General features: G+C 39.8%; 50 non-coding genes across 50 annotated transcripts; all 50 read right to left on the minus strand.

Moving 5' to 3' along the window:
- Nucleotides 1-17,158: 17,158 nt before the first annotated feature.
- On the minus strand, nt 17,159-17,229 carry trnag-ccc (transfer RNA glycine (anticodon CCC)). The gene has a single exon. It is a non-coding gene; the product is annotated as a tRNA-Gly (tRNA).
- A 4,105-nt stretch (nt 17,230-21,334) lies between these two features.
- On the minus strand, nt 21,335-21,404 carry trnag-gcc (transfer RNA glycine (anticodon GCC)). The gene has a single exon. It is a non-coding gene; the product is annotated as a tRNA-Gly (tRNA).
- A 1,296-nt stretch (nt 21,405-22,700) lies between these two features.
- On the minus strand, nt 22,701-22,771 carry trnag-ccc (transfer RNA glycine (anticodon CCC)). Its single transcript has one exon. It is a non-coding gene; the product is annotated as a tRNA-Gly (tRNA).
- Nucleotides 22,772-24,085: 1,314 nt separating this feature from the next.
- On the minus strand, nt 24,086-24,156 carry trnag-ccc (transfer RNA glycine (anticodon CCC)). The gene has a single exon. It is a non-coding gene; the product is annotated as a tRNA-Gly (tRNA).
- Nucleotides 24,157-24,981: 825 nt separating this feature from the next.
- On the minus strand, nt 24,982-25,052 carry trnag-ccc (transfer RNA glycine (anticodon CCC)). Its single transcript has one exon. It is a non-coding gene; the product is annotated as a tRNA-Gly (tRNA).
- A 1,052-nt stretch (nt 25,053-26,104) lies between these two features.
- On the minus strand, nt 26,105-26,175 carry trnag-gcc (transfer RNA glycine (anticodon GCC)). Its single transcript has one exon. It is a non-coding gene; the product is annotated as a tRNA-Gly (tRNA).
- A 581-nt stretch (nt 26,176-26,756) lies between these two features.
- On the minus strand, nt 26,757-26,827 carry trnag-ccc (transfer RNA glycine (anticodon CCC)). Its single transcript has one exon. It is a non-coding gene; the product is annotated as a tRNA-Gly (tRNA).
- Nucleotides 26,828-27,634: 807 nt separating this feature from the next.
- trnag-gcc (transfer RNA glycine (anticodon GCC)) lies at nt 27,635-27,705 on the minus strand. The gene has a single exon. It is a non-coding gene; the product is annotated as a tRNA-Gly (tRNA).
- A 4,202-nt stretch (nt 27,706-31,907) lies between these two features.
- On the minus strand, nt 31,908-31,978 carry trnag-gcc (transfer RNA glycine (anticodon GCC)). Its single transcript has one exon. It is a non-coding gene; the product is annotated as a tRNA-Gly (tRNA).
- A 581-nt stretch (nt 31,979-32,559) lies between these two features.
- On the minus strand, nt 32,560-32,630 carry trnag-ccc (transfer RNA glycine (anticodon CCC)). The gene has a single exon. It is a non-coding gene; the product is annotated as a tRNA-Gly (tRNA).
- Nucleotides 32,631-33,700: 1,070 nt separating this feature from the next.
- trnag-ccc (transfer RNA glycine (anticodon CCC)) lies at nt 33,701-33,771 on the minus strand. The gene has a single exon. It is a non-coding gene; the product is annotated as a tRNA-Gly (tRNA).
- An 806-nt stretch (nt 33,772-34,577) lies between these two features.
- trnag-gcc (transfer RNA glycine (anticodon GCC)) lies at nt 34,578-34,648 on the minus strand. The gene has a single exon. It is a non-coding gene; the product is annotated as a tRNA-Gly (tRNA).
- A 1,071-nt stretch (nt 34,649-35,719) lies between these two features.
- Nucleotides 35,720-35,790, minus strand: trnag-ccc (transfer RNA glycine (anticodon CCC)). The gene has a single exon. It is a non-coding gene; the product is annotated as a tRNA-Gly (tRNA).
- Nucleotides 35,791-36,596: 806 nt separating this feature from the next.
- Nucleotides 36,597-36,667, minus strand: trnag-gcc (transfer RNA glycine (anticodon GCC)). Its single transcript has one exon. It is a non-coding gene; the product is annotated as a tRNA-Gly (tRNA).
- A 1,071-nt stretch (nt 36,668-37,738) lies between these two features.
- On the minus strand, nt 37,739-37,809 carry trnag-ccc (transfer RNA glycine (anticodon CCC)). The gene has a single exon. It is a non-coding gene; the product is annotated as a tRNA-Gly (tRNA).
- Nucleotides 37,810-38,636: 827 nt separating this feature from the next.
- On the minus strand, nt 38,637-38,707 carry trnag-ccc (transfer RNA glycine (anticodon CCC)). Its single transcript has one exon. It is a non-coding gene; the product is annotated as a tRNA-Gly (tRNA).
- A 1,944-nt stretch (nt 38,708-40,651) lies between these two features.
- Nucleotides 40,652-40,722, minus strand: trnag-ccc (transfer RNA glycine (anticodon CCC)). The gene has a single exon. It is a non-coding gene; the product is annotated as a tRNA-Gly (tRNA).
- Nucleotides 40,723-41,529: 807 nt separating this feature from the next.
- On the minus strand, nt 41,530-41,600 carry trnag-gcc (transfer RNA glycine (anticodon GCC)). Its single transcript has one exon. It is a non-coding gene; the product is annotated as a tRNA-Gly (tRNA).
- A 583-nt stretch (nt 41,601-42,183) lies between these two features.
- trnag-gcc (transfer RNA glycine (anticodon GCC)) lies at nt 42,184-42,254 on the minus strand. The gene has a single exon. It is a non-coding gene; the product is annotated as a tRNA-Gly (tRNA).
- Nucleotides 42,255-46,453: 4,199 nt separating this feature from the next.
- Nucleotides 46,454-46,523, minus strand: trnag-gcc (transfer RNA glycine (anticodon GCC)). Its single transcript has one exon. It is a non-coding gene; the product is annotated as a tRNA-Gly (tRNA).
- A 1,476-nt stretch (nt 46,524-47,999) lies between these two features.
- trnag-ccc (transfer RNA glycine (anticodon CCC)) lies at nt 48,000-48,069 on the minus strand. The gene has a single exon. It is a non-coding gene; the product is annotated as a tRNA-Gly (tRNA).
- An 806-nt stretch (nt 48,070-48,875) lies between these two features.
- Nucleotides 48,876-48,946, minus strand: trnag-gcc (transfer RNA glycine (anticodon GCC)). The gene has a single exon. It is a non-coding gene; the product is annotated as a tRNA-Gly (tRNA).
- A 1,478-nt stretch (nt 48,947-50,424) lies between these two features.
- trnag-ccc (transfer RNA glycine (anticodon CCC)) lies at nt 50,425-50,494 on the minus strand. The gene has a single exon. It is a non-coding gene; the product is annotated as a tRNA-Gly (tRNA).
- Nucleotides 50,495-51,300: 806 nt separating this feature from the next.
- Nucleotides 51,301-51,371, minus strand: trnag-gcc (transfer RNA glycine (anticodon GCC)). Its single transcript has one exon. It is a non-coding gene; the product is annotated as a tRNA-Gly (tRNA).
- A 569-nt stretch (nt 51,372-51,940) lies between these two features.
- trnag-gcc (transfer RNA glycine (anticodon GCC)) lies at nt 51,941-52,011 on the minus strand. Its single transcript has one exon. It is a non-coding gene; the product is annotated as a tRNA-Gly (tRNA).
- A 1,479-nt stretch (nt 52,012-53,490) lies between these two features.
- On the minus strand, nt 53,491-53,560 carry trnag-ccc (transfer RNA glycine (anticodon CCC)). The gene has a single exon. It is a non-coding gene; the product is annotated as a tRNA-Gly (tRNA).
- Nucleotides 53,561-54,366: 806 nt separating this feature from the next.
- Nucleotides 54,367-54,437, minus strand: trnag-ccc (transfer RNA glycine (anticodon CCC)). Its single transcript has one exon. It is a non-coding gene; the product is annotated as a tRNA-Gly (tRNA).
- A 4,599-nt stretch (nt 54,438-59,036) lies between these two features.
- trnag-ccc (transfer RNA glycine (anticodon CCC)) lies at nt 59,037-59,107 on the minus strand. Its single transcript has one exon. It is a non-coding gene; the product is annotated as a tRNA-Gly (tRNA).
- Nucleotides 59,108-61,698: 2,591 nt separating this feature from the next.
- On the minus strand, nt 61,699-61,769 carry trnag-gcc (transfer RNA glycine (anticodon GCC)). Its single transcript has one exon. It is a non-coding gene; the product is annotated as a tRNA-Gly (tRNA).
- Nucleotides 61,770-63,957: 2,188 nt separating this feature from the next.
- Nucleotides 63,958-64,028, minus strand: trnag-ccc (transfer RNA glycine (anticodon CCC)). Its single transcript has one exon. It is a non-coding gene; the product is annotated as a tRNA-Gly (tRNA).
- A 3,063-nt stretch (nt 64,029-67,091) lies between these two features.
- trnag-gcc (transfer RNA glycine (anticodon GCC)) lies at nt 67,092-67,162 on the minus strand. Its single transcript has one exon. It is a non-coding gene; the product is annotated as a tRNA-Gly (tRNA).
- Nucleotides 67,163-73,777: 6,615 nt separating this feature from the next.
- trnag-gcc (transfer RNA glycine (anticodon GCC)) lies at nt 73,778-73,847 on the minus strand. The gene has a single exon. It is a non-coding gene; the product is annotated as a tRNA-Gly (tRNA).
- A 3,576-nt stretch (nt 73,848-77,423) lies between these two features.
- On the minus strand, nt 77,424-77,494 carry trnag-ccc (transfer RNA glycine (anticodon CCC)). The gene has a single exon. It is a non-coding gene; the product is annotated as a tRNA-Gly (tRNA).
- A 2,658-nt stretch (nt 77,495-80,152) lies between these two features.
- Nucleotides 80,153-80,223, minus strand: trnag-gcc (transfer RNA glycine (anticodon GCC)). Its single transcript has one exon. It is a non-coding gene; the product is annotated as a tRNA-Gly (tRNA).
- Nucleotides 80,224-81,518: 1,295 nt separating this feature from the next.
- Nucleotides 81,519-81,589, minus strand: trnag-gcc (transfer RNA glycine (anticodon GCC)). Its single transcript has one exon. It is a non-coding gene; the product is annotated as a tRNA-Gly (tRNA).
- Nucleotides 81,590-82,640: 1,051 nt separating this feature from the next.
- Nucleotides 82,641-82,711, minus strand: trnag-gcc (transfer RNA glycine (anticodon GCC)). Its single transcript has one exon. It is a non-coding gene; the product is annotated as a tRNA-Gly (tRNA).
- Nucleotides 82,712-83,761: 1,050 nt separating this feature from the next.
- Nucleotides 83,762-83,832, minus strand: trnag-gcc (transfer RNA glycine (anticodon GCC)). Its single transcript has one exon. It is a non-coding gene; the product is annotated as a tRNA-Gly (tRNA).
- Nucleotides 83,833-84,414: 582 nt separating this feature from the next.
- trnag-gcc (transfer RNA glycine (anticodon GCC)) lies at nt 84,415-84,485 on the minus strand. Its single transcript has one exon. It is a non-coding gene; the product is annotated as a tRNA-Gly (tRNA).
- A 1,069-nt stretch (nt 84,486-85,554) lies between these two features.
- On the minus strand, nt 85,555-85,625 carry trnag-gcc (transfer RNA glycine (anticodon GCC)). The gene has a single exon. It is a non-coding gene; the product is annotated as a tRNA-Gly (tRNA).
- A 1,069-nt stretch (nt 85,626-86,694) lies between these two features.
- Nucleotides 86,695-86,765, minus strand: trnag-gcc (transfer RNA glycine (anticodon GCC)). The gene has a single exon. It is a non-coding gene; the product is annotated as a tRNA-Gly (tRNA).
- A 1,558-nt stretch (nt 86,766-88,323) lies between these two features.
- trnag-gcc (transfer RNA glycine (anticodon GCC)) lies at nt 88,324-88,394 on the minus strand. The gene has a single exon. It is a non-coding gene; the product is annotated as a tRNA-Gly (tRNA).
- Nucleotides 88,395-89,446: 1,052 nt separating this feature from the next.
- On the minus strand, nt 89,447-89,517 carry trnag-ccc (transfer RNA glycine (anticodon CCC)). The gene has a single exon. It is a non-coding gene; the product is annotated as a tRNA-Gly (tRNA).
- Nucleotides 89,518-98,735: 9,218 nt separating this feature from the next.
- Nucleotides 98,736-98,806, minus strand: trnag-gcc (transfer RNA glycine (anticodon GCC)). The gene has a single exon. It is a non-coding gene; the product is annotated as a tRNA-Gly (tRNA).
- Nucleotides 98,807-103,290: 4,484 nt separating this feature from the next.
- trnag-gcc (transfer RNA glycine (anticodon GCC)) lies at nt 103,291-103,361 on the minus strand. The gene has a single exon. It is a non-coding gene; the product is annotated as a tRNA-Gly (tRNA).
- An 821-nt stretch (nt 103,362-104,182) lies between these two features.
- Nucleotides 104,183-104,253, minus strand: trnag-gcc (transfer RNA glycine (anticodon GCC)). Its single transcript has one exon. It is a non-coding gene; the product is annotated as a tRNA-Gly (tRNA).
- A 2,211-nt stretch (nt 104,254-106,464) lies between these two features.
- On the minus strand, nt 106,465-106,535 carry trnag-gcc (transfer RNA glycine (anticodon GCC)). Its single transcript has one exon. It is a non-coding gene; the product is annotated as a tRNA-Gly (tRNA).
- Nucleotides 106,536-107,604: 1,069 nt separating this feature from the next.
- On the minus strand, nt 107,605-107,675 carry trnag-gcc (transfer RNA glycine (anticodon GCC)). Its single transcript has one exon. It is a non-coding gene; the product is annotated as a tRNA-Gly (tRNA).
- Nucleotides 107,676-116,503: 8,828 nt separating this feature from the next.
- trnag-ccc (transfer RNA glycine (anticodon CCC)) lies at nt 116,504-116,574 on the minus strand. The gene has a single exon. It is a non-coding gene; the product is annotated as a tRNA-Gly (tRNA).
- Nucleotides 116,575-119,113: 2,539 nt separating this feature from the next.
- trnag-gcc (transfer RNA glycine (anticodon GCC)) lies at nt 119,114-119,184 on the minus strand. The gene has a single exon. It is a non-coding gene; the product is annotated as a tRNA-Gly (tRNA).
- Nucleotides 119,185-120,254: 1,070 nt separating this feature from the next.
- trnag-gcc (transfer RNA glycine (anticodon GCC)) lies at nt 120,255-120,325 on the minus strand. Its single transcript has one exon. It is a non-coding gene; the product is annotated as a tRNA-Gly (tRNA).
- Between the last annotated feature and the right edge of the window lie 23,854 nt (nt 120,326-144,179).

Genomic DNA, 144,179 nt, shown 5'->3' on the forward strand with positions numbered 1-144,179 from the left:
ACAGCAAGGGCAAAGAGACCCAAGAGCAGAGGAACAGTTCAAAGGATTTATTAACATTAAATATCTACAATTATGCTGGCGAAGAATGAAGATCCTGGCACCGACTGTAGTTGCGGGGGAGAAGTTTGTGGATGCATTCGTGCCATGGCCGCGCAATGGGTAAATTTGTGAATAGTGTGTTCGTAGGCGAGTGTGCGCGTCATGAGCAGAATCGTGAGGAGTCCTCCGTTGAAGTGATGTGAGGTACAGAGAACAAATGCACAGAAAACTGGAAGGCAACCACAATTCCAACATGCGGGCAGAGATGAAGAATCCTCCGTTGAAGATTTGTGAGTGCAGAGAACAAGCGTTCAGCAAACTGGAAGGCAACCACACTCCCGACACACGGGCAAATACAGGCAACCAAACAGATACACAAGACTGGCCCATGGGAGGTGGGCGTGCTAACGAGGAGGCTAAAAGATACAGCCTCTAGCATCAGTCGGTAGTGCGCCTCTTGAGGCCAGGGGAGTGAAGTTTACATACTGCACATCTTCCTACCAGCTGGCTCCCGTTACACTCACCCCCCTAAACCTCACTCCTATCTGGGACACAGCACCACTGTAGCCAGTCCTACCCAACCTGCTCCAAACAGGACTCAAAGCGGCATCTCCAGCTTGGGAGGTGGGCATGCTAATGAGGCATGCCTTCTAGCGTCTGTCGCTAATGAGGCCAGGGGAGTAAGGGTTAACATACTGCACAGTTACCTAAAAGCTGGCTCCCGTTACACTAGTACGCTAATTAGTGGCCCTGGGAACAATCAGTGTTCCAGTGGAAACACTGATCATGCATGCCAGCAGCACCTGTGAAACGTGAGGGAGAGAAATAACAAAACAAATCAACAAACTAACTGGAGCTGAGACAAGGGGTGACAGTAAATCTTATATCACCAGCATGTGGTCTCCCAAAGCTATTACAGCAGACTATATTAAACAGAAGGAAAACTGACTATGAATTGAAAAGCACACAAATTACAGTGGGTACTCAATGAAAATTGTACTCTTTACCATGTGTAGTACTGCACATTAAAACATTACATTCTCACACGTGAGACCTGTTCGTAAAATCACCACCAGGAGGTGCAAAGGGTCACTTTTGGCACCATCGTTAAGTGTGTAGAAAGTGAGAGTTATGATCACTGATCAACATTGTTCATATTATTTGTATTGTATTTTTTACATATTGAAGATTAGAAGGTTATCTAAAAATGCTAAATGAATGGCATATCTTATACAGGTGAAACTCGAAAAATTAGAATATCGTGCAAAAGTTCATTAATTTCAGTAATTCAACTTAAAAGGTGAAACTAATATATTATATAGACTCATTACAAGCAAAGTAAGATATTTCAAGCCTTTATTTGATATAATTATGATGATTATGGCTTATAGCTTATGAAAACCCCAAATTCAGAATCTCAGAAAATTAGAATATTACATGAAATCAATAAAAAAAGGTTTTTAAATACAGAAATGTCGGCCCTCTGAAAAGTATAATCATGCATATGTACTCAGTACTTGGTTTGGGCCCCTTTTGCATTAATTACTGCCTCAATGCGGCGTGGCATGGATGCTATCAGCCTGTGGCACTGCTGAGGTGTTATGGAAGACCAAGATGCTTCAATAGCGGCCTTCAGCTCTTCTGCATTGTTTGGTCTCATGTCTCTCATCTTTCTCTTGGCAATGCCCCATAGATTCTCTATGGGGTTCAGGTCAGGCGAGTTTGCTGGCCAATCAAGCACAGTAATACCATGGTCATTGAACCAGGTTTTGGTACTTTTGGCAGTGTGGGCAGGTGCCAAGTCCTGCTGGAAAATGAGGTCAGCATCTCCATAAAGCTTGTCTGCTGAAGGAAGCATGAAGTGCTCTAAAATGTCCCGGTAGACGGCTGCGTTGACTCTGGACTTAATAAAGCACAGTGGACCAACACCAGCCGATGACATGGCTCCCCAAACCAACACAGACTGTGGAAACTTCACACTGGACTTCAAGCATCTTGGATTGTGTGCCTCTCCATTCTTCCTTCAGACTCTGGGACCTTGGTTTCCAAATGAGATGCAAAATTTGCTCTCATCAGAAAAGAGGACTTTGGACCACTGAGCAACAGACCAGTTCTTTTTTCTTTAGCCCAGGTAAGACGTTTGACATTTGAAGCCCATGTCCAGGACCCGTCTGTGTGTGGTGGCTCTTGATGCAGTAACTCCAGCCTCAGTCCACTCCTTGTGAAGCTCCCCACACATTTGAATGGCCTTTTCCTGACAATCCTCTCCAGGCTACGGTCGTCCCTGCTGCTTGTGCACCTTTTTCTTCCACACTTTTCCCTTCCACTTAACTTTCTATTAATGTGCTTTGATACAGCACTTTGAGAACATCCAACTTCTTTTGCAATTACCTTTTGAGGCTTTCCCTCCTTGTGGTGGGTGTCAATGATGGTTTTCTGCACAACTGTCAGGTCAGCAGTCTTCCCCATGATTGTGAATTCAACTGAACCAGACTGAGAGACCATTTAAAGGCTCAGGAACCCTTTGCAGGTGTTTAGCTGATTAGAGTGTGACACTTTGAGCCTACAATACTGAACCTTTTCACAATATTCTAATTTTCTGAGATCCTGAATTTGGGGTTTTCATAAGCTGTAAGTCATAATCATCAAAATTATATCAAATAAAGGCTTGAAATATCTTACTTTGCTTGTAATGAGTCTATATAATATATTAGTTTCACCTTTTAAGTTGAATTACTGAAATTAATGAACTTTTGCACGATATTCTAATTTTTCGAGTTTCACCTGTAGATCTTGAATTTACCATTGGCATTTTGAAAGAAAAAAAAAGATTGAATGTCAGCCTTTTTCAATCGATGAAAACTATTGCTTCATAGATATTAGTTACCTAATTATCTTCCTACAAATCAAAATGAAAAGACATTGTGAAAATTCATACAATTGATTTGTTAGCCTTAATAAAAACAAAAACAACAACAATGTATTTTATTAACACCGTTTACCTGTGTTATAATTGGCCCAGCTAATGTAGGGTGCTTCTCAAGCGTTGCACTGGATATCTCGGCTGCCATGTCGCGTGAAAACCTTTGAAATGCAGTCTTGTTTTACAGCCTTCAATTGTCATATTCTGAAGGCCTTCAATCATTCGTGGCCTTCAATCTTCCACAGTCCCTTGCACATGTCCCAAATGATGAAAAATGGCTGAAAACGAGTTGCGTGACCATGGAGACGGAAACCTTAATGACGCAACAATGCACTCTTTTTTCTCTCCAAGTATTTATTTTCATTTGAAGCAATGACAGTATTTAAAAAAAAAAGGGCAAGTAGTTTAGACAATACAACAAATTAGAAGACACAATGCACCAAATAATAAATAAATAAAAGGGCAATTATATGAATTTGAAAAGCTTTAAAAGTTTTATAGTTTTTACAAGTCTAGGGTTCCATATTTTCATATTTGAAAGGGTTTCAATATAAATTCTAAGATCAGTGTTTCACAATTTAGTATATAAAGGCTTTTATTTTAGTGACTAGCTATGTGCATAAACATTTTTCTAAAATAATTTAGAGATAAAGGACATATCTCTCATTTTCTAAAGTATATGGATATTCTAAACAAAATAAATCATCACATGTTTCTAAACATGGTTTGCCATGTTATATTATACGTGATATACCTTTAAAATTACGGAGGATGTTGTGGAGTTGTGAAAAGCTCAAGTTCTTTGTTGACATGTGTAGACTTGTTGCCTATAGGGGCTATGCCCACAGATCTTATGCATCTGGTCTTAGGATTGAAAGTTGTAATTATTTTTATTTTTTTTATATATATATATGTGGAAAAGTAAAATGCAATAAGCAGATGAACAATATGCCTTTATTGCATGAATACACATTTAACAACATATATACATTTGATATCGATGAAGTTAATTTAAATATTCTAAATAAAGGGGGCCCGGGTAACTCAGCAATTAAATGCGTTGACTACCACCCCAGGAGTCGCAGGTTTGAACGTAGGGCATGCTGAGTGACTCCAGCCAGGTCTCCTAAGCAACCAAATTGGCTTGGTTGCTAGGGAGGGTAAAATCACATGGGGTAACCTCCTCGTGGTCGCTATAATGTGGTTTGCTCATGGTGGGCCGCATGGTGAGTTGTCCGTGGATGCTGCGGAGAACAGCGTGAAGCCTCCACACAAGCTATGTCTATGTGGTAAAGTGCTCAACAAGCTGCGTGATAAGAAGTGCGGATTGATAGTCTCAGACGCAGTGTTGGGGAGTAACAGAATACATATAACGGGATTACATATTTAAAATACAAAATATAATTAACTGTATTCCACTACAGTTACAATTTAAATCCTTGGTAATTAAATTACAGATACATTCCAAAAGTATTTTGATTACTTTAGAGAGTGCTTTGCATTTTATTATCATTTGTTTAATTTTAAATTTAATCCTTTCAGATGGAAAACATTTATACATATAAATTATGCAATCCAAAGTGCATTTGAACAGCGGTGAAACACTTTCTTATGATGTGTTACATTCACACAAGCAGACAGAGAAGTACGTTTGGAGCAGACGAAATATAAATAAACCTTGTGCAAATTGTCAGCTTTACGCTAAGCTAAAATACTATTTCTAGCCATTTTACATGCACGTATCAGGCACAATCATATTTTGTTATCAAGAAACTTCACGTTGCATCATAATTTCTTTTTTCTAATAAGAACTTTGATATTAGGGCAAAAGTTGTATTCTTGATGATAATTTTTTTTATTATTTTCCAGCTCCTGAGGCACATCGGGATCAAGTCATGTCAAGTGGTTTTTATACCATATACAGTTAGTACGGTACACCGTGAAACCAGACAACGTTCCTCCGGGACCATGGTGCTACATAAAACAACAATAGAACAAACACAGAAACACATGAGACTACACAGACTAAATAGCATACCTATATAAAGTGAACGTGCAAACGTGTGCAAAAAGTATGGACAGTACAATGAATTACTAAACATGAACAGGACAATAGGCACAGTGAGAGACCAGTACACAGTAGTGCAAAAAGATGACAGTTTCTAAAAATGACAAATGTAAACATAACATACTATGAGATAGTGTTCTATGGACATAGCAGTTATTGAGGTAGCAGCCAGGTATAAAGTGACAATAATTAAAGTGCAACTCAGTATGTGTGTGTGTGTGTGTGTGTGTGTGTGTGTGTGTGTGTGTGTGTGTGTGTGTGTGTGTGTGTGTGTGTGAGCGTGTATTTATCACTTTGTGGGGACCAAATGTCCCCATAAGGATAGTAAAACCCGAAATTTTTGACCTTGTGGGGACATTTTGTCGGTCCCCATGAGGAAAACAGCTTATAAATCATACTAAATTATGTTTTTTGAAAATGTAAAAATGCAGAACGTTTTCTGTGAGGGTTAGGTTTAGGGGTAGGGTTAGGTTTAGGGGATAGAATATAAAGTTTGTACAGTATAAAAACCATTATGTCTATGGAAAGTCCCCATAAAACATGGAAACACAACATGTGTGTGTGTGTGTGTGTGTGTGTGTGTGTGTGTGTGTGTGTGTGTGTGTGTGTGTGTGTGTGTGTGTGTGTCAGACCAGTCTCTGTGTATTGAGGAGTCTGATGGCTTGGGGGAAGAAGCTATTACACAGTCTGGCCGTGAGGGCCCGAATGCTTCGGTACCACTTGCCAGATGGCAGGAGAGTGTTTTTTGTAAATGGAGGGAATGGATGGAATAATATGATCTTCTCAGCTGTCCTCACTATCCTCTGCAGGGCTTTGCGGTCCGAAACGGTGCAAGTCCCAAACCAGGCAGTGATGCAGCTGCGCAGGATGCTCTCAATAGTCCCTCTATAGAATGTAGTGAGGATGGGGGGTGGGAGATGTGCTTTTCACAGACTTCGAAGAAAGTAGAGACACTGCTGGGCTTTCTTGGCAATAGAGCTGGTGTTGAGGGACCAGGTGAGGTTCTCCGCCAGGTGAACACCAAGGAATTTGGTGCTTTTGATGATCTCCACAGAGGAGCCGTCGATGTTCAGTGGAGAGCGTTCACTCTGTGCTCTCCTAAAGTCAACAACCATCTCTTTTGTTTTGTCGACATTCAGAGACAGGTTGTTAGCTCTACATCAGTCTGTTAGCCGCTGCACCTCCTCTCTGTATGCTGACTTGTCATTCTTGCTGATGAGACCCACCACGGTCGTGTCATCGGCAAACTTAATGATGTGGTTCGAGCTGTGCATTGCTGCACAGTCGTGAGTCAGCAGAGTGAACAGCAGTGGACTGGGTAGCCGAGGTATGGCGGGGATCCGCCCAGTATGCGCCTGGGATGTTTGTGTAAACAAGATCAAGCGTGTTCGCCCCTCTCATTGCAAAGTCCACATACTGATGGAATTTAGGGAGCACTGTCATGAGATTTGCATGATTGAAATCTCCGGCGACAATAAATAGTCCGTCAGGGTGAGCGTTCTGCAGTTCACTAATAGCCCCATACAGTTCACTGAGCGCTTCCTTAGCATTAGCGCTGGGGGGAATGTAAACTCCGGTTATAATAACAGTGGTGAATTCCTGTGGTAAATGAAAAGGTCTGCATCTAACAGTCACAAGCTCCACCAGCAATGAGCAGTAACTAGAGACTAGCATAGAGTTATTGCACCATTCTGTGTTGATGTAAACACACAAGCCACCACCGCGAGTCTTACCACACAGAGCTGCATTTCTGTCGGCACAAAACGAGGTGAGCCTGTCTAGCTGAATGGCGGCATCCAGAACTCTGTCGCTGAGCCACGTCTCTGTGAAAACAAAGACGCAGCAGTCTCTAAGCTCACGCTGTGTAGTCTGCTGGAGTCGGATGTAGTCCAGTTTATTGTCCAGGGAGCAAACCTTTGAGAGCAGGATAGACGGGAGAGCCGGCTAGGGTTTGTTTTTATCCAAGAATGGACCCCCGCCCTCTTGCTGCACTTTCGATTCCTCGCACACCGCTTACAACGTCGCGTAGCTTCTCCTGCAGATCATCATGCAGCTTAATTTCATGCATCATGTAGCTTGTTGCATGAATCTTATATTTTAGCAGTGCCTGGCAATAGACACAAACACCAGTTTCTCCAATGTCCATGTGCCGTAAAAGTCGGGCTAAGTGACAAAAATAGCACCATTTTGGATCCGGAGTGGCCGCTGCACGCTACCATGCCGCCATCTTCGATCAAAAGATTTTAAGCTGTTACTGTTTGTTTTTAGCTGAATGGGTTAGCCCCACCCTACCTCTCGAGCCTCCTGCATATAAACAAATCCTCAAGGTCTTTTAGGTCCTGTGAACAGAGAAATGTAACTGTACCCAGGTCCAGGTTAAAACTAAGTGATGACATGCAGCTCTTTCAGTGCCTTGGCCTGATGTACTTACAGGAGGGCCATGGCATGCAGGGCGGAGGCGGCCTGTCCAGCAGCACTGTAGACTTTGGCAACCAGAGACAATGTAGTCCTACAGGCCCTTGAGGGGAGCGCTGGATGATCCCACCTGTGGGACCTCCATGTACCTGTAGGCTACCCCGCCTTCGATGGTAGTGAGAACGGATGAACCTGGAAGCCAGTTTCAGGCAGTAAAAAGGTGCCCTCCATGACTTTGTCAGTTCGTCATGCACTTCCAGGAAGAAAGGGACCAGGGGAGGGGGGGCATGGCTGTGAACACAGGAACCATTCTCCGAACACAGGAACCATTAATCTAGCCGCAAGGGCTCACGGGAGGATGGAGGGTTCCAGTCCAACCCGACACTCGCGGTGGCCCGGGTAAGCATGGTGGTCAGCTCTGCATCAGACTCAGACTGGACAGGCAGACCCAAAGGTGGCGGACCAGTAGAGTCCTTGCCGTCCGACATCGCCAGAGCGCTCTCCAATGCAAAGAGACGTTATGAGACGTTATGCTGGCCATGAGGCAAGCTGGTTTCATCTCGGAACTTGGGGCAAACGAGCGTGCTGGGGAATGGGAGTTGTGCAGGGATTTACCCAGCAAGACCACGTCCATTGAACTCCCCAAATCACCTCCAGCACCAGCCGGGTGTCACCTGGCCTGGTGTCACCTGCTGCTTGATCGCTGAGTGTAGGGAGATACCCTTTAGATGCGGCCATAAGCACACTCCATTCTGTATTCAAACACTCTGCACCAACTCCACTTCATAGATTTTTAAAAACTCCACCACTCTGTACATGTCTAAATTACTTAAATAATGGATTAATTAAATAACTGAAACAAATGAATGATCTTGATTATGCAGTGCTGTATGTTATTCTCAATTACATCACTTTATGTTCAGTAAAGGCACTGCAACAAATCGCCCTTGATATAGTAACCTCACATACTTCATTACATTTCCATTCAGCTCTATGCATTTAAGGCGAGCCGAGAACTTCTCTACTAAATAGACCCCCATCTGAATTTATGGGATAATGAAAGAAAGGTTCCATTTGTTCATATTCTCTGTATATGACATAAACCTTCTCCAGACACTGAAGAATATTCATTACTAATTCAATGCAGCCTCCAAAACCCATACTTGAGAGATTAACTCTAGTGCTACCTATAACAACCTCCTCGAACTGGCAAACCTCAGTAAAACCTGGAGGGATTGGGCCGTTTTCATGTTGTTTCTTCAAGACAATTTTATCAGTAAGACACGCAGACTTGAGTGAAATTTAAGATGACATTTATTTGATGAATACAAAACAGATATGTAATGTCTCTCTTTGGTGTAAGCCTGGTCGTTGAACTACCAATTTGTAGAACGTTTCAATTTAAACACCTTGAACAAGCAGCCATAACAGCCAAGTACCTGGCATAATGTAACATTTACATGTGTGGCAGGATGGGTTATCACCCCTCCCACTTGTCTGAGGTTTGGCCAATGGCCTGGTATCTGTTGCGTATAAGAGCACGGGCTACCAGTTCATTGATGTGCGTCATTTTCCGGGGCCGTGACGTCATCTGCGCGCCCTGCTGCTTTCTTTGCTGGAGTGCAGTGTTGAATGTGTTGCTCGTAAAGAACGCCGAAGCTGCTAATCCGCTGGCTGTGCTGTCTACTGAGTGTGTACTTCCTGGGAAGTTGAATGTGGACAATTTAGACGGGTAGAGGAAGGGTTGTGTGCGACGGTGCTTTTGGGGTGCTTTGAGTGGGTATCTGACTAATCAGTATGCTTCATGTAGCGTAAGATCTATCTGCATTTCCTGCCAATGAGCTTTGTCGGAGACATTTGGCTCCATCCACCGCCTAGTTTGGGATAGTGATCCTGGGTCAGCATGCTTTGCTGTGAGTATATTGCTCGAGCGTGAAGCCTTATTGTATTGCATATTGTGTATTCTATATTGTATTCTATATTGTGTGTATTGTACATAATTATTGTGTTGTGTAAGTATGTGTACATTTGATTTATAAATTGTGTTGTGTAAGTATGTTGTTTATTGTAATTGGTATATGTCTCGTCACTGTCATGACTGCTATGTTGCTCGGAACTGCACACAAGAATTTCACCTACAGTTGCACTTGTGTACATGGTAGTGTGAAAATAAAGTGATTTGATTTGATTTGAAGGGTGAATGAATTGCAGTATAACATCATCTGTTTTGTTTTAGGCACGCGCTAAGGGCAATAGCGGCGTTTCGAATGAATATGTGCTCTGTGCCTCATCATAATGTGCTGATTGCTCCAACGCCCTGCGCTTCATCATAAAGTGCTGTTTGCTTTGTGCTTCATCATAGACTGCTGTTCTGTTTCCACTGATTATCCCGCGTCTAGCACGGGACTGATACCCTGCCCATGAGCTCTCATGTTGTTTTAAAGTGAATGTTCTGTGCTAGGCTCAGTGATTTAGTGCTTGGTGTTTCTTTTGTTTCTTTCTTGTTTATTTCTTTAATTGATTTCAATGGTCAAGCAAGTTTCGAATTTGTATTTTTGTTTTTAATTTAATTGTGATTAGAGAATTCATGTTTTGCTTTCATCAAACCAGTATACATTTGTAACTCAAATTTGGTTGAGTTACACTGCCAAATCTATTTGACCATTTGCTTAGTGACTCTTTATTTAATTTGAGTTTATACAGTGTTTTTTGTTATTTTTCTTGGGTTTTGATTTGTGACGACTGAGTTGGGACCAAATGGTTGGTTCCTTCTTGGGATTGTATTAATTAATTCATATAATTAATTAATTATATAGTTGTATTCTGTTTTCTTTGCATATCCATGCTCTTTGTTTAATGTCTTTTTCTTTCGTTTGTTGGCAGTATCTGGGCACCCGGGGGGCAGACGAGTGACTTTTTGGTGGTCTTCTCTGACATGAGTTGCTGAGTGTGTGCCAGTGTGTGTGCACAGAGTGATTTTCATAAGGGTGATATCTTGAGACTGCCCCTGTTGGTAAGCCCGGGTTCCTCTGCTGCCAACGATAGAATTTAACAAATAGATGAGAGTGATTGCTGGTCAACACCTTTTATAACTATTGTGTCTTTTAACAATTAATAAACTTTTTGCAGGATTACCATTGTCTCTGATTCCATCTATGATTAGGATCTGCGTGTGCCTTTCAGTTAGAGGTTGTTAAATTCTTGGGGTGAAATTCCTCAGGTGGCGTAGTCGAAAATAATATCAACCGGAGCTGAGCGTGGGTATAATTTTTGCTCCGCCCGACTCCATATATAATAGAGCTGCCCTCACACGCTTTGCCACACATGCATTGGCCGGGAATCGGACCCCTTCTCCCGCGTGGCAGGCGAGAATTCTACCACTGAACCACCAATGCTTGCTATAGCTGCATACAGTTTTCTAAATGTTCATGTTAGGGTTATGGCTCAAGACCTCATTCAGGAATACAGGCATCCATATTGATAGGGAATCAACCTTGCACTCAAATGCTAAAAAGCAGCTAAGAATGTATCATAACATTTCCCCTGACAACATACATCCTTTGTGCATAATGCAAACACTTCTTATTACAAGTAACATAGACACTTTTTCTGACAACATCCTCAACTCACAAATATAATGAGAGAAAAATGTATAGCACAATAAGGACAGACAGCTTTCACAGGAAGTTCCCTGGTACAACCCAACACATGTAACTTGCATTGCCCAAGAATCGGACCTGGTAAAAAGAAAGACATTTACCACTGAACCATCAACGAACATGCTTTTCACAATTGTTGGAAGCAACTTGCCAAACCGAATGTCAAGTAGAGATGAAGGCAAAGTTTAAAGGGAAGCTATTGTGATGGTGTTGAACTACCTCCTGCAGACCCGCAGCACCACCAGTTTCAGAACCCCAGCGCCAGAACCTGAAGTGAGGGGCGGAGCTTATGTTCTAAACCGAGTAGCGCCACCTAACGTTTTGGAGCGTAGTTTGCTTTTATTACAAACGAAACATCATACTTCATACGTATGTTATAATGATACATTAAGGTACAGTACAATAAGCATTTTAAAACATTGAGCTTGTGTAATATAATTGTATATAGTTATCCGTTTCATTGTATTATGAGAGTTACTTCCTGATCATGATGGTGAAAAATAATGCTTGAAACTTATGGGCATTTTATATAAAATATACTTTATTTCACAAGAACATGTGCAGCATGCATTTTTCTTTATGTAAAATAAAACATGTCAAAAAACTAAAAAAGAGAGAAAATTCAGCATCATTTTAAAAGAAACAATAAAAATATATACAACAAATGACCAATTCACCCCTAGGCCCATTTTATCATGACAATCCTGTATAAATTAAACTTAAAATGTATCAAATGAGGAATTCACTCTCAGGCCCATTTTGTCCTTACATTCTTGCAAAAATAACTCCATGTCATCCCTGAAGACAATATGAAATAGAAAGGGCTCTCTGGAAGCTTCTGACTGTTCCAGGAGATTGTTGCGGGCCTTTTCCTTGTTGTCTTCATTCATTCGAATGAAAAGAGGCTCTTCCATTGGACCCCTGAGCAGGTAACGGTAACATTAACTCACAACAATGCATATAACAGAGGAACGTGGAACAAACACTTTAACACCTTCACAAGATGTCTTCAAAACGTCACCGCAAGGCCCATTTACAACACGCAAAAATGTATCGAACCATCCGTAGAATTTTTTTTTTAATACAGTAAAGTATGAAAACATATTCAAGCTTCAATAAGATGATAAAGTTATGCACAAATTAAATATTCAGCAGATAAACGCTGAACTTAATATATGCGATAATTTTTCACCACATGATGTCAAAAACGTTAGACAACGTTACACAACTCACCATGCTCTCCGCCATGCTTGTCTCATTGTCAATAACTCCGCCCCTCACTTCAGGTTCTGGCGCTGGGGTTCTGAAACTGGGGTTCTGAAACTGGTGGTGCTGCGGGTCTGCAGCTGGATATATCTCCAACGTCTCAATCGCATCTCAACCGCTAGAATCAAGGTAAATAATGTTTGGTTTAGTATTTTATTCTATAGTTTTCGTTGTTTTTAACACTCTCAATGTCTATATTTTATGACAATTTAAACGGAAGTTTAGGTATTCAAGATTTGATTGAAGTTATTTTTGTTGACGTGAATACACTTAAACTAACATACGTGAACAGCGAAAAAATTACAAACTTCGTTTACACAACATAGTCTGTCATACGAGTATTTAGATTATGCTATATTTGGGCCTAAATACAATGAAACCTGAATGATGATGAGAAGTACAATAACGTTATATATTTACCAGTGAGTTATTAGCTTACCTTTTTCATTTCCATAATTGTGAATGGAAGCTAAGTTACTGTTAAACATCGCTAAGGACATTAGCGCATATTGATAACGTTACTGTTTTGTTTGTCTGCAATAACCGCAATTATATCACTATTCTGTTACAGGTATCACTTTTCAACTTTGAATGTTTACTAATTAATTTAGCTATACTGCACCTTTCAATATAGGTAATACAAATATATTATAACATTCTAGCTAAAACATAATTTTAAGACAATAAGATCTACATGTGAACTAACATTACATCTCTTATCAGTATTAATAATAGTATTACTATGTAGTATGTGTTATTAATAATGACATATTACATGTTTCTTTCATTAATATTTGTTTTATCTATCAACACTTTAACTAAATTAGTCTTTATTAAAAAATTTTTTTTTTAATGTGCTTTAAATCTACAGGATGAAGAAGATGGAGTTCTTTCCCGGAAGGAGGACAGTTCAGTTTAGAAGAGGCCCATCGGGGCATTTAAGACAGGACCCCTCCGCTGAGGCAATGATGATAAAAAACAACCCCTCCCTGCAAGACAAATCTGCACCTCAACAGGAGGAGGTTGTCTGCAGCTGAACCACATAAAAAGGGAAAGAGCTGCTGTTCCTATCTGGATCCCCGTCAGAGGAACCTCTCAGCAGGAGGGCTTCCACTTTCACCAGGCTCGGTGGGTGACGGGCAACAACGTCTCTAGCTGTTCCAGGCCCAGGGGATGACCGGAGTGGTTCACTGGAACTTTCAGAGGCTGGTGGACCTGAAGCTGCCTGACGTGGTCCTACCGGGAGTGTTTGACCATGTTTTAATTGCAGAGCTCAACATGGCATCCACGAAGGTGACTGGGCAGGCCAAATATCCAGCACTTCACGTGTCAGCCAGAGACACGGGTGAGAGGTTTGGACTCCTTCTGAAGGGAACGTCTCTCAGGTAAGACGCACTGAATTTACTAATTTACGTTTGAATTCACATGCACTTTCAGATTTGTGCCATTGATATTTAACCTTATTGGGCCTACTTTTTAGGAGATGGACGTAGCACGTGTCCTGGTGTCTCTCAGTGGTGAGACCTGTGCCTTCCCACCATCAGAGGAGCTGGTGGAGCCCTCACAGTGGTTTGCCACTCCAAAAACAGAATACACATCATCTGAGAGACAAACAGGTAAATCATGTTGGCACATGTATTGTTGTCGGCTGGACCCATTCATATTCCATAACAATTTATTTTACCCTCACATGCACAAGCATACATGGACGAACGCATGCACACACACACACACACACGTGGAGGTACTATTCATATAGACACATACTAACATACTCGCATACCTACGTGACTTACTATTAACATTGTTTTATATCTCTTCTACAGATCTGCTGAGCACTTCCCCACTGCCCCTGACAGCCTCTCACCGTGCTGCACGCACAGGACCCGTTAAGACTGGTGGACATATCTTCGTACTGGACCATGGCCGGTGGACGCAACCCATGAGAGATGCCATTGATGGACTTCTAGCAAAGCACCATGGGAAGAAAGACATGCTGAAGCAGGTGGATGCTGACTATGCTGCCCTTCTGCACAGATCTTGCAAAGACCCCAATAGTCTCCTTCATCCAACCACAAGGCAGCATATCTCTCGTTATGTGAAACACCTTGCCAAGCTAATGAACACCAGCTCCTCCTTGAACACCAGCCCAGAGAAGCTGTTGGAGACGTTGTTGGCAACGTCTGACAGAAGGCAGTGAGACAGACAGTGTACCAGTCACAGCCTTGAAACCTACTCCTGTAAATCCACCAGTGGTGAGTACTTCCCAGGATGCTCCTCTGACTCAGGCTACACTTGTGATGATGGTGAAGGAGATTGTGGAGAGTCAGCTAACAGCTCAGCAGTTGCAAGAACAACAACAACAGCCAAAGAAAACCAGGACTTGTCTCAGTTGTGGGCAGCCAAAATCTCGTTACCTTGGCGACGGCTCCTCTGTCCATTTTTTTTTATCAGTCAGCAGAGGTGAAGTACTTTTACTGCTCCAAAAAAGTCTTCATGACCTACGCAGCTGAAGGACTCACCAATCCCAGAATGTGCTTTGAGGATTTTGCATCAACTGCCTTCTTCCAGCGGGAGCTCGACGCTTCAAAACAGAGAGGGGCAGAACAAAAGAGGGTAACAGAAGAGAGGAAAAAGTGAAAATCTGTAGAGCTTCATCCTCCTGGTCGCCTGTGCAGGTCCTGTCATCTGCCTCTCAAACAAGGCCCCAACAACCCTCACATCCATGCCTATTTCCCTGGAGTCCCAGGAAAGTACATTTACTGTCCAACCAAGGTTTTGTACACATACCAGTCCCAGGGCATGATGGGAGAGATGACTTGGACTAAATTCCAGAAGTCTGCATTTTATAAGACTGAAAAGCAGAGATGGATGGTGGAGAAACGGGTGTAGAACTGAGACTCACTGACTCATTCAGTCACTCACTCACTCACAAACTTAAGACAAAACTAATGTTTTCAATTACTCTCACACTCATACTGTCAGTTGGCAGTCAAATGTTCTGTTGTCTATTTATAATATTTAGTTCTTTGAATATATACGTATATTCAAGTATATATTTGATAGTACTTTGATGTTTTTTTTTACTTGACTGAGGTTTTATTTGGAATAAGTTTTACTAATATATATATATATATATATATATATATATATATATATATATATATATATATATGTGTGTGTGTGTATAAAAGATTAATTAATCTCTACCTGGGTTTTCTATATGTAAATACATTTTTAAGATGTTGTCTATACCTCTGTACATATTACACATTTTGACTTTGTACTAGTTAGATTTGAACCAGTGGGGACTCCCTCCCTATCTCCCTCCCACACTTTTAAGTTTATAAGCCTCTTCATGTTTTATACTGCCTTTTATCACCCTCTTTATGTCAGGGCTTAGTTTGCTATCAGGTTGCCCTCGCACTGCTGCCACCTTGACCTAGACGACAGAGGTCCGAGCTTCTATACACCGATGCTACTCCATGCTCTATGCTCCATGCTAATACGCTTCCATTTGCTGTTAGGTCTTGCTCCTCACTGCCGATATTTAAATTTAAATTGAAGACACATTTCTTCTCTTTAGCCTATAATGTTGGTTGAGAATTTTAATAGTTTTCTGTGTAGGTTTTATAATGTTTTAATAATTTGTTCTTTTTAACATTTTATAAGTTCTATTAAATTCTGTGATTAATGTTTGTAAAAAATTGTAAAGCATTTTGGTTACAACATTTGTTGTTTTTAAGTGTGCTTTATGAATAAACTTGACTTGACTTGACTCTACTGCAGGATGTCAATGAGCCACCTAGACAGCCACTTCTACCCTATGCCACAATGACTTTTCTGAATGTTACTCCATGTAACATAACTGGTTAATATTGACTTTGTTAATTGTATTTTTGATACCATTTTTTCCTGTTATACGTCTTTTCATTACAGGACCATTTAACGACTGCTGTAATGTTGTCTTTTAAAATACAGAAGCAACTTGCCAAACCGAATGTCTAGTAGAGATGAAGGCAAAGTTTAAAAAGAAGCTATTGTGATGAACTACCAATTTTTTGAACGTCTCAATTTAAACACCTTGAACAAGCAGCCATAACAGCCAAGTATCTGGCATAATGTGACAAATACATGCATTGGCCTGGAAACGGACCCGGGTCTCCCACATGGCAGGCGAGAGTTCTACCACTGAACCACCAATGCTTGCTATAGCTGCATACAGTTTTCTAAATGTTCATGTTAGGGTTATGGCTCAAGACCTCATTCAGGAATGCAGGCATCCACATTGATAGGGAATCAACCTTGCACTCAAATGCTAAAAAGCAGCTAAGAATGTATCATAACATTTCCCCTGACAACATACATCCTTTGTGCATAATGCAAACACTTCTTATTACAAGTAACATAGACACTTTTTCTGACAACATCCTCAACTCACAAATATAATGAGAGAAAAATGTATAGCACAATAAGGACAGACAGCTTTCACAGGAAGTTCCCTGGTACAACCCAACACATGTAACTTGCATTGCCCAAGAATCGGACCTGGTAAAAACAAAGACATTTACCACTGAACCATCAATGAACATGCTTTTCACAGTTGTTGAAAGCAACTTGCCAAACCGAATGTCAAGTAGAGATGAAGGCAAAGTTTAAAGGGAAGCTATTGTGATGGTGTTGAACTACCAATTTTTTGAACGTCTCAATTTAAACACCTTGAACAAGCAGCCATAACAGCCAAGTACCTGGCATAATGTAACATTCCGGCATAATGTACTATTTATATGCATTGGCCGGGAATCGGACCCGGATCTCCCGCGTGGGAGGCGAGAATTCTACCACTGAACCACCAATGCTTGCTACAGCTGCATACAGTTTTCTAAATGTTCATGTTAGGGTTATGGCTCAAGACCTCATTCACGAATGCAGGCATCCACATTGATAGGGAATCAGCCTTGCACTCAAATGCTAAAAAGCAGCTAAGAATGTATCATAACATTTCCCCTGACAACATACATCCTTTCTGCATAATGGAAACATTTCTTATTACAAGTAACATAGACACTTTTTCTGACAACATCCTCAACTCACAAATATAATGAGAGAAAAATGTATATCAGAATAAGGACAGACAGCTTTCACCGGAAGTTCCCTGGTACAACCCAACACATGTAACTTGCATTGCCCAAGAATCGGACCTGGTAAAAAGTAAGACATTTACCACTGAACCATCAATGAACATGCTTTTCACAGTTGTTGGAAGCAATTTGCCAAACCGAATGTCAAGTAGAGTTGAAGGCACATTTTAAAGAGAATCTATTGTGATGGTGTTGAACTACCAATTTTTAGAACTTCTCAATTGAAACACCTTGAACAAGCAGCCATAACAGCCAAGTATCTGCCATAATGTAACATTTACATGCATTGGCCAGGAATCGGACCCGGGTCTCCCACGTGGTAGGCGAGAATTCTACCAATGAAACACCAATGCTTGATATAGCTGCTTACAGTTTTCTAAATGTTCATGTTAGGGTTATGGCTCAAGACCTCATTCAGGAATACAGGCATCCACATTGATAGGGAATCAACCTTGCACTCAAATGCCAAAAAGCAGCTAAGAATGTATCATAACATTTCCCCTGACAACATACATCCTTTGTGCATAATGCAAACACTTCTTATTACAAGTAGCATAGACACTTTTTCTGACAACATCCTCAACTCACAAATATAATGAGAGAAAAATGTATATCAGAATAAGGACAGACAGCTTTCACAGGAAGTTCCCTGGTACAACCCAACAAATGTAACTTGCATTGCCCAAGAATCGGACCTGGTAAAAAGAAAGACATTTACCACTGAACCATCAATGAACATGCTTTTCACAGTTGTTGAAAGCAACTTGCCAAACCGAATGTCTAGTAGAGCTGAAGGCAAAGTTTGAAGGGAAGCTATTGTGATGGTGTTGAACTACCAATTTTTTGAACGTCTCAATTGAAACACCTTGAAGAAGCAGCCATAACAGCCAAGAATCTGGCATAATGTAACATTCACATGCATTGGCCAGGAATCAGACCCTGGTAAAAAGAAAGACATTTACCACTGAACCATCAATGAACATGCTTTTCACAGTTGTTGAAAGCAACTTGCCAAACCGAATGTCTAGTAGAGATGAAGGCAAAGTTTAAAGGGAAGCTATTGTGATGGTGTTGAACTACCAATTTTTTGAACGTCTCAATTGAAACACCTTGAAGAAGCAGCCATAACAGCCAAGAATCTGGCATAATGTAACATTCACATGCATTGGCCAGGAATCAGACCCTGGTAAAAAGAAAGACATTTACCACTGAACCATCAATGAACACGCTTTTCACAGTTGTTGAAAGCAACTTGCCAAACCGAATGTCTAGTAGAGATGAAGGCAAAGTTTAAAGGGAAGCTATTTTGATGGTGTTGAACTACCAATTTTTGAACGTCTCAATTGAAACACCTTGAACAAGCAGCCATAACAGCCAAGTACCTGGCATAATGTAACATTTACATGCATTGGCCGGAATCGGACCCGGTCTCCCGCGTGGCAGGCGAGAATTCTACCACTGAACCACCAATGCTTGCTGTAGTTGCTTACAGTTTTCTAAATGTTCATGTTAGGGTTATGGCTCAAGACCTCATTCAGGAATACAGGCATCCACATTGATAGGGAATCAACCTTGCACTCAAATGCCAAAAAGCAGCTAAGAATGTATCATAACATTTCCCTGACAACATACATCCTTTGTGCATAATGCAAACACTTCTTATTACAAGTAACATAGACACTTTTTCTGACAACATCCTCAACTCACAAATATAATGAGAGAAAAATGTATATCAGAATAAGGACAGACAGCTTTCACAGGAAGTTCCCTGGTACAACCCAACAAATGTAACTTGCATTGCCCAAGAATCGGACCTGGTAAAAAGAAAGACATTTACCACTGAACCATCAATGAACATGCTTTTCACAGTTGTTGAAAGCAACTTGCCAAACCGAATGTCTAGTAGAGCTGAAGGCAAAGTTTGAAGGGAAGCTATTGTGATGGTGTTGAACTACCAATTTTTTGAACGTCTCAATTGAAACACCTTGAACAAGCAGCCATAACAGCCAAGTACCTGGCATAATGTAACATTCCGGCATAAAGTACCATTTATATGCATTGGCCGGAATCGGACCCGGTCTCCGAGTGGGAGGCGAGAATTCTACCACTGAACCACCAATGCTTGCGATACCTGCATACAGTTTTCTAAATGTTCATGTTAGGGTTATGGCTCAAGACCTCATTCAGGAATACAGGCATCCACATTCATAGGGAATCAACCTTGCACTCAAATGCTAAAAAGCAGCTAAGAATGTATCATAACATTTCCCTGACAACATACATCCTTTCTGCATAATGCAAACACTTCTTATTACAAGTAACATAGACACTTTTTCTGACAACATCCTCAACTCACAAATATAATGAGAGAAAAATGTACAGCACAATAAGGACAGACAGCTTTCACAGGAAGTTCCCTGGTACAACCCAACACATGTAACTTGCATTGCCCAAGAATCGGACCTGGTAAAAAGAAAGACATTTACCACTGAACCATCAATGAACATGCTTTTCAGAGTTGTTGGAAGCAACTTGCCAAACCGAATGTCTAGTAGAGATGAAGGCAAAGTTTAAAGGGAAGCTATTGTGATGGTGTTGAACTACCAATTTTTGAACGTCTCAATTGAAACACCTTGAAGAAGCAGCCATAACAGCCAAGAATCTGGCATAATGTAACATTCACATGCATTGGCCAGGAATCAGACCCTGGTAAAAAGAAAGACATTTACCACTGAACCATCAATGAACATGCTTTTCACAGTTGTTGAAAGCAACTTGGCAAACCGAATGTCTAGTAGAGATGAAGGCAAAGTTTAAAGGGAAGCTATTGTGATGATGTTGAACTACCAATGTTTTTGAACGTCTCAATTGAAACACCTTGAACAAGCAGCCATAACAGCCAAGTACCTGGCATAATGTAACATTCTGGCATAATGTAACATTTACATGCATTGGCCGGAATCGGACCCGGTCTCCCGCGTGGGAGGCGAGAATTCTACCACTGAACCACCAATGCTTGCAATAGCTGCATACAGTTTTCTAAATGTTCATGTTAGGGTTATGGCTCAAGACCTCATTCAGGAATACAGGCATCCACATTGATAGGGAATCAACCTTGCACTCAAATGCTAAAAAGCAGCTAAGAATGTATCATAACATTTCCCTGACAACATACATCCTTTGTGCATAATGCAAACACTTCTTATTACAAGTAACATAGACACTTTTTCTGACAACATCCTCAACTCACAAATATAATGAGAGAAAAATGTATAGCACAATAAGGACAGACAGCTTTCACAGGAAGTTCCCTGGTACAACCCAACACATGTAACTTGCATTGCCCAAGAATCGGACCTGGTAAAAAGAAAGACATTTACCACTGAACCATCAATGAACATGCTTTTCACAGTTGTTGGAAGCAACTTGCCAAACCGAATGTCAAGTAGAGTTGAAGGCAAATTTTAAAGAGAATCTATTGTGATGGTGTTGAACTACCAATTTTTTGAACGTCTCAATTGAAACACCTTGAAGAAGCAGCCATAACAGCCAAGAATCTGGCATAATGTAACATTCACATGCATTGGCAAGGAATCTGACCCTGGTAAAAAGAAAGACATTTACCACTGAACCATCAATGAACACGCTTTTCACAGTTGTTGAAAGCAACTTGCCAAACCGAATGTCTAGTAGAGATGAAGGCAAAGTTTAAAGGGAAGCTATTTTGATGGTGTTGAACTACCAATTTTTTGAACGTCTCAATTGAAACACCTTGAACAAGCAGCCATAACAGCCAAGTACCTGGCATAATGTAACATTTACATGCATTGGCCGGGAATCGGACCCGGTCTCCAGCGTGGCAGGCGAGAATTCTACCACTGAACCACCAATGCTTGCTGTAGTTGCCTACAGTTTTCTAAATTTTCATGTTAGGGTTATGGCTCAAGACCTCATTCAGGAATACAGGCATCCACATTGATAGGGAATCAACCTTGCACTCAAATGCTAAAAAGCAGCTAAGAATGTATCATAACATTTCCCCTGACAACATACATCCTTTGTGCATAATGGAAACACTTCTTATTACAAGTAACATAGACACTTTTTCTGACAACATCCTCAACTCACAAATATAATGAGAGAAAAATGTATATCAGAATAAGGACAGACAGCTTTCACCGGAAGTTCCCTGGTACAACCCAACACATGTAACTTACATTGCCCAAGAATCGGACCTGGTAAAAAGTAAGACATTTACCACTGAACCATCAATGAACATGCTTTTCACAGTTGTTGGAAGCAATTTGCCAAACCGAATGTCAAGTAGAGTTGAAGGCACATTTTAAAGAGAATCTATTGTGATGGTGTTGAACTACCAATTTTTAGAACTTCTCAATTGAAACACCTTGAACAAGCAGCCATAACAGCCAAGTATCTGCCATAATGTAACACTTACATGCATTGGCCAGGAATCAGACCCTGGTAAAAAGAAAGACATTTACCACTGAACCATCAATGAATATGCTTTTCACAGTTGTTGGAAGCAACTTGCCAAACCGAATGTCAAGTAGAGTTGAAGGCACATTTTAAAGAGAATCTATTGTGATGGTGTTGAACTACCAATTTTTAGAACTTCTCAATTGAAACACCTTGAAGAAGCAGCCATAACAGCCAAGTATCTGCCATAATGTAACACTTACATGCATTGGCCAGGAATCAGACCCTGGTAAAAAGAAAGACATTTACCACTGAACCATCAATGAATATGCTTTTCACAGTTGTTGGAAGCAACTTGCCAAACCGAATGTCAAGTAGAGTTGAAGGCAAATTTTAAAGAGAATCTATTGTGATGGTGTTGAACTACCAATTTTTGAATGTCTCAATTGAAACACCTTGAAGAAGCAGCCATAACAGCCAAGAATCTGGCATAATGTAATATTCACATGCATTGGCCAGGAATCAGACCCTGGTAAAAAGAAAGACATTTACCACTGAACCATCAATGAACATGCTTTTCACAGTTGTTGAAAGCAACTTGCCAAACCGAATGTCTAGTAGAGATGAAGGCAAAGTTTAAAGGGAAGCTATTGTGATGGTGTTGAACTACCAATGTTTTTGAACGTCTCAATTGAAACAACTTGAACAAGCAGCCATAACAGCCAAGTACCTGGCATAATGTAACATTTACATGCATTGGCCGGGAATCAGACCCAGGTCTCCCGCGTGGGAGGCGAGAATTCTACCACTGAACCACCAATGCTTGCAATAGCGGTATACAGTTTTCTAAATGTTCATGTTAGGGTTATGGCTCAAGACCTCATTCAGGAATACAGGCATCCACATTGATAGGGAATCAACCTTGCACTCAAATGCTAAAAAGCAGCTAAGAATGTATCATAACATTTCCCCTGACAACATACATCCTTTCTGCATAATGCAAACACTTCTTATTACAAGTAACATAGACACTTTTTCTGACAACATCCTCAACTCACAAATATAATGAGAGAAAAATGTATAGCACAATAAGGACAGACAGCTTTCACCGGAAGTTCCCTGGTACAACCCAACACATGTAACTTGCATTGCCCAAGAATCGGACCTGGTAAAAAGAAAGACATTTACCACTGAACCATCAATGAACACGCTTTTCTCAGTTGTTGAAAGCAACTTGCCAAACCGAATGTCTAGTAGAGTTGAAGGCAAATTTGAAAGAGAATCTATTGTGATGGTGTTGAACTACCAATTTTTTGAACGTCTCAATTGAAACACCTTGAACAAGCAGCCATAACAGCCAAGAATCTGGCATAATGTAACATTTACATGCATTGGCCAGGAATCAGACCCTGGTAAAAAGAAAGACATTTACCACTGAACCATCAATGAACATGCTTTTCACAGTTGTTGAAAGCAACTTGCCAAACCGAATGTCTAGTAGAGATGAAGGCAAATTTGAAAGAGAATCTATTGTGATGGTATTGGACTACCAAATTTTAGAACTTCTCAATTGAAACACCTTGAACAAGCAGCCATAACAGCCAAGTATCTGCCATAATGTAACACTTACATGCATTGGCCAGGAATCAGAGCCTGGTAAAAAGAAAGACATTTACCACTGAACCATCAATGAATATGCTTTTCACAGTTGTTGGAAGCAACTTGCCAAACCGAATGTCAAGTAGAGTTGAAGGCAAATTTTAAAGAGAATCTAATGTGATGGTGTTGAACTACCAATTTTTGAATGTCTCAATTGAAACACCTTGAAGAAGCAGCCATAACAGCCAAGAATCTGGCATAATGTAATATTCACATGCATTGGCCAGGAATCAGACCCTGGTAAAAAGAAAGACATTTACCACTGAACCATCAATGAACATGCTTTTCACAGTTGTTGAAAGCAACTTGCCAAACCGAATGTCTAGTAGAGATGAAGGCAAAGTTTAAAGGGAAGCTATTGTGATGGTGTTAAACTACCAATGTTTTTGAACGTCTCAATTGAAACAACTTGAACAAGCAGCCATAACAGCCAAGTACCTGGCATAATGTAACATTCTGGCATAATGTAACATTTACATGCATTGGCCGGGAATCGGACCCGGGTCTCCCGCGTGGGAGGCAAGAATTCTACCACTGAACCACCAATGCTTGCAATAGCGGCATACAGTTTTCTAAATGTTCATGTTAGGGTTATGGCTCAAGACCTCATTCAGGAATACAGGCATCCACATTGATAGGGAATCAACCTTGCACTCAAATGCTAAAAAGCAGCTAAGAATGTATCATAACATTTCCCCTGACAACATACATCCTTTCTGCATAATGCAAACACTTCTTATTACAAGTAACATAGACACTTTTTCTGACAACATCCTCAACTCACAAATATAATGAGAGAAAAATGTATAGCACAATAAGGACAGACAGCTTTCACAGGAAGTTCCCTGGTACAACCCAACACATGTAACTTGCATTGCCCAAGAATCGGACCTGGTAAAAACAAAGACATTTACCACTGAACCATCAATGAACATGCTTTTCACAGTTGTTGGAAGCAACTTGCCAAACCGAATGTCAAGTAGAGTTGAAGGCAAATTTTAAAGAGAATCTATTGTGATGGTGTTGAACTACCAATTTTTGAACGTCTCAATTGAAACACCTTGAAGAAGCAGCCATAACAGCCAAGAATCTGGCATAATGTAACATTCAAATGCATTGGCAAGGAATCTGACCCTGGTAAAAAGAAAGACATTTACCACTGAACCATCAATGAACACGCTTTTCACAGTTGTTGAAAGCAACTTGCCAAAACGAATGTCTAGTAGAGATGAAGGCAAAGTTTAAAGGGAAGCTATTGTGATGGTGTTGAACTACCAATTTTTTGAACGTCTCAATTGAAACACCTTGAACAAGCAGCCATAACAGCCAAGTATCTGGCATAATGTAACATTCTGGCATAATGTAACATTTACATGCATTGGCCGGGAATCGGACCCGGGTCTCCCGCGTGGGAGGCAAGAATTCTACCACTGAACCACCAATGCTTGCAATAGCGGCATACAGTTTTCTAAATGTTCATGTTAGGGTTATGGCTCAAGACCTCATTCAGGAATACAGGCATCCACATTGATAGGGAATCAACCTTGCACTCAAATGCTAAAAAGCAGCTAAGAATGTATCATAACATTTCCCCTGACAACATACATCCTTTCTGCATAATGCAAACACTTCTTATTACAAGTAACATAGACACTTTTTCTGACAACATCCTCAACTCACAAATATAATGAGAGAAAAATGTATAGCACAATAAGGACAGACAGCTTTCACAGGAAGTTCCCTGGTACAACCCAACACATGTAACTTGCATTGCCCAAGAATCGGACCTGGTAAAAAGAAAGACATTTACCACTGAACCATCAATGAACATGCTTTTCACAGTTGTTGAAAGCAACTTGCCAAACCGAATGTCTAGTAGAGATGAAGGCAAATTTGAAAGAGAATCTATTGTGATGGTGTTGAACTACCAAATTTTAGAACTTCTCAATTGAAACACCTTGAACAAGCAGCCATAACAGCCAAGTATCTGCCATAATGTAACACTTACATGCATTGGCCAGGAATCAGACCCTGGTAAAAAGAAAGACATTTACCACTGAACCATCAATGAATATGCTTTTCACAGTTGTTGGAAGCAACTTGCCAAACCGAATGTCAAGTAGAGTTGAAGGCAAATTTTAAAGAGAATCTATTGTGATGGTGTTGAACTACCAATTTTTTGAATGTCTCAATTGAAACACCTTGAAGAAGCAGCCATAACAGCCAAGAATCTGGCATAATGTAATATTCACATGCATTGGCCAGGAATCAGACCCTGGTAAAAAGAAAGACATTTACCACTGAACCATCAATGAACATGCTTTTCACAGTTGTTGAAAGCAACTTGCCAAACCAAATGTCTAGTAGAGATGAAGGCAAAGTTTAAAGGGAAGCTATTGTGATGGTGTTGAACTACCAATTTTTTGAACGTCTCAATTGAAACACCTTGAACAAGCAGCCATAACAGCCAAGTACCTGGCATAATGTAACATTTACATGCATTGGCCGGGAATCGGACCCGGGTCTCCCGCATGGCAGGCGAGAATTCTACCACTGAACCACCAATGCTTGCTGTAGTTGCTTACAGTTTTCTAAATGTTCATGTTAGGGTTATGGCTCAAGACCTCATTCAGGAATACAGGCATCCACATTGATAGGGAATCAACCTTGCACTCAAATGCCAAAAAGCAGCTAAGAATGTATCATAACATTTCCCTGACAACATACATCCTTTGTGCATAATGCAAACACTTCTTATTACAAGTAACATAGACACTTTTTCTGACAACATCCTCAACTCACAAATATAATGAGAGAAAAATGTATATCAGAATAAGGACAGACAGCTTTCACAGGAAGTTCCCTGGTACAACCCAACAAATGTAACTTGCATTGCCCAAGAATCGGACCTGGTAAAAAGAAAGACATTTACCACTGAACCATCAATGAACATGCTTTTCACAGTTGTTGAAAGCAACTTGCCAAACCGAATGTCTAGTAGAGCTGAAGGCAAAGTTTGAAGGGAAGCTATTGTGATGGTGTTGAACTACCAATTTTTTGAACGTCTCAATTGAAACACCTTGAACAAGCAGCCATAACAGCCAAGTACCTGGCATAATGTAACATTCCGGCATAAAGTACAATTTATATGCATTGGCCGGGAATCGGACCCGGGTCTCCCGAGTGGGAGGCGAGAATTCTTCCACTGAACCACCAATGCTTGCGATACCTGCATACAGTTTTCTAAATGTTCATGTTAGGGTTATGGCTCAAGACCTCATTCAGGAATACAGGCATCCACATTCATAGGGAATCAACCTTGCACTCAAATGCTAAAAAGCAGCTAAGAATGTATCATAACATTTCCCCTGACAACATACATCCTTTGTGCATAATGCAAACACTTCTTATTACAAGTAACATAGACACTTTTTCTGACAACATCCTCAACTCACAAATATAATGAGAGAAAAATGTATAGCACAATAAGGACAGACAGCTTTCACAGGAAGTTCCCTGGTACAACCCAACACATGTATCTTGCATTGCCCAAGAATCGGACCTGGTAAAAAGAAAGACATTTACCACTGAACCATCAATGAACATGCTTTTCACAGTTGTTGGAAGCAACTTGCCAAACCGAATGTCAAGTAGAGTTGAAGGCAAATTTTAAAGAGAATCTATTGTGATGGTGTTGAACTACCAATTTTTTGAACGTCTCAATTGAAACACCTTGAAGAAGCAGCCATAACAGCCAAGAATCTGGCATAATGTAACATTCACATGCATTGGCAAGGAATCTGACCCTGGTAAAAAGAAAGACATTTACCACTGAACCATCAATGAACACGCTTTTCACAGTTGTTGAAAGCAACTTGCCAAACCGAATGTCTAGTAGAGATGAAGGCAAAGTTTAAAGGGAAGCTATTTTGATGGTGTTGAACTACCAATTTTTGAACGTCTCAATTGAAACACCTTGAACAAGCAGCCATAACAGCCAAGTACCTGGCATAATGTAACATTTACATGCATTGGCCGGGAATCGGACCCGGGTCTCCCGCGTGGCAGGCGAGAATTCTACCACTGAACCACCAATGCTTGCTGTAGTTGCCTACAGTTTTCTAAATTTTCATGTTAGGGTTATGGCTCAAGACCTCATTCAGGAATACAGGCATCCACATTGATAGGGAATCAACCTTGCACTCAAATGCTAAAAAGCAGCTAAGAATGTATCATAACATTTCCCCTGACAACATACATCCTTTGTGCATAATGGAAACACTTCTTATTACAAGTAACATAGACACTTTTTCTGACAACATCCTCAACTCACAAATATAATGAGAGAAAAATGTATATCAGAATAAGGACAGACAGCTTTCACCGGAAGTTCCCTGGTACAACCCAACACATGTAACTTGCATTGCCCAAGAATCGGACCTGGTAAAAGTAAGACATTTACCACTGAACCATCAATGAACATGCTTTTCACAGTTGTTGGAAGCAATTTGCCAAACCGAATGTCAAGTAGAGTTGAAGGCACATTTTAAAGAGAATCTATTGTGATGGTGTTGAACTACCAATTTTTAGAACTTCTCAATTGAAACACCTTGAACAAGCAGCCATAACAGCCAAGTATCTGCCATAATGTAACACTTACATGCATTGGCCAGGAATCAGACCCTGGTAAAAAGAAAGACATTTACCACTGAACCATCAATGAATATGCTTTTCACAGTTGTTGGAAGCAACTTGCCAAACCGAATGTCAAGTAGAGTTGAAGGCAAATTTTAAAGAGAATCTATTGTGATGGTGTTGAACTACCAATTTTTGAATGTCTCAATTGAAACACCTTGAAGAAGCAGCCATAACAGCCAAGAATCTGGCATAATGTAATATTCACATGCATTGGCCAGGAATCAGACCCTGGTAAAAAGAAAGACATTTACCACTGAACCATCAATGAACATGCTTTTCACAGTTGTTGAAAGCAACTTGCCAAACCGAATGTCTAGTAGAGATGAAGGCAAAGTTTAAAGGGAAGCTATTGTGATGGTGTTGAACTACCAATGTTTTTGAACGTCTCAATTGAAACAACTTGAACAAGCAGCCATAACAGCCAAGTACCTGGCATAATGTAACATTCTGGCATAATGTAACATTTACATGCATTGGCCGGAATCGGACCCGGTCTCCAGCGTGGGAGGCGAGAATTCTACCACTGAACCACCAATGCTTGCAATAGCAGCATCCAGTTTTCTAAATGTTCATGTTAGGGTTATGGCTCAAGACCTCATTCAGGAATACAGGCATCCACATTGATAGGGAATCAACCTTGCACTCAAATGCTAAAAAGCAGCTAAGAATGTATCATAACATTTCCCTGACAACATACATCCTTTGTGCATAATGCAAACACTTCTTATTACAAGTAACATAGACACTTTTTCTGACAACATCCTCAACTCACAAATATAATGAGAGAAAAATGTATAGCACAATAAGGACAGACAGCTTTCACAGGAAGTTCCCTGGTACAACCCAACACATGTAACTTGCATTGCCCAAGAATCGGACCTGGTAAAAAGAAAGACATTTACCACTGAACCATCAATGAACATGCTTTTCACAGTTGTTGGAAGCAACTTGCCAAACCGAATGTCAAGTAGAGTTGAAGGCAAATTTTAAAGAGAATCTATTGTGATGGTGTTGAACTACCAATTTTTGAACGTCTCAATTGAAACACCTTGAAGAAGCAGCCATAACAGCCAAGAATCTGGCATAATGTAACATTCACATGCATTGGCAAGGAATCTGACCCTGGTAAAAAGAAAGACATTTACCACTGAACCATCAATGAACACGCTTTTCACAGTTGTTGAAAGCAACTTGCCAAACCGAATGTCTAGTAGAGATGAAGGCAAAGTTTAAAGGGAAGCTATTTTGATGGTGTTGAACTACCAATTTTTGAATGTCTCAATTGAAACACCTTGAACAAGCAGCCATAACAGCCAAGTACCTGGCATAATGTAACATTTACATGCATTGGCCGGAATCGGACCCGGTCTCCCGCGTGGCAGGCGAGAATTCTACCACTGAACCACCAATGCTTGCTGTAGTTGCCTACAGTTTTCTAAATTTTCATGTTAGGGTTATGGCTCAAGACCTCATTCAGGAATACAGGCATCCACATTGATAGGGAATCAACCTTGCACTCAAATGCTAAAAAGCAGCTAAGAATGTATCATAACATTTCCCCTGACAACATACATCCTTTGTGCATAATGGAAACACTTCTTATTACAAGTAACATAGACACTTTTTCTGACAACATCCTCAACTCACAAATATAATGAGAGAAAAATGTATATCAGAATAAGGACAGACAGCTTTCACCGGAAGTTCCCTGGTACAACCCAACACATGTAACTTGCATTGCCCAAGAATCGGACCTGGTAAAAAGTAAGACATTTACCACTGAACCATCAATGAACATGCTTTTCACAGTTGTTGGAAGCAATTTGCCAAACCGAATGTCTAGTAGAGATGAAGGCACATTTTAAAGAGAATCTATTGTGATGGTGTTGAACTACCAATTTTTAGAACTTCTCAATTGAAACACCTTGAACAAGCAGCCATAACAGCCAAGTATCTGCCATAATGTAACACTTACATGCATTGGCCAGGAATCAGACCCTGGTAAAAAGAAAGACATTTACCACTGAACCATCAATGAATATGCTTTTCACAGTTGTTGGAAGCAACTTGCCAAACCGAATGTCAAGTAGAGTTGAAGGCAAATTTTAAAGAGAATCTATTGTGATGGTGTTGAACTACCAATTTTTGAATGTCTCAATTGAAACACCTTGAAGAAGCAGCCATAACAGCCAAGAATCTGGCATAATGTAATATTCACATGCATTGGCCAGGAATCAGACCCTGGTAAAAAGAAAGACATTTACCACTGAACCATCAATGAACATGCTTTTCACAGTTGTTGAAAGCAACTTGCCAAACCGAATGTCTAGTAGAGATGAAGGCAAAGTTTAAAGGGAAGCTATTGTGATGGTGTTGAACTACCAATGTTTTTGAACGTCTCAATTGAAACAACTTGAACAAGCAGCCATAACAGCCAAGTACCTGGCATAATGTAACATTCTGGCATAATGTAACATTTACATGCATTGGCCGGAATCGGACCCGGTCTCCCGAGTGGGAGGCGAGAATTCTTCCACTGAACCACCAATGCTTGCGATACCTGCATACAGTTTTCTAAATGTTCATGTTAGGGTTATGGCTCAAGACCTCATTCAGGAATACAGGCATCCACATTGATAGGGAATCAACCTTGCACTCAAATGCTAAAAAGCAGCTAAGAATGTATCATAACATTTCCCTGACAACATACATCCTTTCTGCATAATGCAAACACTTCTTATTACAAGTAACATAGACACTTTTTCTGACAACATCCTCAACTCACAAATATAATGAGAGAAAAATGTATAGCACAATAAGGACAGACAGCTTTCACAGGAAGTTCCCTGGTACAACCCAACACATGTAACTTGCATTGCCCAAGAATCGGACCTGGTAAAAACAAAGACATTTACCACTGAACCATCAATGAACATGCTTTTCACAGTTGTTGAAAGCAACTTGCCAAACCGAATGTCTAGTAGAGATGAAGGCAAATTTGAAAGAGAATCTATTGTGATGGTATTGGACTACCAAATTTTAGAACTTCTCAATTGAAACACCTTGAACAAGCAGCCATAACAGCCAAGTATCTGCCATAATGTAACACTTACATGCATTGGCCAGGAATCAGACCCTGGTAAAAAGAAAGACATTTACCACTGAACCATCAATGAATATGCTTTTCACAGTTGTTGGAAGCAACTTGCCAAACCGAATGTCAAGTAGAATTGAAGGCAAATTTTAAAGAGAATCTAATGTGATGGTGTTGAACTACCAATTTTTTGAATGTCTCAATTGAAACACCTTGAAGAAGCAGCCATAACAGCCAAGAATCTGGCATAATGTAATATTCACATGCATTGGCCAGGAATCAGACCCTGGTAAAAAGAAAGACATTTACCACTGAACCATCAATGAACATGCTTTTCACAGTTGTTGAAAGCAACTTGCCAAACCGAATGTCTAGTAGAGATGAAGGCAAAGTTTAAAGGGAAGCTATTTTGATGGTGTTGAACTACCAATTTTTTGAACGTCTCAATTGAAACACCTTGAACAAGCAGCCATAACAGCCAAGTACCTGGCATAATGTAACATTTACATGCATTGGCCGGGAATCGGACCCGGGTCTCCCGCGTGGCAGGCGAGAATTCTACCACTGAACCACCAATGCTTGCTGTAGTTGCTTACAGTTTTCTAAATGTTCATGTTAGGGTTATGGCTCAAGACCTCATTCAGGAATACAGGCATCCACATTGATAGGGAATCAACCTTGCACTCAAATGCCAAAAAGCAGCTAAGAATGTATCATAACATTTCCCCTGACAACATACATCCTTTGTACATAATGCAAACACTTCTTATTACAAGTAACATAGACACTTTTTCTGACAACATCCTCAACTCACAAATATAATGAGAGAAAAATGTATATCAGAATAAGGACAGACAGCTTTCACAGGAAGTTCCCTGGTACAACCCAACAAATGTAACTTGCATTGCCCAAGAATCGGACCTGGTAAAAAGAAAGACATTTACCACTGAACCATCAATGAACATGCTTTTCACAGTTGTTGAAAGCAACTTGCCAAACCGAATGTCTAGTAGAGCTGAAGGCAAAGTTTGAAGGGAAGCTATTGTGATGGTGTTGAACTACCAATTTTTGAACGTCTCAATTGAAACACCTTGAACAAGCAGCCATAACAGCCAAGTACCTGGCATAATGTAACATTCCGGCATAAAGTACCATTTATATGCATTGGCCGGGAATCGGACCCGGGTCTCCCGAGTGGGAGGCGAGAATTCTTCCACTGAACCACCAATGCTTGCGATACCTGCATACAGTTTTCTAAATGTTCATGTTAGGGTTATGGCTCAAGACCTCATTCAGGAATACAGGCATCCACATTCATAGGGAATCAACCTTGCACTCAAATGCTAAAAAGCAGCTAAGAATGTATCATAACATTTCCCTGACAACATACATCCTTTCTGCATAATGCAAACACTTCTTATTACAAGTAACATAGACACTTTTTCTGACAACATCCTCAACTCACAAATATAATGAGAGAAAAATGTACAGCACAATAAGGACAGACAGCTTTCACAGGAAGTTCCCTGGTACAACCCAACACATGTAACTTGCATTGCCCAAGAATCGGACCTGGTAAAAACAAAGACATTTACCACTGAACCATCAATGAACATGCTTTTCACAGTTGTTGAAAGCAACTTGCCAAACCGAATGTCTAGTAGAGATGAAGGCAAATTTGAAAGAGAATCTATTGTGATGGTATTGGACTACCAAATTTTAGAACGTCTCAATTGAAACACCTTGAAGAAGCAGCCATAACAGCCAAGAATCTGGCATAATGTAACATTCACATGCATTGGCCAGGAATCAGACCCTGGTAAAAAGAAAGACATTTACCACTGAACCATCAATGAACATGCTTTTCACAGTTGTTGAAAGCAACTTGCCAAACCGAATGTCTAGTAGAGATGAAGGCAAAGTTTAAAGGGAAGCTATTGTGATGGTGTTGAACTACCAATTTTTTGAACGTCTCAATTGAAACACCTTGAAGAAGCAGCCATAACAGCCAAGAATCTGGCATAATGTAACATTCACATGCATTGGCCAGGAATCAGACCCTGGTAAAAAGAAAGACATTTACCACTGAACCATCAATGAACATGCTTTTCACAGTTGTTGAAAGCAACTTGGCAAACCGAATGTCTAGTAGAGATGAAGGCAAAGTTTAAAGGGAAGCTATTGTGATGATGTTGAACTACCAATGTTTTTGAACGTCTCAATTGAAACACCTTGAACAAGCAGCCATAACAGCCAAGTACCTGGCATAATGTAACATTCTGGCATAATGTAACATTTACATGCATTGGCCGGGAATCGGACCCGGGTCTCCCGCGTGGGAGGCGAGAATTCTACCACTGAACCACCAATGCTTGCAATAGCTGCATACAGTTTTCTAAATGTTCATGTTAGGGTTATGGCTCAAGACCTCATTCAGGAATACAGGCATCCACATTGATAGGGAATCAACCTTGCACTCAAATGCTAAAAAGCAGCTAAGAATGTATCATAACATTTCCCTGACAACATACATCCTTTCTGCATAATGCAAACACTTCTTATTACAAGTAACATAGACACTTTTTCTGACAACATCCTCAACTCACAAATATAATGAGAGAAAAATGTATAGCACAATAAGGACAGACAGCTTTCACAGGAAGTTCCTGGTACAACCCAACACATGTAACTTGCATTGCCCAAGAATCGGACCTGGTAAAAAGAAAGACATTTACCACTGAACCATCAATGAACATGCTTTTCACAGTTGTTGGAAGCAACTTGCCAAACCGAATGTCAAGTAGAGTTGAAGGCAAATTTGAAAGAGAATCTATTGTGATGGTGTTGAACTACCAATTTTTTGAACGTCTCAATTGAAACACCTTGAAGAAGCAGCCATAACAGCCAAGAATCTGGCATAATGTAACATTCACATGCATTGGCAAGGAATCTGACCCTGGTAAAAAGAAAGACATTTACCACTGAACCATCAATGAACACGCTTTTCACAGTTGTTGAAAGCAACTTGCCAAACCGAATGTCTAGTAGAGTTGAAGGCAAAGTTTAAAGGGAAGCTATTTTGATGGTGTTGAACTACCAATTTTTTGAACGTCTCAATTGAAACACCTTGAACAAGCAGCCATAACAGCCAAGTACCTGGCATAATGTAACATTTACATGCATTGGCCGGGAATCGGACCCGGGTCTCCCGCGTGGCAGGCGAGAATTCTACCACTGAACCACCAATGCTTGCTGTAGTTGCCTACAGTTTTCTAAATTTTCATGTTAGGGTTATGGCTCAAGACCTCATTCAGGAATACAGGCATCCACATTGATAGGGAATCAACCTTGCACTCAAATGCTAAAAAGCAGCTAAGAATGTATCATAACATTTCCCCTGACAACATACATCCTTTGTGCATAATGGAAACACTTCTTATTACAAGTAACATAGACACTTTTTCTGACAACATCCTCAACTCACAAATATAATGAGAGAAAAATGTATATCAGAATAAGGACAGACAGCTTTCACAGGAAGTTCCCTGGTACAACCCAACACATGTAACTTGCATTGCCCAAGAATCGGACCTGGTAAAAAGTAAGACATTTACCACTGAACCATCAATGAACATGCTTTTCACAGTTGTTGGAAGCAATTTGCCAAACCGAATGTCAAGTAGAGTTGAAGGCACATTTTAAAGAGAATCTATTGTGATGGTGTTGAACTACCAATTTTTAGAACTTCTCAATTGAAACACCTTGAACAAGCAGCCATAACAGCCAAGTATCTGCCATAATGTAACACTTACATGCATTGGCCAGGAATCAGACCCTGGTAAAAAGAAAGACATTTACCACTGAACCATCAATGAATATGCTTTTCACAGTTGTTGGAAGCAACTTGCCAAACCGAATGTCAAGTAGAGTTGAAGGCAAATTTTAAAGAGAATCTATTGTGATGGTGTTGAACTACCAATTTTTTGAATGTCTCAATTGAAACACCTTGAAGAAGCAGCCATAACAGCCAAGAATCTGGCATAATGTAATATTCACATGCATTGGCCAGGAATCAGACCCTGGTAAAAAGAAAGACATTTACCACTGAACCATCAATGAACATGCTTTTCACAGTTGTTGAAAGCAACTTGCCAAACCGAATGTCTAGTAGAGATGAAGGCAAAGTTTAAAGGGAAGCTATTGTGATGGTGTTGAACTACCAATGTTTTTGAACGTCTCAATTGAAACAACTTGAACAAGCAGCCATAACAGCCAAGTACCTGGCATAATGTAACATTCTGGCATAATGTAACATTTACATGCATTGGCCGGGAATCGGACCCGGGTCTCCCGCGTGGGAGGCGAGAATTCTACCACTGAACCACCAATGCTTGCAATAGCAGCATACAGTTTTCTAAATGTTCATGTTAGGGTTATGGCTCAAGACCTCATTCAGGAATACAGGCATCCACATTGATAGGGAATCAACCTTGCACTCAAATGCTAAAAAGCAGCTAAGAATGTATCATAACATTTCCCTGACAACATACATCCTTTGTGCATAATGCAAACACTTCTTATTACAAGTAACATAGACACTTTTTCTGACAACATCCTCAACTCACAAATATAATGAGAGAAAAATGTATAGCACAATAAGGACAGACAGCTTTCACAGGAAGTTCCTGGTACAACCCAACACATGTAACTTGCATTGCCCAAGAATCGGACCTGGTAAAAAGAAAGACATTTACCACTGAACCATCAATGAACATGCTTTTCACAGTTGTTGGAAGCAACTTGCCAAACCGAATGTCAAGTAGAGTTGAAGGCAAATTTTAAAGAGAATCTATTGTGATGGTGTTGAACTACCAATTTTTTGAACGTCTCAATTGAAACACCTTGAAGAAGCAGCCATAACAGCCAAGAATCTGGCATAATGTAACATTCACATGCATTGGCAAGGAATCTGACCCTGGTAAAAAGAAAGACATTTACCACTGAACCATCAATGAACACGCTTTTCACAGTTGTTGAAAGCAACTTGCCAAACCGAATGTCTAGTAGAGATGAAGGCAAAGTTTAAAGGGAAGCTATTTTGATGGTGTTGAACTACCAATTTTTTGAACGTCTCAATTGAAACACCTTGAACAAGCAGCCATAACAGCCAAGTACCTGGCATAATGTAACATTTACATGCATTGGCCGGGAATCGGACCCGGGTCTCCAGCGTGGCAGGCGAGAATTCTACCACTGAACCACCAATGCTTGCTGTAGTTGCCTACAGTTTTCTAAATTTTCATGTTAGGGTTATGGCTCAAGACCTCATTCAGGAATACAGGCATCCACATTGATAGGGAATCAACCTTGCACTCAAATGCTAAAAAGCAGCTAAGAATGTATCATAACATTTCCCCTGACAACATACATCCTTTGTGCATAATGGAAACACTTCTTATTACAAGTAACATAGACACTTTTTCTGACAACATCCTCAACTCACAAATATAATGAGAGAAAAATGTATATCAGAATAAGGACAGACAGCTTTCACCGGAAGTTCCCTGGTACAACCCAACACATGTAACTTGCATTGCCCAAGAATCGGACCTGGTAAAAAGTAAGACATTTACCACTGAACCATCAATGAACATGCTTTTCACAGTTGTTGGAAGCAATTTGCCAAACCGAATGTCTAGTAGAGATGAAGGCACATTTTAAAGAGAATCTATTGTGATGGTGTTGAACTACCAATTTTTAGAACTTCTCAATTGAAACACCTTGAACAAGCAGCCATAACAGCCAAGTATCTGCCATAATGTAACACTTACATGCATTGGCCAGGAATCAGACCCTGGTAAAAAGAAAGACATTTACCACTGAACCATCAATGAATATGCTTTTCACAGTTGTTGGAAGCAACTTGCCAAACCGAATGTCAAGTAGAGTTGAAGGCAAATTTTAAAGAGAATCTATTGTGATGGTGTTGAACTACCAATTTTTTGAATGTCTCAATTGAAACACCTTGAAGAAGCAGCCATAACAGCCAAGAATCTGGCATAATGTAATATTCACATGCATTGGCCAGGAATCAGACCCTGGTAAAAAGAAAGACATTTACCACTGAACCATCAATGAACATGCTTTTCACAGTTGTTGAAAGCAACTTGCCAAACCGAATGTCTAGTAGAGATGAAGGCAAAGTTTAAAGGGAAGCTATTGTGATGGTGTTGAACTACCAATGTTTTTGAACGTCTCAATTGAAACAACTTGAACAAGCAGCCATAACAGCCAAGTACCTGGCATAATGTAACATTCTGGCATAATGTAACATTTACATGCATTGGCCGGGAATCGGACCCGGGTCTCCCGAGTGGGAGGCGAGAATTCTTCCACTGAACCACCAATGCTTGCGATACCTGCATACAGTTTTCTAAATGTTCATGTTAGGGTTATGGCTCAAGACCTCATTCAGGAATACAGGCATCCACATTGATAGGGAATCAACCTTGCACTCAAATGCTAAAAAGCAGCTAAGAATGTATCATAACATTTCCCCTGACAACATACATCCTTTCTGCATAATGCAAACACTTCTTATTACAAGTAACATAGACACTTTTTCTGACAACATCCTCAACTCACAAATATAATGAGAGAAAAATGTATAGCACAATAAGGACAGACAGCTTTCACAGGAAGTTCCCTGGTACAACCCAACACATGTAACTTGCATTGCCCAAGAATCGGACCTGGTAAAAACAAAGACATTTACCACTGAACCATCAATGAACATGCTTTTCACAGTTGTTGAAAGCAACTTGCCAAACCGAATGTCTAGTAGAGATGAAGGCAAATTTGAAAGAGAATCTATTGTGATGGTATTGGACTACCAAATTTTAGAACTTCTCAATTGAAACACCTTGAACAAGCAGCCATAACAGCCAAGTATCTGCCATAATGTAACACTTACATGCATTGGCCAGGAATCAGACCCTGGTAAAAAGAAAGACATTTACCACTGAACCATCAATGAACATGCTTTTCACAGTTGTTGAAAGCAACTTGGCAAACCGAATGTCTAGTAGAGATGAAGGCAAAGTTTAAAGGGAAGCTATTGTGATGATGTTGAACTACCAATGTTTTTGAACGTCTCAATTGAAACACCTTGAACAAGCAGCCATAACAGCCAAGTACCTGGCATAATGTAACATTCTGGCATAATGTAACATTTACATGCATTGGCCGGGAATCGGACCCGGGTCTCCCGCGTGGGAGGCGAGAATTCTACCACTGAACCACCAATGCTTGCAATAGCTGCATACAGTTTTCTAAATGTTCATGTTAGGGTTATGGCTCAAGACCTCATTCAGGAATACAGGCATCCACATTGATAGGGAATCAACCTTGCACTCAAATGCTAAAAAGCAGCTAAGAATGTATCATAACATTTCCCTGACAACATACATCCTTTGTGCATAATGCAAACACTTCTTATTACAAGTAACATAGACACTTTTTCTGACAACATCCTCAACTCACAAATATAATGAGAGAAAATGTATAGCACAATAAGGACAGACAGCTTTCACAGGAAGTTCCCTGGTACAACCCAACACATGTATCTTGCATTGCCCAAGAATCGGACCTGGTAAAAAGAAAGACATTTACCACTGAACCATCAATGAACATGCTTTTCACAGTTGTTGGAAGCAACTTGCCAAACCGAATGTCAAGTAGAGTTGAAGGCAAATTTTAAAGAGAATCTATTGTGATGGTGTTGAACTACCAATTTTTTGAACGTCTCAATTGAAACACCTTGAAGAAGCAGCCATAACAGCCAAGAATCTGGCATAATGTAACATTCACATGCATTGGCAAGGAATCTGACCCTGGTAAAAAGAAAGACATTTACCACTGAACCATCAATGAACACGCTTTTCACAGTTGTTGAAAGCAACTTGCCAAACCGAATGTCTAGTAGAGATGAAGGCAAAGTTTAAAGGGAAGCTATTTTGATGGTGTTGAACTACCAATTTTTTGAACGTCTCAATTGAAACACCTTGAACAAGCAGCCATAACAGCCAAGTACCTGGCATAATGTAACATTTACATGCATTGGCCGGAATCGGACCCGGTCTCCAGCGTGGCAGGCGAGAATTCTACCACTGAACCACCAATGCTTGCTGTAGTTGCCTACAGTTTTCTAAATTTTCATGTTAGGGTTATGGCTCAAGACCTCATTCAGGAATACAGGCATCCACATTGATAGGGAATCAACCTTGCACTCAAATGCTAAAAAGCAGCTAAGAATGTATCATAACATTTCCCTGACAACATACATCCTTTGTGCATAATGGAAACACTTCTTATTACAAGTAACATAGACACTTTTTCTGACAACATCCTCAACTCACAAATATAATGAGAGAAAAATGTATATCAGAATAAGGACAGACAGCTTTCACCGGAAGTTCCCTGGTACAACCCAACACATGTAACTTGCATTGCCCAAGAATCGGACCTGGTAAAAAGTAAGACATTTACCACTGAACCATCAATGAACATGCTTTTCACAGTTGTTGGAAGCAATTTGCCAAACCGAATGTCAAGTAGAGTTGAAGGCACATTTTAAAGAGAATCTATTGTGATGGTGTTGAACTACCAATTTTTAGAACTTCTCAATTGAAACACCTTGAACAAGCAGCCATAACAGCCAAGTATCTGCCATAATGTAACACTTACATGCATTGGCCAGGAATCAGACCCTGGTAAAAAGAAAGACATTTACCACTGAACCATCAATGAATATGCTTTTCACAGTTGTTGGAAGCAACTTGCCAAACCGAATGTCAAGTAGAGTTGAAGGCAAATTTTAAAGAGAATCTATTGTGATGGTGTTGAACTACCAATTTTTGAATGTCTCAATTGAAACACCTTGAAGAAGCAGCCATAACAGCCAAGAATCTGGCATAATGTAATATTCACATGCATTGGCCAGGAATCAGACCCTGGTAAAAAGAAAGACATTTACCACTGAACCATCAATGAACATGCTTTTCACAGTTGTTGAAAGCAACTTGCCAAACCGAATGTCTAGTAGAGATGAAGGCAAAGTTTAAAGGGAAGCTATTGTGATGGTGTTGAACTACCAATGTTTTTGAACGTCTCAATTGAAACAACTTGAACAAGCAGCCATAACAGCCAAGTACCTGGCATAATGTAACATTCTGGCATAATGTAACACTTACATGCATTGGCCGGGAATCGGACCCGGGTCTCCCGCGTGGGAGGCGAGAATTCTACCACTGAACCACCAATGCTTGCAATAGCAGCATCCAGTTTTCTAAATGTTCATGTTAGGGTTATGGCTCAAGACCTCATTCAGGAATACAGGCATCCACATTGATAGGGAATCAACCTTGCACTCAAATGCTAAAAAGCAGCTAAGAATGTATCATAACATTTCCCCTGACAACATACATCCTTTGTGCATAATGCAAACACTTCTTATTACAAGTAACATAGACACTTTTTCTGACAACATCCTCAACTCACAAATATAATGAGAGAAAAATGTATAGCACAATAAGGACAGACAGCTTTCACAGGAAGTTCCCTGGTACAACCCAACACATGTAACTTGCATTGCCCAAGAATCGGACCTGGTAAAAAGAAAGACATTTACCACTGAACCATCAATGAACATGCTTTTCACAGTTGTTGGAAGCAACTTGCCAAACCGAATGTCAAGTAGAGTTGAAGGCAAATTTTAAAGAGAATCTATTGTGATGGTGTTGAACTACCAATTTTTGAACGTCTCAATTGAAACACCTTGAAGAAGCAGCCATAACAGCCAAGAATCTGGCATAATGTAACATTCACATGCATTGGCAAGGAATCTGACCCTGGTAAAAAGAAAGACATTTACCACTGAACCATCAATGAACACGCTTTTCACAGTTGTTGAAAGCAACTTGCCAAACCGAATGTCTAGTAGAGATGAAGGCAAAGTTTAAAGGGAAGCTATTTTGATGGTGTTGAACTACCAATTTTTTGAATGTCTCAATTGAAACACCTTGAAGAAGCAGCCATAACAGCCAAGTACCTGGCATAATGTAACATTTACATGCATTGGCCGGGAATCGGACCCGGGTCTCCCGCGTGGCAGGCGAGAATTCTACCACTGAACCACCAATGCTTGCTGTAGTTGCCTACAGTTTTCTAAATTTTCATGTTAGGGTTATGGCTCAAGACCTCATTCAGGAATACAGGCATCCACATTGATAGGGAATCAACCTTGCACTCAAATGCTAAAAAGCAGCTAAGAATGTATCATAACATTTCCCCTGACAACATACATCCTTTGTGCATAATGCAAACACTTCTTATTACAAGTAACATAGACACTTTTTCTGACAACATCCTCAACTCACAAATATAATGAGAGAAAAATGTACAGCACAATAAGGACAGACAGCTTTCACAGGAAGTTCCCTGGTACAACCCAACACATGTAACTTGCATTGCCCAAGAATCGGACCTGGTAAAAACAAAGACATTTACCACTGAACCATCAATGAACATGCTTTTCACAGTTGTTGAAAGCAACTTGGCAAACCGAATGTCTAGTAGAGATGAAGGCAAAGTTTAAAGGGAAGCTATTGTGATGATGTTGAGCTACCAATGTTTTTGAACGTCTCAATTGAAACACCTTGAACAAGCAGCCATAACAGCCAAGTACCTGGCATAATGTAACATTCTGGCATAATGTAACATTTACATGCATTGGCCGGGAATCGGACCCGGGTCTCCCGCGTGGCAGGCGAGAATTCTACCACTGAACCACCAATGCTTGCTGTAGTTGCCTACAGTTTTCTAAATTTTCATGTTAGGGTTATGGCTCAAGACCTCATTCAGGAATACAGGCATCCACATTGATAGGGAATCAACCTTGCACTCAAATGCTAAAAAGCAGCTAAGAATGTATCATAACATTTCCCTGACAACATACATCCTTTGTGCATAATGGAAACACTTCTTATTACAAGTAACATAGACACTTTTTCTGACAACATCCTCAACTCACAAATATAATGAGAGAAAAATGTATATCAGAATAAGGACAGACAGCTTTCACCGGAAGTTCCTGGTACAACCCAACACATGTAACTTGCATTGCCCAAGAATCGGACCTGGTAAAAAGTAAGACATTTACCACTGAACCATCAATGAACATGCTTTTCACAGTTGTTGGAAGCAATTTGCCAAACCGAATGTCAAGTAGAGTTGAAGGCACATTTTAAAGAGAATCTATTGTGATGGTGTTGAACTACCAATTTTAGAACTTCTCAATTGAAACACCTTGAACAAGCAGCCATAACAGCCAAGTATCTGCCATAATGTAACACTTACATGCATTGGCCAGGAATCAGACCCTGGTAAAAAGAAAGACATTTACCACTGAACCATCAATGAATATGCTTTTCACAGTTGTTGGAAGCAACTTGCCAAACCGAATGTCAAGTAGAGTTGAAGGCAAATTTTAAAGAGAATCTATTGTGATGGTGTTGAACTACCAATTTTTGAATGTCTCAATTGAAACACCTTGAAGAAGCAGCCATAACAGCCAAGAATCTGGCATAATGTAATATTCACATGCATTGGCCAGGAATCAGACCCTGGTAAAAAGAAAGACATTTACCACTGAACCATCAATGAACATGCTTTTCACAGTTGTTGAAAGCAACTTGCCAAACCGAATGTCTAGTAGAGATGAAGGCAAAGTTTAAAGGGAAGCTATTGTGATGGTGTTGAACTACCAATGTTTTTGAACGTCTCAATTGAAACAACTTGAACAAGCAGCCATAACAGCCAAGTACCTGGCATAATGTAACATTCTGGCATAATGTAACACTTACATGCATTGGCCGGAATCGGACCCGGTCTCCCGCGTGGGAGGCGAGAATTCTACCACTGAACCACCAATGCTTGCAATAGCAGCATCCAGTTTTCTAAATGTTCATGTTAGGGTTATGGCTCAAGACCTCATTCAGGAATACAGGCATCCACATTGATAGGGAATCAACCTTGCACTCAAATGCTAAAAGCAGCTAAGAATGTATCATAACATTTCCCTGACAACATACATCCTTTGTGCATAATGCAAACACTTCTTATTACAAGTAACATAGACACTTTTTCTGACAACATCCTCAACTCACAAATATAATGAGAGAAAAATGTATAGCACAATAAGGACAGACAGCTTTCACAGGAAGTTCCCTGGTACAACCCAACACATGTAACTTGCATTGCCCAAGAATCGGACCTGGTAAAAAGAAAGACATTTACCACTGAACCATCAATGAACATGCTTTTCACAGTTGTTGGAAGCAACTTGCCAAACCGAATGTCAAGTAGAGTTGAAGGCAAATTTTAAAGAGAATCTATTGTGATGGTGTTGAACTACCAATTTTTGAACGTCTCAATTGAAACACCTTGAAGAAGCAGCCATAACAGCCAAGAATCTGGCATAATGTAACATTCACATGCATTGGCAAGGAATCTGACCCTGGTAAAAAGAAAGACATTTACCACTGAACCATCAATGAACACGCTTTTCACAGTTGTTGAAAGCAACTTGCCAAACCGAATGTCTAGTAGAGATGAAGGCAAAGTTTAAAGGGAAGCTATTTTGATGGTGTTGAACTACCAATTTTTGAACGTCTCAATTGAAACACCTTGAACAAGCAGCCATAACAGCCAAGTACCTGGCATAATGTAACATTTACATGCATTGGCCGGAATCGGACCGGGTCTCCCGCAGTGGCAGGCGAGAATTCTACCACTGAACCACCAATGCTTGCTGTAGTTGCCTACAGTTTTCTAAATTTTCATGTTAGGGTTATGGCTCAAGACCTCATTCAGGAATACAGGCATCCACATTGATAGGGAATCAACCTTGCACTCAAATGCTAAAAAGCAGCTAAGAATGTATCATAACATTTCCCCTGACAACATACATCCTTTGTGCATAATGGAAACACTTCTTATTACAAGTAACATAGACACTTTTTCTGACAACATCCTCAACTCACAAATATAATGAGAGAAAAATGTATATCAGAATAAGGACAGACAGCTTTCACAGGAAGTTCCCTGGTACAACCCAACACATGTAACTTGCATTGCCCAAGAATCGGACCTGGTAAAAAGTAAGACATTTACCACTGAACCATCAATGAACATGCTTTTCACAGTTGTTGGAAGCAATTTGCCAAACCGAATGTCTAGTAGAGATGAAGGCACATTTTAAAGAGAATCTATTGTGATGGTGTTGAACTACCAATTTTTAGAACTTCTCAATTGAAACACCTTGAACAAGCAGCCATAACAGCCAAGTATCTGCCATAATGTAACACTTACATGCATTGGCCAGGAATCAGACCCTGGTAAAAAGAAAGACATTTACCACTGAACCATCAATGAATATGCTTTTCACAGTTGTTGGAAGCAACTTGCCAAACCGAATGTCAAGTAGAGTTGAAGGCAAATTTTAAAGAGAATCTATTGTGATGGTGTTGAACTACCAATTTTTGAATGTCTCAATTGAAACACCTTGAAGAAGCAGCCATAACAGCCAAGAATCTGGCATAATGTAATATTCACATGCATTGGCCAGGAATCAGACCCTGGTAAAAAGAAAGACATTTACCACTGAACCATCAATGAACATGCTTTTCACAGTTGTTGAAAGCAACTTGCCAAACCGAATGTCTAGTAGAGATGAAGGCAAAGTTTAAAGGGAAGCTATTGTGATGGTGTTGAACTACCAATGTTTTTGAACGTCTCAATTGAAACAACTTGAACAAGCAGCCATAACAGCCAAGTACCTGGCATAATGTAACATTCTGGCATAATGTAACATTTACATGCATTGGCCGGAATCGGACCCGGTCTCCCGAGTGGGAGGCGAGAATTCTTCCACTGAACCACCAATGCTTGCGATACCTGCATACAGTTTTCTAAATGTTCATGTTAGGGTTATGGCTCAAGACCTCATTCAGGAATACAGGCATCCACATTGATAGGGAATCAACCTTGCACTCAAATGCTAAAAAGCAGCTAAGAATGTATCATAACATTTCCCTGACAACATACATCCTTTCTGCATAATGCAAACACTTCTTATTACAAGTAACATAGACACTTTTTCTGACAACATCCTCAACTCACAAATATAATGAGAGAAAAATGTATAGCACAATAAGGACAGACAGCTTTCACAGGAAGTTCCCTGGTACAACCCAACACATGTAACTTGCATTGCCCAAGAATCGGACCTGGTAAAAACAAAGACATTTACCACTGAACCATCAATGAACATGCTTTTCACAGTTGTTGAAAGCAACTTGCCAAACCGAATGTCTAGTAGAGATGAAGGCAAATTTGAAAGAGAATCTATTGTGATGGTATTGGACTACCAAATTTTAGAACTTCTCAATTGAAACACCTTGAACAAGCAGCCATAACAGCCAAGTATCTGCCATAATGTAACACTTACATGCATTGGCCAGGAATCAGACCCTGGTAAAAAGAAAGACATTTACCACTGAACCATCAATGAATATGCTTTTCACAGTTGTTGGAAGCAACTTGCCAAACCGAATGTCAAGTAGAATTGAAGGCAAATTTTAAAGAGAATCTAATGTGATGGTGTTGAACTACCAATTTTTTGAATGTCTCAATTGAAACACCTTGAAGAAGCAGCCATAACAGCCAAGAATCTGGCATAATGTAATATTCACATGCATTGGCCAGGAATCAGACCCTGGTAAAAAGAAAGACATTTACCACTGAACCATCAATGAACATGCTTTTCACAGTTGTTGAAAGCAACTTGCCAAACCGAATGTCTAGTAGAGATGAAGGCAAAGTTTAAAGGGAAGCTATTTTGATGGTGTTGAACTACCAATTTTTGAACGTCTCAATTGAAACACCTTGAACAAGCAGCCATAACAGCCAAGTACCTGGCATAATGTAACATTTACATGCATTGGCCGGGAATCGGACCCGGTCTCCAGCGTGGCAGGCGAGAATTCTACCACTGAACCACCAATGCTTGCTGTAGTTGCTTACAGTTTTCTAAATGTTCATGTTAGGGTTATGGCTCAAGACCTCATTCAGGAATACAGGCATCCACATTGATAGGGAATCAACCTTGCACTCAAATGCCAAAAAGCAGCTAAGAATGTATCATAACATTTCCCCTGACAACATACATCCTTTGTACATAATGCAAACACTTCTTATTACAAGTAACATAGACACTTTTTCTGACAACATCCTCAACTCACAAATATAATGAGAGAAAAATGTATATCAGAATAAGGACAGACAGCTTTCACAGGAAGTTCCCTGGTACAACCCAACAAATGTAACTTGCATTGCCCAAGAATCGGACCTGGTAAAAAGAAAGACATTTACCACTGAACCATCAATGAACATGCTTTTCACAGTTGTTGAAAGCAACTTGCCAAACCGAATGTCTAGTAGAGCTGAAGGCAAAGTTTGAAGGGAAGCTATTGTGATGGTGTTGAACTACCAATTTTTGAACGTCTCAATTGAAACACCTTGAACAAGCAGCCATAACAGCCAAGTACCTGGCATAATGTAACATTCCGCATAAAGTACCATTTATATGCATTGGCCGGAATCGGACCCGGTCTCCCGAGTGGGAGGCGAGAATTCTTCCACTGAACCACCAATGCTTGCGATACCTGCATACAGTTTTCTAAATGTTCATGTTAGGGTTATGGCTCAAGACCTCATTCAGGAATACAGGCATCCACATTCATAGGGAATCAACCTTGCACTCAAATGCTAAAAAGCAGCTAAGAATGTATCATAACATTTCCCCTGACAACATACATCCTTTCTGCATAATGCAAACACTTCTTATTACAAGTAACATAGACACTTTTTCTGACAACATCCTCAACTCACAAATATAATGAGAGAAAAATGTACAGCACAATAAGGACAGACAGCTTTCACAGGAAGTTCCCTGGTACAACCCAACACATGTAACTTGCATTGCCCAAGAATCGGACCTGGTAAAAACAAAGACATTTACCACTGAACCATCAATGAACATGCTTTTCACAGTTGTTGAAAGCAACTTGCCAAACCGAATGTCTAGTAGAGATGAAGGCAAATTTGAAAGAGAATCTATTGTGATGGTATTGGACTACCAAATTTTAGAACGTCTCAATTGAAACACCTTGAAGAAGCAGCCATAACAGCCAAGAATCTGGCATAATGTAACATTCACATGCATTGGCCAGGAATCAGACCCTGGTAAAAAGAAAGACATTTACCACTGAACCATCAATGAACATGCTTTTCACAGTTGTTGAAAGCAACTTGGCAAACCGAATGTCTAGTAGAGATGAAGGCAAAGTTTAAAGGGAAGCTATTGTGATGATGTTGAACTACCAATGTTTTTGAACGTCTCAATTGAAACACCTTGAACAAGCAGCCATAACAGCCAAGTACCTGGCATAATGTAACATTCTGGCATAATGTAACATTTACATGCATTGGCCGGGAATCGGACCGGGTCTCCCGCGTGGGAGGCGAGAATTCTACCACTGAACCACCAATGCTTGCTGTAGTTGCCTACAGTTTTCTAAATTTTCATGTTAGGGTTATGGCTCAAGACCTCATTCAGGAATACAGGCATCCACATTGATAGGGAATCAACCTTGCACTCAAATGCTAAAAAGCAGCTAAGAATGTATCATAACATTTCCCTGACAACATACATCCTTTGTGCATAATGGAAACACTTCTTATTACAAGTAACATAGACACTTTTTCTGACAACATCCTCAACTCACAAATATAATGAGAGAAAAATGTATATCAGAATAAGGACAGACAGCTTTCACCGGAAGTTCCCTGGTACAACCCAACACATGTAACTTACATTGCCCAAGAATCGGACCTGGTAAAAAGTAAGACATTTACCACTGAACCATCAATGAACATGCTTTTCACAGTTGTTGGAAGCAACTTGCCAAACCGAATGTCAAGTAGAGTTGAAGGCAAATTTTAAAGAGAATCTATTGTGATGGTGTTGAACTACCAATTTTTGAACGTCTCAATTGAAACACCTTGAAGAAGCAGCCATAACAGCCAAGAATCTGGCATAATGTAACATTCAAATGCATTGGCAAGGAATCTGACCCTGGTAAAAAGAAAGACATTTACCACTGAACCATCAATGAACACGCTTTTCACAGTTGTTGAAAGCAACTTGCCAAAACGAATGTCTAGTAGAGATGAAGGCAAAGTTTAAAGGGAAGCTATTGTGATGGTGTTGAACTACCAATTTTTTGAACGTCTCAATTGAAACACCTTGAACAAGCAGCCATAACAGCCAAGTACCTGGCATAATGTAACATTTACATGCATTGGCCGGGAATCGGACCCGGGTCTCCCGCGTGGCAGGCGAGAAATCTACCACTGAACCACCAATGCTTGCTATTGTTGCCTACAGTTTTCTAAATGTTCATGTTAGGGTTATGGCTCAAGACCTCATTCAGGAATGCAGGCATCCACATTGATAGGGAATCAACCTTGCACTCAAATGCTAAAAAGCAGCTAAGAATGTATCATAACATTTCCCCTGACAACATACATCCTTTCTGCATAATGCAAACACTTCTTATTACAAGTAACATAGACACTTTTTCTGACAACATCCTCAACTCACAAATATAATGAGAGAAAAATGTATATCAGAATAAGGACAGACAGCTTTCACAGGAAGTTCCCTGGTACAACCCAACAAATGTAACTTGCATTGCCCAAGAATCGGACCTGGTAAAAAGAAAGACATTTACCACTGAACGATCAATGAACATGCTTTTCACAGTTGTTGAAAGCAACTTGCCAAACCGAATGTCTAGTAGAGCTGAAGGCAAAGTTTGAAGGGAAGCTATTGTGATGGTGTTGAACTACCAATTTTTGAACGTCTCAATTGAAACACCTTGAACAAGCAGCCATAACAGCCAAGTACCTGGCATAATGTAACATTCCGGCATAAAGTACCATTTATATGCATTGGCCGGAATCGGACCCGGGTCTCCCGAGTGGGAGGCGAGAATTCTTCCACTGAACCACCAATGCTTGCGATACCTGCATACAGTTTTCTAAATGTTCATGTTAGGGTTATGGCTCAAGACCTCATTCAGGAATACAGGCATCCACATTCATAGGGAATCAACCTTGCACTCAAATGCTAAAAAGCAGCTAAGAATGTATCATAACATTTCCCCTGACAACATACATCCTTTCTGCATAATGCAAACACTTCTTATTACAAGTAACATAGACACTTTTTCTGACAACATCCTCAACTCACAAATATAATGAGAGAAAAATGTACAGCACAATAAGGACAGACAGCTTTCACAGGAAGTTCCCTGGTACAACCCAACACATGTAACTTGCATTGCCCAAGAATCGGACCTGGTAAAAACAAAGACATTTACCACTGAACCATCAATGAACATGCTTTTCACAGTTGTTGAAAGCAACTTGCCAAACCGAATGTCTAGTAGAGATGAAGGCAAATTTGAAAGAGAATCTATTGTGATGGTATTGGACTACCAAATTTTAGAACGTCTCAATTGAAACACCTTGAAGAAGCAGCCATAACAGCCAAGAATCTGGCATAATGTAACATTCACATGCATTGGCCAGGAATCAGACCCTGGTAAAAAGAAAGACATTTACCACTGAACCATCAATGAACATGCTTTTCACAGTTGTTGAAAGCAACTTGGCAAACCGAATGTCTAGTAGAGATGAAGGCAAAGTTTAAAGGGAAGCTATTGTGATGATGTTGAACTACCAATGTTTTTGAACGTCTCAATTGAAACACCTTGAACAAGCAGCCATAACAGCCAAGTACCTGGCATAATGTAACATTCTGGCATAATGTAACATTTACATGCATTGGCCGGGAATCGGACCCGGGTCTCCGCGTGGGAGGCGAGAATTCTACCACTGAACCACCAATGCTTGCTGTAGTTGCCTACAGTTTTCTAAATTTTCATGTTAGGGTTATGGCTCAAGACCTCATTCAGGAATACAGGCATCCACATTGATAGGGAATCAACCTTGCACTCAAATGCTAAAAAGCAGCTAAGAATGTATCATAACATTTCCCTGACAACATACATCCTTTGTGCATAATGGAAACACTTCTTATTACAAGTAACATAGACACTTTTTCTGACAACATCCTCAACTCACAAATATAATGAGAGAAAAATGTATATCAGAATAAGGACAGACAGCTTTCACCGGAAGTTCCCTGGTACAACCCAACACATGTAACTTACATTGCCCAAGAATCGGACCTGGTAAAAAGTAAGACATTTACCACTGAACCATCAATGAACATGCTTTTCACAGTTGTTGGAAGCAACTTGCCAAACCGAATGTCAAGTAGAGTTGAAGGCAAATTTTAAAGAGAATCTATTGTGATGGTGTTGAACTACCAATTTTTGAACGTCTCAATTGAAACACCTTGAAGAAGCAGCCATAACAGCCAAGAATCTGGCATAATGTAACATTCAAATGCATTGGCAAGGAATCTGACCCTGGTAAAAAGAAAGACATTTACCACTGAACCATCAATGAACACGCTTTTCACAGTTGTTGAAAGCAACTTGCCAAAACGAATGTCTAGTAGAGATGAAGGCAAAGTTTAAAGGGAAGCTATTGTGATGGTGTTGAACTACCAATTTTTTGAACGTCTCAATTGAAACACCTTGAACAAGCAGCCATAACAGCCAAGTACCTGGCATAATGTAACATTTACATGCATTGGCCGGGAATCGGACCCGGGTCTCCCGCGTGGCAGGCGAGAAATCTACCACTGAACCACCAATGCTTGCTATAGTTGCCTACAGTTTTCTAAATGTTCATGTTAGGGTTATGGCTCAAGACCTCATTCAGGAATGCAGGCATCCACATTGATAGGGAATCAACCTTGCACTCAAATGCTAAAAAGCAGCTAAGAATGTATCATAACATTTCCCCTGACAACATACATCCTTTGTGCATAATGCAAACACTTCTTATTACAAGTAACATAGACACTTTTTCTGACAACATCCTCAACTCACAAATATAATGAGAGAAAAATGTATATCAGAATAAGGACAGACAGCTTTCACAGGAAGTTCCCTGGTACAACCCAACAAATGTAACTTGCATTGCCCAAGAATCGGACCTGGTAAAAAGAAAGACATTTACCACTGAACCATCAATGAACATGCTTTTCACAGTTGTTGAAAGCAACTTGCCAAACCGAATGTCTAGTAGAGCTGAAGGCAAACTATTGTGATGGTGTTGAACTACCAATTTTTTGAACGTCTCAATTGAAACACCTTGAACAAGCAGCCATAACAGCCAAGTACCTGGCATAATGTAACATTCCGGCATAATGTAACATTTACATGCATTGGCCGGGAATCGGACCCGGGTCTCCCGCGTGGCAGGCGAGAAATCTACCACTGAACCACCAATGCTTGCTACAGTTGCCTACAGTTTTCTAAATGTTCATGTTAGGGTTATGGCTCAAGACCTCATTCAGGAATGCAGGCATCCACATTGATAGGGAATCAACCTTGCACTCAAATGCTAAAAAGCAGCTAAGAATGTATCATAACATTTCCCCTGACAACATACATCCTTTGTGCATAATGCAAACACTTCTTATTACAAGTAACATAGACACTTTTTCTGACAACATCCTCAACTCACAAATATAATGAGAGAAAAATGTATATCAGAATAAGGACAGACAGCTTTCACAGGAAGTTCCCTGGTACAACCCAACAAATGTAACTTGCATTGCCCAAGAATCGGACCTGGTAAAAAGAAAGACATTTACCACTGAACCATCAATGAACATGCTTTTCACAGTTGTTGAAAGCAACTTGCCAAACCGAATGTCTAGTAGAGCTGAAGGCAAAGTTTGAAGGGAAGCTATTGTGATGGTGTTGAACTACCAATTTTTTGAACGTCTCAATTGAAACACCTTGAACAAGCAGCCATAACAGCCAAGTACCTGGCATAATGTAACATTCCGGCATAAAGTACCATTTATATGTATTGGCCGGGAATCGGACCCGGGTCTCCCGAGTGGGAGGCCAGAATTCTTCCACTGAACCACCAATGCTTGCGATACCTGCATACAGTTTTCTAAATGTTCATGTTAGGGTTATGGCTCAAGACCTCATTCAGGAATGCAGGCATCCACATTCATAGGGAATCAACCTTGCACTCAAATGCTAAAAAGCAGCTAAGAATGTATCATAACATTTCCCCTGACAACATACATCCTTTCTGCATAATGCAAACACTTCTTATTACAAGTAACATAGACACTTTTTCTGACAACATCCTCAACTCACAAATATAATGAGAGAAAAATGTACAGCACAATAAGGACAGACAGCTTTCACAGGAAGTTCCCTGGTACAACCCAACACATGTAACTTGCATTGCCCAAGAATCGGACCTGGTAAAAAGAAAGACATTTACCACTGAACCATCAATGAACATGCTTTTCAGAGTTGTTGGAAGCAACTTGCCAAACCGAATGTCTAGTAGAGATGAAGGCAAAGTTTAAAGGGAAGCTATTGTGATGGTGTTGAACTACCAATTTTTGAACGTCTCAATTGAAACACCTTGAAGAAGCAGCCATAACAGCCAAGAATCTGGCATAATGTAACATTCACATGCATTGGCCAGGAATCAGACCCTGGTAAAAAGAAAGACATTTACCACTGAACCATCAATGAACATGCTTTTCACAGTTGTTGAAAGCAACTTGGCAAACCGAATGTCTAGTAGAGATGAAGGCAAAGTTTAAAGGGAAGCTATTGTGATGATGTTGAACTACCAATGTTTTTGAACGTCTCAATTGAAACACCTTGAACAAGCAGCCATAACAGCCAAGTACCTGGCATAATGTAACATTCTGGCATAATGTAACATTTACATGCATTGGCCGGAATCGGACCCGGGTCTCCCGCGTGGGAGGCGAGAATTCTACCACTGAACCACCAATGCTTGCAATAGCTGCATACAGTTTTCTAAATGTTCATGTTAGGGTTATGGCTCAAGACCTCATTCAGGAATACAGGCATCCACATTGATAGGGAATCAACCTTGCACTCAAATGCTAAAAAGCAGCTAAGAATGTATCATAACATTTCCCTGACAACATACATCCTTTGTGCATAATGCAAACACTTCTTATTACAAGTAACATAGACACTTTTTCTGACAACATCCTCAACTCACAAATATAATGAGAGAAAAATGTATAGCACAATAAGGACAGACAGCTTTCACAGGAAGTTCCCTGGTACAACCCAACACATGTAACTTGCATTGCCCAAGAATCGGACCTGGTAAAAAGAAAGACATTTACCACTGAACCATCAATGAACATGCTTTTCACAGTTGTTGGAAGCAACTTGCCAAACCGAATGTCAAGTAGAGTTGAAGGCAAATTTTAAAGAGAATCTATTGTGATGGTGTTGAACTACCAATTTTTGAACGTCTCAATTGAAACACCTTGAAGAAGCAGCCATAACAGCCAAGAATCTGGCATAATGTAACATTCACATGCATTGGCAAGGAATCAGACCCTGGTAAAAAGAAAGACATTTACCACTGAACCATCAATGAACACGCTTTTCACAGTTGTTGAAAGCAACTTGCCAAACCGAATGTCTAGTAGAGATGAAGGCAAAGTTTAAAGGGAAGCTATTTTGATGGTGTTGAACTACCAATTTTTTGAACGTCTCAATTGAAACACCTTGAACAAGCAGCCATAACAGCCAAGTACCTGGCATAATGTAACATTTACATGCATTGGCCGGGAATCGGACCCGGGTCTCCCGCGTGGGAGGCGAGAATTCTACCACTGAACCACCAATGCTTGCAATAGCAGCATCCAGTTTTCTAAATGTTCATGTTAGGGTTATGGCTCAAGACCTCATTCAGGAATACAGGCATCCACATTGATAGGGAATCAACCTTGCACTCAAATGCTAAAAAGCAGCTAAGAATGTATCATAACATTTCCCTGACAACATACATCCTTTGTGCATAATGCAAACACTTCTTATTACAAGTAACATAGACACTTTTTCTGACAACATCCTCAACTCACAAATATAATGAGAGAAAAATGTATAGCACAATAAGGACAGACAGCTTTCACAGGAAGTTCCCTGGTACAACCCAACACATGTAACTTGCATTGCCCAAGAATCGGACCTGGTAAAAAGAAAGACATTTACCACTGAACCATCAATGAACATGCTTTTCACAGTTGTTGGAAGCAACTTGCCAAACCGAATGTCAAGTAGAGTTGAAGGCAAATTTTAAAGAGAATCTATTGTGATGGTGTTGAACTACCAATTTTTTGAACGTCTCAATTGAAACACCTTGAAGAAGCAGCCATAACAGCCAAGAATCTGGCATAATGTAACATTCACATGCATTGGCAAGGAATCTGACCCTGGTAAAAAGAAAGACATTTACCACTGAACCATCAATGAACACGCTTTTCACAGTTGTTGAAAGCAACTTGCCAAACCGAATGTCTAGTAGAGATGAAGGCAAAGTTTAAAGGGAAGCTATTTTGATGGTGTTGAACTACCAATTTTTGAACGTCTCAATTGAAACACCTTGAACAAGCAGCCATAACAGCCAAGTACCTGGCATAATGTAACATTTACATGCATTGGCCGGAATCGGACCCGGGTCTCCAGCGTGGCAGGCGAGAATTCTACCACTGAACCACCAATGCTTGCTGTAGTTGCCTACAGTTTTCTAAATTTTCATGTTAGGGTTATGGCTCAAGACCTCATTCAGGAATACAGGCATCCACATTGATAGGGAATCAACCTTGCACTCAAATGCTAAAAAGCAGCTAAGAATGTATCATAACATTTCCCTGACAACATACATCCTTTGTGCATAATGGAAACACTTCTTATTACAAGTAACATAGACACTTTTTCTGACAACATCCTCAACTCACAAATATAATGAGAGAAAAATGTATATCAGAATAAGGACAGACAGCTTTCACCGGAAGTTCCCTGGTACAACCCAACACATGTAACTTGCATTGCCCAAGAATCGGACCTGGTAAAAAGTAAGACATTTACCACTGAACCATCAATGAACATGCTTTTCACAGTTGTTGGAAGCAATTTGCCAAACCGAATGTCTAGTAGAGATGAAGGCACATTTTAAAGAGAATCTATTGTGATGGTGTTGAACTACCAATTTTTAGAACTTCTCAATTGAAACACCTTGAACAAGCAGCCATAACAGCCAAGTATCTGCCATAATGTAACACTTACATGCATTGGCCAGGAATCAGACCCTGGTAAAAGAAAGACATTTACCACTGAACCATCAATGAATATGCTTTTCACAGTTGTTGGAAGCAACTTGCCAAACCGAATGTCAAGTAGAGTTGAAGGCAAATTTTAAAGAGAATCTATTGTGATGGTGTTGAACTACCAATTTTTGAATGTCTCAATTGAAACACCTTGAAGAAGCAGCCATAACAGCCAAGAATCTGGCATAATGTAATATTCACATGCATTGGCCAGGAATCAGACCCTGGTAAAAAGAAAGACATTTACCACTGAACCATCAATGAACATGCTTTTCACAGTTGTTGAAAGCAACTTGCCAAACCGAATGTCTAGTAGAGATGAAGGCAAAGTTTAAAGGGAAGCTATTGTGATGGTGTTGAACTACCAATGTTTTTGAACGTCTCAATTGAAACAACTTGAACAAGCAGCCATAACAGCCAAGTACCTGGCATAATGTAACATTCTGGCATAATGTAACATTTACATGCATTGGCCGGAATCGGACCCGGTCTCCGAGTGGGAGGCGAGAATTCTTCCACTGAACCACCAATGCTTGCTATACCTGCATACAGTTTTCTAAATGTTCATGTTAGGGTTATGGCTCAAGACCTCATTCAGGAATACAGGCATCCACATTGATAGGGAATCAACCTTGCACTCAAATGCTAAAAAGCAGCTAAGAATGTATCATAACATTTCCCTGACAACATACATCCTTTCTGCATAATGCAAACACTTCTTATTACAAGTAACATAGACACTTTTTCTGACAACATCCTCAACTCACAAATATAATGAGAGAAAAATGTATAGCACAATAAGGACAGACAGCTTTCACAGGAAGTTCCCTGGTACAACCCAACACATGTAACTTGCATTGCCCAAGAATCGGACCTGGTAAAAACAAAGACATTTACCACTGAACCATCAATGAACATGCTTTTCACAGTTGTTGAAAGCAACTTGCCAAACCGAATGTCTAGTAGAGATGAAGGCAAATTTGAAAGAGAATCTATTGTGATGGTATTGGACTACAAAATTTTAGAACTTCTCAATTGAAACACCTTGAACAAGCAGCCATAACAGCCAAGTATCTGCCATAATGTAACACTTACATGCATTGGCCAGGAATCAGACCCTGGTAAAAAGAAAGACATTTACCACTGAACCATCAATGAATATGCTTTTCACAGTTGTTGGAAGCAACTTGCCAAACCGAATGTCAAGTAGAGTTGAAGGCAAATTTTAAAGAGAATCTAATGTGATGGTGTTGAACTACCAATTTTTGAATGTCTCAATTGAAACACCTTGAAGAAGCAGCCATAACAGCCAAGAATCTGGCATAATGTAATATTCACATGCATTGGCCAGGAATCAGACCCTGGTAAAAAGAAAGACATTTACCACTGAACCATCAATGAACATGCTTTTCACAGTTGTTGAAAGCAACTTGCCAAACCGAATGTCTAGTAGAGATGAAGGCAAAGTTTAAAGGGAAGCTATTTTGATGGTGTTGAACTACCAATTTTTTGAACGTCTCAATTGAAACACCTTGAACAAGCAGCCATAACAGCCAAGTACCTGGCATAATGTAACATTTACATGCATTGGCCGGAATCGGACCCGGTCTCCCGCGTGGCAGGCGAGAATTCTACCACTGAACCACCAATGCTTGCTGTAGTTGCTTACAGTTTTCTAAATGTTCATGTTAGGGTTATGGCTCAAGACCTCATTCAGGAATACAGGCATCCACATTGATAGGGAATCAACCTTGCACTCAAATGCCAAAAAGCAGCTAAGAATGTATCATAACATTTCCCTGACAACATACATCCTTTGTACATAATGCAAACACTTCTTATTACAAGTAACATAGACACTTTTTCTGACAACATCCTCAACTCACAAATATAATGAGAGAAAAATGTATATCAGAATAAGGACAGACAGCTTTCACAGGAAGTTCCCTGGTACAACCCAACAAATGTAACTTGCATTGCCCAAGAATCGGACCTGGTAAAAAGAAAGACATTTACCACTGAACCATCAATGAACATGCTTTTCACAGTTGTTGAAAGCAACTTGCCAAACTGAATGTCTAGTAGAGCTGAAGGCAAAGTTTGAAGAGAAGCTATTGTGATGGTGTTGAACTACCAATTTTTGAACGTCTCAATTGAAACACCTTGAACAAGCAGCCATAACAGCCAAGTACCTGGCATAATGTAACATTCCGCATAAAGTACCATTTATATGCATTGGCCGGAATCAGACCCGGTCTCCCGAGTGGGAGGCGAGAATTCTTCCACTGAACCACCAATGCTTGCGATACCTGCCTACAGTTTTCTAAATGTTCATGTTAGGGTTATGGCTCAAGACCTCATTCAGGAATACAGGCATCCACATTCATAGGGAATCAACCTTGCACTCAAATGCTAAAAAGCAGCTAAGAATGTATCATAACATTTCCCTGACAACATACATCCTTTCTGCATAATGCAAACACTTCTTATTACAAGTAACATAGACACTTTTTCTGACAACATCCTCAACTCACAAATATAATGAGAGAAAAATGTACAGCACAATAAGGACAGACAGCTTTCACAGGAAGTTCCCTGGTACAACCCAACACATGTAACTTGCATTGCCCAAGAATCGGACCTGGTAAAAACAAAGACATTTACCACTGAACCATCAATGAACATGCTTTTCACAGTTGTTGAAAGCAACTTGCCAAACCGAATGTCTAGTAGAGATGAAGGCAAATTTGAAAGAGAATCTATTGTGATGGTGTTGAACTACCAAATTTTAGAACGTCTCAATTGAAACACCTTGAAGAAGCAGCCATAACAGCCAAGAATCTGGCATAATGTAACATTCACATGCATTGGCCAGGAATCAGACCCTGGTAAAAAGAAAGACATTTACCACTGAACCATCAATGAACATGCTTTTCACAGTTGTTGAAAGCAACTTGGCAAACCGAATGTCTAGTAGAGATGAAGGCAAAGTTTAAAGGGAAGCTATTGTGATGATGTTGAACTACCAATGTTTGTCTCAATTGAAACACCTTGAACAAGCAGCCATAACAGCCAAGTACCTGGCATAATGTAACATTCTGGCATAATGTAACATTTACATGCATTGGCCGGGAATCGGACCCGGGTCTCCCGAGTGGGAGGCGAGAATTCTACCACTGAACCACCAATGCTTGCAATAGCTGCATACAGTTTTCTAAATGTTCATGTTAGGGTTATGGCTCAAGACCTCATTCAGGAATACAGGCATCCACATTGATAGGGAATCAACCTTGCACTCAAATGCTAAAAAGCAGCTAAGAATGTATCATAACATTTCCCTGACAACATACATCCTTTGTGCATAATGCAAACACTTCTTATTACAAGTAACATAGACACTTTTTCTGACAACATCCTCAACTCACAAATATAATGAGAGAAAAATGTATAGCACAATAAGGACAGACAGCTTTCACAGGAAGTTCCCTGGTACAACCCAACACATGTAACTTGCATTGCCCAAGAATCGGACCTGGTAAAAAGAAAGACATTTACCACTGAACCATCAATGAACATGCTTTTCACAGTTGTTGGAAGCAACTTGCCAAACCGAATGTCAAGTAGAGTTGAAGGCAAATTTTAAAGAGAATCTATTGTGATGGTGTTGAACTACCAATTTTTTGAACGTCTCAATTGAAACACCTTGAAGAAGCAGCCATAACAGCCAAGAATCTGGCATAATGTAACATTCACATGCATTGGCAAGGAATCTGACCCTGGTAAAAAGAAAGACATTTACCACTGAACCATCAATGAACACGCTTTTCACAGTTGTTGAAAGCAACTTGCCAAACCGAATGTCTAGTAGAGATGAAGGCAAATTTTAAAGAGAATCTATTGTGATGGTGTTGAACTACCAATTTTTTGAACGTCTCAATTGAAACACCTTGAACAAGCAGCCATAACAGCCAAGTACCTGGCATAATGTAACATTTACATGCATTGGCCGGAATCGGACCCGGTCTCCAGCGTGGCAGGCTGAGAATTCTACCACTGAACCACCAATGCTTGCTGTAGTTGCCTACAGTTTTCTAAATTTTCATGTTAGGGTTATGGCTCAAGACCTCATTCAGGAATACAGGCATCCACATTGATAGGGAATCAACCTTGCACTCAAATGCTAAAAAGCAGCTAAGAATGTATCATAACATTTCCCTGACAACATACATCCTTTGTGCATAATGGAAACACTTCTTATTACAAGTAACATAGACACTTTTTCTGACAACATCCTCAACTCACAAATATAATGAGAGAAAAATGTATATCAGAATAAGGACAGACAGCTTTCACCGGAAGTTCCCTGGTACAACCCAACACATGTAACTTACATTGCCCAAGAATCGGACCTGGTAAAAAGTAAGACATTTACCACTGAACCATCAATGAACATGCTTTTCACAGTTGTTGGAAGCAATTTGCCAAACCGAATGTCAAGTAGAGTTGAAGGCACATTTTAAAGAGAATCTATTGTGATGGTGTTGAACTACCAATTTTTAGAACTTCTCAATTGAAACACCTTGAACAAGCAGCCATAACAGCCAAGTATCTGCCATAATGTAACACTTACATGCATTGGCCAGGAATCAGACCCTGGTAAAAAGAAAGACATTTACCACTGAACCATCAATGAATATGCTTTTCACAGTTGTTGGAAGCAACTTGCCAAACCGAATGTCAAGTAGAGTTGAAGGCAAATTTTAAAGAGAATCTATTGTGATGGTGTTGAACTACCAATTTTTTGAACGTCTCAATTGAAACACCTTGAAGAAGCAGCCATAACAGCCAAGAATCTGGCATAATGTAACATTCACATGCATTGGCCAGGAATCAGACCCTGGTAAAAAGAAAGACATTTACCACTGAACCATCAATGAACATGCCAAACCGAATGTCTAGTAGAGATGAAGGCAAAGTTTAAAGGGAAGCTATTGTGATGGTGTTGAACTACCAATTTTTTGAATAGCGGTATACAGTTTTCTAAATGTTCATGTTAGGGTTATGGCTCAAGACCTCATTCAGGAATACAGGCATCCACATTGATAGGGAATCAACCTTGCACTCAAATGCTAAAAAGCAGCTAAGAATGTATCATAACATTTCCCCTGACAACATACATCCTTTCTGCATAATGCATCCTCAACTCACAAATATAATGAGAGAAAAATGTACAGCACAATAAGGACAGACAGCTTTCACAGGAAGTTCCCTGGTACAACCCAACACATGTAACTTGCATTGCCCAAGAATCGGACCTGGTAAAAAGAAAGACATTTACCACTGAACCATCAATGAACATGCTTTTCAGAGTTGTTGGAAGCAACTTGCCAAACCGAATGTCTAGTAGAGATGAAGGCAAAGTTTAAAGGGAAGCTATTGTGATGGTGTTGAACTACCAATTTTTTGAACGTCTCAATTGAAACACCTTGAAGAAGCAGCCATAACAGCCAAGAATCTGGCATAATGTAACATTCACATGCATTGGCCAGGAATCAGACCCTGGTAAAAAGAAAGACATTTACCACTGAACCATCAATGAACATGCTTTTCACAGTTGTTGAAAGCAACTTGGCAAACCGAATGTCTAGTAGAGATGAAGGCAAAGTTTAAAGGGAAGCTATTGTGATGATGTTGAACTACCAATGTTTTTGAACGTCTCAATTGAAACACCTTGAACAAGCAGCCATAACAGCCAAGTACCTGGCATAATGTAACATTTACATGCATTGGCCGGGAATCGGACCCAGGTCTCCCGCGTGGCAGGCGAGAATTCTACCACTGAACCACCAATGCTTGCTGTAGTTGCCTACAGTTTTCTAAATTTTCATGTTAGGGTTATGGCTCAAGACCTCATTCAGGAATACAGGCATCCACATTGATAGGGAATCAACCTTGCACTCAAATGCTAAAAAGCAGCTAAGAATGTATCATAACATTTCCCCTGACAACATACATCCTTTGTGCATAATGGAAACACTTCTTATTACAAGTAACATAGACACTTTTTCTGACAACATCCTCAACTCACAAATATAATGAGAGAAAAATGTATATCAGAATAAGGACAGACAGCTTTCACCGGAAGTTCCTGGTACAACCCAACACATGTAACTTACATTGCCCAAGAATCGGACCTGGTAAAAAGTAAGACATTTACCACTGAACCATCAATGAACATGCTTTTCACAGTTGTTGGAAGCAATTTGCCAAACCGAATGTCAAGTAGAGTTGAAGGCACATTTTAAAGAGAATCTATTGTGATGGTGTTGAACTACCAATTTTAGAACTTCTCAATTGAAACACCTTGAACAAGCAGCCATAACAGCCAAGTATCTGCCATAATGTAACACTTACATGCATTGGCCAGGAATCAGACCCTGGTAAAAAGAAAGACATTTACCACTGAACCATCAATGAATATGCTTTTCACAGTTGTTGGAAGCAACTTGCCAAACCGAATGTCAAGTAGAGTTGAAGGCAAATTTTAAAGAGAATCTATTGTGATGGTGTTGAACTACCAATTTTTGAATGTCTCAATTGAAACACCTTGAAGAAGCAGCCATAACAGCCAAGAATCTGGCATAATGTAATATTCACATGCATTGGCCAGGAATCAGACCCTGGTAAAAAGAAAGACATTTACCACTGAACCATCAATGAACATGCTTTTCACAGTTGTTGAAAGCAACTTGCCAAACCGAATGTCTAGTAGAGATGAAGGCAAAGTTTAAAGGGAAGCTATTGTGATGGTGTTGAACTACCAATGTTTTTGAACGTCTCAATTGAAACAACTTGAACAAGCAGCCATAACAGCCAAGTACCTGGCATAATGTAACATTTACATGCATTGGCCGGAATCAGACCCAGGTCTCCGCGTGGGAGGCGAGAATTCTACCACTGAACCACCAATGCTTGCAATAGTGGTATACAGTTTTCTAAATGTTCATGTTAGGGTTATGGCTCAAGACCTCATTCAGGAATACAGGCATCCACATTGATAGGGAATCAACCTTGCACTCAAATGCTAAAAAGCAGCTAAGAATGTATCATAACATTTCCCTGACAACATACATCCTTTCTGCATAATGCAAACACTTCTTATTACAAGTAACATAGACACTTTTTCTGACAACATCCTCAACTCACAAATATAATGAGAGAAAAATGTATAGCACAATAAGGACAGACAGCTTTCACCGGAAGTTCCCTGGTACAACCCAACACATGTAACTTGCATTGCCCAAGAATCGGACCTGGTAAAAAGAAAGACATTTACCACTGAACCAACAATGAACACGCTTTTCTCAGTTGTTGAAAGCAACTTGCCAAACCGAATGTCTAGTAGAGTTGAAGGCAAATTTGAAAGAGAATCTATTGTGATGGTGTTGAACTACCAATTTTTTGAACGTCTCAATTGAAACACCTTGAACAAGCAGCCATAACAGCCAAGAATCTGGCATAATGTAACATTTACATGCATTGGCCAGGAATCAGACCCTGGTAAAAAGAAAGACATTTACCACTGAACCATCAATGAACATGCTTTTCACAGTTGTTGAAAGCAACTTGCCAAACCGAATGTCTAGTAGAGATGAAGGCAAATTTGAAAGAGAATCTATTGTGATGGTATTGGACTACCAAATTTTAGAACTTCTCAATTGAAACACCTTGAACAAGCAGCCATAACAGCCAAGTATCTGCCATAATGTAACACTTACATGCATTGGCCAGGAATCAGAGCCTGGTAAAAAGAAAGACATTTACCACTGAACCATCAATGAATATGCTTTTCACAGTTGTTGGAAGCAACTTGCCAAACCGAATGTCAAGTAGAGTTGAAGGCAAATTTTAAAGAGAATCTAATGTGATGGTGTTGAACTACCAATTTTTTGAATGTCTCAATTGAAACACCTTGAAGAAGCAGCCATAACAGCCAAGTACCTGGCATAATGTAACATTCTGGTATAATGTAACATTTACATGCATTGGCCGGGAATCGGACCCGGGTCTCCCGCGTGGGAGGCGAGAATTCTACCACTGAACCACCAATGCTTGCAATAGCGGCATACAGTTTTCTAAATGTTCATGTTAGGGTTATGGCTCAAGACCTCATTCAGGAATACAGGCATCCACATTGATAGGGAATCAACCTTGCACTCAAATGCTAAAAAGCAGCTAAGAATGTATCATAACATTTCCCTGACAACATACATCCTTTCTGCATAATGCAAACACTTCTTATTACAAGTAACATAGACACTTTTTCTGACAACATCCTCAACTCACAAATATAATGAGAGAAAAATGTATAGCACAATAAGGACAGACAGCTTTCACAGGAAGTTCCCTGGTACAACCCAACACATGTAACTTGCATTGCCCAAGAATCGGACCTGGTAAAAACAAAGACATTTACCACTGAACCATCAATGAACATGCTTTTCACAGTTGTTGGAAGCAACTTGCCAAACCGAATGTCAAGTAGAGTTGAAGGCAAATTTTAAAGAGAATCTATTGTGATGGTGTTGAACTACCAATTTTTGAACGTCTCAATTGAAACACCTTGAAGAAGCAGCCATAACAGCCAAGAATCTGGCATAATGTAACATTCAAATGCATTGGCAAGGAATCTGACCCTGGTAAAAAGAAAGACATTTACCACTGAACCATCAATGAACACGCTTTTCACAGTTGTTGAAAGCAACTTGCCAAAACGAATGTCTAGTAGAGATGAAGGCAAAGTTTAAAGGGAAGCTATTGTGATGGTGTTGAACTACCAATTTTTGAACGCCTCAATTGAAACACCTTGAACAAGCAGCCATAACAGCCAAGTACCTGGCATAATGTAACATTTACATGCATTGGCCGGAATCGGACCCGGTCTCCAGCGTGGCAGGCGAGAAATCTACCACTGAACCACCAATGCTTGCTATAGTTGCCTACAGTTTTCTAAATGTTCATGTTAGGGTTATGGCTCAAGACCTCATTCAGGAATGCAGGCATCCACATTGATAGGGAATCAACCTTGCACTCAAATGCTAAAAAGCAGCTAAGAATGTATCATAACATTTCCCTGACAACATACATCCTTTCTGCATAATGGAAACACTTCTTATTACAAGTAACATAGACACTTTTTCTGACAACATCCTCAACTCACAAATATAATGAGAGAATAATGTATATCAGAATAAGGACAGACAGCTTTCACCGGAAGTTCCCTGGTACAACCCAACACATGAAACTTGCATTGCCCAAGAATCGGACCTGGTAAAAAGTAAGACATTTACCACTGAACCATCAATGAACATGCTTTTCACAGTTGTTGGAAGCAATTTGCCAAACCGAATGTCAAGTAGAGTTGAAGGCACATTTTAAAGAGAATCTATTGTGATGGTGTTGAACTACCAATTTTAGAACTTCTCAATTGAAACACCTTGAACAATCAGCCATAACAGCCAAGTATCTGCCATAATGTAACACTTACAAGCATTGGCCAGGAATCAGACCCTGGTAAAAAGAAAGACATTTACCACTGAACCATCAATGAATATGCTTTTCACAGTTGTTAGAAGCAACTTGCCAAACCGAATGTCAAGTAGAGTTGAAGGCAAATTTTAAAGAGAATTTATTGTGATGGTGTTGAACTACCAATTTTTTGAATGTCTCAATTGAAACACCTTGAAGAAGCAGCCATAACAGCCAAGAATCTGGCATAATGTAATATTCACATGCATTGGCCAGGAATCAGACCCTGGTAAAAAGAAAGACATTTACCACTGAACCATCAATGAACATGCTTTTCACAGTTGTTGAAAGCAACTTGCCAAACCGAATGTCTAGTAGAGATGAAGGCAAAGTTTAAAGGGAAGCTATTGTGATGGTGTTGAACTACCAATGTTTTTGAACGTCTCAATTGAAACAACTTGAACAAGCAGCCATAACAGCCAAGTACCTGGCATAATGTAACATTCTGGCATAATGTAACATTTACATGCATTGGCCGGAATCGGACCCGGTCTCCAGCGTGGGAGGCAAGAATTCTACCACTGAACCACCAATGCTTGCAATAGCTGCATACAGTTTTCTAAATGTTCATGTTAGGGTTATGGCTCAAGACCTCATTCAGGAATACAGGCATCCACATTGATAGGGAATCAACCTTGCACTCAAATGCTAAAAAGCAGCTAAGAATGTATCATAACATTTCCCTGACAACATACATCCTTTGTGCATAATGCAAACACTTCTTATTACAAGTAACATAGACACTTTTTCTGACAACATCCTCAACTCACAAATATAATGAGAGAAAAATGTATAGCACAATAAGGACAGACAGCTTTCACAGGAAGTTCCCTGGTACAACCCAACACATGTAACTTGCATTGCCCAAGAATCGGACCTGGTAAAAACAAAGACATTTACCACTGAACCATCAATGAACATGCTTTTCACAGTTGTTGAAAGCAACTTGCCAAACCGAATGTCTAGTAGAGATGAAGGCAAATTTGAAAGAGAATCTATTGTGATGGTATTGGACTACCAAATTTTAGAACTTCTCAATTGAAACACCTTGAACAAGCAGCCATAACAGCCAAGTATCTGCCATAATGTAACACTTACATGCATTGGCCAGGAATCAGACCCTGGTAAAAAGAAAGACATTTACCACTGAACCATCAATGAATATGCTTTTCACAGTTGTTGGAAGCAACTTGCCAAACCGAATGTCAAGTAGAGTTGAAGGCAAATTTTAAAGAGAATCTAATGTGATGGTGTTGAACTACCAATTTTTTGAATGTCTCAATTGAAACACCTTGAAGAAGCAGCCATAACAGCCAAGAATCTGGCATAATGTAATATTCACATGCATTGGCCAGGAATCAGACCCTGGTAAAAAGAAAGACATTTACCACTGAACCATCAATGAACATGCTTTTCACAGTTGTTGAAAGCAACTTGCCAAACCGAATGTCTAGTAGAGATGAAGGCAAAGTTTAAAGGGAGGCTATTTTGATGGTGTTGAACTACCAATTTTTTGAACGTCTCAATTGAAACACCTTGAACAAGCAGCCATAACAGCCAAGTACCTGGCATAATGTAACATTTACATGCATTGGCCGGGAATCGGACCCGGGTCTCCCGCGTGGCAGGCGAGAATTCTACCACTGAACCACCAATGCTTGCTGTAGTTGCTTACAGTTTTCTAAATGTTCATGTTAGGGTTATGGCTCAAGACCTCATTCAGGAATACAGGCATCCACATTGATAGGGAATCAACCTTGCACTCAAATGCCAAAAAGCAGCTAAGAATGTATCATAACATTTCCCTGACAACATACATCCTTTGTACATAATGCAAACACTTCTTATTACAAGTAACATAGACACTTTTTCTGACAACATCCTCAACTCACAAATATAATGAGAGAAAAATGTATATCAGAATAAGGACAGACAGCTTTCACAGGAAGTTCCCTGGTGCAACCCAACAAATGTAACTTGCATTGCCCAAGAATCGGACCTGGTAAAAAGAAAGACATTTACCACTGAACCATCAATGAACATGCTTTTCACAGTTGTTGAAAGCAACTTGCCAAACCGAATGTCTAGTAGAGCTGAAGGCAAAGTTTGAAGGGAAGCTATTGTGATGGTGTTGAACTACCAATTTTTGAACGTCTCAATTGAAACACCTTGAACAAGCAGCCATAACAGCCAAGTACCTGGCATAATGTAACATTCCGGCATAAAGTACCATTTATATGCATTGGCCGGAATCGGACCCGGTCTCCCGAGTGGGAGGCGAGAATTCTTCCACTGAACCACCAATGCTTGCGATACCTGCATACAGTTTTCTAAATGTTCATGTTAGGGTTATGGCTCAAGACCTCATTCAGGAATACAGGCATCCACATTCATAGGGAATCAACCTTGCACTCAAATGCTAAAAAGCAGCTAAGAATGTATCATAACATTTCCCTGACAACATACATCCTTTCTGCATAATGCAAACACTTCTTATTACAAGTAACATAGACACTTTTTCTGACAACATCCTCAACTCACAAATATAATGAGAGAAAAATGTACAGCACAATAAGGACAGACAGCTTTCACAGGAAGTTCCCTGGTACAACCCAACACATGTAACTTGCATTGCCCAAGAATCGGACCTGGTAAAAAGAAAGACATTTACCACTGAACCATCAATGAACATGCTTTTCAGAGTTGTTGGAAGCAACTTGCCAAACCGAATGTCTAGTAGAGATGAAGGCAAAGTTTAAAGGGAAGCTATTGTGATGGTGTTGAACTACCAATTTTTGAACGTCTCAATTGAAACACCTTGAAGAAGCAGCCATAACAGCCAAGAATCTGGCATAATGTAACATTCACATGCATTGGCCAGGAATCAGACCCTGGTAAAAAGAAAGACATTTACCACTGAACCATCAATGAACATGCTTTTCACAGTTGTTGAAAGCAACTTGCCAAACCGAATGTCTAGTAGAGATGAAGGCAAAGTTTAAAGGGAAGCTATTGTGATGGTGTTGAACTACCAATTTTTGAACGTCTCAATTGAAACACCTTGAAGAAGCAGCCATAACAGCCAAGAATCTGGCATAATGTAACATTCACATGCATTGGCCAGGAATCAGACCCTGGTAAAAAGAAAGACATTTACCACTGAACCATCAATGAACATGCTTTTCACAGTTGTTGAAAGCAACTTGGCAAACCGAATGTCTAGTAGAGATGAAGGCAAAGTTTAAAGGGAAGCTATTGTGATGATGTTGAACTACCAATGTTTTTGAACGTCTCAATTGAAACACCTTGAACAAGCAGCCATAACAGCCAAGTACCTGGCATAATGTAACATTCTGGCATAATGTAACATTTACATGCATTGGCCGGAATCGGACCCGGGTCTCCCGCGTGGAGGCGAGAATTCTACCACTGAACCACCAATGCTTGCAATAGCGGCATACAGTTTTCTAAATGTTCATGTTAGGGTTATGGCTCAAGACCTCATTCAGGAATACAGGCATCCACATTGATAGGGAATCAACCTTGCACTCAAATGCTAAAAAGCAGCTAAGAATGTATCATAACATTTCCCTGACAACATACATCCTTTGTGCATAATGCAAACACTTCTTATTACAAGTAACATAGACACTTTTTCTGACAACATCCTCAACTCACAAATATAATGAGAGAAAAATGTATAGCACAATAAGGACAGACAGCTTTCACAGGAAGTTCCCTGGTACAACCCAACACATGTATCTTGCATTGCCCAAGAATCGGACCTGGTAAAAAGAAAGACATTTACCACTGAACCATCAATGAACATGCTTTTCACAGTTGTTGGAAGCAACTTGCCAAACCGAATGTCAAGTAGAGTTGAAGGCAAATTTTAAAGAGAATCTATTGTGATGGTGTTGAACTACCAATTTTTGAACGTCTCAATTGAAACACCTTGAAGAAGCAGCCATAACAGCCAAGAATCTGGCATAATGTAACATTCACATGCATTGGCAAGGAATCTGACCCTGGTAAAAAGAAAGACATTTACCACTGAACCATCAATGAACACGCTTTTCACAGTTGTTGAAAGCAACTTGCCAAACCGAATGTCTAGTAGAGATGAAGGCAAAGTTTAAAGGGAAGCTATTTTGATGGTGTTGAACTACCAATTTTTGAACGTCTCAATTGAAACACCTTGAACAAGCAGCCATAACAGCCAAGTACCTGGCATAATGTAACATTTACATGCATTGGCCGGAATCGGACCCAGGTCTCCGCGTGGCAGGCGAGAATTCTACCACTGAACCACCAATGCTTGCTGTAGTTGCCTACAGTTTTCTAAATTTTCATGTTAGGGTTATGGCTCAAGACCTCATTCAGGAATACAGGCATCCACATTGATAGGGAATCAACCTTGCACTCAAATGCTAAAAAGCAGCTAAGAATGTATCATAACATTTCCCTGACAACATACATCCTTTGTGCATAATGGAAACACTTCTTATTACAAGTAACATAGACACTTTTTCTGACAACATCCTCAACTCACAAATATAATGAGAGAAAAATGTATATCAGAATAAGGACAGACAGCTTTCACCGGAAGTTCCCTGGTACAACCCAACACATGTAACTTGCATTGCCCAAGAATCGGACCTGGTAAAAAGTAAGACATTTACCACTGAACCATCAATGAACATGCTTTTCACAGTTGTTGGAAGCAATTTGCCAAACCGAATGTCAAGTAGAGTTGAAGGCACATTTTAAAGAGAATCTATTGTGATGGTGTTGAACTACCAATTTTTAGAACTTCTCAATTGAAACACCTTGAACAAGCAGCCATAACAGCCAAGTATCTGCCATAATGTAACACTTACATGCATTGGCCAGGAATCAGACCCTGGTAAAAAGAAAGACATTTACCACTGAACCATCAATGAATATGCTTTTCACAGTTGTTGGAAGCAACTTGCCAAACCGAATGTCAAGTAGAGTTGAAGGCAAATTTTAAAGAGAATCTATTGTGATGGTGTTGAACTACCAATTTTTGAATGTCTCAATTGAAACACCTTGAAGAAGCAGCCATAACAGCCAAGAATCTGGCATAATGTAATATTCACATGCATTGGCCAGGAATCAGACCCTGGTAAAAAGAAAGACATTTACCACTGAACCATCAATGAACATGCTTTTCACAGTTGTTGAAAGCAACTTGCCAAACCGAATGTCTAGTAGAGATGAAGGCAAAGTTTAAAGGGAAGCTATTGTGATGGTGTTGAACTACCAATGTTTTTGAACGTCTCAATTGAAACAACTTGAACAAGCAGCCATAACAGCCAAGTACCTGGCATAATGTAACATTCTGGCATAATGTAACATTTACATGCATTGGCCGGAATCGGACCCGGTCTCCCGCGTGGGAGGCGAGAATTCTACCACTGAACCACCAATGCTTGCAATAGCAGCATACAGTTTTCTAAATGTTCATGTTAGGGTTATGGCTCAAGACCTCATTCAGGAATACAGGCATCCACATTGATAGGGAATCAACCTTGCACTCAAATGCTAAAAAGCAGCTAAGAATGTATCATAACATTTCCCCTGACAACATACATCCTTTGTGCATAATGCAAACACTTCTTATTACAAGTAACATAGACACTTTTTCTGACAACATCCTCAACTCACAAATATAATGAGAGAAAAATGTATAGCACAATAAGGACAGACAGCTTTCACAGGAAGTTCCCTGGTACAACCCAACACATGTAACTTGCATTGCCCAAGAATCGGACCTGGTAAAAAGAAAGACATTTACCACTGAACCATCAATGAACATGCTTTTCACAGTTGTTGGAAGCAACTTGCCAAACCGAATGTCAAGTAGAGTTGAAGGCAAATTTTAAAGAGAATCTATTGTGATGGTGTTGAACTACCAATTTTTTGAACGTCTCAATTGAAACACCTTGAAGAAGCAGCCATAACAGCCAAGAATCTGGCATAATGTAACATTCACATGCATTGGCAAGGAATCTGACCCTGGTAAAAAGAAAGACATTTACCACTGAACCATCAATGAACACGCTTTTCACAGTTGTTGAAAGCAACTTGCCAAACCGAATGTCTAGTAGAGATGAAGGCAAAGTTTAAAGGGAAGCTATTTTGATGGTGTTGAACTACCAATTTTTGAACGTCTCAATTGAAACACCTTGAACAAGCAGCCATAACAGCCAAGTACCTGGCATAATGTAACATTTACATGCATTGGCCGGAATCGGACCCGGTCTCCCGCGTGGCAGGCGAGAATTCTACCACTGAACCACCAATGCTTGCTGTAGTTGCCTACAGTTTTCTAAATTTTCATGTTAGGGTTATGGCTCAAGACCTCATTCAGGAATACAGGCATCCACATTGATAGGGAATCAACCTTGCACTCAAATGCTAAAAAGCAGCTAAGAATGTATCATAACATTTCCCTGACAACATACATCCTTTGTGCATAATGGAAACACTTCTTATTACAAGTAACATAGACACTTTTTCTGACAACATCCTCAACTCACAAATATAATGAGAGAAAAATGTATATCAGAATAAGGACAGACAGCTTTCACCGGAAGTTCCCTGGTACAACCCAACACATGTAACTTGCATTGCCCAAGAATCGGACCTGGTAAAAAGTAAGACATTTACCACTGAACCATCAATGAACATGCTTTTCACAGTTGTTGGAAGCAATTTGCCAAACCGAATGTCTAGTAGAGATGAAGGCACATTTTAAAGAGAATCTATTGTGATGGTGTTGAACTACCAATTTTTAGAACTTCTCAATTGAAACACCTTGAACAAGCAGCCATAACAGCCAAGTATCTGCCATAATGTAACACTTACATGCATTGGCCAGGAATCAGACCCTGGTAAAAAGAAAGACATTTACCACTGAACCATCAATGAATATGCTTTTCACAGTTGTTGGAAGCAACTTGCCAAACCGAATGTCAAGTAGAGTTGAAGGCAAATTTTAAAGAGAATCTATTGTGATGGTGTTGAACTACCAATTTTTGAATGTCTCAATTGAAACACCTTGAAGAAGCAGCCATAACAGCCAAGAATCTGGCATAATGTAATATTCACATGCATTGGCCAGGAATCAGACCCTGGTAAAAAGAAAGACATTTACCACTGAACCATCAATGAACATGCTTTTCACAGTTGTTGAAAGCAACTTGCCAAACCGAATGTCTAGTAGAGATGAAGGAAAAGTTTAAAGGGAAGCTATTGTGATGGTGTTGAACTACCAATGTTTTTGAACGTCTCAATTGAAACAACTTGAACAAGCAGCCATAACAGCCAAGTACCTGGCATAATGTAACATTCTGGCATAATGTAACATTTACATGCATTGGCCGGGAATCGGACCCGGGTCTCCCACGCGAGAATTCTACCACTGAACCACCAATGCTTGCAATAGCGGCATACAGTTTTCTAAATGTTCATGTTAGGGTTATGGCTCAAGACCTCATTCAGGAATACAGGCATCCACATTGATAGGGAATCAACCTTGCACTCAAATGCTAAAAAGCAGCTAAGAATGTATCATAACATTTCCCCTGACAACATACATCCTTTCTGCATAATGCAAACACTTCTTATTACAAGTAACATAGACACTTTTTCTGACAACATCCTCAACTCACAAATATAATGAGAGAAAAATGTATAGCACAATAAGGACAGACAGCTTTCACAGGAAGTTCCCTGGTACAACCCAACACATGTAACTTGCATTGCCCAAGAATCGGACCTGGTAAAAACAAAGACATTTACCACTGAACCATCAATGAACATGCTTTTCACAGTTGTTGGAAGCAACTTGCCAAACCGAATGTCAAGTAGAGTTGAAGGCAAATTTTAAAGAGAATCTATTGTGATGGTGTTGAACTACCAATTTTTTGAACGTCTCAATTGAAACACCTTGAAGAAGCAGCCATAACAGCCAAGAATCTGGCATAATGTAACATTCAAATGCATTGGCAAGGAATCTGACCCTGGTAAAAAGAAAGACATTTACCACTGAACCATCAATGAACACGCTTTTCACAGTTGTTGAAAGCAACTTGCCAAAACGAATGTCTAGTAGAGATGAAGGCAAAGTTTAAAGGGAAGCTATTGTGATGGTGTTGAACTACCAATTTTTTGAACGTCTCAATTGAAACACCTTGAACAAGCAGCCATAACAGCCAAGTACCTGGCATAATGTAACATTTACATGCATTGGCCGGGAATCGGACCCGGTCTCCCGCATGGCAGGCGAGAATTCTACCACTGAACCACCAATGCTTGCTGTAGTTGCCTACAGTTTTCTAAATTTTCATGTTAGGGTTATGGCTCAAGACCTCATTCAGGAATACAGGCATCCACATTGATAGGGAATCAACCTTGCACTCAAATGCTAAAAAGCAGCTAAGAATGTATCATAACATTTCCCTGACAACATACATCCTTTGTGCATAATGGAAACACTTCTTATTACAAGTAACATAGACACTTTTTCTGACAACATCCTCAACTCACAAATATAATGAGAGAAAAATGTATATCAGAATAAGGACAGACAGCTTTCACCGGAAGTTCCTGGTACAACCCAACACATGTAACTTGCATTGCCCAAGAATCGGACCTGGTAAAAAGTAAGACATTTACCACTGAACCATCAATGAACATGCTTTTCACAGTTGTTGGAAGCAATTTGCCAAACCGAATGTCAAGTAGAGTTGAAGGCACATTTTAAAGAGAATCTATTGTGATGGTGTTGAACTACCAATTTTTAGAACTTCTCAATTGAAACACCTTGAACAAGCAGCCATAACAGCCAAGTATCTGCCATAATGTAACACTTACATGCATTGGCCAGGAATCAGACCCTGGTAAAAAGAAAGACATTTACCACTGAACCATCAATGAATATGCTTTTCACAGTTGTTGGAAGCAACTTGCCAAACCGAATGTCAAGTAGAGTTGAAGGCAAATTTTAAAGAGAATCTATTGTGATGGTGTTGAACTACCAATTTTTTGAATGTCTCAATTGAAACACCTTGAAGAAGCAGCCATAACAGCCAAGAATCTGGCATAATGTAATATTCACATGCATTGGCCAGGAATCAGACCCTGGTAAAAAGAAAGACATTTACCACTGAACCATCAATGAACATGCTTTTCACAGTTGTTGAAAGCAACTTGCCAAACCGAATGTCTAGTAGAGATGAAGGCAAAGTTTAAAGGGAAGCTATTGTGATGGTGTTGAACTACCAATGTTTTTGAACGTCTCAATTGAAACAACTTGAACAAGCAGCCATAACAGCCAAGTACCTGGCATAATGTAACATTTACATGCATTGGCCGGAATCGGACCCAGGTCTCCAGCGTGGGAGGCGAGAATTCTACCACTGAACCACCAATGCTTGCAATAGCGGTATACAGTTTTCTAAATGTTCATGTTAGGGTTATGGCTCAAGACCTCATTCAGGAATACAGGCATCCACATTGATAGGGAATCAACCTTGCACTCAAATGCTAAAAAGCAGCTAAGAATGTATCATAACATTTCCCTGACAACATACATCCTTTCTGCATAATGCAAACACTTCTTATTACAAGTAACATAGACACTTTTTCTGACAACATCCTCAACTCACAAATATAATGAGAGAAAAATGTATAGCACAATAAGGACAGACAGCTTTCACAGGAAGTTCCCTGGTACAACCCAACACATGTAACTTGCATTGCCCAAGAATCGGACCTGGTAAAAACAAAGACATTTACCAATGAACCATCAATGAACACGCTTTTCTCAGTTGTTGAAAGCAACTTGCCAAACCGAATGTCTAGTAGAGATGAAGGCAAAGTTTAAAGGGAAGCTATTGTGATGGTGTTGAACTACCAATTTTTTGAACGTCTCAATTGAAACACCTTGAACAAGCAGCCATAACAGCCAAGAATCTGGCATAATGTAACATTTACATGCATTGGCCAGGAATCAGACCCTGGTAAAAAGAAAGACATTTACCACTGAACCATCAATGAACATGCTTTTCACAGTTGTTGAAAGCAACTTGCCAAACCGAATGTCTAGTAGAGATGAAGGCAAATTTGAAAGAGAATCTATTGTGATGGTATTGGACTACCAAATTTTAGAACTTCTCAATTGAAACACCTTGAACAAGCAGCCATAACAGCCAAGTATCTGCCATAATGTAACACTTACATGCATTGGCCAGGAATCAGACCCTGGTAAAAAGAAAGACATTTACCACTGAACCATCAATGAATATGCTTTTCACAGTTGTTGGAAGCAACTTGCCAAACCGAATGTCAAGTAGAGTTGAAGGCAAATTTTAAAGAGAATCTATTGTGATGGTGTTGAACTACCAATTTTTGAATGTCTCAATTGAAACACCTTGAAGAAGCAGCCATAACAGCCAAGAATCTGGCATAATGTAATATTCACATGCATTGGCCAGGAATCAGACCCTGGTAAAAAGAAAGACATTTACCACTGAACCATCAATGAACATGCTTTTCACAGTTGTTGAAAGCAACTTGCCAAACCGAATGTCTAGTAGAGATGAAGGCAAAGTTTAAAGGGAAGCTATTGTGATGGTGTTGAACTACCAATGTTTTTGAACGTCTCAATTGAAACAACTTGAACAAGCAGCCATAACAGCCAAGTACCTGGCATAATGTAACATTCTGGCATAATGTAACATTTACATGCATTGGCCGGAATCGGACCCGGTCTCCAGCGTGGGAGGCGAGAATTCTACCACTGAACCACCAATGCTTGCAATAGCGGCATACAGTTTTCTAAATGTTCATGTTAGGGTTATGGCTCAAGACCTCATTCAGGAATACAGGCATCCACATTGATAGGGAATCAACCTTGCACTCAAATGCTAAAAAGCAGCTAAGAATGTATCATAACATTTCCCCTGACAACATACATCCTTTCTGCATAATGCAAACACTTCTTATTACAAGTAACATAGACACTTTTTCTGACAACATCCTCAACTCACAAATATAATGAGAGAAAAATGTATAGCACAATAAGGACAGACAGCTTTCACAGGAAGTTCCCTGGTACAACCCAACACATGTAACTTGCATTGCCCAAGAATCGGACCTGGTAAAAACAAAGACATTTACCACTGAACCATCAATGAACATGCTTTTCACAGTTGTTGAAAGCAACTTGCCAAACCGAATGTCTAGTAGAGATGAAGGCAAATTTGAAAGAGAATCTATTGTGATGGTATTGGACTACCAAATTTTAGAACTTCTCAATTGAAACACCTTGAACAAGCAGCCATAACAGCCAAGTATCTGCCATAATGTAACACTTACATGCATTGGCCAGGAATCAGACCCTGGTAAAAAGAAAGACATTTACCACTGAACCATCAATGAATATGCTTTTCACAGTTGTTGGAAGCAACTTGCCAAACCGAATGTCAAGTAGAGTTGAAGGCAAATTTTAAAGAGAATCTAATGTGATGGTGTTGAACTACCAATTTTTTGAATGTCTCAATTGAAACACCTTGAAGAAGCAGCCATAACAGCCAAGAATCTGGCATAATGTAATATTCACATGCATTGGCCAGGAATCAGACCCTGGTAAAAAGAAAGACATTTACCACTGAACCATCAATGAACATGCTTTTCACAGTTGTTGAAAGCAACTTGCCAAACCGAATGTCTAGTAGAGATGAAGGCAAAGTTTAAAGGGAAGCTATTGTGATGGTGTTGAACTACCAATGTTTTTGAACGTCTCAATTGAAACAACTTGAACAAGCAGCCATAACAGCCAAGTACCTGGCATATAATGTAACATTCTGGCATAATGTAACATTTACATGCATTGGCCAGGAATCGGACCCGGGTCTCCCGCGTGGGAGGCAAGAATTCTACCACTGAACCACCAATGCTTGCAATAGCGGCATACAGTTTTCTAAATGTTCATGTTAGGGTTATGGCTCAAGACCTCATTCAGGAATACAGGCATCCACATTGATAGGGAATCAACCTTGCACTCAAATGCTAAAAAGCAGCTAAGAATGTATCATAACATTTCCCCTGACAACATACATCCTTTCTGCATAATGCAAACACTTCTTATTACAAGTAACATAGACACTTTTTCTGACAACATCCTCAACTCACAAATATAATGAGAGAAAAATGTATAGCACAATAAGGACAGACAGCTTTCACAGGAAGTTCCCTGGTACAACCCAACACATGTAACTTGCATTGCCCAAGAATCGGACCTGGTAAAAACAAAGACATTTACCACTGAACCATCAATGAACATGCTTTTTACAGTTGTTGGAAGCAACTTGCCAAACCGAATGTCAAGTAGAGTTGAAGGCAAATTTTAAAGAGAATCTATTGTGATGGTGTTGAACTACCAATTTTTGAACGTCTCAATTGAAACACCTTGAAGAAGCAGCCATAACAGCCAAGAATCTGGCATAATGTAACATTCAAATGCATTGGCAAGGAATCTGACCCTGGTAAAAAGAAAGACATTTACCACTGAACCATCAATGAACACGCTTTTCACAGTTGTTGAAAGCAACTTGCCAAAACGAATGTCTAGTAGAGATGAAGGCAAAGTTTAAAGGGAAGCTATTGTGATGGTGTTGAACTACCAATTTTTGAACGTCTCAATTGAAACACCTTGAACAAGCAGCCATAACAGCCAAGTACCTGGCATAATGTAACATTTACATGCATTGGCAGGGAATCGGACCCGGTCTCCAGCGTGGCAGGCGAGAAATCTACCACTGAACCACCAATGCTTGCTATAGTTGCCTACAGTTTTCTAAATGTTCATGTTAGGGTTATGGCTCAAGACCTCATTCAGGAATGCAGGCATCCACATTGATAGGGAATCAACCTTGCACTCAAATGCTAAAAAGCAGCTAAGAATGTATCATAACATTTCCCTGACAACATACATCCTTTCTGCATAATGGAAACACTTCTTATTACAAGTAACATAGACACTTTTTCTGACAACATCCTCAACTCACAAATATAATGAGAGAATAATGTATATCAGAATAAGGACAGACAGCTTTCACCGGAAGTTCCCTGGTACAACCCAACACATGAAACTTGCATTGCCCAAGAATCGGACCTGGTAAAAAGTAAGACATTTACCACTGAACCATCAATGAACATGCTTTTCACAGTTGTTGGAAGCAATTTGCCAAACCGAATGTCAAGTAGAGTTGAAGGCACATTTTAAAGAGAATCTATTGTGATGGTGTTGAACTACCAATTTTTAGAACTTCTCAATTGAAACACCTTGAACAATCAGCCATAACAGCCAAGTATCTGCCATAATGTAACACTTACAAGCATTGGCCAGGAATCAGACCCTGGTAAAAAGAAAGACATTTACCACTGAACCATCAATGAATATGCTTTTCACAGTTGTTAGAAGCAACTTGCCAAACCGAATGTCAAGTAGAGTTGAAGGCAAATTTTAAAGAGAATCTATTGTGATGGTGTTGAACTACCAATTTTTTGAATGTCTCAATTGAAACACCTTGAAGAAGCAGCCATAACAGCCAAGAATCTGGCATAATGTAATATTCACATGCATTGGCCAGGAATCAGACCCTGGTAAAAAGAAAGACATTTACCACTGAACCATCAATGAACACGCTTTTCACAGTTGTTGAAAGCAACTTGCCAAACCGAATGTCTAGTAGAGATGAAGGCAAATTTTAAAGAGAATCTATTGTGATGGTATTGGACTACCAAATTTTAGAACTTCTCAATTGAAACACCTTGAACAAGCAGCCATAACAGCCAGGAATCTGGCATAATGTAACATTCACATGCATTGGCCAGGAATCAGACCCTGGTAAAAAGAAAGACATTTACCACTGAACCATCAATGAATATGCTTTTCACAATTGTTGGAAGCAACTTGCCAAACCGAATGTCAAGTAGAGTTGAAGGCAAATTTTAAAGAGAATCTATTGTGATGGTGTTGAACTACCAATTTTTTGAACGTCTCAATTGAAACACCTTGAAGAAGCAGCCATAACAGCCAAGAATCTGGCATAATGTAATATTCACATGCATTGGCCAGGAATCAGACCCTGGTAAAAAGAAAGACATTTACCACTGAACCATCAATGAACATGCTTTCACAGTTTTTGGAAGCAACTTGCCAAACCGAATGTCAAGTAGAGTTGAAGGCAAATTTTAAAGAGAATCTATTGTGATGGTGTTGAACTACCAATTTTTTGAACGTCTCAATTGAAACACCTTGAAGAAGCAGCCATAACAGCCAAGAATCTGGCGTAATGTAACATTCACATGCATTGGCCAGGAATCAGACCCTGGTAAAAAGAAAGACATTTACCACTGAACCATCAATGAACATGCTTTTCACAGTTGTTGGAAGCAACTTGCCAAACCGAATGTCTAGTAGAGATGAAGGCAAAGTTTAAAGGGAAGCTATTGTGATGGTGTTGAACTACCAATTTTTTGAACGTCTCAATTGAAACACCTTGAAGAAGCAGCCATAACAGCCAAGTACCTGGCATAATGTAACATTTACATGCATTGGCCGGGAATCGGACCCGGGTCTCCCGCGTGGCAGGCGAGAATTCTACCACTGAACCACCAATGCTTGCTGTAGCTACAAACAGTTTTCTAAATGTTCATGTTAGGGTTATGGCTCAAGACCTCATTCAGGAATACAGGCATCCACATTGATAGGGAATCAACCTTGCACTCAAATGCTAAAAAGCAGCTAAGAATGTATCATAACATTTCCCTGACAACATACATCCTTTCTGCATAATGCAAACACTTCTTATTACAAGTAACATAGACACTTTTTCTGACAACATCCTCAACTCACAAATATAATGAGAAAAAAATGTATAGCACAATAAGGACAGACAGCTTTCACAGGAAGTTCCCTGGTACAACCCCACACATGTAAATTGCATTGCCCAAGAATCGGACCTGGTAAAAAGAAAGACATTTACCACTGAACCATCAACGAACATGCATTTCACAGTTGTTGAAAGCAACTTGCCAAACCGAATGTCTAGTAGAGATGAAGGCAAATTTTAAAGAGAATCTATTGTGATGGTATTGGACTACCAAATTTTAGAACTTCTCAATTGAAACACCTTGAAGAAGCAGCCATAACAGCCAAGAATCTGGCATAATGTAACATTCACATGCATTGGCCAGGAATCAGACCCTGGTAAAAAGAAAGACATTTACCACTGAACCATCAATGAACACGCTTTTCACAGTTGTTGGAAGCAACTTGCCAAACCGAATGTCAAGTAGAGTTGAAGGCAAATTTTAAAGAGAATCTATTGTGATGGTGTTGAACTACCAATTTTTTGAACGTCTCAATTGAAACACCTTGAAGAAGCAGCCATAACAGCCAAGAATCTGGCATAATGTAATATTCACATGCATTGGCCAGGAATCAGACCCTAGTAAAAAGAAAGACATTTACCACTGAACCATCAATGAACATGCTTTTCACAGTTGTTGGAAGCAACTTGCCAAACCGAATGTCTAGTAGAGATGAAGTCAAATTTTAAAGAGAATCTATTGTGATGGTATTGGACTACCAAATTTTAGAACTTCTCAATTGAAACACCTTGAACAAGCAGCCATAACAGCCAGGAATCTGGCATAATGTAACATTCACATGCATTGGCCAGGAATCAGACCCTGGTAAAAAGAAAGACATTTACCACTGAACCATCAATGAATATGCTTTTCACAATTGTTGGAAGCAACTTGCCAAACCGAATGTCAAGTAGAGTTGAAGGCAAATTTTAAAGGGAAGCTATTGTGATGGTGTTGAACTACCAATTTTTTGAACGTCTCAATTGAAACACCTTGAAGAAGCAGCCATAACAACCAAGTACCTGGCATAATGTAACATTTACATGCATTGGCCGGGAATCGGACCCGGGTCTCCCGCGTGGCAGGCGAGAATTCTACCACTGAACCACCAATGCTTGCAATAGTGGCATGCAGTTTTCTAAATGTTCATGTTAGGGTTATGGCTCAAGACCTCATTCAGGAATACAGGCATCCACATTGATAGGGAATCAACCTTGCACTCAAATGCTAAAAAGCAGCTAAGAATGTATCATAACATTTCCCCTGACAACATACATCCTTTCTGCATAATGCAAACACTTCTTATTACAAGTAACATAGACACTTTTTCTGACAACATCCTCAACTCACAAATATAATGAGAAAAAAATGTATAGCACAATAAGGACAGACAGCTTTCACAGGAAGTTCCCTGGTACAACCCAACACATGTAACTTGCATTGCCCAAGAATCGGACCTGGTAAAAAGAAAGACATTTACCACTGAACCATCAACGAACATGCATTTCACAGTTGTTGAAAGCAACTTGCCAAACCGAATGTCTAGTAGAGATGAAGGCAAATTTTAAAGAGAATCTATTGTGATGGTATTGGACTACCAAATTTTAGAACTTCTCAATTGAAACACCTTGAACAAGCAGCCATAACAGCCAGGAATCTGGCATAATGTAACATTCACATGCATTGGCCAGGAATCAGACCCTGGTAAAAAGAAAGACATTTACCACTGAACCATCAATGAATATGCTTTTCACAATTGTTGGAAGCAACTTGCCAAACCGAATGTCAAGTAGAGTTGAAGGCAAATTTTAAAGAGAATCTATTGTGATGGTGTTGAACTACCAATTTTTTGAACGTCTCAATTGAAACACCTTGAAGAAGCAGCCATAACAGCCAAGAATCTGGCATAATGTAATATTCACATGCATTGGCCAGGAATCAGACCCTGGTAAAAAGAAAGACATTTACCACTGAACCATCAATGAACATGCTTTCACAGTTGTTGGAAGCAACTTGCCAAACCGAATGTCAAGTAGAGTTGAAGGCAAATTTTAAAGAGAATCTATTGTGATGGTGTTGAACTACCAATTTTTTGAACGTCTCAATTGAAACACCTTGAAGAAGCAGCCATAACAGCCAAGTACCTGGCATAATGTAACATTTACATGCATTGGCCGGGAATCGGACCCGGGTCTCCCGCGTGGCAGGCGAGAATTCTACCACTGAACCACCAATGCTTGCAATAGTGGCATGCAGTTTTCTAAATGTTCATGTTAGGGTTATGGCTCAAGACCTCATTCAGGAATACAGGCATCCACATTGATAGGGAATCAACCTTGCACTCAAATGCTAAAAAGCAGCTAAGAATGTATCATAACATTTCCCTGACAACATACATCCTTTCTGCATAATGCAAACACTTCTTATTACAAGTAACATAGACACTTTTTCTGACAACATCCTCAACTCACAAATATAATGAGAAAAAAATGTATAGCACAATAAGGACAGACAGCTTTCACAGGAAGTTCCCTGGTACAACCCCACACATGTAACTTGCATTGCCCAAGAATCGGACCTGGTAAAAAGAAAGACATTTACCACTGAACCATCAACGAACATGCATTTCACAGTTGTTGAAAGCAACTTGCCAAACCGAATGTCTAGTAGAGATGAAGGCAAATTTTAAAGAGAATCTATTGTGATGGTATTGGACTACCAAATTTTAGAACTTCTCAATTGAAACACCTTGAACAAGCAGCCATAACAGCCAGGAATCTGGCATAATGTAACATTCACATGCATTGGCCAGGAATCAGACCCTGGTAAAAAGAAAGACATTTACCACTGAACCATCAATGAATATGCTTTTCACAATTGTTGGAAGCAACTTGCCAAACCGAATGTCAAGTAGAGTTGAAGGCAAATTTTAAAGAGAATCTATTGTGATGGTGTTGAACTACCAATTTTTTGAACGTCTCAATTGAAACACCTTGAAGAAGCAGCCATAACAGCCAAGAATCTGGCATAATGTAATATTCACATGCATTGGCCAGGAATCAGACCCTGGTAAAAAGAAAGCCATTTACCACTGAACCATCAATGAACATGCTTTCACAGTTGTTGGAAGCAACTTGCCAAACCGAATGTCAAGTAGAGTTGAAGGCAAATTTTAAAGAGAATCTATTGTGATGGTGTTGAACTACCAATTTTTTGAACGTCTCAATTGAAACACCTTGAAGAAGCAGCCATAACAGCCAAGTACCTGGCATAATGTAACATTTACATGCATTGGCCGGGAATCGGACCCGGGTCTCCCGCGTGGCAGGCGAGAATTCTACCACTGAACCACCAATGCTTGCTGTAGCTACAAACAGTTTTCTAAATGTTCATGTTAGGGTTATGGCTCAAGACCTCATTCAGGAATACAGGCATCCACATTGATAGGGAATCAACCTTGCACTCAAATGCTAAAAAGCAGCTAAGAATGTATCATAACATTTCCCCTGACAACATACATCCTTTCTGCATAATGCAAACACTTCTTATTACAAGTAACATAGACACTTTTTCTGACAACATCCTCAACTCACAAATATAATGACAGAAAAATGTATAGCACAATAAGGACAGACAGCTTTCACAGGAAGTTCCCTGGTACAACCCCACACATGTAACTTGCATTGCCCAAGAATCGGACCTGGTAAAAAGAAAGACATTTACCACTGAACCATCAATGAACATGCTTTTCACAGTTGTTGAAAGCAACTTGCCAAACCGAATGTCTAGTAGAGATGAAGGCAAAGTTTAAAGGGAAGCTATTGTGATGGTGTTGAACTACCAATTTTTGGAACGTCTCAATTGAAACACCTTGAAGAAGCAGCCATAACAGCCAAGTACCTTGCATAATGTAACATTCCGGCATAATGTAACATTTATATGCATTGGCCAGGAATCGGACCCGGGTCTCCCGCGAGGCAGGCGAGAATTCTACCACTGAACCACCAATGCTTGCTATAGTTGACTACAGTTTTCTAAATGTTCATGTTAGGGTTATGGCTCAAGACCTCATTCAGGAATACAGGCATCCACATTGATAGGGAATCAACCTTGCACTCAAATGCTAAAAAGCAGCTAAGAATGTATCATAACATTTCCCCTGACAACATACATCCTTTCTGCATAATGCAAACACTTCTTATTACAAGTAACATAGACACTTTTTCTGACAACATCCTCAACTCACAAATATAATGAGAAAAAATGTATAGCACAATAAGGACAGACAGCTTTCACAGGAAGTTCCCTGGTACAACCCCACACATGTAACTTGCATTGCCCAAGAATCGGACCTGGTAAAAAGAAAGACATTTACCACTGAACCATCAACGAACATGCATTTCACAGTTGTTGAAAGCAACTTGCCAAACCGAATGTCTAGTAGAGATGAAGGCAAATTTTAAAGAGAATCTATTGTGATGGTATTGGACTACCAAATTTTAGAACTTCTCAATTGAAACACCTTGAAGAAGCAGCCATAACAGCCAAGAATCTGGCATAATGTAACATTCACATGCATTGGCCAGGAATCAGACCCTGGTAAAAAGAAAGACATTTACCACTGAACCATCAATGAACACGCTTTTCACAGTTGTTGGAAGCAACTTGCCAAACCGAATGTCAAGTAGAGTTGAAGGCAAATTTTAAAGAGAATCTATTGTGATGGTGTTGAACTACCAATTTTTTGAACGTCTCAATTGAAACACCTTGAAGAAGCAGCCATAACAGCCAAGAATCTGGCATAATGTAACATTCACATGCATTGGCCAGGAATCAGACCCTGGTAAAAAGAAAGACATTTACCACTGAACCATCAATGAACACGCTTTTCACAGTTGTTGAAAGCAACTTGCCAAACCGAATGTTTAGTAGAGATGAAGGCAAAGTTTAAAGGGAAGCTATTGTGATGGTGTTGAACTACCAATTTTTTGAACTTGTCAGTTGAAACACCTTGAACAAGCAGCCATAACAGCCAAGTACCTGGCATAATGTAACATTCCGGCATAATGTAACATTTATTTGCATTGGCCGGGAATCAGACCCGGGTCTCCCGAGTGGCAGGCGAGAATTCTACCACTGAACCACCAATGCTTGCAATAGTGGCATGCAGTTTTCTAAATGTTCATGTTAGGGTTATGGCTCAAGACCTCATTCAGGAATACAGGCATCCACATTGATAGGGAATCAACCTTGCACTCAAATGCTAAAAAGCAGCTAAGAATGTATCATAACATTTCCCCTGACAACATACATCCTTTCTGCATAATGCAAACACTTCTTATTACAAGTAACATAGACACTTTTTCTGACAACATCCTCAACTCACAAATATAATGAGAGAAAAATGTATAGCACAATAAGGACAGACAGCTTTCACAGGAAGTTCCCTGGTACAACCCAACACATGTAACTTGCATTGCACAAGAATCGGACCTGGTAAAAAGAAAGACATTTACCACTGAACCATCAATGAACATGCTTTTCACAGTTGTTGGAAGCAACTTGCCAAACCGAATGTCAAGTAGAGTTGGAGGCAAATTTTAAAGAGAATCTATTGTGATGGTATTGGACTACCAATTTTTTGAACGTCTCAATTGAAACACCTTGAAGAAGCAGCCATAACAGCCAAGAATCTGGCATAATGTAATATTCACATGCATTGGCCAGGAATCAGACCCTGGTAAAAAGAAAGACATTTACCACTGAACCATCAATGAGCATGCTTTTCACAGTTGTTGGAAGCAACTTGACAAACCGAATGTCTAGTAGAGATGAAGGCAAAGTTTAAAGGGAAGCTATTGTGATGGTGTTGAACTACCAATTTTTTGAACGTCTCAATTGAAACACCTTGAAGAAGCAGCCATAACAGCCAAGAATCTGGCATAATGTAATATTCACATGCATTGGCCAGGAATCAGACCCTGGTAAAAAGAAAGACATTTACCACTGAACCATCAATGAACATGCTTTCACAGTTGTTGGAAGCAACTTGCCAAACCGAATGTCAAGTAGAGTTGAAGGCAAATTTTAAAGAGAATCTATTGTGATGGTGTTGAACTACCAATTTTTTGAACGTCTCAATTGAAACACCTTGAAGAAGCAGCCATAACAGCCAAGAATCTGGCATAATGTAACATTCCGGCATAATGTACCATTTATATGCATTGGCCGGGAATCGGACCCGGGTCTCCCACGTGGCAGGCGAGAATTCTACCACTGAACCACCAATGCTTGCTGTAGTTGCGTACAGTTTTCTAAATGTTCATGTTAGGGTTATGGCTCAAGACCTCATTCAGGAATACAGGCATCCACATTGATAGGGAATCAACCTTGCACTCAAATGCTAAAAAGCAGCTAAGAATGTATCATAACATTTCCCCTGACAACATACATCCTTTGTGCATAATGCAAACACTTCTTATTACAAGTAACATAGACACTTTTTCTGACAACATCCTCAACTCACAAATATAATGAGAGAAAAATGTATAGCACAATAAGGACAGACAGCTTTCACAGGAAGTTCCCTGGTACAACCCCACACATGTAACTTGCGTTGCCCAAGAATCGGACCTGGTAAAAAGAAAGACATTTACCACTGAACCATCAACGAACATGCTTTTCACAGTTGTTGAAAGCAACTTGCCAAACCGAATGTCTAGTAGAGATGAAGTCAAATTTTAAAGAGAATCTATTGTGATGGTATTGGACTACCACATTTTAGAACTTCTCAATTGAAACACCTTGAACAAGCAGCCATAACAGCCAGGAATCTGGCATAATGTAACATTCACATGCATTGGCCAGGAATAAGACCCTGGTAAAAAGAAAGACATTTACCACTGAACCATCAATGAACATGCTTTTCACAGTTGTTGGAAGCAACTTGCCAAACCGAATGTCTAGTAGAGATGAAGGCAAAGTTTAAAGGGAAGCTATTGTGATGGTGTTGAACTACCAATGTTTTGAACGTCTCAATTGAAACACCTTGAAGAAGCAGCCATAACAGCCAAGAATCTGGCATAATGTAATATTCACATGCATTGGCCAGGAATCAGACCCTGGTAAAAAGAAAGACATTTACCACTGAACCATCAATGAACATGCTTTTCACAGTTGTTGAAAGCAACTTGCCAAACCGAATGTCTAGTAGAGATGAAGTCAAATTTTAAAGAGAATCTATTGTGATGGTATTGGACTACCAAATTTTAGAACTTCTCAATTGAAACACCTTGAACAAGCAGCCATAACAGCCAGGAATCTGGCATAATGTAACATTCACATGCATTGGCCAGGAATCAGACCCTGGTAAAAACAAAGACATTTACCACTGAACCATCAATGAACATGCTTTTCACAGTTGTTGGAAGCAACTTGCCAAACCGAATGTCAAGTAGAGTTGAAGGCAAATTTTAAAGAGAATCTATTGTGATGGTGTTGAACTACCAATTTTTTGAACGTCTCAATTGAAACACCTTGAAGAAGCAGCCATAACAGCCAAGAATCTGGCATAATGTAATATTCACATGCATTGGCCAGGAATCAGACCCTGGTAAAAAGAAAGACATTTACCACTGAACCATCAATGAACATGCTTTTCACAGTTGTTGAAAGCAACTTGCCAAACCGAATGTCTAGTAGAGATGAAGGCAAAGTTTAAAGGGAAGCTATTGTGATGGTGTTGAACTACCAATTTTTTGAACGTCTCAATTGAAACACCTTGAAGAAGCAGCCATAACAGCCAAGTACCTTGCATAATGTAACATTCCGGCATAATGTACCATTTATATGCATTGGCCGGGAATCGGACCCGGGTCTCCCGCGTGGCAGGCGAGAATTCTACCACTGAACCACCAATGCTTGCTGTAGTTGCCTACAGTTTTCTAAATGTTCATGTTAGGGTTATGGCTCAAGACCTCATTCAGGAATACAGGCATCCACATTGATAGGGAATCAACCTTGCACTCAAATGCTAAAAAGCAGCTAAGAATGTATCATAACATTTCCCCTGACAACATACATCCTTTGTGCATAATGCAAACACTTCTTATTACAAGTAACATAGACACTTTTTCTGACAACATCCTCAACTCACAAATATAATGAGAGAAAAATGTATAGCACAATAAGGACAGACAGCTTTCACAGGAAGTTCCCTGGTACAACCCCACACATGTAACTTGCATTGCCCAAGAATCGGACCTGGTAAAAAGAAAGACATTTACCACTGAACCATCAACGAACATGCTTTTCACAGTTGTTGAAAGCAACTTGCCAAACCGAATGTCTAGTAGAGATGAAGTCAAATTTTAAAGAGAATCTATTGTGATGGTATTGGACTACCAAATTTTAGAACTTCTCAATTGAAACACCTTGAACAAGCAGCCATAACAGCCAGGAATCTGGCATAATGTAACATTCACATGCATTGGCCAGGAATAAGACCCTGGTAAAAAGAAAGACATTTACCACTGAACCATCAATGAACATGCTTTTCACAATTGTTGGAAGCAACTTGCCAAACCGAATGTCTAGTAGAGATGAAGGCAAAGTTTAAAGGGAAGCTATTGTGATGGTGTTGAGCTACCAATGTTTTGAACGTCTCAATTGAAACACCTTGAAGAAGCAGCCATAACAGCCAAGAATCTGGCATAATGTAATATTCACATGCATTGGCCAGGAATCAGACCCTGGTAAAAAGAAAGACATTTACCACTGAACCATCAATGAACATGCTTTTCACAGTTGTTGAAAGCAACTTGCCAAACCGAATGTCTAGTAGAGATGAAGGCAAAGTTTAAAGGGAAGCTATTGTGATGGTGTTGAACTACCAATTTTTTGAACGTCTCAATTGAAACACCTTGAAGAAGCAGCCATAACAGCCAAGTACCTGACATAATGTAACATTTACATGCATTGGCCAGGAATCGGACCCGGGTCTCCCGCGTGGGAGGCAAGAATTCTACCACTGAACCACCAATGCTTGCTGTAGTTGCCTATAGTTTTCTAAATGTTCATGTTAGGGTTATGGCTCAAGACCTCATTCAGGAATACAGGCATCCACATTGATAGGGAATCAACCTTGCACTCAAATGCTAAAAAGCAGCTAAGAATGTATCATAACATTTCCCCTGACAACATACATCCTTTCTGCATAATGCAAACACTTCTTATTACAAGTAACATAGACACGTTTTCTGACAACATCCTCAACTCACAAATATAATGAGAGAAAAATGTATAGCACAATAAGGACAGACAGCTTTCACAGGAAGTTCCCTGGTACAACCCCACACATGTAACTTGCATTGCCCAAGAATCGGACCTGGTAAAAAGAAAGACATTTACCACTGAACCATCAATGAACATGCTTTTCACAGTTGTTGAAAGCAACTTGCCAAACCGAATGTCTAGTAGAGATGAAGTCAAATTTTAAAGAGAATCTATTGTGATGGTATTGGACTACCAAATTTTAGAACTTCTCAATTGAAACACCTTGAACAAGCAGCCATAACAGCCAAGAATCTGGCATAATGTAACATTCACATGCATTGGCCAGGAATCAGACCCTGGTAAAAAGAAAGACATTTACCACTGAACCATCAATGAATGTGCTTTTCACAGTTGTTGGAAGCAACTTGCCAAACCGAATGTCAAGTAGAGTTGAAGGCAAATTTTAAAGAAAATCTATTGTGATGGTGTTGAACTACCAATTTTTTGAACGTCTCAATTGAAACACCTTGAAGAAGCAGCCATAACAGCCAAGAATCTGGCATAATGTAATATTCACATGCATTGGCCAGGAATAAGACCCTGGTAAAAAGAAAGACATTTACCACTGAACCATCAATGAACATGATTTTCACAGTTGTTGAAAGCAACTTGCCAAACCGAATGTCTAGTAGAGATGAAGGCAAAGTTGAAAGGGAAGCTATTGTGATGGTGTTGAACTACCAATTTTTTGAACGTCTCTATTGAAACACCTTGAAGAAGCAGCCATAACAGCCAAGTACCTTGCATAATGTAACATTTACATGCATTGGCCGGGAATCGGACCCGGGTCTCCCGCGTGGTGTAGTATATTTTTTATCAAGTTAATCAGGAGTAATCGATGAAAACATGGTTGATTTATACCACAGTTATGTCTGAGGGGCAAACATGCAGTTTACTGTATGTAAAGGCCTGTGACGTGATGAATATGTGCTCACATAGGTTTGACTATTTGACTGTGTGTGCAGAAACATAAATAGCATTACTTAGGGGGGAGAATTGATCTCTTCCAAAGGACATTCTGTTACTTCTTAATATGGTCAAGACCAGAGTCAATGAAGAGCATGATAGATAATGCATGTAAGCCCCACCTTGTTTGAGGAGGTATATTTAAGTAAAACCAAACCAAAGATGCTTCAGTTGTTGTTGTTGTTGTTGTTGGTACTGTGGTTTCACCGTAGGCAACTCGGCTTTATTGTGTGATAATAAAGTCTATTCTTCTGAAATCAAAACCCCAAAGATGATGAGTGATTTTTCACAAAATTGGCATGAAAAACTACAACAATTGGCGCCCGAACAGCGACAGAAGAGAGCAGAGTCTTTACATCACAGGCTGGCTGGGAAGGCGAACACAAACACGGTGGCCACCATTAGGAGGTAAGCATATTTTGCTTATAAACGTTTGTGTTACTTGCCAGTTCGCCTGTGGTGGTAAGAACGCTCAAAAAGCTCTTCTAAACCAATAAAAAAGGAAAATAAGAATAAATAAAGGGTTTTGATTCCAGAAGAAATAATTGCATGCAATCATCTGTAAATTTTTGTTAACTGTTTTATGTTTAAAAACCTGTAGGAACAGGTCACTCAAGAAGGGTGTGTTTGTGTTTAAAAACCTGTAGGAACAGGTCACTCAAGAAGGGTGTGTTTGTGTTTAAAAACCTGTAGGAACAGGTCACTCAAGAAGGGTGTGTTTGTGTTTAAAAACCTGTAGGAACGGGTCACTCAAAAAGAGTGTATGTTTATAAAACCTGTAGGAACAGGTCACTCAAGAGGAGTGTGTGTTTGTGTGTATAAAACCTGTAGGAACGGGTCACTCAAGAGGAGTGTGTGTTTGTGTGTATAAAACCTGTAGGAACGGGTCACTCAAGAGGAGTGTGTGTTTGTGTGTATAAAACCTGTAGGAACGGGTCACTCAAGAGGAGTGGTAGAATAGTTGCGTTCTAGAATTATTTTGTGTTATTGTGACACAAAAGTTTATAAATAAACACAGTTATTTATAAACTGTGTTTATAAAGGCCTTGTGTTTGTAAAAAGTGTGGTCATTTCTGTGGTTTGTGAGAGTATCTGTATTTGTGTTTGAAAGTGTGTAAAGAGCAAGTGTGTATGGACGTGTATGACTGAGTACAGACATAAGCCCAGTACAAAGATTGGACTGAAAGCCTGTCTTGAGAAACTTTGGAATAATGAACTTTGTTAAAATATAGAAAACTAAAAATGTTCCAAAATATCAGCCTGTGCTGCATAAATGGTAAGGGGTATATATGCAATTTACAGCAGAGAAAATATATTTGGGCTATTTTCAACCTTCCATCAATATATGGAGGCAGAGAAGAGCTGATATAACAGGAAGAAAAGGCACCTAATAAATATTCTGGTTGTAAAGTGGAGATAAAACCAATGATAAAGATATATAGATAGAAATATACATTTAATATAGATGTAAAACAAAATTAGGAAAAAAGAAATCAAAAAGTTAACTTACAACTGGCTGGAAAACATTTAGTCTTGGCTGTTCTTAGTCTAGCAGCTGTTGATTGGAATGGGCTAGAACATAACTCCTAAACTAGACTGTAGCATAGAAATGTATTTGACTTCATGCAGATAATCTATACATTCAAGAGATATTGTAGGGTGTGTGACCAAGTTAGAGAGACTCAGCTTTGCTGCGTAGACAGAAAATTAACTCTCAGCTGTGAAGTTTTTTAGAACTAGCAGCTGACGGTAAAATGTTAAGCTTCTGAACTGGTCAAATCACAGAAGAGAAGTAAACTTCATATAGAGAAGTTGTGAAATCAAAGAGATATCTGTGCTTAAAGTTTAACATTTAAAGCACAGGGATAAATAACAATAAAAAATTTGATATTGAAATAAAATTAAACAACTTTAAAGTAATTAAAATCAGTTTGAAAAATAAAAAAAAAGCTAGGAGAAAAATAAAATAATAAATAAAGAGAATAAGAATTAAAGCTTTAAGTCTAGTGTATTGCATTAAAATGAAGTCAACTAAGTAATTGGAATTTAAACAAAGGTTGTATTTAAGATAAGTATTGTTATATTACATAAGGTAAAACTCCAGTGGAAATACTAAAATCTAGAAGTCCACTGTGTATAATCTCAAAGAAATGAGAAAGCAAAATAAATAAATAAATAATAAAGTGACGTGAATGAACTTTGTGTATTAAAAAGTAAAGGTGAAAGAAATCGGGAAAATTGTTTCAAAATATTGCTGTTGAAGATTAGTGTAGAAGGAAATACATTTAAAAAAGAAATAAGAGACTCATTTATTCTCTAAATGTATTGATTTATTTAAATTAATGCTGCTAAAATAAGTTTTCATTTTTATATGCTAAGTAAAAATGAAGAAGGAACCAGTGGAGAAATAAAAACTAAGATCTAGATGAAGACTGATCCTAAAAGTAAATTGACAAACATATAGGAAATGTATTCATGTATGGGGTATAATAATTCAAATATTAGAAGAAAAGGAAAATGATTTAGAAAGACAGTTAGATTAAAAGGTTTAAAAATCAATAAATAAAAAGATAAGAGTAAAATAAAGTAAGAGCTATATCCAGAAAGTTTAAAATTCACTGAGAAATATAAAGCAGACCAGAAAAGCTGAGGCATGCAGAGGAGGGTAAAATGACAGGTTCCTTTTTAAAAATACCTCCCTATGTGACCCCAAAGGGCAACTCCCAAAGGTCAGCTCCAAATACTTTAGATAGAATGTGGATGTCATTTCTCGAAGTGTGGCCAGTAGTTATCAAAGCCACAGAAAAAGGGAAAGGGAGATTAGAAAGAAGGATTTTGAAATTGGAATATGAAAAATAAATCTTAAATGTGAAAATTTCACATTCATGTGTCTGTTTTATGTTCTGTCTAGTCCAATATGAGAGAATAACAGTTTCAACATTATTAAATTAAACTATAATGTCTTGATATATACATTTAAAAACCCATGATTATATGTTTTATTTTTGATGTGTTTAAATATGTCTGGAGAACAATGTATATGTTTGTGCAACTTTATTGGTGTAAATTTGATCAACCAACAAAAATAAGACAGATAGTGTTTATTATTTTTGCTAGGGAAGTCTGACTGGAGAGATTTAGTGAGACCTGATAGTGAACAGAGAGGTTAAACCCGGTGTCTCTCATAATGTCTCTAGTCAAACACAGGGGGCCCCCAAATTTTGAAAAAAGAGATAGCAGATTCTTTTGAGATTAGACATTTTTCTTTTATTTCTTTTGAGATTAGACATTTTTCTTTTATTTCTTGTTTTATATATACAGTGTAGGCATTGGTTGATCATGGGTACACTGAAAGTTGTCACTGAGACTAGAATTAAAGAAAATAAATTTAAGAATAATTTAAATCATTTCATGTTCTCTACGTTTCAAATTTGCTTAGAGAAGTTTTTTCTTGGGTTTGTTCTATGACCAGTCATGACAGCTAGAATTAAAATAAGTCCCAATATGTGGTGTATTTGATTGAAAAAATATTGATAATGCTAAGGAAAAATTGGAGATTGGTATTAGGTGAAACCCATAGAGAAACATTAGGATTAAATTGAATATCATAAATAATTTGATGTAATGTGTATATTCTGTGTGAAATTGATGCTAACCATGTTTTACTCTCTCTGTTGTCAGCATTGTGTAAGTCATTTCAATAACTCATTCTGGAACCAGACTCTCACCATTGCTGGGCCAGATGATTTGTTGAAGAAGCTTATGTTACAGGAGACAGTCCGGAGAAAAGGAAAAAGACTGAGAAATACAGTATGTGGGCTGTTATATTGACCCTCTTACTATCATGAATGCTGGTAATCATTACTGAATTGACATTTCAATTGTTGATTCAAATTTCTCTTCATAAGTTGATTTCAGTCATATATGACTAATTGGATGTTTGATTTTCCAAATGCCATCCATGGGTGCAATATCCATGTCTAAATTGTTCTGAGGGTCTAAATTTAAATCCAGCATCTAATTGCGAATTTGTTAATGTGAAGGTTAAACATTAAAACTAAATGGCAAAGTAAGAGTAACATATTGGATTGTTTACTCCCCTAAATTTTCAAAAGACTACCCTCACTTTAAAGAAAAAGCTTAATCAGTACTGCAAGGAGTTAATAAGTGTCTACTTCTAGTAAGCTATTTTTTATTTTAAGTTAAATACATGAAAAAACTGTTTTAAAGGTATACAGTTTATGCACAGTGACATCTGTCTCTGCTATTTAACTGAATAATTGATCATGAAATGCTGATAAGCATAAGACGATAATAACTGAAAAATCATATTATTAAAGGATTAGGATATAAAAATGAGACTTGTAAGAAATTCAAAGGACATAATGTATTTCACTGATCAATTATTGCAAAACACAAGATATTTGTCTGAACTTCCATTGTGCCACTTTACTATTTTATTTTGTTTAGAATCTTTCATTTATTTTCTGTTAATTTAAAAAGGTAATTTATGTTGGTTTATTTGACATAATGAAAGTTCCTTCTCCTGAGAAAGAGTAAGAAAAAGAGAAAGTAAACATAAGAGAGTTTAAAACGAAAACTTAAATTTCTCAATGGTCTGAATACAAATGCGCATTAATTTTATTGCGTGAGGAGGGAAGGGATAAGAGAAGTAGAAATTCTAGAAGTTTTCTTGAAGATGGTTTACAATGGCAAAGGTTGAAAGCAGATAATATAATAAAATATATTTGATTATATCATTTTATTAAATTACATTTATCACTATTCTCACTGTTGTAGAATTACAAATGTGTTATTGTGATTTTCTAAGAAAAAAAAAGGAATAACTGTAACAACAGTGTGAAGGAGTGCAATCTCTCTCTCAAAATTCTTTCCCTCTCAGCTCTCAGTTTAAGTTTTTAAGTGGGCTAGAACCATATCACTAATTTGTTTTATTTTCTTTTGATTTTATTTTCTTTTACATGGAAAATGATGTGATTTGACAATAATGTTAGATACAGTAATATGAAGGAAAGGTTCAAACAGCTTTCCTCATCATGATTAAAGATTTGTTATTTTCAGAGGGCAATTTGAATCTCATACTAAAGATAAGAGATTTGGTTGAGTGTACATCTGGATGAATAAATGTAGGTTCTAAAACTACCTAGCAATTATTAAATTAAGTGATGATTTAAATTAAGCATCTTAGAAGCCTGACAGAGATTACCCTGTATTTTGATTTGTTCTGATGGATAGTCTTCACCAAGAGACAAAGTCTTTTATGACCTTTGCTAAATGAGAAAATATAACAACTTGAATGGAAATTAGTGAACTGTAAATGAGTTCAATTGTTGCATTTTACTTTTCATTTGGACAATTTCAATAGATTGTTGAACTGTGAATAATGCTTTGTGAATTTAACCATGTTTTGGACTGTCTCAATGTTTGAGCAGTTGTAGATGGCTCCATTGGCTGTGATGGTTCTCAGGTGATGCTCCCTAAAACAAGGGAAAATGTTTGTTTACAGATACCAAATTATTAAAGATTGGATAATAAGACTGAGCGGTACCGAGACCAGAGACAAGAGATGATGACCCAATAATGGGTAAAATTCTCCAGTGGCAAGAGGTGACGACCCAATGACGGGTAAAGACTCTCCAATTGCAAAGTGAGAGCTGCCTAAGACAGGGCGCCACCGCCCTGGAAACATGCCCAAGAAGGGTGAACTGGGTTTAAGGAAGTGGATGGATGCTTTTAGGAAAGAAGCATCAAAAGGGAGGTCTAGAAGAAACCTGCCAGAAGTTGTGAGTTCCACTCAACCTGACAGTGTCTTAATAACCGCTTTATTAAATATTTTATCACAGCGATGAATAACAAGCATTCTATCACTGTGTTATCAGGGGATCACACCCTGTGTAGAAGACCAATTATAGATTGATTTTGGAGGTAAAGCTTTGAGAACCGTTGCATACAAAGAAGTGCCTAAATTATTAAAGAAGTATTAAGCAAACCTGGGACTGTTTGCATGATGAAGGAAAATTATTTTTATTTATGCTGTTATTGAACTCATGTACATTTGAATAATAATGAAGAATGGAAAAGAATATATGGTGGTGACTAAAATGAACATGACCTGATTGCCAAAAGAAATGGGGTACACAATTAACTAAAATTAATATAATATCTGGATAATAACATTGTGGAAGGAATAAGTTTCTGTGTGATCCTTAGTAAAATAATTTTGGATTCAAGCAACAGTAAAGCAGATGACTTTGATTGATGTGAATGGCCCAATGTAATGGCAACTACCCTGAATGGACAGAAAGACCAAATTGGGAGGAAATTGATTCCTTCAATGAATATATAAGAAGATATGAAGAACCACGCCCTGGGTGTAAGTGCTGGTTAACCTCTCCCCAAAGGGTGATCCTCTACGATGCATAAAGCATCTGGGTTGAAGACATCTACACTACAAGCAAGAACTCTTAAAATTAGGATGAATATTTTGTTTAATGCAATCTACGTAACTGTGACAACCAAAAACAAGACCAAACCAGGAGCACGTACATGCTTAAATATGTTAATTTGTGACTATAGAAAGTCACAGAGGAGGGAATATGTAGTATATTTTTTATCAAGTTAATCAGGAGTAATCGATGAAAACATGGTTGATTTATACCACAGTTATGTCTGAGGGGCAAACATGCAGTTTACTGTATGTAAAGGCCTGTGACGTGATGAATATGTGCTCACATAGGTTTGACTATTTGACTGTGTGTGCAGAAACATAAATAGCATTACTTAGGGGGGAGAATTGATCTCTTCCAAAGGACATTCTGTTACTTCTTAATATGGTCAAGACCAGAGTCAATGAAGAGCATGATAGATAATGCATGTAAGCCCCACCTTGTTTGAGGAGGTATATTTAAGTAAAACCAAACCAAAGATGCTTCAGTTGTTGTTGTTGTTGTTGTTGGTACTGTGGTTTCACCGTAGGCAACTCGGCTTTATTGTGTGATAATAAAGTCTATTCTTCTGAAATCAAAACCCCAAAGATGATGAGTGATTTTTCACAAAATTGGCATGAAAAACTACAACAGTGGCAGGCGAGAATTCTACCACTGAACCACCAATGCTTGCGATAGCAGCATACAGTTTTCTAAATGTTCATGTTAGGGTTATGGCTCAAGACCTCATTCAGGAATACAGGCATCCACATTGATAGGGAATCAACCTTGCACTCAAATGCTAAAAAGCAGCTAAGAATGTATCATAACATTTCCCCTGACAACATACATCCTTTCTGCATAATGCAAACACTTCTTATTACAAGTAACATAGACACTTTTTCTGACAACATCCTCAACTCACAAATATAATGAGAGAAAAATGTATAGCACAATAAGGACAGACAGCTTTCACAGGAAGTTCCCTGGTACAACCCCACACATGTAACTTGCATTGCCCAAGAATCGGACCTGGTAAAAACATAGACATTTACCACTGAACCATCAATGAACATGCTTTTCACAGTTGTTGAAAGCAACTTGCCAAACCGAATGTCTAGTAGAGATGAAGTCAAATTTTAAAGAGAATCTATTGTGATGGTGTTGAACTACCAATTTTTTGAACGTCTCAATTGAAACACCTTGAAGAAGCAGCCATAACAGCCAAGAATCTGGCATAATGTAATATTCACATGCATTGGCCAGGAATCAGACCCTGGTAAAAAGAAAGACATTTACCACTGAACCATCAATGAACATGCTTTTCACAGTTGTTGAAAGCAACTTGCCAAACCGAATGTCTAGTAGAGATGAAGGCAAAGTTTAAAGGGAAGCTATTGTGATGGTGTTGAACTACCAATTTTTTGAACGTCTCAATTGAAACACCTTGAAGAAGCAGCCATAACAGCCAAGTACCTGGCATAATGTAACATTCCGGCATAACGTAACATTTATATGCATTGGCCGGGAATCGGACCCGGGTCTCCCACGTGGCAGGCGAGAATTCTACCACTGAACCACCAATGCTTGCTGTAGCTACAAACAGTTTTCTAAATGTTCATGTTAGGGTTATGGCTCAAGACCTCATTCAGGAATGCAGACATCCATATTGATAGGGAATCAACCTTGCACTCAAATGCTAAAAGCAGCTAAGAATGTATCATAACATTTCCCTGACAACATACAACCTTTGTGCATAATGCAAACACTTCTTATTACAAGTAACATAGACACTTTTTCTGACAACATCCTCAACTCACAAATATAATGAGAGAAAAATGTATAGCACAATAAGGACAGACAGCTTTCACAGGAAGTTCCCTGGTACAACCCAACACATGTAACTTGCATTGCCCAAGAATCGGACCTGGTAAAAACAAAGACATTTACCACTGAACCATCAATGAACATGCTTTTCACAGTTGTTGAAAGCAACTTGCCAAACCGAATGTCTAGTAGAGATGAAGGCAAATTTGAAAGAGAATCTATTGTGATGGTATTGGACTACCAAATTTTAGAACTTCTCAATTGAATCACCTTGAACAAGCAGCCATAACAGCCAAGAATCTGGCATAATGTAACATTCACATGCATTGGCCAGGAATCAGACCCTGGTAAAAAGAAAGACATTTACCACTGAACCATCAATGAACATGCTTTTCACAGTTGTTGGAAGCAACTTGCCAAACCGAATGTCAAGTAGAGTTGAAGGCAAATTTTAAAGAGAATCTATTGTGATGGTGTTGAACTACCAATGTTTTGAACGTCTCAATTGAAACACTTTGAAGAAGCAGCCATAACAGCCAAGAATCTGGCATAATGTAACATTCACATGCATTGGCCAGGAATCAGACCCTGGTAAAAAGAAAGACATTTACCACTGAACCATCAGTGAATATGCTTTTCACAGTTGTTGGAAGCAACTTGCCAAACCGAATGTCAAGTAGAGTTGAAGGCAAATTTTAAAGAGAATCTATTGTGATGGTGTTGAAATACCAATGTTTTGAACGTCTCAATTGAAACACCTTGAAGAAGCAGCCATAACAGCCAAGAATCTGGCATAATGTAATATTCACATGCATTGGCCAGGAATCAGACCCTGGTAAAAAGAAAGACATTTACCACTGAACCATCAATGAATATGCTTTTCACAGTTGTTGGAAGCAACTTGCCAAACCGAATGTCAAGTAGAGTTGAAGGCAAATTTTAAAGAGAATCTATTGTGATGTTGTTGAACTACCAATTTTTTGAACGTCTCAATTGAAACACCTTGAAGAAGCAGCCATAACAGCCAAGTACCTTGCATAATGTAACATTCGCATAATATACCATTTACACACATTAGCGGGAATCAAACCGAGGTCTCCCGCATGGGAGGCAAGAATTCTACCACTGAACCAACAATGCTTGCTATAATTGCCTACAGTTTTCTAAATGTTCATGTTAGGGTTATGGCTCAAGACCTCATTCAGGAATACAGGCATCCACATTGATAGGGAAACAACCTTGCACTCAAATGCTAAAAAGCAGCTAAGAATGTATCATAACATTTCCCCTGACAACATACATCCTTTGTGCATAATGCAAACACTTCTTATTACAAGTAACATAGACACTTTTTCTGACAACATCCTCAACTCACAAATATAATGAGAGAAAAATGTATAGCACAATAAGGACAGACAGCTTTCACAGGAAGTTCCTGGTACAACCCAACACATGTAACTTGCATTGCCCAAGAATCGGACCTGGTAAAAACAAAGACATTTACCACTGAACCATCAATGAACATGCTTTTCACAGTTGTTGGAAGCAACTTGCCAAACCGAATGTCAAGTAGAGCTGAAGGCAAATTTTAAAGAGAATCTATTGTGATGGTGTTGAACTACCAATTTTTGAATGTCTCAATTGAAACACCTTGAAGAAGCAGCCATAACAGCCAAGAATCTGGCATAATGTAATATTCACATGCATTGGCCAGGAATCAGACCCTGGTAAAAATAAAGACATTTACCACTGAACCATCAATGAACATGCTTTTCACAGTTGTTGAAAGCAACTTGCCAAACCGAATGTCTAGTAGAGATGAAGGCAAAGTTTAAAGGGAAGCTATTGTGATGGTGTTGAACTACCAATTTTTGAACGTCTCAATTGAAACACCTTGAAGAAGCAGCCATAACAGCCAAGTACCTGGCATAATGTAACATTCGGCATAATGTACCATTTATATGCATTGGCTGGGAATCAGACCCAGGTCTCCCACGTGGCAGGCGAGAAGTCTACCACTGAACCACCAATGCTTGCTGATAGTTGGCATACAGTTTTCTAAATGTTCATGTTAGGGTTATGGCTCAAGACCTCATTCAGGAATACAGGCATCCACATTGATAGGGAATCAACCTTGCACTCAAATGCTAAAAAGCAGCTAAGAATGTATCATAACATTTCCCTGACAACATACATCCTTTCTGCATAATGCAAACACTTCTTATTACAAGTAACATAGACACTTTTTCTGACAACATCCTCAACTCACAAATATAATGAGAGAAAAATGTATAGCACAATAAGGACAGACAGCTTTCACAGGAAGTTCCCTGGTACAACCCAACACATGTAACTTGCAGTGCCCAAGAATCGGACCTGGTAAAAACAAAGACATTTACCACTGAACCATCAATGAACATGCTTTTCACAGTTGTTGAAAGCAACTTGCCAAACCGAATGTCTAGCAGAGATGAAGTCAAATTTTAAAGAGAATCTATTGTGATGGTATTGGACTACCAAATTTTAGAACTTCTCAATTGAAACACCTTGAACAAGCAGCCATAACAGCCAAGAATCTGGCATAATGTAACATTCACATGCATTGGCCAGGAATCAGACCCTGGTAAAAAGAAAGACATTTACCACTGAACCATCAATGAACATGCTTTTCACAGTTGTTGGAAGCAACTTGCCAAACCGAATGTCAAGTAGAGCTGAAGGCAAATTTTAAAGAGAATCTATTGTGATGGTGTTGAACTACCAATTTTTTGAACGTCTCAATTGAAACACCTTGAAGAAGCAGCCATAACAGCCAAGAATCTGGCATAATGTAACATTCACATGCATTGGCCAGGAATCAGACCCTGGTAAAAAGAAAGACATTTACCACTGAACCATCAATGAACATGCTTTTCACAGTTGTTGAAAGCAACTTGCCAAACCGAATGTCTAGTAGAGATGAAGGCAAAGTTTAAAGGGAAGCTATTGTGATGGTGTTGAACTACCAATTTTTTGAACGTCTCAATTGAAACACCTTGAACAAGCAGCCATAACAGCCAAGTACCTGGCATAATGTAACATTCTGGCATAATGTAACATTTACATGAATTGGCCGGGAATCAGACTCGAGTCTCCCGCGTGGCAGGCGAGAATTCTACCACTGAACCACCAATGCTTGCCATAGTTGCATACAGTTTTCTAAATGTTCATGTTGGGGTTATGGCTCAAGACCTCATTCAGGAATGCAGGCATCCATATTGATAGGGAATCAACCTTGCACTCAAATGCTAAAAAGAAGCTAAGAATGTATCATAACATTTCCCCTGACAACATACATCCTTTGTGCATAATGCAAACACTTCTTATTACAAGTAACATAGACACTTTTTCTGACAACATCCTCAACTCACAAATATAATGAGAGAAAAATGTATAGCACAATAAGGACAGACAGCTTTCACAGGAAGCTCCCTGGTACAACCCAACACATGTAACTTGCATTGCCCAAGAATCGGACCTGGTAAAAACAAAGACATTTACCACTGAACCATCAATGAACATGCTTTTCACAGTTGTTGAAAGCAACTTGCCAAACCGAATGTCTAGTAGAGATGAAGTCAAATTTTAAAGAGAATCTATTGTGATGGTATTGGACTACCAAATTTTAGAACTTCTCAATTGAAACACCTTGAACAAGCAGCCATAACAGCCAAGAATCTGGCATAATGTAACATTCACATGCATTGGCCAGGAATCAGACCCTGGTAAAAAGAAAGACATTTACCACTGAACCATCAATGAATATGCTTTTCACAGTTGTTGGAAGCAACTTGCCAAACCGAATGTCAAGTAGAGTTGAAGGCAAATTTTAAAGAGAATCTATTGTGATGGTGTTGAACTACCAATTTTTGAACGTCTCAATTGAAACACCTTGAAGAAGCAGCCATAACAGCCAAGAATCTGGCATAATGTAATATTCACATGCATTGGCCAAGAATCAGACCCTGGTAAAAAGAAAGACATTTACCACTGAACCATCAATGAACATGCTTTTCACAGTTGTTGAAAGCAACTTGCCAAACCGAATGTCTAGTAGAGATGAAGGCAAAGTTTAAAGGGGAGCTATTGTGATGGTGTTGAACTACCAATGTTTTGAACGTCTCAATTGAAACACCTTGAACAAGCAGCCATAACAGCCAAGTACCTGGCATAATGTAACATTCTGGCATAATGTTACATTTATATGCATTGGCCGGGAATCGGACCCGGGTCTCCCGCGTGGCAGGCGAGAATTCTACCACTGAACCACCAATGCTTGCTGTAGCTGCATACAGTTTTCTAAATGTTCATGTTAGGGTTATGGCTCAAGACCTCATTCAGGAATACAGGCATCCACATTGATAGGGAATCAACCTTGCACTCAAATGCTAAAAGCAGCTAAGAATGTATCATAACATTTCCCTGACAACATACATCCTTTCTGCATAATGCAAACACTTCTTATTACAAGTAACATAGACACTTTTTCTGACAACATCCTCAACTCACAAATATAATGAGAGAAAAATGTATAGCACAATAAGGACAGACAGCTTTCACAGGAAGTTCCTGGTACAACCCAACACATGTAACTTGCATTGCCCAAGAATCGGACCTGGTAAAAACAAAGACATTTACCACTGAACCATCAATGAACATGCTTTTCACAGTTGTTGGAAGCAACTTGCCAAACCGAATGTCTAGTAGAGATGAAGGCAAATTTTAAAGAGAATCTATTGTGATGGTGTTGAACTACCAATTTTTGAACGTCTCAATTGAAACACCTTGAAGAAGCAGCCATAACAGCCAAGAATCTGGCATAATGTAATATTCACATGCATTGGCCAGGAATCAGACCCTGGTAAAAAGAAAGACATTTACCACTGAACCATCAATGAACATGCTTTTCACAGTTGTTGAAAGCAACTTGCCAAACCGAATGTCTAGTAGAGATGAAGGCAAAGTTTAAAGGAAGCTATTGTGATGGTGTTGAACTACCAATTTTTTGAACGTCTCAATTGAAACACCTTGAAGAAGCAGCCATAACAGCCAAGTACCTGGCATAATGTAACATTCCGGCATAACGTAACATTTATATGCATTGGCCGGGAATCGGACCCGGGTCTCCCACGTGGCAGGCGAGAATTCTACCACTGAACCACCAATGCTTGCTGTAGCTACAAACAGTTTTCTAAATGTTCATGTTAGGGTTATGGCTCAAGACCTCATTCAGGAATGCAGACATCCATATTGATAGGGAATCAACCTTGCACTCAAATGCTAAAAAGCAGCTAAGAATGTATCATAACATTTCCCCTGACAACATACAACCTTTGTGCATAATGCAAACACTTCTTATTACAAGTAACATAGACACTTTTTCTGACAACATCCTCAACTCACAAATATAATGAGAGAAAAATGTATAGCACAATAAGGACAGACAGCTTTCACAGGAAGTTCCCTGGTACAACCCAACACATGTAACTTGCATTGCCCAAGAATCGGACCTGGTAAAAACAAAGACATTTACCACTGAACCATCAATGAACATGCTTTTCACAGTTGTTGAAAGCAACTTGCCAAACCGAATGTCTAGTAGAGATGAAGGCAAATTTGAAAGAGAATCTATTGTGATGGTATTGGACTACCAAATTTTAGAACTTCTCAATTGAATCACCTTGAACAAGCAGCCATAACAGCCAAGAATCTGGCATAATGTAACATTCACATGCATTGGCCAGGAATCAGACCCTGGTAAAAAGAAAGACATTTACCACTGAACCATCAATGAACATGCTTTTCACAGTTGTTGGAAGCAACTTGCCAAACCGAATGTCAAGTAGAGTTGAAGGCAAATTTTAAAGAGAATCTATTGTGATGGTGTTGAACTACCAATGTTTTGAACGTCTCAATTGAAACACTTTGAAGAAGCAGCCATAACAGCCAAGAATCTGGCATAATGTAACATTCACATGCATTGGCCAGGAATCAGACCCTGGTAAAAAGAAAGACATTTACCACTGAACCATCAGTGAATATGCTTTTCACAGTTGTTGGAAGCAACTTGCCAAACCGAATGTCAAGTAGAGTTGAAGGCAAATTTTAAAGAGAATCTATTGTGATGGTGTTGAAATACCAATGTTTTGAGCGTCTCAATTGAAACACCTTGAAGAAGCAGCCATAACAGCCAAGAATCTGGCATAATGTAATATTCACATGCATTGGCCAGGAATCAGACCCTGGTAAAAAGAAAGACATTTACCACTGAACCATCAATGAATATGCTTTTCACAGTTGTTGGAAGCAACTTGCCAAACCGAATGTCAAGTAGAGTTGAAGGCAAATTTTAAAGAGAATCTATTGTGATGGTGTTGAACTACCAATTTTTTGAACGTCTCAATTGAAACACCTTGAAGAAGCAGCCATAACAGCCAAGTACCTTGCATAATGTAACATTCCGGCATAATATACCATTTACACACATTAGCGGGGAATCAAACCGAGGTCTCCCGCATGGGAGGCGAGAATTCTACCACTGAACCAACAATGCTTGCTATAATTGCCTACAGTTTTCTAAATGTTCATGTTAGGGTTATGGCTCAAGACCTCATTCAGGAATACAGGCATCCACATTGATAGGGAAACAACCTTGCACTCAAATGCTAAAAAGCAGCTAAGAATGTATCATAACATTTCCCCTGACAACATACATCCTTTGTGCATAATGCAAACACTTCTTATTACAAGTAACATAGACACTTTTTCTGACAACATCCTCAACTCACAAATATAATGAGAGAAAAATGTATAGCACAATAAGGACAGACAGCTTTCACAGGAAGTTCCCTGGTACAACCCAACACATGTAACTTGCATTGCCCAAGAATCGGACCTGGTAAAAACAAAGACATTTACCACTGAACCATCAATGAACATGCTTTTCACAGTTGTTGGAAGCAACTTGCCAAACCGAATGTCAAGTAGAGCTGAAGGCAAATTTTAAAGAGAATCTATTGTGATGGTGTTGAACTACCAATTTTTTGAATGTCTCAATTGAAACACCTTGAAGAAGCAGCCATAACAGCCAAGAATCTGGCATAATGTAATATTCACATGCATTGGCCAGGAATCAGACCCTGGTAAAAATAAAGACATTTACCACTGAACCATCAATGAACATGCTTTTCACAGTTGTTGAAAGCAACTTGCCAAACCGAATGTCTAGTAGAGATGAAGGCAAAGTTTAAAGGGAAGCTATTGTGATGGTGTTGAACTACCAATTTTTTGAACGTCTCAATTGAAACACCTTGAAGAAGCAGCCATAACAGCCAAGTACCTGGCATAATGTAACATTCCGGCATAATGTACCATTTATATGCATTGGCTGGGAATCAGACCCAGGTCTCCCGCGTGGCAGGCGAGAAGTCTACCACTGAACCACCAATGCTTGCTGAAGTTGGAAACAGTTTTCTAAATGTTCATGTAAGGGTTATGGCTCAAGACCTCATTCACGAATACAGGCATCCACATTGATAGGGAATCAACCTTGCACTCAAATGCTAAAAAGAAGCTAAGAATGTATCATAACATTTCCCCTGACAACATACATCCTTTGTGCATAATGCAAACACTTCTTATTACAAGTAACATAGACACTTTTTCTGACAACATCCTCAACTCACAAATATAATGAAAGAAAAATGTATAGCACAATAAGGACAGACAGCTTTCACAGGAAGCTCCCTGGTACAACCCCACACATGTAACTTGCATTGCCCAAGAATCGGACCTGGTAAAAACAAAGACATTTACCACTGAACCATCAACGAACATGCTTTTCACAGTTGTTGAAAGCAACTTGCAAAACCGAATGTCTAGTAGAGATGAAGTCAAATTTTAAAGAGAATCTATTGTGATGGTATTGGACTACCAAATTTTAGAACTTCTCAATTGAAACACCTTGAACAAGCAGCCATAACAGCCAAGAATCTGGCATAATGTAACATTCACATGCATTGGCCAGGAATCAGACCCTGGTAAAAAGAAAGACATTTACCACTGAACCATCAATGAATATGCTTTTCACAGTTGTTGGAAGCAACTTGCCAAACCGAATGTCAAGTAGAGTTGAAGGCAAATTTTAAAGAGAATCTATTGTGATGGTGTTGAACTACCAATTTTTGAACGTGTCAATTTAAACACCTTGAACAAGCAGCCATAACAGCCAAGTACCTGGCATAATGTAATATTCACATGCATTGGCCAAGAATCAGACCCTGGTAAAAAGAAAGACATTTACCACTGAACCATCAATGAACATGCTTTTCACAGTTGTTGAAAGCAACTTGCCAAACCGAATGTCTAGTAGAGATGAAGGCAAAGTTTAAAGGGGAGCTATTGTGATGGTGTTGAACTACCAATGTTTTGAACGTCTCAATTGAAACACCTTGAACAAGCAGCCATAACAGCCAAGTACCTGGCATAATGTAACATTCTGGCATAATGTTACATTTATATGCATTGGCCGGGAATCGGACCCGGGTCTCCCGCGTGGCAGGCGAGAATTCTACCACTGAACCACCAATGCTTGCTGTAGCTGCATAGAGTTTTCTAAATATTCATGTTAGGGTTATGGCTCAAGACCTCATTCAGGAATGCAGGCATCCACATTGATAGGGAATCAACCTTGCACTCAAATGCTAAAAAGCAGCTAAGAATGTATCATAACATTTCCCCTGACAACATACATCCTTTCTGCATAATGCAAACACTTCTTATTACAAGTAACATAGACACTTTTTCTGACAACATCCTCAACTCACAAATATAATGAGAGAAAAATGTATAGCACAATAAGGACAGACAGCTTTCACAGGAAGTTCCCTGGTACAACCCAACACATGTAACTTGCATTGCCCAAGAATCGGACCTGGTAAAAACAAAGACATTTACCACTGAACCATCAATGAACATGCTTTTCACAATTGTTGGAAGCAACTTGCCAAACCGAATGTCTAGTAGAGCTGAAGGCAAATTTTAAAGAGAATCTATTGTGATGGTGTTGAACTACCAATTTTTTGAACATCTCAATTGAAACACCTTGAAGAAGCAGCCATAACAGCCAAGAATCTGGCATAATGTAACATTCACATGCATTGGCCAGGAATCAGACCCTGGTAAAAAGAAAGACATTTACCACTGAACCATCAATGAACATGCTTTTCACAGTTGTTGAAAGCAACTTGCCAAACCGAATGTCTAGTAGAGATGAAGGCAAAGTTTAAAGGGAAGCTATTGTGATGGTGTTGAACTACCAATTTTTTGAACTTCTCAATTGAAACACCTTGAACAAGCAGCCATAACAGCCAAGTACCTGGCATAATGTAACATTCTGGCATAATGTAACATTTACATGAATTGGCCGGGAATCGGACTCGGGTCTCCCGCGTGGCAGGCGAGAATTCTACCACTGAACCACCAATGCTTGCCATAGTTGCATACAGTTTTCTAAATGTTCATGTTGGGGTTATGGCTCAAGACCTCATTCAGGAATGCAGGCATCCATATTGATAGGGAATCAACCTTGCACTCAAATGCTAAAAAGAAGCTAAGAATGTATCATAACATTTCCCCTGACAACATACATCCTTTGTGCTGTTGTGGCAAAAAAAATTATCAACCAACCATTATCACTGCGTAAGAGACACTGAGTCAAACAGTCTTTTAAAATTATTTATTCTTGCAAGAAGGACCCGATCATTACACAGGAGTTAATCTGTGCCGTGAGTGGGACCCAGAGGGGAGGGCTGACTTGTATTTTATACTCTTTTATCCCAAGGTTTTCTGACAGAAGCAGATCCTCCCCCGCTGCATCCCTCAGACACCGAGGCATTCCCCTATAATGACTATTACTGATCAATGAGCATCAAAATTTCTACAACAATTCCCCGCTTTTTATCATTCAGATTACTCAATCACAATAATAAACAATAAGACAAATTTTAAGTCATATCATCACACTTACACTCTTCATCTCTGATTTTCGCATAAATGATCACTCTTCTTAAACATTTGTGAAATAACATTTGGAAAGAAAAGAAATAAACAACTTAGGCTTTTTTTTGTGGGGATAGTCCCCTAAGTATTAGCAAGCAAGTAAAGACTTTATCTGAAGCCGGGCTAAATGAGTAAACACCGTTACTGCACGTCTGACATAAAAATCAGACCCTCAGTCACTTCAGTATAAACAAGTAATAGTGTACAGATTAAGTAGGAAAAACACATCAATTTAACATTTTGGTTATGTCAGCAGGCTATAAAAATACAAAGAATAAAGTATAATAAAATCCCTCATTTCAAACCCTCTCCTTGTACGTCATCTCGTAACACGGATGACAGCTGCTTATAACCCTCTTTACCGATCAAAACATTCTCAGGGAAGAAAAACATATTTCACAATTTAACACATTTCACAGTAGCTCTCGCTACTCGTATCATCATATTTGTTTTCATCACCCTCTGGATATACTGTCATTTTTACCATTTGAACAGACACCCCTGCTTTAACCAGTCTCTGTACTGAGCTGGAAACACACGTTATGATGCATGGTAAACATAACAATATTAACAGTCCTACCACCGCAATTGGTAACACAGTTTGAATCAGCCAATACCCCCATCCTCCCCAGAGATTCATAAACCAAGTAACCCATGTACTCTCAATATGTTCTGGCTCCTGTACGGCATTTCTCATGTGTTCAATTACATTCGTGATGTTGTCACTGTAATCTGGAATATTGAAACAACAAGACATTCCCAAAACATTTTGCAAACTCCCCTTTCTCTGCAGTTAACATATCAAGAACCAACCTGTTTTGAATGACCACATCTCTTAACTGTTTCATTTCATCATTTATCATTGTCAAAGCATTTTCTGTGCTATTAGCTATTGCTAATACTGTCCATGCTAGCCCATTTATCTTATTAATTGTTACCGTTGTACCCACCCCTAAGAACAATGACCACCCCACATTGCTGCATAGTGCTTTGGTAAAACCCCAGGTAAAATTTCAACATTTATTTTTATTTCTTCCCACCCCGGTGCCCTGTTTGGCAAATACACAGATGTACCCACATTCATTAACGCTGGATAACAACACCCTGCCCATTTTTTTGGCATCCGATGAAATGCCCTGCTGCCACACACCCACACAGCTGCAGGTGAAGTTTCATGTGGCTTGCTGAATGGGCATGTGAAGTTGACTTCTTTGTCGTTGATGACGGCTGTACAATTGTCCGTTGTTCCATCCTTCACATTGATTCTGACCCTGCAATCGGACCAACCTGTTTTAATCCGTCTCCCATTGTCCAGACAAATGCATACATCACCCTGTGTCGCCGTCACTCTCAGAGGTGGAATCACCATATCAGTGTGGTTATACTGCTGTACATGGTCGCAGTTGTCCGCAGGTCGCCTCGTTGGTGTCTTTACTTTCTCCAGATCACTGACAGCTTTGAGCACATCAGTCATTTGCTGTGGAATCAGACACTTTGTTTCTTCTGCTGTTGCTACAGTCAGTGGGACCGCTTTCCAAGCATGAGACATTTGCAGACAGAGCCAGCAGCTCGTCGATATCTCCAGTTCTTCCTTTTGCAACATCGCCAGAGCACAGGCTTTGTTCCCTTGACAACTCATCATGGCCTTCTGCACTTCAGGATTCGCTTGACATTTTCTTATGTCTCCATTTCCCATCCAAGCCATCTCTTCCTCTGTCTCTCGTTCGAGCTCAGGTGCCTCAAAAGGTCTTGTCGTCGTTGTTGGAGCTGCTTCAACTGTAATTATGTCAATCGTCTCATACCAGTCGGTTCCTTCTTTATCCAGTCCGCAGTAGTACCTGCCTTGATCAGAATTCCTTACTTGTCTCAGCTCTACTCGCATTCCATCCCTGTTGCTGCTGAGTCTGTGGTTCGTTTGCACTCTGAATCTTTCGTCGCTCCCTTCTTGTAGTCGTAGTAGTACGCTTTCACGTCGCCCCACTTGCATGGATCTCTGCAGACATAGAAAGGTGCATACTCTTCGCTGCGTCCCTCACAGTTCGGACAGTTCTTTTGGAACGGGTTGCAGTTGAAAGTCACATTTGTTCCTTCCTGAATCGTGACGATTTCTCCTTCCAGGCCATGCGTTGGCTCCACGAACATAAATGCGCTTCTCTTGAACCGTCGGATGGTATCGTTTGGAGCAGTTGTCTCAGTCCAGTTGGTTTGGTTTTCTGTTAATAACACTCTCAGGCCCTCGGTAAGGTGCAGTATTATCATACAAATTGTCACTGCAAGCAAAGTCATTATGCACATACTCTTACCCAGACCACACATTACCTGCACCCCGAATGGGTGTCACGGTCTAGGACGCTCCATTTCTTCCGTTTGCTAGATCAGTACTGCAGCTGTGTGACCAGAATGTGTGAAGGAGTTCAGTCTTTGAAGCACTCAGATTCTTATCTGTTTTGCTGATTAATGGTGCCCAGCCGGATGCTGTTTCCACAGCTAGGGCTGCCTGCCTCTTCCTCTGTCTGTGGCTCCTCTTAAACACACACAGCTAGAATGCAGAGGTCTGTTGTTAATACTCTTGAATTATTTTCAGTTCATACCTCTTCACAATGATTACTGCTTGTGACCACACAATGGGGTCCAATCTGCACACAGGCTGTGTTATCCTCTGTGGTTGGCCTTGCTCTTCCACTGATAGTGGTACTTGGTGTTCAGACTTCGGCGTTTATTGACATTCACTGAACAATCTCTTCCTGTTGCTGATTCTCCTGCGATGGTTGGCATGAACCCACGTAGCTCTCTCTCTGCGACCTTCACTGGCGTGTGAGTCGTTAGTAGCACTTGGAATGGTGTCAGCCACCTTTTCGCCTTCCAGCTCTTTCTCATCAGGTCATGAATCACAACAAAATCGCCAGGCCTGATCTTATGCAGCTCTTCACCTGAACACAAACATTGGACAACAGAGAAGACATTTCTTTGCAATAATTCAACATGTCATTCTCACACAGATCTGTTGATGGCAACCTTTGTCCACCCCCTCTATTCCCATGAATGGTGGTCTACAAAAGAGTATTTCAAATGGACTTAAATTTGTTTTGACTCTTTTCTCATTCTCATGTACATCAACACAATTGGGAGTGCTTTAACCCATGTGAGCCCAGTTTCCTCACAGCACTTAGCCAATTTGTTCTTGATCGCTTGATTCTCCTCTCCACAGCACATCCACTTGCGGCGTGGTAACTGCAGTGTGTTCTCATGTCAATTCCCAAAAACTGACCCACCTGCTTTATTGCTTCATTGACAAAGTGTGTCCCATTGTCCGAGCTGATTTTCCTTGGAATTCCCCATCTCGGAACAATCTCGGTTAAAAGAGCCTTCGCTACTGCTGCCGAGTCTTGTTTCGAGGTTGAGAAGGCCTCAACCCATTTGGACCACATGTCAACCATCACCAGGCAGTATTTGTGTTTCCCACACAGGGTTAACTCGATGAAATCCATCATCAGATACTCAAAAGGCCCCCCTGATGGTGGTTGAGATACTATAGGTGTTTTTATCCCTCTTGCCACATTATGTGTGTTACAAATAACACATCTTTTGCAAAAATGTTCAGCAAATATCGTGAAACCCTTTGTAAACCACAATTCTTTCATCTGTGCAACCATCCCCACTTTTGATACATGGTCTAACCCATGTATCAACTTTCCATAATGAGGAAAGAAGTGTTTGGGTAAACAAAGCTTGCCATCACAGCTCATCCACACATTCTCATTAGAGCTACAACCAGCTGCCTTCCATCGGGTTTTCTCCTTGCCTGTGGAAAAAGTTTGCATGCTCTGTAAACAAGAACAAATGTTGAGGTTATTGTCAGATATCAAAGCACACGTAGTCTCTTTTGTCTCCATCGCTGCCGCGGCCTCGCTGCCGCGTCGGCTCGTGCGCTTCCCTGTTGAGACTGAACTGTTATCATTAGTGTGCGCTACGCATTTGCAAATCGCGACCTTGTCTGGTAAAAGAACGGCCTCCAAAAGCTCAGACACAAGAGACGCATTTAATATTGGATCGACCATCTGACTTCAGAAATTTCCTGTGCTTCCATAAAGCACCAAAATCGTGTGTTACCCCAAAGGCATAACGCTAATCTGTGTAAATCGTCAGACATTTGTCTTTCATAAGTTTACATGCTTCTGTTAAAGCAACCAGTTCAGCTGCCTGTGCTGAATAATTTGATGGCAGTTTGCCAGATGTCACGACCTCAAATTCAGTGGTTATCGCGTAACCAACCTTATTCTTTCCTGTTTGTGGATCTTTGGAAGCTGACCCATCCACAAAGAGGATATTGTCACAATTGTCTAATGGCGTGTCTAATAGATCTGGGCGCGTGTGCACACTTGTTCAAGCGCTGACAGACAACAATGATGCTCCTCGCCATCCTCCTCTGTGGTGAGAGTGTGGCAGGATTCAAAGTTGTGCATCTTTTAACAGTTATGTTTGGCATGCCCAATAAAATTGTGTGGTACCTCAGCCATCGGGCTGTAGATAAATGTGACGTTCTTTGCTCTTGCAAAATCATGGAAACTGTGTGTGGAACCATCAAAGTTAAATCAGAATACCCCACAAATTCCCGGGATGCCAGTTCAGCAGCTGCCACAGCCCTCAAATAGTGTGGTAGCCCTGCTGAACTGCATATGGTTGAAAAATATGCCACAGGTTGCAGTCTGTCTCCATGAGTCTGCAAAAGAACAGAAGTCATAAACCCATTTTTCTCATCAATCATCTGAACAAACGGTTTGTTTACATCCGGCAGACCCAAAGTGGGAGCCAGAGCCATTTGCTCTTTCATGTTAGCAAATGCCTCTTCGGCTTCGCTTGTCTAAACAAGCTTGTCACATGACCTCAGCCCTTTCCCTGTCATCAGGGCTCGCAAAGGCTGTTCAAGAATGTCATAATTAGGAATAAATGTACGACAATAAGCACACATTCCTAAAAATGACAATAACTGTTTTTTCGTAATTGGGTTTGGCACATCTTTTATGGCCTGCACCCGTTTGTCACAGATGTTTGGTCTGATAACATTCCCAGAAACTTTATTTCTGTTTCACAAACTGCATTGAAAGACTGACTTTGTGTCCCTCCTGTTCTAAGTGCTTCAGAAGAGACACAGAGTCAGTCACACACGTAGCTTCATCACATGCACAGATCAACAAATCATCCACATACTGCAACAAAGCCGCTCCAGCTGTCAGTGTTAGGGGTTCAAGGCTTCTTCAAGCGCTTCATTATAGATAGTTGGGGATTCAGTGTACCCCTGGCACAACCGTGTGAACGTGTAACCCTTATTGTCAAAATCAAACGCAAACCCAAAACTGACTCTCTGGTCCACTGGCTCAAAGCATTAGCCAAATCTACCACAGTAAAATACATTGCATTTTGTGGAATTTGTGACAAAATTGTGTAAGGGTTTGATACACGTGCCACCCTAGCAATGACAGCTGAATTTACAGCCTGAAGATCTTGCACAAATCGCCACTCAGTTGGTGAATTCTTATCTCTTATTTTCTTCACAGGGAAGATTGGAGTGCTAACTGGAGAATCATGACATGTTATAATTATGCCCTCCTTCAACAATGAGTCAAAAACTGGCATAATACCCTGCAATGCCTCCCGCTTTTAGGGGCATTGCGCTTGACAGGGTCTGTAATCAGATTTTGGTGTGATTACAACCGGTTCACATCCTTTGATTAAACCCACATCATATTTGTGTTTAACCCATAACCTAGGAGGTACTTCTGTCAGAGCCCCCTTCCATGTTTCTCCACCGCACTCTCCATAATAGCAGTTATAGTTCTCTGTACCTCGATCTCAAAATCACATTTTGACATAAATGCTCCTATACTTTTGCTGTGTTTCACTCCTGCACTTATTTAGCCCAATCTGTTGCTTTAATGCATTCTCTCACAAAGGGGCCCAAATCTGCTCACAGCTGCTTTTGGCCTTGAACACTGATTAGGGTGCCTCAGTGTTCCCTGCTATCAAAATAGAACTGCATTTGTTTTCCTGTCAGGCAAGCTGAAAGCACACACATATTTTCTGACCAGAAATTCTTATCAAGCCTCACAGTCTCATTTTTCTACCCAGCTAAACCATCCCTCCTCAGATTATAGTTCACGTTCAATTACGACATGTGACGTGCAATGCAATTGGTCAGGAATCATATTTTCTGTGTTAAATGACATTGTTCGATCCTTTGCCAATTTCAAGATCATTTTTGCACAATCATCATTTTTCACACACCCTTCATAAGCCCACTGCAGTTCAAATTTAGAACAACATATTTATCTTCCAAAGGAAGTAAGGGTCAAATTTAATTCACACATTAAATCTCTGGCCATTAGAGGTACGACTGGTGAACACAAAACTATGTTTAAATGTTCTCCCTTCTCCTTTGACTCATACTCTAAGGGCACTGTGAATTTTTCAGAAATCAAATGGCCCTAGGCCAAAGTGCTCTTTATGCACTGAACCTGTCAATTTTGGGACACATGGCAAGTCACATGATCGTATAGTAAAATTGCTAGCCCCAGAATCTACCCATGTAACTTGCAGAATCACACATGTAACTTGCATTGCCCAAGAATCGGACCTGGTAAAAACAAAGACATTTACCACTGAACCATCAACAAACATGCTTTTCACAGTTGTTGAAAGCAACTTGCCAAACCGAATGTCTAGTAGAGATGAAGTCAAATTTTAAAGAGAATCTATTGTGATGGTATTGGACTACCAAATTTTAGAACTTCTCAATTGAAACACCTTGAACAAGCAGCCATAACAGCCAAGAATCTGGCATAATGTAACATTCACATGCATTGGCCAGGAATCAGACCCTGGTAAAAAGAAAGACATTTACCACTGAACCATCAATGAATATGCTTTTCACAGTTGTTGGAAGCAACTTGCCAAACCGAATGTCAAGTAGAGTTGAAGGCAAATTTTAAAGAGAATCTATTGTGATGGTGTTGAACTACCAATTTTTTGAACGTGTCAATTTAAACACCTTGAACAAGCAGCCATAACAGCCAAGTACCTGGCATAATGTAATATTCACATGCATTGGCCAAGAATCAGACCCTGGTAAAAAGAAAGACATTTACCACTGAACCATCAATGAACATGCTTTTCACAGTTGTTGAAAGCAACTTGCCAAACCGAATGTCTAGTAGAGATGAAGGCAAAGTTTAAAGGGGAGCTATTGTGATGGTGTTGAACTACCAATGTTTTGAACGTCTCAATTGAAACACCTTGAACAAGCAGCCATAACAGCCAAGTACCTGGCATAATGTAACATTCTGGCATAATGTTACATTTACATGCATTGGCCGGGAATCAGACCCGGGTCTCCCGCGTGGGAGGCAAGAATTCTACCACTGAACCACCAATGCTTGCGATAGCTGTGTACAGTTTTCTAAATGTTCATGTTAGGGTTATGGCTCAAGACCTCATTCACGAATGCAGGCATCCACATTGATAGGGAATCAACCTTGCACTCAAATGCTAAAAAGCAGCTAAGAATGTATCATAACATTTCCCCTGACAACATACATCCTTTGTGCATAATGCAAACACTTCTTATTACAAGTAACATAGACACTTTTTCTGACAACATCCTCAACTCACAAATATAATGAGAGAAAAATGTATAGCACAATAAGGACAGACAGCTTTCACAGGAAGTTCCCTGGTACAACCCAACACATGTAACTTGCATTGCCCAAGAATCGGACCTGGTAAAAACAAAGACATTTACCACTGAACCATCAATGAACATGCTTTTCACAATTGTTGAAAGCAACTTGCCAAACCGAATGTCTAGTAGAGATGAAGACAAATTTTAAAGAGAATCTATTGTGATGGTGTTGAACTACCAATTTTTTGAACGTCTCAATTGAAACACCTTGAAGAAGCAGCCATAACAGCCAAGAATCTGGCATAATGTAACATTCACATGCATTGGCCAGGAATCAGACCCTGGTAAAAAGAAAGACATTTACCACTGAACCATCAATGAACATGCTTTTCACAGTTGTTGGAAGCAACTTGCCAAACCGAATGTCAAGTAGAGTTGAAGGCAAGTTTTAAAGAGAATCTATTGTGATGGTGTTGAACTACCAATTTTTTGAACGTCTCAATTGAAACACCTTGAAGAAGCAGCCATAACAGCCAAGAATCTGGCATAATGTAATATTCACATACATTGGCCAGGAATCAGACCCTGGTAAAAATAAAGACATTTACCACTGAACCATCAATGAACATGCTTTTCACAGTTGTTGAAAGCAACTTGCCAAACCGAATGTCTAGTAGAGATGAAGGCAAAGTTTAAAGAGCAGCTATTGTGATGGTGTTGAACTACCAATTTTTTGAACGTCTCAATTTAAACACCTTGAACAAGCAGCCATAACAGCCAAGTACCTGGCATAACGTAACATTTACATGAATTGGCCAGGAATCAGACCCGGGTCTCTCGCGTAGGAGGCAAGAATTCTACCACTGAACCACCAATGCTTGCGATAGGTGCATACAAATGTTCATGTTAGGGTTATGGCTCAAGACCTCATTCAGGAATACAGGCATCCACATTGATAGGGAATCAACCTTGCACTCAAATGCTAAAAAGCAGCTAAGAATGTATCATAACATTTCCCCTGACAACATACATCCTTTGTGCATAATGCAAACACTTCTTATTACAAGTAACATAGACACTTTTTCTGACAACATCCTCAACTCACAAATATAATGAGAGAAAAATGTATATCAGAATAAGGACAGAAAACTTTCACAGGAAGTTCCCTGGTACAACCCAACACATGTAACTTGCATTGCCCAAGAATCGGACCTGGTAAAAACAAAGACATTTACCACTGAACCATCAATGAACATGCTTTTCACAGTTGTTGGAAGCAACTTGCCAAAACGAATGTCTAGTAGAGATGAAGGCAAAGTTTAAACAGAAGCTATTGTGATGGTGTTGAACTACCAATTTTTTGAACGTCTCAATTGAAACACCTTGCACAAGCAGCCAAGTACCTGGCATAATGTAACATTTACATGCATTAGCCAGGAATCGGACCCAGGTCTCCCGCGTGGGAGGCAAGAAGTCTACCACTGAACCACCAATGCTTGCGATAGCGGCATACAGTTTTCTAAATGTTCATGTTAGGGTTATGGCTCAAGACCTCATTCAGGAATACAGGCATCCACATTGATAGGGAATCAACCTTGCACTCAAATGCTAAAAAGCAGCTAAGAATGTATCATAACATTTCCCCTGACAACATACAACCTTTGTGCATAATGCAAACACTTCTTATTACAAGTAACATAGACACTTTTTCTGACAACATCCTCAACTCACAAATATAATGAGAGAAAAATGTATAGCACAATAAGGACAGACAGCTTTCACAGGAAGTTCCCTGGTACAACCCAACACATGTAACTTGCATTGCCCAAGAATCGGACCTGGTAAAAACAAAGACATTTACCACTGAACCATCAATGAACATGCTTTTCACAGTTGTTGAAAGCAACTTGCCAAACCGAATGTCTAGTAGAGATGAAGGCAAATTTTAAAGAGAATCTATTGTGATGGTATTGGACTACCAAATTTTAGAACTTCTCAATTGAAACACCTTGAACAAGCAGCCATAACAGCCAAGAATCTGGCATAATGTAACATTCACATGCATTGGCCAGGAATCAGACCCTGGTAAAAAGAAAGACATTTACCACTGAACCATCAATGAACATGCTTTTCACAGTTGTTGAAAGCAACTTGCCAAACCGAATGTCTAGTAGAGATGAAGGCAAAGTTGAAAGGGAAGCTATTGTGATGGTGTTGAACTACCAATTTTTTGAACGTCTCAATTGAACAAGCAGCCATAACAGCCATGTACCTGGCATAATGTACCATTTATATGCATTGGCCAGGAATCAGACCCGGGTCTCCCGCGTGGCAGGCGAGAATTCTACCACTGAACCACCAATGCTTGCTATAGTTGCATACAGTTTTCTAAATGTTCATGTTGGGGTTACGGCTGGAGACCTCATTCAGGAATGCAGGCATCCATATTGATAGGGAATCAACCTTGCACTCAAATGCTAAAAAGAAGCTAAGAATGTATCATAACATTTCCCCTGACAACATACATCCTTTGTGCATAATGCAAACACTTCTTATTACAAGTAACATAGACACTTTTTCTGACAACATCCTCAACTCACAAATATAATGAGAGAAAAATGTATAGCACAATAAGGACAGACAGCTTTCACAGGAAGTTCCCTGGTACAACCCAACACATGTAACTTGCATTGCCCAAGAATCGGACCTGGTAAAAAGAAAGACATTTACCACTGAACCATCAATGAACATGCTTTTCACAATTGTTGAAAGCAACTTGCCAAACCGAATGTCTAGTAGAGCTGAAGGCAAATTTTAAAGAGAATCTATTGTGATGGTGTTGAACTACCAATTTTTTGAACGTCTCAATTGAAACACCTTGAAGAAGCAGCCATAACAGCCAAGAATCTGGCATAATGTAACATTCACCTGCATTGCCCAAGAATCGGACCTGGTAAAAACAAAGACATTTACCACTGAACCATCAATGAACATGCTTTTCACAGTTGTTGGAAGCAACTTGCCAAACCGAATGTCAAGTAGAGTTGAAGGCAAATTTTAAAGAGAATCTATTGTGATGGTGTTGAACTACCAATTTTTTGAACGTCTCAATTGAAACACCTTGAAGAAGCAGCCATAACAGCCAAGAATCTGGCATAATGTAACATTCACATGCATTTGGCAAGGAATCAGACCCTGGTAAAAAGAAAGACATTTACCACTGAACCATCAATGAACATGCTTTTCACAGTTGTTGAAAGCAACTTGCCAAACCGAATGTCAAGTAGAGATGAAGGCAAAGTTTAAAGGGAAGCTATTGTGATGGTGTTGAACTACCAATTTTTTGAACGTCTCAATTGAAACACCTTGAAGAAGCAGCCATAACAGCCAAGTACCTGGCATAATGTAACATTCTGGCATAATGTACCATTTATATGCATTGGCTGGGAATCGGACCCGGGTCTCCCGCGTGGCAGGCAAGAATTCTACCACTGAACCACCAATGCTTGCTGAAGTTGCATACAGTTTTCTAAATGTTCATGTTAGGGTTATGGCTCAAGACCTCATTCAGGAATACAGGCATCCACATTGATAGGGAATCAACCTTGTACTCAAATGCTAAAAAGCAGCTAAGAATGTATCATAACATTTCCCCTGACAACATACATCCTTTGTGCATAATGCAAACACTTCTTATTTCAAGTAACATAGACACGTTTTCTGACAACATCCTCAACTCACAAATATAATGAGAGAAAAATGTATATCACAATAAGGACAGACAGCTTTCACAGGAAGTTCCCTGGTACAACCCCACACATGTAACTTGCATTGCCCAAGAATCGGACCTGGTAAAAAGAAAGACATTTACCACTGAACCATCAATGAACATGCTTTTCACAGTTGTTGAAAGCAACTTGCCAAACCGAATGTCTAGTAGAGATGAAGGCAAAGTTTAAAGAGAAGCTATTGTGATGGTGTTGAACTACCAATTTTTTGAACGTCTCAATTGAAACACCTTGAACAAGCAGCCATAACAGCCAAGTATCTGACATAATGTAACATTTACATGCATTGGCCGGGAATCGGACCCGGAGCCAATGGAAAAAGAAACAAAAATGGCAGCCATTTTCCTCAGACAATTGAGTCACTGAACAGTGAGTCAGTCCACTAATATAAGAAACATAAAATGTCTTACTCACTCCAATGTATTTATGAAGGAGAGAGCCTGTTTGGTACATGTAAATACTTTGCTGCCATCCTTCGTTTCTATTCTCAGTCTGGCCGGAAAAATCAATGCAAAAGCGATCTTCCGTTGAGGCAAGAGTTTCTTACATTCCTTGAACCCATCACGTTTATCTCTTGTCGAATTCGCAAAGTCCGGGAACAAGAAAATATTGTGATTCTTGCCTGGTGCAACACGAGATCTTTATATTTACATTTATGCATTTGGCAGACGCTTTTACCCAAAGCAACTAACAGTGCACTTATTACAGAAACAATCCACCCAGAGCTACCTGGATTTAAGTGCCTTGCTCAAGTACACAATGGTGGTGGCTGTGGGGATCAAACCATCAACCTTCTGATTAACAGTTATGTACTTTAGCCCACTATACCACACACTTCTCGAATGATGTCAGAAATGTGGCCAGGATTTATTGGGGCCTATCTCCCTCAGCAGATCTGTTAGCTGTGACTCTGTGAGCTCGCTCGATTTCCAGCTTATGGCCTGTTATGTTGAGCAGACTCGGGAAGAGTTCATCAAGGAATTTCACCATATCCCTGCCTTCTTCATGTTCAGGAATTCCAACCATCCATTTGTTATTCCTTTCAGCTCATATTTTTTAAATATCCCAGTTTTTCTAAATTGTATTCCAAGTCTGTTTTGGACGTTGTCGGATGAGCAGACGATTCCCTTTCCAATGACTCTAGATAATCGATCCATTTCTCAAAACCTGCCACTCTTCTGACCAATTCAGAGAATTTATTATCCATCACCTTAATCGAACGACGTATTACAGCGAGATCCTCCGAGTCAGCAACAACCTTAGTCAGCATCACCGAGATGTTGGACAGTTGACGCTGAATTTCTTCTCCCGACCTGCTTTATAAATCAAGTCCCCAGTCTGCAGGCCCAGAGGTTTCATCTTGAGAATGTATGTGTCTTTTAATGTCTCCAGAGCCTGAGGATTTTGAATTCTTTGCCATGTTTACCTCAAAGAACAAATACGTAACTGGGGGCATCGAATCTCACTGGATTATAACATGAAAATAATAAATAAAAAAAACAGCAAAGTGCGCAGAACTCGTGATTCATACATCTGCTTCTCGCAAACGGATCGATTATCTGGAGTTGCCAGAAAGGGAATTATCCGTTAATCCGCACACGACCAAAATAGTCATGGAACATTTTTTAGAACAACTAGAAGATTTGGAAAATAGGAGCCGAAGGAATAACATGTGGATTGTTTCAGTGTTCACACACTTTTGCTTCACTATGCTCAAGGATCATAAGGACATTTTAGACATCTTAGACATTTGAATTGTAGATGTTTATTTATCAGTATAATGACCCCCTTACTCTTACTTGAGCCAGCACTAAAGAAAACATGTCCACCCCATATCTTCCCAATCTGAAGGCAAAGTTGTCATGGGGGTTCTGGTATGCGTACATGGACCTTTTGAGTTTAGAGGGATTGATGCCTGTTTGCGCTGTCGTGCACGGGGTTAATGAGCACATTTTGTTTCTGTTTGTTTTGTTCAGGAGGGCATTCAGGTGTTTGGTTGTTGCAATAATGTTGGAATGTGGTCTGTATAATCTTATTTTTGACACACAGAGGTGTGGCGCATAACATACTGCCCAGTAACGGCTTTTCGGCCGTGTGCCTTCCAGTGGCCCAAATAGGGCATTAAGTATTTGGGTATTTTATTCCTAGCAAATTTGTCTGATTTAGTCTGACAGGTGGGCTTCATTACATTTATAGATGATAGGGAAGGTTAATGTTATTAAAATGAAATGTATTCCAAAATTCAACTACCTACTACAGTCACTCCCTATAGATGTTTCCCTCTCTTATTTCAAGCAATTTGATAGCATAGTGAAGTCCTTTATTTGGAATGGTAAGCGTCCCAGACTACATTTCAACAAGTTACATAGGCCGATTGACAAAGGTGGGCTAGGCCTACCCAAGATTTTGTTTTATTTTTATGTGTTTGTTCGTAGGCATTTTGCTCATTTGTCGCTTCCACCTGAAAGAGCCCCTCCTTGGTTTTCTATTGAACAGGAATTTCTTGCCCCTATTTTGCCACTGCAAAGCCTTTCTTTAATGGAGAAGTTAAGTCACACCCCGTTATTTCACATTTGCACGTTATTTGGACAAGAGTGTCCAGAGTATTTAATTCGGACATTTATTTAAATGTTGCCTCAAGCATATGGCTGAACCCCAAATTATGTATCAACAAGTCCCCATTCTGCTGGTCAGAGTGGATTTTGAGGGGGGTTACTGCACTCTGCAACCTATATGAGAGTGATTGGGTCATCATTTTGCGATTTATAGGTATTTACAGCTGTGCCACATGCTCTGTGCTGCTTTTGGGAGTAGCACACACCCCCCTAAGGTGGCAGGTGCTTTGGGAGAGGTGAATGCTGCTTTTGGAAAAGAGCACGAGTCATCAGTGTACTACTCCCTGCTAACTCAGAGTCTGGGGAATGGAGCTTTAATTAAGGGAGAAAGATTTGAATTTGGTATTGGAGAATGGAGTGTAGATTAAGATTCTGAAAAATGTCAAGTCTGTATCTAGAGATGCAATGAACTTGGTCTTAAAGACACACCCACCTGCTGGCGATGCCAATCAGAAGTTGGAGACACTACCCATGTCTTTTGGGGGTGTGCTAAGATCCAAGATTTTTGGTTAAATGTTCAGAAGTATTTGTGTAATGTTTTGAATGTTGAAATTGTGCTTTGTCCCAGACTCTGTATTTTGGGTGATTGGGCGGTCATGCATTTGGGGGATAATCACATCAATAATTGGGTTCTGACCAGTCTCATGATTGGCAGGCAAGTAATTTGAAGGGGTTGGAAGTCAAGTGGAGCACCCTCTTTTTCGGATTGTGTGGAAATGGGGAGGGTAGCTGCATTTGAGGAAGTGGTAAGTAGAAGTCTGGGGTTTAGGGACTTCTTTGTTAAAAATGGGGCAAATAATAAGTTTTTGGAGGGACTGTTGGGGAGGGGATGTGGAGAGTGTAGTTTTTTTTTAAACATGTATGTTTATTTTTATTTTATTTAGGGCTGTCAATCGATTAAACATTTTTATCAAATTAATTACATGGTGTCCCAATGAATTAATCGTGATTAATCGCATGTACAAATAGCCCCTCATATAAATATAATTCAATATATAATGATGAAAAAATTATACATAGTTATCTTTAAATATAAAAAAGTATATATATATATATATATATATATATATATATATATATATATAAATAAATAAAATAACAAATATTCAGATAATTAAAATGCATTACATTCTTGTGGCAGAAGAGTTCATCATTAAGACAATACAAAATGTATTGTTTACTACCATATTATTGAACATAAACCAATCATTGGCATACTGTTCACAGCAATCCATTTCACAAGTGAATTTGTCAATCAGTTTGAGATTTATTATGATGGCTTGTTTAAGGACCCGTCAATGAAAATCTGCGTCAGACATGCTTGTGTAGCGTCTCGGATGCTTTGCGTGATAAACATAACATTTTTATATCAATGTGTCAAGTTAAATACGCAAGAATGCATGTTTATGTTATTTTGCTCCTTAAGGGTGTTTTTCTTCACTGTATAAACTGCGCATTGCCATGCAGCTGAAGTTTCACTTACTGTCCTCTGGAGTAAACAGGTGGTACTACAAGCTTGCATTTCTCAGGAATCTTCCATATTCTGTAATTTTTTTAACACGTTATTTTTATTCAAATTAATCGCACTGAATTAACAGCGCTAATTTTATTTATTAATTAGTTTTATTTTATTTATTTTCATTGGATTGTGTGTATGTATGTGTGTGTGTGTGTGTGTGTGTGTGTGTGTGAGTGTGTATTTATCACTTTGTGGGGACCAAATGACATTTTGTCGGTCCCCATGAGGAAAACAGCTTATAAATCATACTAAATTATGTTTTTTGAAAATGTAAAAATGCAGAAAGTTTTCTGTGAGGGTTAGGTTTAGGGGTAGGGTTAGGTTTAGGGGATAGAATATAAAGTTTGTACAGTATAAAAACCATTATGTCTATGGAAAGTCCCCATAAAACATGGAAACCAAACGTGTGTGTGTGTGTGTGTGTGTGTGTGTGTGTGTGTGTGTGTGTGTGTGTGTGTGTGTGTGTGTGTGTGTGTGTGTGTGTGTGTGTGTGTGTGTGTGTGTGTGTGTGTGTGTGTTATTATGTGGGACCACAGGGGTGTTCATTGTGGGTCAAAGTGATATTGTATTAATGGGGCTTAAATGTAAAATGTTGATTCTTCGTATATGTGTTGAGTTTTTCTCTGTCATGTGCATCTGAATCATTAAAAATGTTAATTACAAAAAAACTCATTATTATTCAATAATTCCAAGCAACAAACTGACGATTAAGCATTAGATCATTTAATCAACCTCTGAAAACAAAGTGCACATATAACAACAACAAATAAACCTCATAATTTTAAATCTTTAGAGAACAAATAAACATGATTCAGACACATGTATGATTACAGGAAGGTGTTTAGAACACTGTAAACCGGTGTTCGTGTCTACAATCGCCAGACACTGCTAAAATATAAGATTCATGCAACAACCAGGCTGCATGATGATCTGCAGGAGAAGCTACGCAAACTCAGCTTGCTGACCAGGCCTCCAGTCCTCGGCGGCGTCTGATGCCGGTGAACGGGGGAGGGGACGTCGTAAGAGGTGTGCGAGGAAGCAAAAGCGCGGGAAGAGGGTGGGGGTCAACGCTAGGCTAAAAACAAACCCTAGCCGGCCGACTCTCCTGTCTATCCTGCTCTCAAATGTTTGCTCCGTGGACAATAAACTGGACTACATCCGACTCCAGCAGACTACGCAGCATGAGCTTAGAGACTGCTGCGTCTTTGTTTTCACGGAGACGTGGCTCAGCGACAGAGTTCCGGACCCCGTCTTCAGCTAGATGGGCTCGCCTCGTTTCATGCTGATAGAAATGCTGCTCTGTGCGGTAAGACTCATGGTGGTGGCTTGTGTGTTTACATCAACACGGAATGGTGCAATAACTCTATGCTAAATAAAAAGGTCTGCATCTAACAGTCACAAGCTCCACCAGCGATGAGCAGTAACTAGAGACTACTGCTCATCGCTGGTGGAGCTTGTGACTGTCATCACTGTTATTATAACCGGAGTTTACATTCCCCCCAGCGGTAACGCTAAGGAAGCGCTCGGTGAACTGTATGGGGCTATGAGCGAACTGCAGAACACTCACCAAGACAGACTGTTTATTGTCGCCGAAGATTTCAACCATACAAATCTCAAGACAGTGCTCCCTAAATTTCATGAGTATGTGGACTTTGGAATGAGAGGGGTCGAACACGCTTGATTTTGTTTACACAAACATTCCAGGCACGTACCGGGCGGAGTCCCACCCCCACCTCAGCTACTCAGACCACATGTCTGTTATGCTAATTCCAGCATACAGACTGCTCGTGAGATGCACAAAACTCTTCAGGACTGTTTTGAGTGTACTGACTGGCACATGTTCAGGGAGGCAGCAACATATGGCGACTCTACCAACTTGGAGGAATACACAGCATCAGTGACCAGCTACATCAACAAGTGCATTGATGATGTCACCCTCCAAGACCATCACCACACACTCCAAACAGAAGCCGTGGATGACTGCGGAGGTGCGTGCGCTGCTGAGGATCTGAGACTCAGCCTTTAGAGCAGGCGACAAGGCTGCCCTAAGAACAGTGAGGGACAAACTCTCCCAGGAGAGCAGCAACACACGGCGCATGTGGCAGGGCATTCAGGCCATCACCAACTACAGGACAACATCAGTTGCCTGTGACAAAGATGCCTCCCTTCCAGATGCACTGAACGACTTCTATGCTCGGTTTGAGGCGCAGAACGACGTGGTGGTGAGGAAGTCCCCCCTCCTCCCAACGACCAGGTGCTCTGTCTTACCACGGCTGATGTGAGGAAAACTCTACGTAGAGTCAACCCACAGAAGGCTGCTGGCCTTGACAACATTCCTGGCAGGGTGCTCAGAGGATGTGCAGACCAGCATACAGATGTTCTTACCGACATTTTCAACATCTCTCTGAGCAGTGCCGTCGTTCCAACGTGCTTCAACACCACCACCATCATCCCCATGCAGTTCAGTGTCCTGCCTCAATGACTACCGTCCCGTCGCAACTCACACCCATCATCATGAAGTGCTTCGAGAGGCTTGTCATGAGGCACATTAAGACCCAGCTGCCCCCCTCACTAAACCCACTGCAGTTTGCGTAGTGTCTCAACCGTTCAATAGATGACGCCATCACCACCACCCTCCATCTGGCCCTCACCCACCTAGATAAAAAGGACTCATACGTTCGAATGCTGTTCATAGACTTCAGCTCAGCATTCAACACAATCATTCCTCAGCACCTGATTGGAAAGCTGAACCTGCTGGGCCTGGACACCTCCCTCTGCAACTGGATGCTGGATTTTCTGACTGGGAGACTTCAGTCAGTCCGGATCGGGAACAGCATCTCCACCACCACCACACTGAGCACTGTGGCCCCCTAGGGCTGTGTGCTCAGTCCACTGCTGTTCACTCTGCTGACTCACGGCTGTGCAGCAATGCACAGCTCGAACCACATCATTAAGTTTGCCGATGACGTGACCGTGGTGGGTCTCATCAGCAAGAACGAGGAGTCAGCATACAGAGAGGAGGTGCAGCGGCTAACAGACTGGTGTAGAGCTAACAACCTGTCTCTGAATGTGGACAAAACAAAAGAGATGGTTGTCGACTTTAATAGAGCACAGAGTGACCACTCTCTGCTGAACATCGACAGCTCCTCTGTGAAGATTGTCAAGAGCACCAAATTCCTTGGTGTTCACCTTGCGGAGAACCTCACCTGATCCCTCAACACCAGCTCTATTGCCAAGAAAGCCCAGCAGCATCTCTACTTTCCTTGAAGGCACTACATTCTATAGAGGGACTATTGAGAGCATCCTGAGCAGCTGCATCTCTGCCTAGTTTGGGACTTGCCCCATTTCGGACCGCAAAGCCCTGCAGAGGATAGTGAGGACAGCTGAGAAAATCATCGGGTCTCCATCAAAGACATTTACAAAAAACACTGCATCCGCAAAGCAACCAGCATCACACACCCCTTACACAAACTCTTCACCCTCCTGCTGTCTGGCAAGAGGTACCGAAGCATTCGGGCCCTCACGGCCAGACTGTGTAACAGCTTCTTCCCCGTAGCCATCAGACTCCTCAATACTCAGAGACTGGACTGACACACACACACGTGTCCTGAGTTGCACTTTAATTATTGTCACTTTATACCTGGCTGCTACCTCAATAACTGCTATGTCCATAGAACACTATCTCATAGTATGTTATGTTTACATTTGGCATTTTTAGAAACTGTGATCTTTTTGCAATACTGTGTACTGGTTGGTGCTGCACTGTCTCTCACTGTGCCTATTGTCCTGTTAATTTTTAGTAATTTATTGTACTGTCCCATACGTTTTGCACACGTTTGCACGTGCACTTTATGTAGGTATGTTAATTAGTCTATGTAGTCTCATGTGGTTCTGTGTTTGTCCTATGGTGTTTTATGAAGCACCATGGTCCTGGAGGAATGTTGTCTCGTTTCACTGTGTACTTTACTAACTGTACATGGTTGAACGACAATAAAAACCACTTGACTTGACTTATCATATAGAACTCATTACAACAGAGGTTTCTAATGCACTACTAGAAGATTAATATAAAATAATCTTCTTTGAAACATAATTTTAACATTTTAAATACATTATGCACATGTTTGCATTACACTGATACTGAGTTTACATGTGCAGTATATTCTTCATACAGAATCAATAAACAAGAGTAGAACTCTTGTAAAACTAAACGTTTTATTTTTGCATTTCTTAGCTTGACCAAGTATCACTCTCCATTCATGCAATTTGCACATGGATATCGAAAATCAGGAAACCGATATTAGTAACATGTCATTGCAATTCATACAAAACAATAACAAGAAATTACAATTCAGTAGTACATATGCACTTGAATATCAGCCACATGTCTAGAAATATTATTAGTCCCTTTTAATATTTTTTGGCATTCTATTAACATACATTTTGTCTTTTGACCTGAGTAATGCCGAGTTTACACTACACGATTTTAAGCCCGATTTTCGCTCGCTGACAGTTTTGTGGAGATCGCAGACAAAAGTCTGCAATCGTAGGCAAATAGCTCCCGTGAGTAAAAAATGCAATGTACGAACTATCAAAGACACGATTTGAGAGAAGCGCAGACACGTTGCCGATGTCAGCAAGATATCTAGAATGTTAAATATCTGGACCTGTCTGTGATTCCAAATCTGTCTGCTGCTTTTAAACAACAGGCAGCTTCGCTTCAGCCTGGGCCCAGCTCTCAGTCCCAGCATAGAGCTCCCCGCAGGAAGCTGACGCCCCCATCTCACGAACCACTACCGGGACCCAGAAGGCTCCCAAGCGTTCCTGAGACGATTAAACCAAGGAGCAAGATGGCCGCTACGGAGTTGGTATCTGGACCACTCCATCCCCCGGGTGGAGGGTCGGAAGGGAAATCTCTTGCCGCCAGGGTTTGGCCATCACAGATTAATCCCCCTGTATGTATTTTCTGCGGTACGGTCCCCCTCTTGGCAGACCCGCGTCTCCCTTGGGCAGTCCCTCCTGCCCCCCGGTCACTGTGTTTGTAGTAACTCCTCCCTTTCTAGGTAGGATCTACCACCACGCCACTTCCACATGTGGCCTGAAAACCCATGTCACGTATTCGCCACATTTAACCTCCCCCCAGCTTGGGCAGGATGTGGTCTCCGTGGGGTATTTTTCCCCTGAAAGAATAGGAGTTGGAAAAGAACGCCTTCCCCGATGCGTATTATAGCATTAAATGGCCCCAGCTGCTTAAACTCTATGCGAGAGAGAAAAGGCACGGCTGGCGCAGCCTGCTCCCATGCTTGGCATGTCCCTTGTTCCCCCCTTCAGGAATGCCGGGAACTAAATAATTTATGATGTTTTTATGGGGTGTAGGAAAAGGGTACGTGCTGTCTGACGCAGCCTGCTGCTTTGGCACGCAACTGCCTGCCCGCACCTCCATCAGCAGTTCACGTACATGTTTCAGCGCATGGCGTGATTGAATAGGGAACCCTAGTGTCGCTTCAGTCGACACAACGTTGAGTGAGTGACAGAAGGGGGATGTCTAGGTTACTATTGTAGCCCCCGTTCCCTGATGGAGGGAACGAGACGTTGTGTCCCCCTGGCCACAATGCTGTACTGAGCCACTGTAATGGCCAAACCTCATTCTCGTCTCCTCAGTGAAAAACCTGAATGGACAGATGCACGATTCCCTCCTATTATACCCGTATGTCCGGGGGAGGGACATGCAAATTCTGTCTGCCAATTTCTCATTGGTCTTTTCTCAAGTTCAGATCTGCCCTACAAAGGCAAAACGCCGTAACATCATGTTTGGTCAAAAATGAGTTAATGTCATTTTTGGGGTATTCAAGACCTCCTTTATCATGTGAATAAATATCGTGAGTCAATTTGATTGTCTTAACGAGAAATTAAAGGGCTATGACAACCGTAACATCCAAAACCATACGAGAAACCACAGCAGAACGCTGTAACAGTTGTTACAGCTCTTAGCCTTTGTTCCGGCACGCTGAAGTTGAGTTAAGGTGTTCTGACTTTGTTTCGCCTGGCATCAAGAGAGATGTTACGGTGCCGCTGTGATGTTACTGTACTCTGGCTTTGTCATACTGTCAAAGATTGCCGCTCTTTTATTGTCACCAAACCGCGTAACATACACACCACACATCTTTGAAATAAAGTGTAGACTGCCTGTTTGTATTACTCTGTGATAGCGTAATGGCCCATTACTCTCGTGGAAAAATGTTGGTGGAGATGGCCTTGAAACGCAGACATCAAGAGCAAGGTAAGAACATACCAAAAAGATTATGAATTTGATTAAAACATTATACATTTTCGATTGTATTCTGCTTAATTCAGCTAGCTTGTGAGAACAACATACCACCACTTAAGTTAGCTGGCCAGACAAACTGCTCCAAGTATGCAATCAGAAACAAAGCAAGGTGAAGGGTTGTCATAAATGTTGTTATTTTCGTTCAGGGCGATGGTTCAGATCTGTCAATGTCAGTGACAGCCCGGAGCTAGCTAAATTTAATCTGTGTCACGTAAATTAGCGCTAACGTTGACGCTGACACTCGCCTCACATCAGATGCCGAAAACCAAATATTAAATACAGAGGCATCCTACCTTTCCATGCAATCCGATATAATCCATAGAAGATATAATCCATAGCAATGCACATCATCTGCTGTATCCACAACAATCCATACATGTTTGAGCCATATTTCCTTCTTGCAGGTGTTCACGTCAGATTTTACAGCTAGTTATCGCTAACGTCCGTACAAAGTAGGCTAACCTAAATAGTAAAAGTAATTCCAACTTCTTTTTCGGTATACTCTGTCTATATTATCTCAGAATTAAAAAGTAGTAATCCAAGTCAAGTTCATTGACTGAGCATCTTGAGCAGTTTGGTGGCACTTAACCCTTTAACTGTCAACCTCCCCCTTTTTTCGCATCTATAAAAATCACTATCCAAACTTAAATGGTTGTATTTCAAGAATGCTTTGTCAAATATACCTATGGACAAGTTGTGTTCCAAATTTTAGGTTGATATCTCAAAAAATGAGCTTTCAGTAAGATTTTATTTGGGCGCAGTAAAAAACTTTTTTACTAGATGGACAGCTGCTTCCTTACTGACCATATAAGGGCCCCTCCATTTTCATATATTTTTTGAGTGATCTGAACCATGTATTTCCATCATTTTCATTAAATTTATGAAGTAGACATCCTATTCAGAAGTAGTATGGGTGGTTTGGCAGTATTTGATTTGAATTCAACCTCTAATAAACTTTATAGCTCGCAGACGCATCACAAATCGAGAATTTTTTTTAATAGAATTGAATTGGTGTTATTTTTTGAACTCTTGACATACAATAAAAACAGGTTTCTACCAATCTTTCATGATTTTTCATGTTTAAAGGCCTAAACACGCCTAATGAATATTAAATATTCTTGTTGCAAATTGATAAATTACTGCTCCTCTGTAATTTATTTAAAAAAAAAAAAAAAACATCCACCAAATATGAAAACTAGAGATTGTAAGCTTTCACATGATATATCGTTTTTCAATATTACTTTAGATTTTTACTAAGATATTATTGTTCTAAATATGATATGGTGACAATTAAAGGGTTACATTTGATTGACCAGCTTGGTCACAAGGTGCTGCTCTTTTCACAGGTAGGTTGTTTGTAAACATGGGCATTTTGTTTTCTCCAGTATGGAGGGTATGTTTTTGTTTTTGGGATTTGTTAGGTCCCTATATGCAAAATATAAAATGTGTTGTGTTGGGCAAAACTATCAACTAAGAAATTTAAATATAAATGAACGTAACTTCTGCCATCCGTGCATTAGATGGCATATAGTCCATGAGCCACAGGGGGTCGTCACTACCACTTGAATTGGCTATTTGGAGACTGTGCGCCCCTCTGGATCATGGCAATTGTTGTTATTAATAGAAGGACTAGTATACCAGTATTAATCATCTCCTTTTTTTCATATAATTTCAGAACCTTGTGGGGACAAGCCTATTCAATGTGGTCCAGAAGCACCAAACACAACAAAAAAGATAATTCTGGACAATGGTATGCCTATTCATTCAAATTAATGTCATAATGTCTTATATTCATATTTTTGAGATTTCCATGTCTCTAATTATAATTTCTCTAATTATAATTTTCATTTCAGACTCTTTTAAGGATTACTGTGTTCGAGAAGACGATATGAAAACATGGGCAATCCTGGATAGCTGTCTGGACATCAGTTTCCCGCAATTTGGTTCAGAGGACTTGTTTAACAGTGCCCCTGATATCTCTTTAAATGCGCATTTGGATTTCTCCAGTAGTCCAGACACAGCCACTCTGCCTGCCTCCAACACCACTGGAGCCCTCTCCCCAGCCACTCTGCCTGCCACTCTGCCTGCCTCCAACACCACCGGAGCACTCTCCCCAGGCACTCCGCCTGCCTCCAACACCACCGGAGCCCTCCTCCCAGCCACTCTGCCTGCCTCCAACACCACCGGAGCCCTCTCCCCAGCCACTCTGCCTGCCTGTCTGCCTGCCTCCAACACCACCGGAGCCCTCCTCCCAGCCAATCTGCCTGCCTCCAACACCACCGGAGCCCTCCTCCCAGCCACTCTGCCTGCCTCCAACACCACCGGAGCCCTCCTCCCAGACACTCTGCCTGCCTCCAACACCACCGGAGCCCTCCTCCCAGCCACTCTGCCTGCCTCCAACACCACCGGAGCCCTCCTCCCAGCCACTCTGCCTGCCTCCAACACCACCGGAGCCCTCCTCCCAGCCACTCTGCCTGCCTCCAACACCACCGGAGCCCTCCTCCCAGCACTCTGCCTGCCTCCAACACCAATGGAGCCCTGTCTACCTCTGCCCCTCCGATGAGGGAACCATGTGGCCAGAAATGCAGGAGAAAATGTTCAGAGAAATTTAGTGAGGAATGGCGAAAGAAGATGTGGGTCATGTACTGGAACATGGACTACACTGAAAAACGTGCATTTATGTTCTGTAACATAACCCAGCTACCAACGGCAAGATTGTTTGTCCCCAAAGGAACGAGTCGGCGCAGCAGGTCTTTTGTTTACAGGCTTAAAAATGAGGATCAGGTTCCACAGCAGGTCTGCAAGAATTTCTTTTTGGCCACTTTGGGGTACCACCCAACAAATGACAGCCTGGTCCTGTCGGTGATGAGAAGGGAAATGGGAAATGAGGGGATCCCAAAGGATCAAAGAGGGAGACACACACCGGGCAACAAACTGGACCTGCAGCCATTGTTGGATCACTTTGAGTCTTTTCACCCTTCCGTCAGTCATTATCGGAGGGAACATGCTCCCCATCGCCGCTACCTCCCTAGTGACATTAGCATCAAACTGATGTATGCAGACTGGCTGGAAAAGGGCAACAGGTGCTCCTACGAAACATATCGCAAAGCAGTGCGGCAAAAAAACATCAGCTTCACAAAGCTTGGAGAGGAGGAATGTGAGGAGTGCTTGCTGCATGAACAGCATGAACATGCCTGTGATGACGATGTCATGGACTGCTTGGAATGTGAGCGCTGGCACAAACATAAAAATTCTGCTTTGCAGGGCAGACTCGCATATCAGGCTGATGCAGAGAAGGACTGGCAGGGAGACACATCAGTGAGGAGTGTGGACCTCCAGAAGGTTATTATGTTGCCACGCATGCCTGGAGTTAAAACTGCCATCTTCACCCGGCGTATAGTGGCATACCATGAGACCTTTGCCTCAGTGGGGAAGAAAGGGAATAAAAACACACCATCTCTGTGGTCTGGCATGAGGGCATGGCGGGCAGAAGTGCTCAAGAAATAGCATCAGCTTATGTGATGGCATTGGAGAAAGAGCGAGATGTCAGACACAGCATCTACTGGGTGGACAATTGTACATCCCAGAACAAGAACTGGTGTCTGTTGAGTACGTTAGTCTGCACCATCAATTCTGCCACCTCGGAAAGGGAGGATATCACAATTAAGTACTTTGAGAAGGGACACACCTTCATGAGCGCCGACAGTTTTCACCATGGTGTAGAGCTGGAGATGAAGAGGAGGCCTGGCGGTGCTGTCTATGACTATGAGGACTTTTTTAGTGTAGTGGCCACTTCCAACTCCGGAAAAGTGGAGGCTTTACACATGAAAAATGCCAATGTACTGAATTGGAGGGATGGCCATTCCACCACGAAGGTCAAGACGGCCCACAAGTTGAGTGAAATTGCTGAAATTCAGCTGCGACGTGGGTCGAGGAGTTTATTTTACAAGCTCACCCACACAGATGAAAGCTTCATTGAATTGGACTTTCTCCAGAAGAAGTTCAGCATTAATGTACCCTCTCTCCTCAGGTCACATGACCGGGGGATTGAAGGGGGCAAGAAGATTGCAATTATTAAAAAACTGTGTCCACTTATGCCTTCCAGCAGAACGGCCTTCTGGGTCTCACTGCCTGTGAACATGGAGGATGAGGAATGAGCAGTCTCTAATATCTAATGTATTGGTCTAACGTTTAATTAACCTTTGTATTCAATTATAATTAAATTATCTTTATTGTGAAAATATGTATTGTATTTATTCATACTGTAATGCAAAGTAACTTATCTGTCATACTGTTTAACTGTGTTAGTGTTGCCGCACTATCCTGATCATTATAGCACTAAATAGGAACAACCAAAGGTCTTCTATATAATTTAAAACAAATACCATGATGACTAGACCTTGGTTAGGTGTTCTTATAATGGATGTAAGTATGGTGAACAGCAAGTAAATATTGATTATATGTCAGTTACGGCCTTTTGCCTTTGTATGACTCCTGATTTTTGGCACATGATACAAAGGCAGAGTACATTAACTGCCAAACAAGGGTCAAAGGTCAATTTTGAGCTCAAGATTTTTTGCATACAAACATTTCTTCTGTATAGCAACTAGTTGTGAAATTTTGGGAGTCCTACCTATAATACTTTTGTCTGGACAAAACAGAAACTTTAAAGTCATTTTTCTCAGTTTCACACTCTAGTGAGTTAAGGTCTTTTGCTTTTGCAGGGCAGAGATGTAACCGAGGCCTTCAAGAAAGAACCCTAGTGTTGCTTAAATTTACACAACATCTCATTCCCTCCATCAGGGAACATGGGTTACAATAGTAACCTAGACATTTTTTCAGTAGGAGGTACTTTTTCATATTGTAACCAATAAAATATGATTAAAAACATACACATCATATTCTGAAATGCATAACATATTATCATGCATTTGTTTTCGTATCTCGTACCATTTCTCTCATGTACTCTGTTGTGAAACGCAATTTGGAGTCCAGGCAGAGTTGCTGGGGATTCTTCAATAGTGAAATGTTTTGTAATGTGTTCACCCCTGTCACCGATTCCTCGTGTAATTTGAAAACGCTACGACTTCATGACAAGACACATGACAAGACATTACACAGTTGTGTAATATGCGGTACCACAATCCGACGTCTTTGAAGAGTTGTGTAGTGTGTAGGAGGCATTAGAGGTATCAGATTTAAAAGCCACAAGACTCAAGACTTTACAGAGGGTCTCATCTTCCAACTGCACAACTGAGTTGTTTCTTTTTGTAAGTGAGCTGTTGTTGTAAGAATGGTAAACAACACTTTTAGAAATTAACCGTTTGTAAAATAAACCTGATTGAACTGTGACAGCAAGGAAACGTTCAACAGCCATTCTTTGTAACACAGATGTTCTCTCTTTTACTGGGTAGCCAAAACCTTGTACATGTTTTTTAAACTCCTTAGACTTATTTGTAAGTCTACAACTACTTTGTAATTTGTTAGAAAGTTTCCTCACACTCTCACTTGTGTTGGCCATCGTATTCTCAGCTTTTTTGGAGAGATCACTTCCAACAGAGGCCATTCTGGCAGAGGCCTCCTCTTTGTCATGTGGATTACATTGATGCTGACTACGTGTGTTTTTTGGACCGTCAAAAATTGGTGTCCATTCACTTGCATTGGATGAAGCTAAAAACCTGGGATACTTTCCTAAAAATCATAAATCCTGTTCTCATGAAGAAAGAAGGTCATATACATCGTGGATGGCTTGAGGGTGAGTAAATTATCAGCAAATGAAAAATGAAAAATTTTGAGTGAACTATTCCTTTAAATCTTTTTAGGCGTAATGTATCAACACATGTAGGATTCTCTTTTGGTCCACACAGTGTTGTCAGCTTGAACTGGTCCATAATAGCTTGATGAATTAACTGTGTACATTTCACAACTAGTGGGGGGAAAAGCTTCTAAAATATATATTTTTTACAGCATTTGTCCACCATTCACAACATTCAGCCATGCACTCTGTTATCATTCGATGACAGAGTTTGTGTATGATGCTAAACTTCATGTTACGAGATTAATTTCGTTTTTATTGTAGGTAAAACCAACGTGTAACTTATGCACGTCTTTTTTAGCCTACATCTCTGACACTTTTGAAGGACAATTCAGTTACATTTTTGACTCAAAATGATTATTCTCCATGTTTTTGCAGGTAATGTCATTGAATAATACAACTTTATGTTACAAGTTGAATTTAGTTGGTTATGATGTTTTTATTTTAAATGTTTTTTTTCTTTTATTTTTATCGTAAAATACTGGGTAACTTTTGCATGTCTTTTGAAGGACAATTCTGTTAAATGTATGGCTCAAATTATTATTCTCCATGTTTTTGCAGTTAAAGAAGAGCTCAATTAAAGTTTCTTTGGTTGGTATTTATAGATTTGAGACCAACATTGCTGCCGCCCAAGCAAATATCAATTATTATTTTTTTACATGGATGCATCAGGGATTTAGGTGCACGAGCAGCAAGCAGAACTACCCTGCATTTTGAGGTTTCCCGCAAATTTTTTAGAAAATCGTCCATGACAACATGGCCCTATTATTATCAATAAAAACTAAATTAAAATCTGAAACATAACCTTGGTTGAAATGACTAGTGCAGCTTTCACTTTCTTTGGTGTATGTTTGAGCGGAGGGGAAAAAGCAACTAATAATTTAAATGTCAACAGAACGCAATAATAAATGTGTCGAAGGACAGTTTTGTGCAAATGAATTCATTCTGAAACCACTTTGAAGATTGTTCAGTAGGATACTAATCATCAAATATATATACGTATATGAAAGGCAACAGAGGTGTTTTTGTTACATTTATATTGACAAACTGTTTTTGTTAGTTGTGAAGTTTAAAATATTGATGTTGAATTTATTGGTACAATTTTCATTTAGATTCATGAACAGATTCATTCGGACTCGGCCTGTTATGGACTCTCTCTTGAGTCCGACTCGGCCCCTTTTGGACTTGGATGCAACTCAGAGTCGTTTGTTTAAAAACTTGAATTTTGACTCTGACTCAGCTAAGGTGACTCGAACCCAACGCTACTACAAAGGTCTGATCACCATTTACTTGCATTGTAAGGACCAACAGAGCAGAGATTTGCATCTAAAAATCATTGTTTGTGTTCTGCAGGAGAAAAGAAATATACATTTCTGGGATGTCATGAGGGTGAGTAAATTATGAGATAATTAAAATTTTTGGGTGAGCAATTTTTTTTAATCTCAGCCACCATCCTGTTAAGTGACACATTCACTCATTGATTTTAGTAATCATCATGGCTGACTGTGAATAATAAATGACATCTAAAACTGAAAACTATTGATTTTAAATAATGCTGCATCCAAGCCAAGGTGTAAGTGAATGTCCAAGTTGACACTAGCTCCCCCCATTTGTGAAATCTACACAGTTAATTCACACAAGAGAAACAGATCAATTTTTCAGTCCTTTTTTACTATAAATCTCCACTTTCACATTTTGTATTTGCAATTAATATCAAAGTCTAATGACGCTGAAAAGAGGACCTCTAGTTGATATATCAGTAACTGCATCTGTGTGTGAGTAAATCTGCAACTGCATTAGATTTCAGTCACATGGCCCGCGGGCCGTATGGAATCATCAGGTCTGGATATGGCCCTAGACAATAGACTGGATATTTTACACCCCTGATCTAGGGTTTTAGACTTATTAACATCATACCAGAGTACAAACGCTTCTTATGTCTGTGTTGTCGTTTAATGCTGAAAACAACCCTTCTTTTTCATTTTTAAATGTTTGTTTTTTTCTTTTTTTTGTAATTGAGAAATTAATCATTGAAAGATCCGTTTTTACTTAATGTAATAAAGTATTAGAGTAATTTTCACTCGTAAATGTGAAATGTTCGCACTGTAGAGCCCTGCCTTGTCATCATGAATGCATGAATTAGTTTTGGCATTCTAGCAGTTATTCATTCAGGTGAAATTTCATACCATGTTTTTGCAGCACTTCCCAAAGGTGTAATTGGATAGTAGGACACTTTTCACAGACTTTATATTCAGACTTTTCTAACAACAGCTTAACACCTCACCTTTAGACTCATCCATCCATAAAACTTATTTGTAATCATATACCATCTGATCTTTAAAAATTATTTTGCACTTTAAATACTTTTCTTATAGTTGCAAATGTCAGATAGGGCTTTTTACTTTGAAACCCTGCATAAAAGGACAGCATCGTGTCTTCTGCTTACAGTTGCAGATAAACCGGTGTTTGTCATGTACAAGTCTTGCATAGCCGGACCTTTAACTTAAAGGGATAGTGAAAAATGAAAATTCTCTAATCATTTACTCACCCTCATGCCATCCCAGATGTGTGTGACTTTCTTTCTTCTGCTGAACACAAACAAAGATTTTTAGAAGAATATTACAGCTCTTTAGGTCCATATAATGCAAGTGAATGGTGATCAGAAATGTGTAGCTCTTAAAATAACATAAAGGAAACATAAAAGTAATCCATATGACCCCAGAGATTAAATCTATATCTTCAGAAGTGATATGATAGGTGTGGGTGTGAAACAGAATTATATTTCCCTCTGACATCTGACTTGTTTGGTCAGGTACATGCTTATGCATGAGAAGGTTTCTATTTCTTTCATTGCATGTTAGGCAGTATAAGAACACATAGTGATGTTTGTGCACCTAACTGTACAAAGCCTGCTGGACTGAGTATCAACCTCTTGATGTTTGCGTACCAAGAAGACAAATGGCAGGTATGTATGTGGAATGTAGGCTAATGTATTTCTATATCATTAACTGTCAAACATCCTCTGTACTTGACAGTTTATAAAATCTACACTCATAGAAATGAACCATAGCAAAGTTTATTATTAAGTATTTGCATCTATTTGATTTTATTTAAATAATACTATTTTCAAAATGTATTTATTAAAATTCAATAGAATCAGCATAAAAATCTTAATTCTGAAATCTATTAAATGTAAACAGTTAGAATTTATGAACTTGGTTTAAATATGGAAAGCTGTGAAACAAGCAAGATTTAATTAGTTAAAATGCATGAGATTGGTTTACATACAAATTCGGGAATGAAATCATTTCAGATGGAAATGACGTCAGAGTTCTCTCTGCCTTTCCCGGTCTTTTCAACGTTTCACCCCAGTGCTGCTCACTGTATTGTGACCTTTACGAAGGTAAGTTACATCTATATACATATTTGACCTTTTGTACGTATGTTTTATCAGTGCAGTTGATATCGTATCATACTAATATACTGACAATCAAATCCGACAATTTACCCAATGGGTGGCTAAATGGTGGTTGGTGCTGAAATATTAACATTGAATACTATTCATATATCTTCAAATATCATCGCTGTCGGATGAAAACTTGTATCTCCAAAAAGGCGATTTTACAGGAAGAGGAAAAGACTTTCAGATTTTTAGCATGAATTAATGAAACACATCAAAAGTTACCAATCTGACTATATTTCCTGTCATATTTTGACCAATGTCCTTATAAAATCACTAATTTGTACGAAAATGCATGAATCTGGCGTTTTTCTTGTGGATATGCGTGCTTTTGTTGTCATGGATTACAATGAGCTGAGCTGATCCTGAAGTTCAGCATTTTACCTTTCTGATTCAGCCTCTGTGAATTACCAAGCATGAAATATTTGCTATCGATTATAATTTATTAAGTCAATATAGATTTATGTGGCAATGACAATGAGAATACAATTTCCTAATCTTGCTTTGGCACAACTGCAGGCTCTCCTCTCAACGCGCTGCAACCAAAATCGAATAAGCAGTTGCTTCATTTTACAGTTTCATATTACATTTGTCTTACCTTATCAGCTATAATAACAGGAGAAACACGTTGCCTTCTTTATAAAATGAACTATCTTGAGCTCATCATGAACGAGATTCTTCGTCAATTAATATAGCATTACACAACTCTTTGACTATTAATTAAAGTAAACATCACAACATTAAACAATCTCAAAATGGAGATACAAGGTTTTCATCCGACAGCGACAATATGTAAAAAATTATACTGCCTTTGTGATTTCATAAGCAAACAAATGTCACCCAATTATAGAACTGGATGTTAAATGCATTTTGTTTCTAACTAGTACCACTTGTCTTTCCAGATAACTAAATCAAGTCTTTCTCATCAACATCAATTTGTATGCGGGGCAACCTCTTAGACCCAGTAAGTATGTAGGCTACAAAGAGATTGATTTATGTAATTTTTCAATGTACTCACTTGTTACTGACACCACAACTGATACTGTTCTTTGTCTTTACTTACAAAAATTGTCTTTTGTCTTTTTATTTACAGATGCTGTGTTAATGTGGCCATGTAAAGTGTGTGACATTTCATGGTATGGTTTGCTAAAACATTTTAGGTTGAGACATTTCCACTATGGCCGCACATGCCGGTATCCATGTGTCTATGCAGATTGTCCTTGTACATTCAAAACTTGGAAGAACCTTTTGAGTCACACCTATCAAACACACAGAAAGCTAGAAACAGCAGATGTTCAGGTAACTACGTTCTTATGTCAGACATGTGGATGTGAGGAACTTTCAACTGAGAAGGAATACTTTACTCATGTAAATCAACATCTTAGGCAGTATGAAACCATAACTTGTATGTTTGAGGGATGTGTGTATCAGACAAACCTATATGGTACATTTAACTCACATAAAAATCGGAAACATAATCCCCACACTCTAAAAGATTTTAAAGCAGGTGTAGTTAAAGTCACTGCTCAGTCTAATGAATCTGGTAGTCCTGTAGACGAAAGACCCTCATCTTCTGCAGACATAGATTTTGGTACTCTGTCAAATGCAGATATTGATGTTGATACTTCAGATGACCTTCCAAACATAGTGGAACAAAAAATAGGCTCAATTTTATTGAAGTTGGAAAATGTTTTTCATGTTCGTTCTACAGCAATTGATCAATTGCTTGATGAGCTACACTACCTGCTAAGTACTGTGTCTGTGCCTGTAACTTGTAACAGTATTTCAGAATTTTTCAAAAACAAAAACCTAGAAATTGATGGCTTAATTATTACGGAACTAGCTGATATACTGTGTAAATCTAATCCTTTGGTGAAAGCAATAGGGCAAGGTGGCCCTCTTGCTACAGCTTATAAGAGAAAGGAGTTCTTTAAGAAAGTATTTAATATTGTTGAGCCAGTGGAGTTTATTCTGGACCAAAAAAAGAGCAGGACCTTTCAATATGTCCCATTATTGCGTTCTTTGCAGCAGTTGCTTGGTACTGAAGTGTTAAATAGGGTTATCAATAGCCACAGAACACAGGGAAGTAATACAGAGAAGCTTGATCAGCAGTATCGCTCTATAAGAGATGGTTTGTACTTCAAGGAAAACCCTTTCCTGTCAGGTGATGAATTAAACATTTGTTTAACATTATACATTGATGACTTTGAATTGTGTAATCCCCTTGGCACTTCCCGAAAGAAGCACAAATTGTGTAGTGTATACTGGATTCTGAATAACTTGGCACCAGGCTCTCATTCAGCACTCACCTCAATTTATTTGACAGTTTTGTGCAAGAGTGACGATGTAAAGGTATATGGATATGGTAAAATATTAGAGCCACTTTTACACGATCTTGTTACTTTAGAAGAGCATGGTGTGTTCATCTCAAAACTTGGAAAGTTTGTCAAAGGAACAGTCCATAGTTTAATAGCTGACAATTTGGGAGCCCACGGATTGGCTGGTTTTGTAGAGAGCTTTTCGGGGAACTATATTTGTCGATTTTGTACTGGTCAGAATGTAGATATTCAATGAAAGGACGTTCAGTCAGGTGCTTTTTTGCTTCGAACCAAAGAAATGCATGAAGCACATGTGAAGTCTGCACAGGAAACTAAAACGAATTGCTTTGGAGTAAAGAGAGCGTGCGTTTTAACCGAACATCTTCACCACTTTCACGTTAGCACAGGGTATCCCCCAGATGTAGTGCACGATTTATTTGAGGGAGTTGTCCCATTTGAACTGGCTCTGTGTTTGAGTATTCTGATCTCTAAGAAGTATTTCAGTCTTGAATCTCTTAACAAGCTAATACTCAAATTTCCTTACAAGTGGAGTGACAAAAAAAATCGTTCTCATATTATACCAGACAGCTATTCATCTAAAAAGACAATAGGTGTCAACGCCCATGAGAATTGGAGCTTAATACGTTTGCTTCCATTTCTAATAGGTGACTTGATACCAGAGGGTGAGCTTGCTTGGCAAGTTATACTAGACTTGAAGGACATTGTAGAATTAGCTGTGGCACCTGTTCATACTGACGAGACAATTGCCTATCTTGATGTCAAAGTGTCTGAGCACAGACAGAGACTACTTGAGCTTAACCCAGGAGGAAGGCTGAAACCTAAACACCACTATCTTGAGCATTATCCACACTTGATTAGGTGCTTTGGGCCTCTTGTAGGTGTATGGACGATTAGATTTGAAGCGAAACATAGCTTTTTTAAACAAGTTGCCCGACACACAAACAATTTCAGGAATATTGCACACTCACTGGCAGTCAAACACCAGCAATTGATCAGTTATCACATACATTCATCCAGTTCACCAAATTTGGAAGTTACAAATGTCTCCACAGTCCAGGTTGATGTTCTGAATAAGGAAATTGTTTTGGCTCTCAGACAGAAGTATCCAGATATCAGTCAAGTTAATCTTGCAAAAAATGTCACCACTAGAGGAATTAATTACAGAAATGGAATGGTAGTTGCTTGTGGTTCACTGCTGGAATGCCTGAATTTGCAGAGATTCTACAAATGTGCATAATGGGAGATAAGTTGAGTTTTATTGTTAGTTTATTTTGTGCTTGGTATAGAGATCATTTTAGGGCCTTTCAATTGACTTTGTCACCAGGTAAAGAGGTTGTCCTGGTTCAGCTTGAAGAGCTGACTGATTGCTATCCACTTTCTGCCTACACAGCTGGATCCAGACGTATGGTAACCCTGAAGAGACACATCATCATCAAAGGTATATTGGATAGCAGGGACCTCAATCTCAAATCTTGGTGGATCTCCATGAAATTTGG

The sequence above is a fragment of the Xyrauchen texanus genome, chromosome 34, assembly GCF_025860055.1.
Source record: "Xyrauchen texanus isolate HMW12.3.18 chromosome 34, RBS_HiC_50CHRs, whole genome shotgun sequence".
Classification (NCBI taxonomy): Eukaryota; Metazoa; Chordata; class Actinopteri; order Cypriniformes; family Catostomidae; genus Xyrauchen; species Xyrauchen texanus.